The 144,179-nt window shown below is 38.0% G+C and overlaps 1 protein-coding gene and 1 long non-coding RNA gene across 5 annotated transcripts; both read left to right on the forward strand.

Moving 5' to 3' along the window:
- Positions 1 to 20,781: 20,781 nt before the first annotated feature.
- On the forward strand, positions 20,782 to 41,093 carry SLC35B3 (solute carrier family 35 member B3). 4 transcript variants are annotated; one of them, XM_088169613.1, is made up of 11 exons: positions 20,809 to 20,914; positions 23,293 to 23,329; positions 25,057 to 25,332; positions 26,621 to 26,742; positions 28,589 to 28,743; positions 30,235 to 30,342; positions 32,402 to 32,499; positions 35,169 to 35,261; positions 35,665 to 35,776; positions 38,688 to 38,757; positions 39,817 to 41,093. In XM_088169613.1, exons 2-11 carry the CDS (start codon positions 23,321 to 23,323, stop codon positions 39,965 to 39,967), a joined length of 1,194 nt encoding a protein of 397 aa, XP_088025739.1. In that variant the 5' UTR covers positions 20,809 to 20,914; positions 23,293 to 23,320; the 3' UTR covers positions 39,968 to 41,093. The 4 variants fall into 4 exon arrangements, with proteins under 4 accessions (XP_014741347.1, XP_088025739.1, XP_014741346.1 ...); XM_014885861.2 differs by lacking the exon at positions 23,293 to 23,329 and having other exon boundaries at positions 20,782 to 20,914; XM_014885860.2 differs by lacking the exons at positions 20,809 to 20,914; positions 23,293 to 23,329 and adding an exon at positions 20,989 to 21,037.
- Positions 41,094 to 59,938: 18,845 nt separating this feature from the next.
- On the forward strand, positions 59,939 to 69,997 carry LOC148225294 (uncharacterized). Its single transcript, XR_015801298.1, has 3 exons — positions 59,939 to 60,189; positions 63,445 to 63,534; positions 68,636 to 69,997. It is a non-coding gene; the product is annotated as an uncharacterized LOC148225294 (long non-coding RNA).
- Positions 69,998 to 144,179: the final 74,182 nt, after the last annotated feature.

The following is a 144,179-nucleotide window of genomic DNA, read 5'->3' on the forward strand; positions in this document are numbered from 1 at the left end:
CACGAAGCCCAGCTGAACAAAGGAATTAAAGAAACTTTTGCCAGCTTCCGTGATGACAAGCATTAAATAAAGCATTTATTTGACAAAAGAAATAAAGTCAAGAAAATGACAAATAACAAGACTAAGTATGGGCAAACTAAATCCCAAATTTCTAAATCTCTAAATCTATAAGGAACATTATATAAAGTATCAGGTGTTTTTTACCCTTCTGTACCTTATTTCTAGGATTTTCTCAGTGGACGAAAAATAGACAAGAAGAATGTATTAAATTTGATACTGTCATTTGCCCAAATAAACATGGAGTTTTATGAATATAACTGAAATAAGAACAACAAATCCAAAAGATAAAGGTTCATACATGTGTAATCTGAAATTTTTACATCCCACCCTCAAGCAGTATTTCTATTTTTTTATTTGTTTTTCAACAAAGTAACTGCCAGTTTTCAGTATGTGACAATTTTAGCATGGTTTGAAGCAGCTCTCAGCAGTAGAAAGCTCAAAATGCATGCTACCTATGTCAGTTTCTCATCATATTTTAGAAAAAAATATATATTAAAAAGACAAATAAGTAATCAAACAAACAAAAAACCCCAAAACCCGAACTCCTAAAAATCCTCCAGATAATATTATTAGTTTTTGCTCTGGCTTTTAAATGACACCACTTCTTTCTGTCAAGTTTATGGAAGTTGGATTTTGGTACAATTTAATTTTTAGTTCTTGACGGTATGAACATTGACTGTAACTTGATTCCATTATTTTAATTTCTTTCAAATCAGATTTAAATTAAATATTACAAATATTATCTTATCACCTTTCAGTTTGGCTTTATAAACTTAATGCTATATAAAGTACTCTTAATTAGCAGCAACCATGGAGAAACATAACAAAAAAAGAAGCTCAGAGTTGGGTAAGATAAAGAGATCAACTACCACACAGCTTAGGGTTTTTTTTCAAAAGAGATCTAATATAACTGTACTTAACAGAAATTTACAAGGTTTTTGTCTCAAATAAAACACAGAAAAAACAGCTCAGAGGCATACATCAAAGCTTTAAAAATTTTTAAAGAGGCAAACCTAAAGAAGATGAAGATCTGTGGAGAAATTTAAGAGTTGAACTCAGTGATCCTTGTGAGTCCCTTCCAAATCAGAATTTTCAATAGTTCTGGGATTCATTACAACTTGCCCAGCTTTAATTTTACTCCTTTAGAAGATGGATTAACAAAAGCCAGCAGGCAATGACAGTCACCTTGAGTGCCATTCAGTTTTGGCCCTGAAGCATCAGAGCACGGAGGAAGGTGCAGTGCCCCAGCGGTGACAGCGCTGTGTCACGTTCCCTCGCACACCAGACTCCACAGTGAGTGACAGATCTGTCTCTACTGACAGCTCCTCAGACAGGCCTGCTTTTACAAGGGATGATGCCAAGCACTTTTATTTTGTGTTTCTGAGGGTCTTTATGCTGAGAGGTGACTGTTGACATTTTGGCAGTTTGATGTGAAGAACATGGATATATTTTCCTGCAGTCTTGAACATGACATATGGGAGCCAGAACTCACCTGTCACAAGTTGCCAAGCATAATACGTTGTTTGTAAGAAAAAATAACCTCTGGGAATATCCAAATGATATTAATACAGTATGGCTAAGGAGACAGAGGCCATAGGCAGGCCTGGCATATAAGGGCACTACTGCCATTGACTTTGGATGGTGTAACACTTCCTTACACCATTGCTGTACGTGGCTCCAAGTGACTTTCAATTTAAAGAAATATCATTCTTAATTAAAGAAATATCACAATCTGTGTTAATCACAGACATAACAGTAAAGACAGACATATATATAAACTTCATTTCTTTCAGGTTTATTATGAAATCATTAGAAGCAGAGTGAAGCAGAAATCACCTTTAAGCCATTGAATGGCTTTTTCCTGAGTATTCTCACTTTAAAACATATATGCTGTTTCAGTGCCTAAATGATGGGTTCACTCACCCACAACAATTCTTCCTACACTGTAATTTCTCTAAAAGTAAATAAAAATAAAAATGTCCCATACAGAGACACATCTGGAAATAGAAAAACTAAATTTTCTGCAAAAAATAGTTGGTTAGAAAATGGTGCTTCACACCCAAGTGGAATAATACATAGCAACAGCTGAAAATAATAGAAGATGTATAAACTTCTGAACTTATAAAGGATAATATTTCTGATCTGACAACAACAATGAAAAGGATTCTGCATAAAACTAGAGAAGTATTTCCAGAAATACATGAAATTGAAATAATTGGTCTCCTCCTACACACCATTATAAAACAGTAGTGTATCAATCAATACCTCCAATGGAAGACAATGAATTGCCCCACAATTTTCACATCTACCCCTACCACCAATCCTCTTTCCAACGCCTCTCTTCAAGTCAAATCCTAGCACATTCCTAACAGCCAACTCACATAACTCCCTCAAGCAATACTTTGCTATAGTTTGCTTTCATTCATTTTGTTCATCATTTGCACTGAAACAGCAGTCACCGTGTTATAATTCTCACATGAACTCACCACAAAACCCAAATTTGTACACCCCTGAAAAGCTTGCAAAGCCCAGTCCCACAATATTTAACATAATTACATATATGTGATACCAGATTTGATCTTGCATTCCAAAAAGGGTTTCAATGAACCAAAATTCCCACCACTCTGAGCAGAAGCAGCAACATATTTCATGACACCCAAAGTCTTTCATATCCAATCAGTACAGTCAATCTCAATACAACTTAATTTGTGGCTGAAGAAGCACATTTACTGAGTGATGCACATCTTGCAATGCTGTGTGCTGCAATAATTTTTATATCAAGTCCGTGTAATCACCAGTCCACCCTGGGGAATACTATTGACTAAAGAAACAATTTATAACTTAATATTCAAAATGCACAATCCCCCCAGATATCCTAAGACCATTGCTGGTATTTTTGCTATCACTAGAAGTTGCTCCTGAGAACAGGGATCAAATAGGGGGGAAAAAGCATCAAAAACAAAACCAAATTTGCATATTTATATGTATATTTATAACATTATTATTGTTAATCCAATTTTGAGTTAACAGCCAAATCGTGGTGCAAAGCAGCTTAATCCTGTGACCTTCCTACATAGCTGACTTCAGATCACTTAAACCAACATGGTATTTAAAAATCCCATACTATGTAGCTTATTTTTAACCTCTCATTTTTGCTATTAAGATACTTAATGTAATGAATCATGAAAGAGAATACACGTTCTTGAAAATTGATCTAAAATTCACAACAGGTGAAGAAAAAAAAGAAAAAAAAGGGCAATCAACAGGTTTAGACTTCCATAGAACGTTGTACTATAGATAGAAATATAAAAACTACTTGGTTTTCTTTAATTTCAAAAGGTTGGCTTTCTGTAGGTTTTGAGTCTTTTTTGATTCATGTAGAAATAAAACTAACAGAAAATTTGTCATCCTCTGTTTTTGTCTATTTGTGTGTGTGTGATGATCTATGGTACTGCCTAGATGATTATACTTCACTATCTGGTTAACCTTATCAGCAAGACACTAGAAAACAAATCCTGTGCAGTACAATCTTATCTATACTTCAGTTATTCTGATCAGAAGCAGTTATCCAAAACTATGAAAAATTGTTATGGAGACTTGAAATGTGCTGCATAAACCACTTGTGATTGAATTGAACTAAGGGCTGCTGAACTATTCAAGAAAAAATATTATCTCCCAAAACTCCACTCATGATCATGGTTTTCATGAGTGAGAATATGCTATGTTCAATACTAGAAAATAGATAATACTGTTTGGTACCAAAGTACTGAGAAAGCAGAGCACCCAGAAGCAGGTTAAAGTTCTTCATATGCAAAAAAACCTACAAACATTCCTGTCTCACTAACTTATTTGGAATTTAGAATAGATAAGCAGCAATTAAATTTTGCATTTGATTCTTCAGGGCAAAATGAACATGTTTATCCTACAGATCAACAGCTACATTGAAAGTCTCACACAGTGGTTATCCATATACACATGAAAGAGAAAACTTGAATTTATAGCGTAAGAGCTAAGCAGAACTAAATATCTCATATACCACACAACAGTCATACTGATGATCATAAGTAATCTCTTAATAAGAAAGCTACTTTCTAGAGGGATGTATTTCTGTGTTAATTCTTGAAAATTGATCTTTCTCAGTGTTTGAGACAGTAGAGTCTCCTAAACAGGCCACTGAAACTTTAGAACAAATTTAATCCGTGCTAGAAAGTGAAGTGCAAGTCATCAGACATATTGACTGGTTCTCCTAATTCCTTAGGGAAAAAGATTTGCCAGAACAAAACTTTTTTACTTGTAGGCATTCTCAAAGAAAGCACAGTGATCTGCTTTTTCTAAATAGCAGCAAATAAAATGTTATCTAATCATTTCTCCCTTGTTAGCAAAGGAAGAAGCCTTTATGAAGTAAAGGCAAACATTCTAATTGAAGTTGATAAAAGAATACATCTCCAAGAGATCCAAAAACTTTGCTCAGCTTTCCTCTTGCAGCTTTCTCTGGCAAAAATACCAGCGTCTCACTGTCTACTGTAAGGCGGCTTCCAGCTATCATAGTCATAAAGAAACGAGGAAAAGACAAAGCATAAAGAGGTACATTGTTACTACCTCACAAGAGTCATTCAATATTCCTCAGGTGATATTCTAAGTAGATTGTCTAGCCTTAACTCTTTGATGCGGTAGGTATTTTTGAAAACAGAATTAAAATTTATCATAGTTTGCATCCTATTTAGTGCTATGTACTATACAAGGTCATAAAGAAAGAGATTTGCTCTGCAAATGAATGCAAACTGTTCAACTGACATTACATTTCAGTAGTTAAGCGAGCTGCTTGGATTAGCCAGTAGTCATGTGATAAACAAGAAAAATTAGTAAATCAGGAGGTAGGGAGAAATTACCACAGGAAGGCAGCACAGAGTAAACAAAACTGCTTTATAATCCATGCCAGACCCTAGTACAGAGCAGGATTAGGTGTGTGAAAACCTTGGATCCCAGTGCTACAGCAGATACATAGTATATTGCATCCCACTGCTAAAGAAAGGCTGCAATGAATTACAGTACTCCACATAAATTCTCTAATTTATGCCAGAAGCTGTCATAATCCCTCCCTTGACAGAACCTTCTTTATTTCAGCTCTCGGGAGAGTTGCATCAAATAATCTGCCACACTGAGTCATGCATATTACAGGCACACACATCCTTTACAGCAGGACTTCAATATAGTGGGCAGCCCAGACTGTAATTTTTAGAAAGAACAAAGCTATAATCTTCTGATAACCACCTCACTTGAAAGGAATTGAAAAATTTTTGTTTGCAAAACAGAACAAACACTCTTGTGTTTATTGGCCAAATGAAAGGCCAGTAATACACGTTAAGTTTTCCCTAACATAAAATTTCAAAAATGACCTTAGAGGACCACCACATCCTGCTAACACAGAATTTAGTGTTCTACATTCCAGAGGAATTCCATCCTAACCCATGTCACAATCTCTTTCTTCCTTCTATCTACAGAATGCCAAGAGCTTTGAAATGCATTAGTATGCAAATATCTTGGGTGGCTTTACTACACATTTATATTGCAGAGTAATCAATAAATTATTATTTCAATATTTATTGGAATCTCAGAATAAGAAAGAAGACAGATTACATGAATCCATCTTAGTTGATTAATGGCTACTCCAGCAAAAGGCATACACTGATGGAGTGGGTCAGTATGCAGACTATATTACTGAATATTTCAGCTCGGTTGTAAATATAGTATCTGTTTCTCTTAGGGACTGTCACACTGAGTGCAGTATAAAAGGCAATAAATTTCAACAGATTAATTAACTCTTTGGTTACTGGGGCTGTGTGTCACCTATCTTGGCACCTAATAAAAAATCCTTTAATGCCAAGACATAAAGGAGGGCCTCTTTGAAAATGAGTTATTAACAGCATTTCGTGAATAGATGGAGAAATTGTAGCCCAGCCATTTAAGTGTCATAAAGTGCAGCAAAGGCTGCTGGAGGCCTCTGAGGGACGCCAGGCAATACCATAACAATCAAATCTGAGATGGAAGAGGGATTGAGCTGTCCACTCAGAATTTTTATATTGTCAAAGAGCAGCGAGGAAATAATGTGATCAAGAAGTGAATTAACCTTGTGTGTGAAAGAAAGGGGATGATCTGATGGAAAAGGCAGTAAAGTAAAAATCACTCCATAATGCCTACATTGCAGGCTGGTCATGAGGGGCCCCTAATGTCTGCAGGCTGTCAGGGAACAGATCCAGCCCTCTAAGTACCATAAACCCATTACCTGCATTAGTCAGTAATTGGAATACATTTATTCATACTTTCAAAGTTCTTAGGGTCCTGGTGCTAGCTAACCATACGGCATTAATTTCTGAAATGTTTTTTGTTTCTACCCTTGTGATAGAACAGGGACAGTCTTCTGGGGCAATTAATACTCAAAAAGACATGAAATACTTATATACCATTATACATTTATACATATGTCTATATCACACCATACAGTTTAATCTGGTTTCCTTGATGTCAATTCCCTATGAAGCTATACTGGCATTTCCAGTAAATAAGAAGCGACAGAAATGTGCACTGTTGGAATTGAGGCACCATATGAGAGGATTCCACCAAGAAGGAAATAATCCATACGAAGTCTAACAAGGTTGCTTTGACCTAAATATCTTTAGCAACATCCTAGTCAAGCAAGGGTCTGTGAAAGTCGTATGGTACACTTCTGCTCTGTAGGAGCATGGAAAGTTTTTTCTTCTTCTTACACAAGACAAAAATTCTCCTTGAACCACTCATTATGGAAGTGATGGACAGAGTCTGGAAGGAAATTATGTCTACTCAGCCCAAACCTCTTGCATATACAAAACTCATAATGAGATGTGACACCAATGAAGTCTAGTATAAGAAAAATATTGGATGGACACATATCTATAGTGATCCATAACTCTGGATAAAGGACATGAAGAGTGGGCTCACACCTGATGTTTTTCATGTTTAAAAATATCCTTCTATTCTTAAGGCTGCCTTCCTCATAAAAGATTTTTTCACCATTACCTCAAAGCAGAACACTGAGACCTAAGACCATCTAGTTGCAGCATCACTATATAAAGTGAGCACTAGAAAAGCATCCTCTGGGGAAGGTCTCCCAAATTTTTATTCTGACTAGTAGAGGCAGGCAGAATTACAAAATCAATATGCAAGTTTAACAAATATTTTTAAATGTACTATGGTTTTCCAAGAATTCTTACTTTGTGAGGAAATTTTAGTTATCATCCATTCCCATATACTGTAGTTCATCTAGCAACGAAAATCAGGTTGAGAAATGCAAGAATGCAAAGTTTCCTTGTTGCTGCCAACAGAATTTGCCAAAAAGAGTATGTTTTCTAGTTAGCCATTGCCATGAGAGGAAAGGCACAGGACCGTGGGGTAAGCCATCTTCCTTAATAGCTCATGTTCAGTCACCATCCCGAGATGGCACTGCTGGTGTTTGTTCTCCACTGGCAAATCTCCCCAGTCCAGCTCCTAGCCCTTCTCACACTCAGCATCTGAACACAGTTTTAGTTTAACCAAGATAATTTATTAATAACTACTGTTATACTTAAATTTCAGAGGGCCTAGAGTAAATACTAGTGCAGGCTATCCTTTCCTTTATCAAACTGACATGAAGAAAACAAATACAGCAACCGACATTTCTGCAAATATTACTTCTTAGAACAGCTTTTGTGAAACAGTGTGTTTGTATTTATGCAGAGGATTTATTAGCATTAGAAAGAGATATAAAATAAAAATAATAATAATAAACAAAAGTATTTTCCACTCATTGTGAATGCATTCTCTTCCTCAAATTCTATTCAGCAGGTCAACAATAACAGGACATGAATGAGTTTGGAAAGCTTTAGACCTGCTTATATAACAGATTACATTATGAATATAACCATTGAGTTGTTATTCTCTGTTCCATCAAGATTGTCCATACGCTTATATGTTCATGACAAACCTACAGCAAAACACCTTGTCTGTCAGCATCATATCCACTTATTACCAGAAACTATACAAAAGCTGCCTCTAGGCACATGTCTCCAGGGCATGGAAAAGTACATCCCTAATCTCCATTTCGCTTCTGTTCAAAGCAGCTGAATATCCAAAGCAACTAAGAGAGCAAAAAATGCTGCCAAATACATTCATAGCTGAAATTAGGTTAGTCACTTCCAACTCTGAAGAACAACAAATAATGCACCCAAATCCATTACTCAAGAAAATATGGAACCAAGCTGTGCCTCGCTGAGCAGATTAAAAAGCACTTCCACTTTTTAAAAAAACAAAACCAAACAATCATTTTTGCAACAAAACAGGTGAATGAAAAAGTCTTTCTCCATGTCTGCAGAGCAGCAGGAAGCACCAAGCAAGGCTCAAGCATAGCAAAATTAAATCTAGCAGAAGTCCAGGCATAGAGAGACTTCTGTGTCCTTCCGCCAATACTTGCCAAGTACTGAGTGCAGCAGGGAAAGCTATGTGTCCTTCTACCAGACTTTCAGTTCAGTAGTAGGTGAAAACATCTCATCATTTTTAGCAACCTCACACTGATAATCCAATTGCTTGAAATGAAAAATAGTTTTGCCAAAGAATATTAAATTCAGGCAACATTTGCTGAGCTTAATAGTGTTGGAGCACATGGCCACAAATGTAGCAAGACCCAAGATCAATGTTTCAGACTCTTCCAGATTGGTGGGAAACAGACACTTAACTCCTCAACAAACATTACAGAAATTAAAATCTCCATGAAAAATTGTTTAGTACTTCAGTTGTATTTTAATTCCTTAAAATTCATTACTTAACCTGCAGGCTTCATTTTCCAGTAATGAAATGAGCACAAACCATCAGGAGGAAAATTTACTTATACAATAATACTATTCACATTCATGATCAGAGAAGCCTTACTGATCCTGACTAACTCTTGAATGTCATCCAGCTAAAATCATGTTGAATTAACCCTTTTCCACGACTATGCTACATGCACAAATATTTCTTAAAAAAAAAAATCACAGAATAGAAACATACATATATGAGTAAATGAAAAAAAAAAGTGACAAATACACTGAGCCAGCAAAATTTTGAGAACAAAGACAAAAAAGACAAATATGGCTGTCTTCAACCACAAAATAAAAAATAACATTATAAGAATCAGCCCATATTTTAAATGGCAAAGTAAAGGCAAACTGTCCTTAAAGCTGAAGCATTCTGGGACAATGATCACTGGGCTGTGAAAGGAATTAATGAGCTCTAACAGTACAAGTACTACTGCCCACTGTGTTATAAATGCTTCACTCACTTCTTCAGTTTTCTCACCTATAAACAGGAGCTGGAAGAAAAACAGCATGGTGTTGAAAGACTAATTGTGAGACTTTACATCAGCTTCAGAAATTATTGGACACTCTACTAGATTAAAGTATTACAGATAAATGGTTAAACTAAAAGGCCGCGTTTCTATGCAGATGACTTTTCACTTTAGGAAATGAGCAAACAAAATATTTTTATTGTTTCGTAATAGAAATTGTTTAAAATGTGAGTGTGTGAGTCATGAAATATCAGTGTTCACTACTTAAGACACTCCAGCATGTGAAACATTGAACATAAAGAGACTAAAGAATCCCATTGAAAATTACACAAAAGAACTTTGCTTCAGTCTAAAAACATACAGATATTTTTGTTTTTGGAAGAGCCACTGAAAGCTGTCCAAAAAATCTCAGCCAAAAACAATGATCCTGGTTAGAGCATCCTGGAAAACTGTTCTGGTGAGTGAACTACTAAAGAGTTCCTAATAGGGAGGTTCCAAACTATAAGGTTGCAAACTAGCACAGTTCTAGATACTTCTCCACAAGAAATGGCCTTTAAGATAGCTGAAGTGTAATATATTATAAGCAAAGAACCACGAAATGAATTTTTCTATACAACCAGGTGATCTTCTAATACAACTGTAATATAACATGTCTTCAGAATAGCCAGTTGAGATTATTGCTCACACAAATAGAATAATTCTAACCAATTTTACCAGTCAAAGTATTTGCCTCAGCCATTACTATTAAAAGAACCCTGCTTTATGTTAATGAACCTACAAAATGTATTTTTCACTTTCTTTAAAAGACTTGATCAATCTTCAAAATTAAATGCAGTGAGTAACATGAACTAAAGGCCACAAGTTTCTGCCTAAACAAAAATCATTTAACGCTACCTTTACTCCTTTGCAGTGAACCCTGCTGATTCTTGCTTGTAGAAGGATTTTCTGCCACCAGCTTTTGTGCCCCAAGAAATTTTCATCTTTCTCACACACCATTAATAATGCTACTGCTCCAGGTATCACTAAACAATATAATTAATGGAGCCCAAGAACACTGCAACCTAGCCATGTTGCAATGTGATTTGGGTCTATAAAGTACATGCTGAAGGCTTTGGCTGAAGTAGCCAGATAACCCGAAATAATAATGCTGTGTAGGTACAGGAAAAGAAAAAAAATGCAGAAATACACTACCTTCAACATATCCAAGCAATCAGAATACAGTTGTATTAAACTGAGAATAATATGCATGTCATAATGCTGCTTCACTTATTTATAAATATCCGTTTAAACTGCTCAGCAAAGGAAAGCTTGCAAGATGGACCATGGGGAAAAAAATACTTTAGATTATTGGCCTAAGTTCAGCCGCAGAGTTAGCAATTTATGGACTTGATTATACCTTCAAAATGAACAATAACCCAGTAACTACTGCAGTAGAAAGGTACTAAATTTTTATGATATGGAGTAATCAGGTTGGCTACCAAAGACATAGCAGACATGCTGCAAAGAAGAAACAATTCACATTAAAATAGTCAAGTAACAAATTCCCTTCTTGAAAAGGATATTTTTCTTTAGATGATGTCTTTAGCAGTCTGTAGGCTGTTTCTTTAAATGAATGCTTATGACACACTTAATTTTCAGGCACACTTGGTTACAGAAACAGGCACCACAGTGCACATCATGTTTAGAAATAAATAGAGCTGTCATACTTGGATTCATATTGACATTTACACCAGACTCCTAATCCGTGTAGATTTGACAGATGGGGAAAAAGTCAGTCACCCCACATATAAATGACACTTACATATTCATAATCAACATATTTTTGGTTGTTTACTCAGTAAAGCAAAACTAGTTTATTTTTATATCTCCACTATGGCAGTAAATAATCTGACATTTCAGCATATTTGGAGATGGTATGCCATTTTATTGCAATTAATATTTCCAGAAAAAAAGAGGCCAAGAAAATAGTGGTGCTTTTCTATTTAAAAAAAAAAAAAAAAAAAAAGGCATTCTTTTTTGTAGAAGATTAAACAAAAAATCATATTCTTTGCTTCATGGTAAAATGGGTACTCATAGACTGTGGAATTAGCAATTTCATGCAAAATCAGTAAACTTTTCCCTTCTATTTAGTGCATGAATTGTTAATAAAAATGAAATAAAAATTAAGTAGCTATGATAACTTAATAAATATTCAAAGAAATGTAGTGCTTTATAATTACTTAATGCCTGCAGGAGTAACTCAGTTGCTATTAAAATTATACAAATAAAATTATAAAATAGAACTCAAAATTCAGTAAAATTTAAAATTTCATTAAAAATTATATCCAAAATATTTTGGCCTCTACTATGTTTTTTTTCCAATTTCCTGCTATTATCTAGAACTTAAAACACTTTTTACACTGTCCTCTCCTGAATGTTTGTGTAATGAGATGAGCACAGATTTGGGCACGATTCCTGTGTAGTTAGATGCTGGATACATCCATGACGACTTTTTATGAAGGCCATGAAGTCATATAAGACACATAGAACAAATTTTAAGGCATTGCTTAGGACATTGCATTAACTTTCTAGATACCAATTTATATTTTTCAGCTGCATTTATTATGCCACCAAATATTATTCTGTTCAAACATTTTAGATGACTTTGAATACATCATATATCTCACCTGTTTTGAAAAGCCAATGCTTTAAAAAGCAAAAAGAAAATTTACCAGTATACTTAATCCTAATAAAGAGAAACCAATATAACACCAAAAATGTAGATAAACCTCAAGCTTCAAAAAGACAATGGAATTCCAGTTATCCTTTCATTCTCTCCATGCACAGAAGGAGATGCCCAAAGAGAAGTGACCATGCAGAGTGTGCACTACACCAAATGGAATGTGCATCATATGAATTAGTATATATTTCTATCTTTTTCCTACGCTATTCCATATAATAAACTCTCCTAGTTAGAGAGACTTATTTGCTGTAAATTTAGGCAAATTTGACCAGAGCTCAAGCTCTGTCTTGCTGAAAGAATCGAGATGTTATTGTAGTAATAAAATAGATTCAAGCATAATTAGGAGACAATACTACTAATGGGCAAACAATATACTTATTATGCAACAATTGTTTTTAAAATGGCTCTAAAAGTAAATATGCTGCAAATAAAATATTTAGAGGTCTTCTAGGACATCTGTAACAGAAAATATTTTCTATGACACTAAACGATACAAACTAACTCAAAATAGAACTTTTTAGCAAAGAATATGCCAAAGGCTGAAGCTGGCACTTATTTAAGTGGTTTTGACAGCTTTGATCACTTGAATTTTGCAGAATTTGAATGACATTTCTCACCAAAAAGGCCAGAGGAAGCTGGCACATATCAGTTCAAAAGTGAATATAACCAATCACAAGAAGACAACACCTTTGTCATCAGCTCTGTGACTCTTCTGGTAATTTCTCTGTAGTCTTTTCACACATGGAAGATATAATTTTATGTTGATTTGGGGCAGGGAGAAACAGGATCAATTGCAAACAGTTTCACTGATCATTCTTTACTGTAGTGTGTCATATGGATCCATTATCAGATAATGGCAGGGTAGAGATACCTTAACAGAATTTACCATTAAAATGATTCAGCAAGGACAAGTTCCCAACCCTTGCAAAACACCAGGAAGAGTTAACACAAGAGGGAGATCTGCATTCCCTTCTTACCTTAGACACTGGAGTCCATTTAAATGTAAGCATACCATTGTATCTTGTAGCATACCAGTTCTGATGCCAATAAAGCAGTGACAAAACTACTTCAGAGGAATGCTGTTTTAGCTTTGAAAGATACTACTAAGGCACTATAAAATATCATTAAAACACCCATGAGTACAAAACAAGTGATGTGAAAATTCATTTCAATACCTTCCCAAGCATAACATGTTAGTTACTTCAGATTACATTATGCTACAGAGGTTTTTCACAATCTTGCCTTCAGAAAATTTGAGAATATGTATAAAATCCATTATTTATTACACCACGTCTTTAGTAATAAATACAGTATATTGCTTTTAACTTCAATTGTGACTAATTCCCAGCTGATTTTATTTTCTAGCGCATCAGCATAAGTACACAGACTTCTTTGACATCAATTATTAACTTATAAACTAATTCAGAAAAAGAAACCAATGTAGTATAAAAATTACTTCAGTCCTCTTTTAAGAGGAATTAAGATGTAATGAAGAATGAACTTCAGAAACTCAGGAGTTTTGTTTCAAATTAATTTCAATTCAATATTAATTTTTTTTTGCTTATCTAAAAGTATAATTCTCTAGCCAAACCTGTCCAAACTTACACTCTTCCTAAAGTTACCAATCAGAAGTATAAAATAGACCTCCATATTCTTCTTTTCTTCTTCTGAGAAATATCAATCTTTCCTTCCAAGTATTCATTTGAAACAAAAAAAACCTGTTTGCTTTGTTTTCCAGGAACATACCTGGCTTGCCAAACACCAACTTCCAAGTTTATGTACCTGGAAATACTGTATAATGCATATGTATAATGATGGAAGAAGTAGTTAAGCCCCTGTGCATCTCATTTAAGGAGTTAAGGTAGTAAGATGATGTTCCCACTTACTGGAAAAGGGGGAATATAACCCCCTTTTTCAAAAAGGGGGGGAAAAGGAAGACCTGGAGATGTACAGGGCAGTCAGTCTCACCTCTGTGCCCAAAATCATGGAGCAGATCCTCTTGGAAACCATGCTAAACCACGTGGAGAATAAGGAGGGGATTCGCGACAGCCAACATGGCTTCAATACAGGCAAATCATGAGTGCCAAATCTGGTGGCCTTCTGCAATGGGATTACAGTGGTGGTGAATGAGGGAAAAGCATTTGAAGCCACCTGCCTGGGCTTGTGCAAAGCATTTGATGTTGTCCCACACTAGGCCATTGTCTCTAAAACTGAGAGAGATTGATTTGATGCTTAGACTGCTTAATGGATAAGGAACTGGAGGGAAGGTTGCACTCCAACAGTTGCAATCAATGGCTCAACATCCAAGTGGAGATCAGTGACGAGGGGCGTTCCTCAAGGGTCGCTGTTGAGATTGTCATTGTTAAACATTTTTGTCCACAGCATGGACAGTGGGATTGAGCACACCTTCAGCAAGCTGGCCAGAAAGCCAGTCATAACCTGGGCTACATCAAAAGAAGTGTGACTAGCAAGCCAAGGGAGGTGATCCTGCACCTCTACTCCAGTCTTGTATAACCCCACCTCAAGTGCTGTGGCCAGGCTCTGGGATCCACAACATAAGCAGGACATGGATCTCTTGCAGCAAGTCCAGAGGAGAGTTATGAACTATCAGAGGGCTGGAACTCCTCTCCTATGAAGACAGAGAGACTTGGAGTTGCTCAACCTAGAGAAGAGAAGACTCTGGAGAGGCCTAAGGGCAGCCTTCCAGTACCTAAAGGGGGCCTGCAGGAGAACTGGAAAGGGACTTTTTACAAGGGCCTATAGCGACAGGACAAGGGGGAATGGCTTTAAACTGAAGGAGGGTCAGTTTACATCATATATTATGAAGAAATTCTTTAGTGTGGTTATGACTGGGCACTAGAACACATTGCCCAGAGAAGTTGTGGATGCCCCATCCTTTCAGCAAGCTGGTCAAGTGTCCCTGATATGGCAGGGTGATTGGAACTAGATGATCTAAAGTCTCTTCCAACCCAAGCCATTCTGTGGTAACTTCACTTACGAGTTCCCTGACCTTCACTGAACTGCTCAGTCCTAGATTCATCTAGACTGATAATCCATTAAAGTTCCCTAACTGAACATTACAGAGGCCAAAATGGTAAATTAATTCAAAGCAATAGACAAAGTGTAGGAGGAAATGTCTACTAGAGGCCATTAAACAATCTACACACAACCTCCACAGAAGTTACTAGTACAAGCGAGGGGCTGATGCTAAGAGGGACTATTCTCAGCTCCCTAGACTCCACCACAGAGAATGACTGAACAGACCTTTGATCTGACCTAATATTTGTTCTTAGGTTATTTCTCATGCCCAGATATCCCCAACACTTATCAAAACACATATCTCCAGGACATATAAACAGCTTCATCCTTACTCAGCAAACCTTCCAAATCTTACACTTCAAGAAAAAACATCCATCACACTTTCACTTCTCAGAAGCAGGTCCTGAACTCAAGCTTTGCAGAGCCACAATATACCCTATTATTTACAGTCCAGAAGGCCCTAAATTTTTTTCTAAAATAACGCAATAGGAACGTGAGAAATCTTTTTATAGAAAACATTCTATCAATCAACCTGCCTCACTAGTACTTATTCTGCATTGTCCCCAGCGTAACACAAGACCTGCAGGCACAAGTGAGACCACTTTTACTCCCATGCTCTGCAGTGTCATCAGTGTAATGCTGTCAATACCAAGTCATAAGCCCGTTCACAACTGTGTATGAGTAAAAAGAAGTTATTCCAAAAGAAGGCTGCTTGTGACCTAAACTGACTGGTTAAAGTTGCTTTAACCACCTCCAATCACAAAGTACAAAATTATTTGAATGCCTCCTGGCTTAAGCACAATTTTTCTGATATCAACCAGTTATGACTGTAAAATTCCCTATATTGTTATTTCAAATAAGTTGTAGAACATGCATCTGGACATCCACTCTCTCTGAGCAAATTACTTACTGTTTGCATTTCTAAATACTAGCATTTATATGTACCAGTGACGAGACAGAAATAATGAAATTGAATCTAGACTGTTATCAACACTTGATAGATTATCTGTCTAGCCCTACGTTCCATGTTTTAAGTGCAATTTAAAAATTTAAAAATCAGTATTACAGTACTTTGTAATGTCAGAAGGCAGAACCTTAATTTAACGTTATAATTCTAGATACAATAGCTTTCCCTTGAATATGAAGTGATGTATCACACATTTCAAACTCCGTATTCTATAATCATAGAGCTTTTTGTTACTGTTAAAGCTGCAATTTAGGTTCTGAGGCAGTAAAATGTAGTAGTACAAGGAATACATTAGAAACAGGTTTTAAAATTAGGCTAAGAAAAATCATTGCAGCTGGAATTTAAGTAGAGAAAATTATAGGAAAGTATTCAGAAAACATTTATTACAGAAGTCTAAACAACATGCATCTTTGAATAACATATATATTAACACATATGGATTTTAATTCCATTGATATTGTGCTACTTAGCTAGTCATTCTCAGTTTTGATGGGCACTTATTTCTAATTTTAAAAATATTCCTAGCAAAAAGCCCATCAAATCTTTCTTCTGTATGTGTCTTATTTATTTTGTTTGCCTTCTACTGCATCTCAGAATAACAGCAATCAAAACCTGTACAAAGCTGGCAGAAAAATTTGTATAAAACCATCAGAAAGAGCATTATATCTGTCAACAGGAGAACTATTGTTTTCCCCCCTTCCTCCATGCTAGAGGTAAGCAGCTGCTCTTTTTTCTGTCAAGCTTCTAGGTTTACCTAACTCCCACTAACTCAGCAGATGACCAGTTACAACTGTCAAAACACATTTTCATCTAACTAAAATACTTACTTCTGAGTAATACTTGATTGTCTCAAATGTAAATCCTAAAACAAAACTTACAGAAAAAAAAATTGTCATTTTGCATATAATTCTTCACCATTTTTGATAAATTTGATAAACCAGCAAATTACATCAGCTTTAGCTGTATCAAGACTCACAAACTGCATCCTGATTAGCTCTGATTTAGACAACATAGAAGATTCTAACAGTATTTATCCAAATAACACACATCTCTGAGAGGTGGGTTCAAGCATTTGAAAGTGGTATTAATTTGCCTTTCATGCTGAAATATAGCAACCTCCCCTATTTTTCTGTTCGATTAGCTTCATTTTATTTATAACCCCAGTGAAAATGTTCATGGATACTTGTGTCACTCATGGTATACCTATGCACGTTTCATAGGGAAACATATACATATTGGGTAATTTTGCCACACACAGGAAATAATTTTTACTCCGTTAAATTCTTGATAGCAACACACAGTATGCCACGAAGATATTACAGTCCAAAGCCCACTGACAAAATGCAAGATGTGCCCCTATTATAAAGACGTGTACCCATATGAGTTCCCTTCACAAATAAGTGCCTAACGCCTTTGTTCTGATTAATTCCCAACCTGGTGTATAGGAAGTGGGTACAGGGGTACTACACCGCAAAAAAACTAGAACTGCTCATATTGAACAGGCATGAAAACAATCTAGGCTAGACAACAAAGGCAACAAAGCCTGTTACGGAGCTGGCATTTCTAAATTAGACTGTAGTGAACAAAAGCTCTTGTTAATAAAACTACAGCCAACAGCATTATTGTGTACCTTCCAGAAGAAAAAAAATTAGGATTAAGTTTGTGCACAGACTAAGCTTTCCTATTGGTACCTTGAGTAGGTCAAGAAGGAGAAGTACAGACAGGGAGTGTGAGAACTTTGAGATCTTTAATACTTTCACTGCCTCTGCTTGTGATGTACAACATCTATTTCCTGGATAAACAGAGAAGTTAGGTCCCCAGAGCCTGAATCCAGTACCTTTCATAAGCCCTAACTTCATTTTTACAAACGATAAAAGAAAATGTAATTTGCTTTCCAGCTTTACCAGTAATCCATACGTGTTCATATTGCAGACTGCAAAAGCATCTGTGAGATCAATAATAAACATTCTACTCGTCGTTTACTCTTCTGCTTTATTTAAAGAGAACATTCTCCAGCATACATGCCACACTCCAGTTGAGTGATGGAATATGGATAATAGAAATAGAAAAACACATTGCAAACAGAAAAATATATGCTCTTTAACAACAGGCAGGAGACCTCCCAAAATCAAGCAGCCTAATTTCTGCATTTCTGAATTTAAAAAAAGAATACAATAGGATATCAACAAGTCTCAGATATTAGGGAATATCAGATCACATCTGATGAAACACATGCCAGTGTGTTTCTCCTCAACTCTTACTAATCAAGAGCCTCACATACCCAGGTTCCTTCCACCCAGTTACAGGTTATTTAGACAATCCAATTTAGTGGTGCAGTTTGATTTTTCCTGCTATCTGCCTGCTTCCACTGAATCAGTAAGGCACACTCACAGAAGCACGGAACAGATAAGGTTAGAAGGGATCATTGGAGGTCATGCAGTCCAACCACTCTGTTCAAGCAGGGTCCCCTCGAGCACATTACTCAGGATTGTGTTCAGATGGCTTTTGAATATCTCCAGTGCAGGAGAATCCTGAATATCTCCAGTGAGAGGGAATCCACAGCCTCTCTGGGAAATCTGTTCCAGTGCTCAGCCATGCACACAGAAAAGAACTGCTTCCTCATGTTCAGGTGGAACTTCTTGTGTAATCACTCCACTTACATCTGCAACAGTAAAGTTTATTACAGCCTGACTGATCTAAAGACTTTATTTACAGGGAACTAGAAAACACCAGCTGATCACGTGCAAGCTTGAATATATTCACTTGAGTTACTGGGGTAGATATTTCTGTCATTGAGAAGGTAAAAATCACCATCCATATTGTTGCAAAAAAAGCACAATTGTTTGCTAAATGTGAAATCCCTCAATCAGGTAAAGGAAACTTGAACCAACAAGCACTGAAACTTCCCAAGGTGACTGCAAGTATTTTTCTCAATAATCATTAATCCTGTATTTCAGAAATAGCTATCTGCTAAAAGGTTTTAGGGGGTTCCAATTTTTGTTTATTTATTTGTTTTTAAGTAACCATGTAGTGCACACTTTCTTTTTGGTGTTTGCCTTAAAAAATGTGATGTTAAATGTTGGAGCACTTGTTTATCTATAATGTTGGAGCACTTGGTATCTATAATGCAGACTGATTTACTACACTAACATTGGATAAGGTAAAAAAAAACTTTTAAAACACTGTAAACGTAAAAGCTTGAATTTCCTAAATTTCCTATATATGTATTGTCTTGTAGTGATTATGTATAATGTTAAATACCTCTGCACATAATTACAGAAAACACAGCACTGCCATTTTATAGACTGATATGAATAATAACTGGATTTTATGTATTTTCAAGCTACATCTAATTTGCACATTTTGCCCAAAATGCCTTTAGCTACCTTCCTTCTAAATTCTTTACCTGATTCCTTTGGCCATTATGCTCTATGCATTCTGCTGTTATTGCTCTCATTTACCTTTTTCGCTTGTCATTATTACATACTTTTATTATTTCCTTCCTGCAGCCCCACGTGGAATGATCACAAGAATACCTCTCTCCAGACGCATTTTCGTCCTTTTTTTTTATTTTTATTTTTTAATGAGAGCTGCAGCTTTGGCTGGGTGATTCATTCCTCACATCAGAACAGCAGAGCATCAACCAAACCTCGGAAAAAAACTTCTTCAGGACTCCAGTCTTCCTGTCACCGTGGTGTGAAATACGATCGCCTGCTCCGAGAGGCTTTTCCAGAGTACTAGGGCAGCCCCATGGCTGCGGACCGGCGGCAGCGCCTGACCGAAGCACACCGGGGGGGCGAGGTGACACCCCCACACTGTCCCTGTCACCCTCCTGGCAGCTGCAGGGAGCCCAGGCTGCTCCTCAGGCCCTGGCCCTGCTCCTGTCACCCTGGGCTCCTTCCCCAGGTCCCTGCAGCAGGGGGATGGAGGCGATTGATCCTCCCCCTCTGCTCAGCCCTGGTGAGGTCACATCTGGAGTGCTGTGTCCAGTTCTGGGCTACTCACCACAGGAAAGACACCAAGCTCCTGGAGAGGAATCAATGGAGGGACGCAATGATGATTTGGTGTCTCCTATGAGGAGAGACTGAGGGAGCTGGGGACGTTTAGTCTGGAGAAGACTGAGAGGGGACGAGGAGCAACGGCCATAAAGTGAAGCACAAGAAGTTCCACCTCAACATGAGGAAGAAATTCTTTACGCTGAGGGTGGCAGAGCACTGGAACAGGTTCCCCAGGGAGGGTGTGTCGTCTCTCTCTCTGGAGACATTCCAAACCCTCCTGGATGTGTTCCTGCGTCACCTGCTCTAGGTCACCCTGTCTTGTCAAAGGGGTTGGACTGGATCTCCAGAGGTCCTTCCCAACCCTAACGATTTAGTGATTCTGTGATCTCCCCCAGAGACACGTGGGGAAGCCGCTTCGCAGCCCTCGGGCAGCCAGGATCCGGGAGCGCGACGCGGGATCCGGGAGCGATGAGCGAGCCCCCGGCCCCGCCCCTCCCCGCCCCGCCCCTCAGGCGTTCCCGGCACCGAGGCCCCGCCCACAACGGGCGTGAGCTGGAGGGCGCCGGCCCCGCCCGCCTCAGGCCGGGTAGCGGAACGCCGAGCGAGCGAGCGAGCGGCGCTGTGCCGGTGCCGGTGTCGATGCGCTCGCTGCTCGCGCCGACCCCTGGCGCCTCCCGGCCGGCACTTCCGCCGGCGCGGGCCCGCAGCAGGCAGCGATCCCGGCGGGCGGGCGGGACGCGCTGGCGGGGAGCCGCAGGCCGGAGCCGCCGTGCCTCTCCTCGCCCGCCGGACAGGTACGGGGCGGGGCCGCTCCCCACTCCTCTCCTCCTTCCCCCAGGGACGGTGGGCGAGCGGGAAGGAGGCGGGGTCGCTTCCTGCGAAGCGTCGCCCGGCATCGGGGGGCCATGGGCGCGACGGTGAGGGGCGGCGGGGCCGGGATGTGGAGCGGGAGGAGGCTGACACTGAGTGCCGGGGGAGTTTCGGCCGGCCCGAGGAGGCGGCGTCCCGCGGGGCCCGTGGGCAGCGAGGCGTTCCCTTTCCCGGGGGAAGGGCGGGGAATGGCGGCCTGTGGCGGCTGGAGAGCCTGTGCCAGCCCTGCCCAGGACAGCTGCCCGGCGCTCGGGAACCGACACACCCGCCGCAGGCGAGCGGGCAGGAAGGAAGCTTCAGGGATCTTGCTGGACCCCATCCCCTTCCCTCCTTTGCCTCTGGAGCAGGACGCAGGTAGCGTCAGGCAGAGTACCTGCTCGGGTTTCCCGCAGCCGGGCTTTGGCGTCCCTGTCACCTGGCGCATCCCTGTTGTGGTGCCAGCTGCTGTCCTGCCACCAAGCGTTCCTGGCATAGTCTCCGGGGGATCGTGGCCAAGGCCAACGTGGAGCTTGCCTTGTGTGTCTCAGGCGAGCAGTTTTTCTGAGCATACTAAGACGCTGGTTTCTGTCAAAATTACGGGTTTAACAGATGTTCTTCAGTGTTAAAAACCTTGGCCAACCAAGGCTCGAGCTCCTTCATGATGTTTTTTCTATGCTTAGTACCAGTTAACGTTTTGGAGGCCAAAGAAATTTTGCTCTTCTACTCACTTGTTCATTTGTTTCTCCTTCATGAAATAACCACTATTTTGTGTGCTAGGTTAAAGTACTGATCTGCAAGGGACTTTTTTTTTAAAGGGGAAGAAACAGGAAGTCTTTGATGTAAAGAATCTGTTGTTTACGCTTTTACACACAGGAGGAGAAAGAAAAGAGGGAAATTGGTATTTTACACAAATCAGGACAGCTCTTAACTGTTAATAAAACAGATTTTTGCTGTATGTTTGTTCAAGACGTGAATTAGTTGCTTGAGGGATTTTGATGGGAGGAGTAGGAATAACAGTTTTCATACTTAGAAAAACAGCAGTTCGAGAAGTCACAGTGAATTTCAGAAGAATTCTCTCACTGTTGCTAATGAAATTACTTGGTGGAGACTGAAATGCATGCATACATTTACAGTTTCTTCAGCTGTTATAATTTTCTTTGCAGGATGTAGAGAAAAGCAATTACCACGTATCATAGTTTTATATCGATGGTCGTGGGTGTGTCTGGAGCAATCAGTGTTTCTTACGAGTTTCATGAGAGACTTGGTGATCTGCAAAAAATTAGGTGGAGAGACTGTAAAATCTGATGGTGTTCCTGAGGAAATATTTTTAATAGAAATAGTTGAAAATCGAAGATTATGTTAATTGTGTGGTTTAATGACAGCCACTTGCTCACTTTCCTCTCTTCCCTCCCCCAGAAGGGTGGGGTGAGAGGAAAGGAAGAGTAAAAAAAATAAATATGGATTGAGATAAATATTTTTTAAGTGGAGAAAAAAATGGAAAGAGAGAAGCAAACCAAAACAGGTGATGTAAAGATGATCACTTCTCACACAGGTAGATGAATGTCCAGCCAGTTCCTGAGCAAAAGCTGGCTGACCTCCCTGAACCCCCTCCTCTCACTTTTTGTTGCTGTCCATGACACTTTATGAAATATCTCTGGTTAGTTCAGGTCATGTGCCAGGTTGTGCTCCCTCCCAGCCCACACCCCAGGCTGTTCACTGCAGGAGTGGGCAGAGAGAGAAAGAGAAAAGGCCTTGAAGCTGTGCAAGCTCTCTCAACAATGGCTAAACTTCTTTAAGTTTTTGGGCTCTTGGGGCATCAATGACAGTCCATGTCCTCTTCTGAGCATATGTGATACTCTGTTTCCACTTAGGTGAAAAATGAGTCTCAGGTTGCTTCTGCAGCACTTGTTCCACTGAGAAACTGTGGCATTAACAAATGCTGGGCGCTTATCAAGTGGAAGTGGACAGGAAAGGTCTGAGCAGGCATCAACAAAAAATCCAAGTTCAGCTGAGTTGCCAGGAAGGGATGTGTTCTGAAGTACACTGATTTTCCCTCATGGGGATGTGATCTTTGGGCTTGAACTTGGAAGTCCTGACTTTGAATGCAGTTCTTTTGGGGAGATTAGTAGTTCTTATGCTGGATCAGGTGGGATCACCAAGCATCTTCTGCAGGCAGCTCTGGGGTGGGATGCTATAAACATGGGATTATAAAGGACTGCTCTTTTTCATGCCCTATCTCAACAGCTGTGCACAATGGCTTTTATAAACTTCATCTTAAAAAAAAAAAAGCATACAGTTAAGTTGTCCCTTCTTTCATTTTTAGGCTGTTCTAGAATACAGATAGTCTAGAGATGGAAAGGGTAAGTTTGTTCGTGATCACTTCATACCCACTGCTCTCATTCTTCTGTCCTTAAAATTAAAACTATTTTTTCTCCTTAGTGGTATTCCATTGTATTGAAGGCAGGTCTATTTTCTTTTCATTGGGGTTTTGTTAGACTAGACAAGTTATGCTTTCATCTTATTTTAGTTCCTAAGATATAGTTCCTGAATATGGGCAACTTGTTAATCCTGATAACCCTTTTTTGCCATTGTTCTTTCAGTCTTTCTCTGAGGGTGATCAGAACTCTATTATATTGTATGGGAAGGCTCACTCATGCCTCATTGTCTGACATTAGAGCTTTTCTGGCTTTGCTAAAAATAGTCTCAAACTCTTTTTCTTTTGTTTTTTGGTCATTTCATGTTGGGATTAGCTAAAGTCCACAGGGGCAAACTTTCTACCTCTCACTTTTGATCTTCAGCTGAAGAGCTATGAATTTAAGCACAAACAGTTATGATGGTCCCTAAATTTCTGTTATACTCCCCAAGATGTTCTTTCAGAACTGTAGGAGGAGTCTAGTTCCAATCTGATAGCAGATCATATGAAAAAAGGAAACATAAGCACATTGCAAACTTTGTACTAATAGTTCATTTTTCAGCTAACCTTAAAATTTCTAGTATTGCATAATATATTGTATTTACCAGTGTTCTTGCAGACTACATTTATTGCATGATCTAGTGTTAATATACTAGGACATTTTCAATTTTAAAACATTGGGGAAAGGATTTTTTATAAATGTGTGATGAGGGGAGTAATTCTTCAGCTGAGAAAAACAAATCACTAAACAGTTGGGACAAACACAGTTTAATTACTGACTGCTCACTGAAATTGATACTGACCTACACTTTAAAATCTTGGGACAATTGGCTGACCAGTGTGTTTTATCTTTAAAATACCCATCAAATATAATATTTACTGTCTGCTGAGCTGGAGAAGAACATTATTTGCATCTCAGTCTACTAAGCTGCTGCATTCCTTCTCTAGGCTTCAGTCATCCAGTTTTGTTTTCTGTTACATGTGGAAATAACTGCCTGTGATAAATATTAAAGGGATTGCCGTATCATAGACCTCATCAGTTAAACAATCTGATTTTTGAGACTGGCATCTCAGTCTGCTTGTTTCAATCTCCACGTTCTTTTCTGAAAAACTGTGCAAGAAATAGTGAATAAACATGAGGATGAGGGGATAACTTATTCCACTTCCATGCTTTAACTGTAGTTTTTAGTAAGGCTTCCCATGTTGTGGACTAGTCTGATGTTTTGCTCAGAAGATGAAGGAAAGTCGGCAGAGACAGTGCTTCAATACCAGTTATGTCACTGTGAGTTGGTCATGGACATCACTTCTTTCCCAAGCAGTCACTCCTATGAGCACATGACAGGACCAGTTAGAGCTGCTGAGAAGCTCAGGACACTCAAGGTTTTCTGTTGCTGATGTTTTGGGATTGATTGATTGGCTTGTTTGCTATGTCAAGTATAGGAATAAAGCAAAACTGCTTTCATAAAATGTTGATGGCCTCTGGTGTTAACTTCGGTGTTAACAAAGTTAACTGATGTTAACTTTGGACATCAGAAAAGAGAAGTAAAATTTGTGAATAAGAGTAATTCAACAAAATTCCGAAACTTTTATATTTTCCCTGTAAATGTCACATTCATTTACTGTTGTTGGAGTTGAGTATGTTATGTCCCATGTGACTTTAGCATTTCTTTTCAGCTTTCAGACAGAAGACACACAGGAGAAAAGCGAGTGGAAGGCAACAATAACCCCGAATGCAGCGAACCAGGAACCATGGATCTGAAATTCCCTTCATCGAGAAAATACATTTCCATCAGTGTACCTTCCAAATCTCAAGCTATGTCTCCCCATATCAAATCAGTAGATGATGTTGTAGTTCTTGGCATAAATCTCAGCAAATTTAGCAAACCTACTCAATTTTTCATCTGTGTTTCTGGAGTTTTTATGTTTTATCTAATCTATGGATATTTACAGGTAAGTATTATGAATTTGTGTCTTAGGCCATTCCTTCTACCCCTTTTATTTTTCAATAGCATAAAAATATACTGTGTATTTTTTTTTTTAATATGTGTAGATGTTTAAACCAGATATTTATTGCAAAGTCAGCCTTTCAGTATTCAAGAAGAGCAAGTAATATATAATCTAAGTTTCCATTGTGGTTCATGTGCCTGTAAAGTTTCGATCACTTGGACTTTCATAACTTGATCTTTTACTTCTGTGTGCAAGATACACCAAAGTCTTCATTGATGCTGAAACCTTTAGATCTCCCTAAGTTCCATGAGTACTGTACAGTTACTGTCATCTTATTTTTCTCCCTGCTCTCAGGACAGAGCTGAAACATGTACTGTGGTAGTTTGTTAAACAGAAGCATAATGTTTATGCAATTTTAGTTAAACATTTACCAATCTGCTGATCTTTTCTCTCTTATCTTGGGAAGCTACATTTCTGTTCCCTTTTTAAAATTATTTTTAAATTCATTGAGTATTCTCAACAAAGCAGTGATTGAAAAACTTGATAATTAAAAATCATGTTTCTAATGCAGTTTTCAAAAGCAGCTGAGAAGTTTGTTAACAAAAAGTTACTTCAAAAGAGTTAAGAAAACATGATCAGTTTAAAAATTAAAAGCAGAATCTCAAAAAGGCAAATATTAGGTAGCCTTTTGTTTCTAGAATTGATACACCTACGTAAGTCTTTATGCAGTGAATGTATTTTTCCATTAAGAATTGCTCTGGTTTAAAATATTCCTACAGCATGCAAATTTATGAACTCACAAGTGCTATTTATGCACTCAAAATATTAGGTGTACATTCCTAAGAGCTGGAAATTATCAGTAAGGATATTTGTTAGAGAACATGTGTATTAAATTTATCCTGAGATATTTATAAAATCTAAATAAAAACGGTCTGCTGAAGTAAATGAACTGAAAAGCAGCAAAAAAGCAGGCAGGAAGCCATCTGTAATATGTGATAATTACTAATGGATCAAATGTATTCCCCTAATGAATTGATCCATTAGTTTTAGTATATTTACAACAACAATAAAATTTCTTCTTGCATTTTGGAGAACCAAAATTGTCTTTTCTTTTTCTATACTTTGCATGTTACATTTGGCAGATAAATCTAGTTGATAACCAGTATCTGCAAAGCCTAGATTTGCATGTACATGAAGGAAAAAGGTCTGTTGATTTTTATTTTTTTTTTTTTTTTGTCCATTTAATATTTTGGTGTATGTTCATGACTTTGGTGGATTTTTGTTTTTGTAGGAATTGATATTTTCAGTGGAAGGTTTTAAACCTTTTGGTTGGTACCTCACTTTAGTGCAATTTGGATTTTATTCCATTTTTGGACTAATAGAATTGCAGTTGATTCAGGACAAAAGAAGAAGGTACGTGTTTTTCCAAGCATTTTACCCACTGTCCATGAAATTAGAAGCATTTGATACTTTTGGTAAATTTAACTTCTGTTTTTTGAATGTGAGTACTGTGGGGCATTGCTAGCAGTTCTGTAGATAAAATAAAGTGAATTTGCTGGATGATGTTAGAGAATATATTAGAAGCACCCACTTGGATTTCAGACTATAAGTCGTTTTATTGACTCTGCTGTCACTGTCCCACTTAGAGAATGTATGGTATCCTTAAGGTGGCTGAGAGAGACTGACTCGTGTATGTGTTGCTTGGGATTATCACATCTAGAATAGAGCCAGTGCACTTCCCAGCACTTGAAGCCATTGTCAGTGAATATGTTTTCCTCAAATATTGGCACCTCCTCACCAAGAGGTTCCTCTAACATGCTGTGCATCTTGGAGAGTGTCAGAGGTCTGCTCTCTGCTTGCCCTGTGGCTGAGTGGGTTTGCTTCAAAGGATGTGCTGAAGTGTTGTAGTTTTCATTTAAGACAGCATTCATAATACTCTGCCACAGAACTGTTCTGTGTTTTCACTGCAGGAACAAGGAGATTTTTGATGTCTTGAATCCCATGGAAATGGTTATTTTTTTGCCTCTATGTAGCCATTCTGCAGCCTCCTACCCATCTATAGCCTCTGCAAAGTGTTTATTGAGGCACTCTGGAAACTTGAATATAGGCTGTCACGGTGTACATTAATTTTAAAGCTGTCTTATATTCTAGTTGAACATAACTAGTTTTCCTTACCTGCAGTCAGCCTTGTATGATTTTGCATGTACTGGTTTTAGATTATAAAATTCTTTTTTTAGCCAAACAACACAACTTTGATAAATTATTCTTTTTATTTTAAACACTGGCAGCTTATTTTTCAAGTTATCTGACTTTTTGAGATGCATCAGATAATATTGCACAGTTGCCTTTTGGGTTACTAGTATTTATGGGGTATTATTACCAGTTGGTAATGCTTACAGAGCATGACCCTTCAAGTAGGTTGTGTTGGAAATGTAGATCTGAAATACGTTTTATATTTTATTTTCTATAACCTAAGTATCTTCTTATAGACAAGCAGAAATTTCCATTTCTTAAATTTGAATTTTTCTTGCATGCCTCACAGTATGTGTACATCACATAATGAGTTAGAGATAAGACAGGATTGCAGCAAGACGGCTCCTTGTGTTTTAGCATGGTTCTGAGTATGCATGAAAAATAGCTGAACATATGCACAGCAATAACTGTAAAAAAATCACAAAGTGAGCACAAAAGTAACTGTTGGATCATCTGTTGTCAGGTGATAAGTTCATGAAATTGTGAATAAAACATCTGAAAATGTTCAAGGAGCCCCTCTGTTCATGGTAACTGAATCACTGCTCTCTTAGTTTCATTGAGTTTAATACAACAATGGTACTTTTTTCAACTTTCTTTATTTTAAAAATGTCAAGGTTCACCAAAGAATCTGTCACAGTGACCTGTGGCAGAACTAAGATCCAGTTTGTCTTGGTATACCAACTTTCCATGTTTCCTTTGACACATAACCTGAAACCTTTGTCTTGATTCTTGTGTAAATAACACACCTTTTCAGAAGGAGGTTAAAGAATTACTGCTGGAATACTTCATGAGCCATAAAGATTTTATTGTCTTGTATTTGTGCTTTTATTTTTCCTCAGCAATTGAAAGAAATTAAATATGAAATTTATGTGCATTTTTAAATTTCTATGAAGTGAAATTCAGTGAGAAAGATGTTGAGGCTGTATTACAATAGTATTTCTTTACCAAGCTAAATCTCCTCTAGATGAGTTTGTAATGCTAAGATTTATATGTTTATGTTTTGTAGAATTCCTGGCAAAACCTACATGATAATAGCGTTTTTGACAGTGGGAACTATGGGTTTGTCAAATACCTCTTTAGGATATCTGAATTACCCAACTCAAGTCATCTTCAAGTGCTGTAAGCTGATTCCAGTTATGATAGGTGGGGTTTTTATACAAGGTAAGTGTTAGTCTTGCTATGATATATTTTTTTGTAACTGCTTCTTTGGGAGGCAGTCATAGATGGAATCCTGTACTTTTTTTAATTCCACTGGTAGAATTTTTCCTATAGGAGGAGAAATGAGAATTTCTGAAGCATTTTCCGAGAGAATGTACAAATATAATTAGATCAACAGAAAATAGAGGGAAAAACATTCTGCAGGTCACTTGCAAAACTTCATTTTTACACAAGCTTTCTTAATTTTTAAGAAGTGTTTGTTTTCTAAACTAAATAAATGAAAACATAAACGTAAATGAAACAATTTCATTATTGAAATGGAAAACTTGAAATGGAAAAAAAAGCCAACCATGAGTTGTGAAGAAAATCCTTACTCTTGTTTGAAAAGATTAATTCCTAAATTTTGATTGAATATTTAATCAGAAATGCACCTGATTTTTGCATGTCTTTGGCTAGTCCTAAAGTCATAGTGCATATTCCAAGAAAAGAAAATGCAATATGGAGAAAACCAGATAAAGGTTATAGTTATATGAATAAATATACTTGAGTGTTTGTGGATTTAGAAGACTTAAGTATATTATAAAAATTTGTGTTCAATACACAAAAATTTAGTCAGTAAAGCACCACATGGACAAGTATTATGGAACAAAATCTAGGATTCTGTATTTCTGTATTTCTATAGGTAATTCTGGCCTTCTGGTTGAAAAGCAGCTGAATTTTCAGAGGAGATTTCAACCTCACATATGTACATGTCTGCACAGTATTTACCTTTTATTAGGAGTAATTTTTTATCATTCTAATGCAAAGTGACTGGCATTTCCCTAAAGCTTTGTGAAACTTTTTATTGTGTTGTAGTAGTGTAGTCTCAGGAGCTTTTTTTTTTATATTATTGTTAAAAAATTCAGTTCAACAAAGTTCCCTTGGAAGCTTATGTTTAAAGCTTGGAATCTTATGTTGTTTCTGAGCAAACAATACGTTATTTCAAACAAGATATACTAACTCCTGCTTTTTCATGTCCTTACTTTCTTTTTCTATTCCCCTCTACAACCTCTCCCTCCCAAACTATAAGACAGTGTCGTGTTCTCAGAATGCCAAAGTTGTCTGTTAGTGTTTGGAGTTGACTTCTTTCAGATCAGTAAAGGCAGCCGAAATGTCTTGTATGAGGGAAAGGTATCAAGAGACATCTAAGCTCTCCTGAAGTTGCTAAGAGAATGCTTTGTCAGGGAGGATGTGCTTGTGTCAGTGCAGTAACTGTGGACTCAAACCAAAGCTGATCACAAGAATCAGATATTTCCCATTAGGGTCCTCCCCTGTGGTAGGAATTTCTGTTGTAGAAGAAACTGAGTCCGGTTGTGAAAGACCAGAGCATTGAGTCTTCTGTTTAAGTAAAAGAATGACTTAACAATGTTTCTTTTGTCTTCTAGTCTGTTAAACAGGATAAATATGAAATTCTGAGGGTGCTAACAGTCCATTCCTGCTGTTTGCATTTTGTAGGAAAGCGTTATAATATTGTAGACGTGTCTGCTGCCCTATGTATGAGCCTTGGGTTAATATGGTTTACTTTAGCTGACAGCACAGTTGCACCAAACTTCAACTTGACAGGTAAAGACCCATTACACTTTAGAGTTTAAGAAAATGCTTGGTTTTTCCTACAGTAAGCATTCCATAGAAGTTCTGGGCTCTTGTTGGAGTGCCTTCAGGTATTCTACTGAAAACACGAGTTTTATTGTAGCTTTGTACTAGCAGAACGCTCTCTGTGGCAGAAGAGACCTTTTTTCAAAGAGTAAGTTCTTAGGTTCCTAAAATTTCTGGAAACTGCACCCTTTTGGTTGAAATGTCTCATGTATTCTCAAGAAAGACTTAACCCATTATATATATATTAAAATAATTATGATAAAATTCAGTTGGAACATTTTAAAACTTAAAAAGATGTCTTTTCTAGTCAAAATTTTAAGTATTTTTCCATTTCTGAACTATATACTTTATATTAACTGATCATCTCAGGCAGAATTGCTGTAGTTTTTAGGTGCTCTCACATCTTAAACTTTTAGTACTATCTAAAATCAGAAGCAAAGCAAGGATTTTAATCTGCTTGGATTTAAAATCTTAGTTGAATTTCATTCTCAAATGACAAAGGATAATTGAGTTCCTGAGTTCATTCCAATGATTTGTGTAGAACTGCTTCCATGCAAATTTCTTTCAGAACTAATTTGGGACAGTTTTTTCAATTGTTCTTACTCATGCTTTACATACAATGCAACATTGCTGGTCTCATCCATGGCTTTGCTGCTGCTCCTGCTCAGCACTGCCACAATGAGTGGAACAATTCTCCTCACACTCCAAACTGTGTAATGAGTGTAAGATTAACATTTTTCTTGTCTCCACCTTTCTCCTCTCCATATGCACTGGTGCTTCAGGTTCCAGGTAACCTTTTCATCTCAGTCCAGTGCTGAACCATGCATTTGTCCAGTGGTGTGCTTGGGCCATTAAGCACAGCTGGAACATGAATTATGATGGAGAATGCCCATAGAGACATTCATCCATCACTTTACAAAGTGAAATTGCTGAGCTGGAGCTGTTATTATTTGGACTAGAGCTGAATCCGTGCAGATGAGACATCTATATTTTTGCGTTACCAATATTTTTCATGTTATCACGTCTTTTCCATTGAGTTATACCTTTTCCAGTGCCTGATAATTTTGAATGATGAAGAGACCTGGAAGGTCTAGCCATGGAAAGGAAATGGTTCCCAAACTGAAAACACTGGTTTAGAAGTTCTTGCCTAGAAAACACCACCTTAAACTTCATGGGCCTTAAAAGTGTTAAATCTTAAAAGTGTTAAATCTTCTACCTCCGATTGTAAGAACATAGGATTAAGAAAATGAAACACTGCTTGTTTCTAGTCTTCTAGTTTTCTTCTGTGATCTTTTAAGGAACCAAGACTAGAGCAGGTTTTGATTTGCATTTTGATGATTAGTGTCTTCTGTAATGTTGTATACTTAGGAAAAATATTTCAATGTGTGATCATGACAACAGTCATGAAAATTTGTAGGTTGAGAAATGAGCTGTGACTGACATGACTAGTCATCACTGTTTTGTTATCAGAGAGATGATTACAGTAGTGACTAGTGGCTTCATTGTGAGCTTAAATGGTAACCTAAAACCATGGGGTTTGTACCTGAACAGTAGGGTTTTTTTTAATTAATGTTTCAGTAATGAGAGATTTTTACTGTCAATACACTTGCATTTGTTTTACATCTTGTTTTTGCAAAATATTTAAAAATGTTTTGCATTTCTATTTGCCTTTATAAGGAAAAAATAATGTGGGATTAACTACTCAAAAAGATTATTTACTCTGGTTATTTAACTTCATTAACTAACTGCAACTGATACTCTGTCACTCTTGTTACTACAAAAACTACAGCTAGCTTCTTCATAGCAATGTTCAGATGTTCCCAACAAGCTTAGAGACACACAGGGGCTAACTGGTGGAGAGAGTGGAAGTAGGCACTGCTTTGTACTGGTGTCATGAAATATTTTTGCTGACATTTAGAATATGTTATAGGGGAGGGGTGGTTATTATTTTTCTATTCCTTGGACTTTTTGCCACCATTTTGCTGGTGAATATTCTGAAGAGGTTTTTGTTTGTTTGTTTTAATAGGTGTGATCCTAATATCCCTTGCCCTCTGCGCAGATGCAGTTATAGGAAATGTACAGGAAAAAGCTATGAAGTTGCACAATGGTTCTAATTCAGAAATGGTAAATACCACATTTGCAATTCTAAAAGAACATGTCTAATCATAGGCAAGGTATACATTGACAAAGCATGGGACTTAATGTACTTTTCACTTGCTTACGGAAGGAAGAGCTCTTGGTGTACTGTTCTTAGGGTTTTCTGTTTGTCTGAGAACTTCTGCTGATTTTTCTGTTGCATTTTTTAACCTTTCAAGGGTGCTGCCTTCTGTGTGCAACTTCAAATGTATATTGCAGCTACAGAAGCACTCATTTCTATCAACAATTCCTTTGTCTACCCTGCAGGCCTGAGATCAATGTAGTGTTTTTTGTATGATCATGCACTTAATCTCTGAAAAATGCACACTGTTCTTCTGATATAGTTGAGCATGTGTTACATGGAACATGTTGCTTTCCTTACTTGCTATACTTCATATTCCAGAGTGTACTAGCACTTGGGAGGCAGCTTTTTTTAAGTCTTTTGAAATCTGTAAAACTCAGGGTGAATATTTTTGTTCCTGATTCAGTGAAATACAATTTTGAAAATGTCTTGCTCAGTGTTTTTAATATACTTACTTGGAATGCATATTATCTGTTCATATGGTCTGAGGTTATTTTTCTTTTTAGAAAACTTGTTTGAATTTGATGTATTTTTCTCTGAAGTTGAGTAAATATAAGTAAACCTTTTTACTATAAAAGGCATGATGCGAGTATGCCACGGGTAAAAAGGTACTGAAATTTATTTTCTATATTTGGCATGTATTTGTTATTTAACTAGAAAAATCAAATTTCTCATGAGAATAGCATCATAAATGGAGAAAAAGTTAGAAAGAATCTTCATTTAAAGCTGGAAGTGATTTAGGATGGCTTGAGGAGTTCGAGCTACAAGCTTCCGGAAAGTGGAAGAATATATACCAAAAAGTGTCACTGTTTTCTTGTTTTTATTCTTGCACTTTTTCTTAGTGTTCACTGTTGACTGCTGCTGGGGGCAGAGATTTAGCCATGTGACCTGGTGCAGCCTTCTTTAGCTGTCATTTCCAAAATCTGAAACCAAAGTGCAATCTGTCGCTGTTTTTTTTTTTTTCCACTTTGCATTTGACTGTCGTTGCTGCCTTACCTACGAAATTCCTGCTGTCTCCAGGACTTTGCTTTTTATTCTGCATTAGTCTTGACAAATGTTGATCCTCATACTGTATACTCATGCTACTTGTAGAGGATGAGTGTAATGGTTTGGGATATAAAGGTTTTGTTTGTAGTTTAGACTTTCCACTTCAGGATTTTGTTCAGAGAATTCAGTGCAGAAGTACAAGCAGAATTTTGGAAATAATTTTCTATACTTGAGACTGTGGGTAAAAATTTAATCTGAATTGGAGATCATGTTTAATGGACAGTGATCTGGAAAAAAGTTGATCAAAAAAGGAACCTGTCATCCATGGGGTCTCTCTTACTCTGTCAAATTTGGAAAGTGCCCTGGATATAAGCAATTGTGAAAAGAGAAAAGGAAATGGTAATTGCTGTTCTGGAAGATTATACCTGATTTTTGCCTTATGTGTTGTTCTGTGGAAGTGATGTATCTTACACTGCCTAACAAGGAAATAGGAATCTGGTGCTTATTCCTGGCTGTGAGAACTGACGCCTTTGAGTACTTAGGGAGACAAGTTGGATGCAGAGGCAAGTGAAGCACTAGGGACTGACTTCTGTGTGTATAAATAAAGTAAAAGCTCTGAGAGTCTGGTCATTGGTTTTGAGTGTTTGAAAGCAGGTCTGCTCTTTAAACACATATGCATCCTTCTTTATTATGGAGCAATGATAAGTGGTCTGTTGTCTCATGGAATTGCTAACAATTTTTAATAGATTTTCCAAAATAACTGAGATATATAACAAGACACTGCATTTTGAAATCATAGTAGATCAGCATGTTCTAGCCAGTATCGTGAAGAATAGTTCTGTTGGCAAGAAAAGGCTACTAAATGTTGCCCAAACAGCTGAATGCCTTCTGCTGCATGGGAGGATGGAAGGATGGATGGACGGACAGTTCCAGCTTCTACTTCTGTTGGCTCATGTTGGAAAGGATGGATGAAGATGGTTTTGTTGTTCAGTGCAGCTATGAATTCAGTAAGGGTGCAGACAAAATAAAAAGCTTCCCTGTTTCCTGAGTGTTCTGACCACTGAGCTGGTTATATTTGAAAATCCTGTATGCCATAACCATTGTGCATGTGTGCCGTGCATGTGAACTGATGAAACTTACGTGACATTTCTGGTGATTCTGTGCTACCCTTTGCATATTTAATGTAAAGCAAATCTTTGCTGCTCTGGATAAGTAGCAGAAAATGAAATATGTGTAATGTGTTCTTCAGACTATTAAATTGCATAGTTGTGGGAAATTTTGTTTAGGCTGTGAAATCCTGAACTTGAAGGATTTACCGCAGTTGACGCTGACCTCAAGATATTATTAACTGACTAGCTTTCCAAACTTCTTCTGTGTTGTTGTGGGCAGGAAAATGTGTCTAACATTTAATGTTGGCTTTTCACTGTACATCAACTATTATATAAATCCTAGTAAAAATGTCATCAAACCCTGCAAATTCAGCTCCAAGAAGCTGACTATATTAATACGGCCAAGCATCTGAAAGCATTTAATTTTGTCTTTTTTGTATAGTATCACCTAGTAATTATTTTCTCTTACACTATTCTAGGTTTTATATTCCTATTCAATTGGTTTTGTGTATATTTTATTTGGATTAACATGCACTAGTGGATTAAGCCCTGCAGTAACATTTTGCTCAAAGGTAAGTGTAAAAATTTCCCTTTTTCTATGAAGAACCTCATTGGAAAACCTTGCTCTGTATGATTTAGAAAATCTTATCAATTCTCTCTCTAAAATTCTGTTTTCATCATGTAAACAAGTTAACTTGTATAATTCATACACTAAGCAAGTTTCCAGTCTTTGATGTATAAGACAGGGTAATGTTTTAAAAAGCAGCAAAATCACAGGACCAGACTTAGGAGCTTATAATTTCATTATTATTTTTCCATTATTTAACTAAAATTAAATAAGGATTTTTGCATGAATGCATTGTTGAACAGCTTATTATTGTTCAAGCAGTTGATTAAAGTCTGTAGTTTTATGTCATTTTGCAATACCTCAGGGTTTGTTTTACATTTTCCTAACCGGCTTTTTTATTGTTGCAGCATCCAGTTCAGACTTATGGTTATGCATTCCTTTTCTCCCTGACTGGGTATTTTGGCATATCCTTTGTTCTAGCTTTGATTAAAATCTTCGGTGCCCTTCTCGCTGTAACAGGTATGAACAAATGGTATTTTTACTGCCTTTGTATAAAAACAAAGTAATCCTATTCTGTTGTTTAGGACAGAGCTTTTGAGAGTTGTTCTTACCCTGGCTTTTTTTCTGTTCTTTGTGCTGACTGATTTGTGTAGCATGGATCTTCACATGGTAGAATGTGTTTAAGAGCTTCCTTTTTTTTTTTTTTTTTTTTTGCCACAGTTTCAACCGTGAAGAGCCTGTTAAGTAAACTTGTGCATAGTCCGTGTTATGTTCTAGTGCAGAAACATACACTGTTCTAAATTGAGGAGTTGAAATTGAATCACAGAACCATTTGGGTTGGAAGGAAATTCAAAGACCATCTCCAACGTTCCAACTCCCCTGCTATGGGCAGGGACACTTTCTGCTAGACTAGTTTGCTCAAAAGCCCCATCCAACCTGGCCTTGAACACTTCCAGGGATAAGGCAGACACAGCTTCTCTGGACAATGTGTCTCACCACTCTCACAGTAAAGAGTTTCTTCCTAATATCTAATCTAAAATAACCTTCTTTCAGTTTAAAGCCATTCCGTCTTGTCACTACGTGCAAAGAGTCCCTCTCCAGCTCTCATGCAGGCCCACTTTAGGTACTGTGAGGTGCTATAGGATCTCCCCAGAGCCTTCTCCTCTTCTTCAGGTTGAACAATCCCAAGTCTCTCAGCCTGCCTTCATAGGAAAATGCAGAAGGGAAAAGATGTTGTATCATTTAAAACATAAAAGGAAAAGTAAGGATATTCTAGTAGGCAGTGACATTGTTCCTAAGCACATGAAACTACATTAGTCACAAGGGCCTGGTGTGGGAGAAGGTGTAGCAAGATGTCATGTAGCTACTTGCCTTTCTTCTTCCCCGAAAAGACACCCTGGTTTCTATCAGGTGATGCTCTACTTCACTCACAGTAGTGGAAGGGAAAATACATAATTGTTCTCTGACCTGAGGGTTGCATGCTCTGATTTCCTATCAGTTATTTCCTCTGCAGCGTATCTCTTTCGTATTTGCTTTTAACCAAGTTGAGTAGCTCTCCTGACTGGAAATTGACCCAGAGGAGAGGGTTGCTTCATGTATTAAAATACCTCTTTATAAAAAAAGTCTTACTGTACTAAAAAAGTTTTAAAATGCTGTAGAATAGTAAACCTTTCCCAGGTTTTCTTATGGCTGACCTTGACAATTCTAATACTTGAGCCCTTTCTGCCTTGCCTGTAGCAATATGAAAATGTTTACTGTGCCTTGGAAGAACACCGCATTCATTACTGTCCCTCCCAGCTCCCCCATCCACCCTCCCCCTTCTTGAGGGGAGTGGGGTGAAAGAGTTTAATGAAAATTGTATTTCTATTAGCAGAATGAGAAATTATCAGACTTAATTGGGAAAAAGAAGAAAAGGCACTTAATTTAGAAGGAAATGGTTACATAAATATTTTAATTAATAACTGATTTGAAAGAACAGAAATAATTGTAATTAGAAAAACTGAAGTAATTTAACCATTTTTTAAATTATTCATTTGTAAACTGTTTTCTAATTAAAACTCAATTTTCTTTTTCATTCTCCTTTAATTTTTCATGTAATAGAAAATAATTTTATTTGATGTGCGCAAGTTTTTTAAAATGTAAAAAGAAAATTACTACTAAAAAGTTGAAGTTGGGGCAGATGAAGCAGTAGTGAAAACTGTTTTTTCTACTATAAAACAGTCTTAAGTGAATATTTGTTTGTGGGGTAGAGTTGGGAAGAATGAAACTTGCTTCTCTAGCCAAGGCACTGTGAATGTACATCAGTAGTCATTGGTTCCTTTTGCCAGTGTGTTGCAGTAAGACTAATTTGGATGTAGTCACACAAATATGATCTTCCAGCATGGTATAGTAAAAGGAACTTCATGGTAAGCAAAATATTTTCTGATAATAAAAAAAATACATTTTTTATGTGCAGACCTACTGCACTCTGTACTGAGTCTTTTTCAAGTGAGAGCCCTATGCCATCATATAGAATAACCTCTTCTCAGGCCCTTAGCCTCTATAGCTAAACTTGTGTGCCTGACTGCATTCTTACTTTGTTTTTAAACATTTTCTACAACTTTCACTCATTTATTGATTTTGTTTCAGTGATAAGCTACATAGGTTTCCTGGCATACAATTTGCTAGTAATGCTTTATCCTTGTTCATTGCAGATAGCATTGAAACTGTTCAAATAATTGTTGGAGCTATAGTTAATTTCACAACAACCAAAGAATGCTTATCTCTGTCTTGGAAACAGGATTGTGTTTTCCACTCTTCATACTGCCTTGATTATTTTTAGTGAACAGATCACATGCAGAAAAATGTCCCTCAGTGGTTTTGAGGAGAACCTCCTAATGCAGTCATTGAAATCTGACATCCTCGGTTTCTTAGGCGTCTAAGCAAAATTGTAATTCCCTGCACTGTTAGGGAAATTTTTAGTAACTTCAAAAGAATGATGAGAGGATAATCCCTTTCCACTCAAAAATAGAGCCCAAAACACCATGGAGTTGTAATAACATGAGGTGGAAATGGCAAGATATTTGACCTTTGGTCCTTGGTGTACATCCAAGCTTTAACAGCTGAGTTTACGTCATCAGTTATTTGCATGTTTCTCTCAGGGACTGTGGATCGATTAGCACAAAGTTATTAAATAGCAAGTCTTGTTCTGGTAATTTCCTTGCTGCAGGTAGTGTGACTGCAGACAGTACTAGTGACACAGTGTACTTGTTTTCAAAAATCACATGGTTCCAGTGCTGCACTGGTCCACCTGCAGTCTGTGTTTGGACCAATCATTTGTGATCATCATTTTTGTGAGACCTTATTTTATGAGGTTACCTGCTAAGCCTTTGTTATGTTGTTTTCTTGTAACTGAATTCTTAAAGAGGTTAATCCTTTTTTTCCTCTGCAGTAACAACAGGAAGAAAAGCAATGACCATTGTGCTTTCTTTTTTGTTCTTTGCAAAGCCATTCACGTTACAGTAAGTATTTATAGTTTTTAGTGGTTACAGAGTATTTGATAAAAAATTATGTTCATCATGGAAATACGACACTAATTAATCATATTCAGAGTTTAATGCTTGTCTTTTCATATCTTCTACAAATGTTGGCAATCTACTGTAAATATTGACTGGCTTGTTGATGCTAATCATGCTAGAGAAAATTTTACATTTTTCTAAAGATTTGGAAGACAACAAAGAAAACTTAAGAAAAACCTTACATAATATCTAGTGCTTATGATATATAATAAATTGTTTGGCTACTTTCTCCGTGGTGGAAAATTTGGCTAAAGGAAGGGATTTTTTCCATTATGGTATTGTTCCTGCTTTTATAAGCTCAGATTTGAATTCTTAGTTATTCCTTTTAAATAATTGTATTTAAATTGCCAAATGTTTGAGCTTGAGTTTATTCCCTTTTTTAAAATTTTAAGAAAGAGCTTACATTGAAAAATATAGCTAAGTTGCTACTTTGATTTTAATTGCTTCAGGTTTGAAACAACATAAAATTCTATTTCATTTTTATATACAAATTGATTTAAGAAAAAAGCTTGCACACAAATCCCAAACGGAATTTTCCCTAGCTAAAAATATTGAGGCTTAAAAGAATGGAGAGCTGAAACAAAAATGTGCCTGCATTGGGAAGTATGGATATAAGACACTGAGTGAGAAAACATTTTGGAACAGTAACAGACTGTATATAGTTCTCATAGGAAGTTCTCATATAGAAAGGAAAAACATACTAAAACCCCTAAGGATAATTTTATTAATGTGAGAAAGAACAGCTACTCTTTAGTTATTATTTAATTTATAAATGCACTTAAATAAACTCTCCAGCCAGGACAGGAAAAAAGAAAGTTGGAAGAATAGTAATAATAAAGATTTGGGGAAATTCTGCCTCAAGGCCCGCTGATTTTTTGGGCATTTTTCTTCAACTATTTTCTTCCTAATATAAGGATTGTTTAATCCACAAATATTGGTATGTAATTGCTAAAGATAAAGTGCTAATGGTAACTTTTTTCCCTTCCTCTGCCTCCCTTCTAGGTACGTGTGGTCAGGCTTACTGGTTGTCCTTGGTATATTTCTTAATGTTTACAGTAAGAATATGGACAAAATCAAACTGCCTTCACTGCTTGGTCTTTGGAAAAAACGTGTGGAAGAAAGAAAATCAAGGACGTTGTCACAAACTGTATAGACAGTGGTTCATGCCTTGTCTAGACTTTGACTTACTATTTTATTGGAACAGTCTTCAACTGATTCACTTTCCAAAGGGAATGTTATTAAAACCAAAGGAGCTGAAGGCATATTGTCTGCTTGCAGATTGCTATAAATGCACATTTTTGTGAGCCCTTTCTTCAGAGCACTTGAATTCATCACAAATGGTTGTTGTAGGCCATTGTCACATGGTTTTATCGGCAATGAAGGACAGCAGCTCCTGGCAAACTGCTGAGAAGCTGCACTCAAGTGGGACACAGTAGAAGACTAGTTTGGGCATTTTAATAATATTAGCCATGTGGCTGATCTGAGATTAGTGGTTCTTTGTTAATTGTCTAGGTGGGGTAATTTAAATGTAATACTGTATTAATCACCAACTGGTTGACCAAATTGTGAATTTAAAGGTGAAAGGTTTGGAATACAGTATGTCGTCTCTCTTTTACATTTTAAATAAAAATGTTGGGGTTTTTTTAAGTTATTGTTTAGATCATCACAGAACTTGATATTTATTGTAATAGTTGAAATTTTTATGGAAATCCTAGTGTTACTCTTTTTGAGTATTGCTTGCAAGCAACAAAACAGATTTCGTTTTTTTTAGTCAACACTCTTGCTAACAGGAAGTGGGCTTTTAGGCCTGAATGGGGTGAGATTGAAACTGTGGTGTAAGAAACTGTTATTTGCTTCATCTGTGGTGAAATACAGAATTTTTAGTGGCCTGTGGCCCTCTCTATCATAGCAGTATAAAGGGACATGGAAGTTCTCCTTAAATTCATATCATCAAATCAAAATTCTTCAGTTTCAATATTGGAGTAAATGATAACAGCATCAGCTAATGTGATTGAAATATGTACTGTGTCAGTCTGTGTGGTCTTCTGATGAAGTTAAGAGGATTAGGCTGCAGATTACAGTTTTCTTTCTTCAGTGACAGGAGGAGACAATGTGCTACCAATCTGTCTTTTTCATCATGAATTTAGGAAGACTAAGTCCATTTATCTCTCTTTCTTTCATAATCAACGTGCTTTGGAATCACTTTTCATCTCTTTCATTTTATATATTTAACAACAGCACTTTAAAAATACTAATCACCTTACTAATCATTGTTCTTACGTGGTCATGGTTTTTTGTTGTTGTGTCCCTTAGATAAATGTTGGTGTGTGTTCTTTCAACTTAGACAAAAATTAATTGGATAATAGAAATATTTTGTCAGAAAGAACATATAAAGAACTTAAATATCTCACAGGATGGCCTTCTGTCAAAAATAGTATTTGAAAGTATTCAAGATGTACAAAATATTTTTCAGATACTTAGGAAGAATTGCTGTTTTAAGGAGCGTGTAATCAAAGCACAGACACAAAATGTGCCTTAAATTTGTCTTATTAATTTGGTAGCTCGCGTCTGTCATATTGAGTATGTTATGGAATAGAGCACGGGATACCAGCCCTCTGAGCATGATGGGATGAACAAGAAGAGAGCTGTGCTGACATAACTGCACTGTTCCTAGCACTTCTCTGGGGTGTCAGCAAAGCCTCTCAACACATGCAAACCCACTGTTGCCAAGTGGGGAGAATTTATTGCATGGGACACCTTTGGCTTTTAAATTCCCAGCTGCTGCATGATCGATTGTGTCCTGGATGAGATAGGTGAGAATTTAATGAACAGATACACTTTGAAAGAGACAGATGGCCTGCCATGGCTGTGCATTTTCATGTTGCAGCCAAACTTTTATGGTAAGGTATGATAAAGCATTCCAATTTCAAATTTGGTGTAAGAGTGCATTTGACCAAGTCAAGGGGATTGATACACTTCTTTCCCTGTAATATTTATCAACTCTTACATTCCCTGGCATTCTTTTCACTAAACAAAGTTGGTTTTCCAGCGAGCTTGATAATTTTACAGTCCTAGTTCTGCCATCTGTAAATTCTGCCTGTTGCTAAACTTTATTAACCTTCAGGAAAACAAGTTATGTGAAAGCTACAATATATGCAGAAAGTCATAGTAAATATAATTCATTTGGCATCTATTTTATTTAAATAGATGAGAAGTCATTCACCAAGTTTCTGACTAGAATTCAAATGTAGTATGTACATTTCTGAACTGTTTATATAATCCATTTTTTTCTCTATTGTCTGTCTTTGGAGAGAATAGTCATCACAATAATTCACCTTTTAATTTATTGTCTATTTTATACAGGACTGAGTTAATGAGCTATCGATAGGGGAAGTTTTGATTTATTTTTTTAATAATTTTCTTAACTGTAGAAGTGTAGGTTTTGTTTTAACGGTGTACTTTAAAATTATTTTTATATACAAATTGATATTGTAGGTTTACTGTTAATATCATAGATTTAAGAGTCAGCTCTTTATTTTCATAGGTGTGAGTCTAGTACTTGCCAATCAACAATATGTAAATGTGTTAAAGAAAATGCACACACAAGTGAGAGTAGTTCATAATTTGCCACACATCATGGTCTGTGCAGTTTCACGCCTTCGTTAAGAAAACCTTCATTTCAGTGAATTGGTGTTTATGGGGTTGTGGGGTTTTTTTAATAAGCTTCATAGTGCATGCAAGTTAGAAAACCTTACAAACCTGCAAGTGTTCTTACTTACAAAATTTTGGGTTTGAGTTTTCTGTACTGTATATGTATGTTAGTTTTGTGTTGTCTATGAAATATGAATAAGGGCTTGTCCACAAAGTAACTGTAAATTATTTATTTTTTGTGTAAGAGCACTTATATTGGGATGTGAAGGCTGGTCTTACTAACTATTGCATTTTATACTTTTTGTCTCCTGGGCTCTACAGTAGGCATAGTGAAACTATAGGAAAAAAAACACTCAATTCTCTCACCAGAAAATTTGTTATCTAAACATAATGTGAATTAGTTGCTTCTTATTCTTGTGCTACACAACTTTTTCCTCTCTATAAAAAAAATCTGTGATGTAGAAATCAGTTATAACAGCATTGAAATTCTCAGTAAAATTTAAGTCTGACCAAGATCTCCATTGATGTCAGCAATCTACCTCTGTGACACCTGCTTTTGCCTCCTTTGGAAAGCCAGGGAGCTCTGTTTTCCCAAATCAGCATGTATTTGCAGTTACTTTCATATTACATTTTTGCATTTGTCTGGCACACTTCAATAATGAAGTAATTGACTGTGCAGTGGATTTCTTCAGTATTTCAGTATATCAGTATCATCAGAACTGCTGATTACACAGGTACCTGTGTGTGAATACAAGTGTGGAGGAACTAATGCCCTGCCCTCCAAACCTACAGTGTTTCCTGATCCTGCATTAAACTGTTTTTCTTTACCTTGTTTTACCACTCCTGTGCTTTGAATTTAACAAGCATTTTAAGCTAAAGCTTGGGCTTTAGGTCATTCCTACTTGTTTTCCTTACTTCCTTACTTGTCTTTCTGGCTTTTAGATGTGAAATCCTTTTTCAACATGCTCTTGTTTATGCACTGTGATTTATTTCAGGTTTGTATTCCTGCATTTAAGGGCTTATATCACACTGTTGCAGGTTGGTCACATTCCAGATTTTCTGTTTCATATAATTTATAACCATCTGGATGATTATTTTAAATCCTTTTTTCTCCATGAAAAAATCTTTCATACTTCTCATTATTTTTGGAAAGGTCTTGCTGAGTGCACATATGAGTTAACTCTTTGACCTCATTCCATCTTCCAAGAAAATCTCTCTTCTCCCTTGCCTGCCTGTGAGAACTAGAGGAAGAGGAAATAAATTATTTCAAGTGCTCTTTTTTTTTCCTTTAATAAGTGCCTTCCTCACTAACCTGGTGTGTCTTAATTGTTTCTTTTCTTTCTGCCTCCCATGCTCCTAGGCACAAACAAGCCCCTCTGTCATGTTTGACTGCTGCTTGTTCAATCATGGAAACTTTTTGAGTTGTTTACTGTTCTGAAAAGAGGTATAAAATTGCATGTATACTCTGGAGGGCAGGAAATAATAAGTAAACTTCACAAGTTAAGGAAGTAATTAAATGGATTAATACTTTTTTCTGGAGGGATTTTATATATGGTTTAGTTAATAGCTCAGAATTTGTTAGTGGAAGGGGTTTTCTTTTACATTTTACCTGTTTAAAAGTCTTTATATTAATTTTAATATTTAATATAAAACTTCTGACTTCAGACCGTTTATAGAGATTAATTTCAGTCTTGCCTATGAGGCAGAAAAGCCCTATCTCCATTTCAGAGATGTAGCATAAATGGTATCTTGTGTAAAGTTGCCTTGGTAAGTCTGTGGTGAGCAAGCAGGAGATGTTAATACCCTCAGTTATTCTGTGCCCCCAGTGCAGCAGAGCCCATCTGTACTTTAAATTAAATGGAACCAATGTAAGCCCAGTTTTCTTTTATCTCCAGCATAAGAGGTGTTAAATTGTTTCTTTTCCTTGTTCTGTACAAGTATAATTTAAAGGGAAAATAAGACAGCTATAAAATAGCTTTTCTGTATTTTATTTGAAGCTTTTTTGCATTGTTATTTTCTTGTTGATCTGTTCTGTTTTCTGTGAGCACTGCTGTAGAAGCAAGCCAGACACAGTAGCAGTTTTAGGAGAAGCGTAATATCCTTCACTTAAAGGTGACTGGTTCACCTTGCTACTAGCCAAAAGCTGCTGCCATGGGAAAACTGAGGAATTGTCATCACATGAGGAATTAAGCATAATGATGCTTTGTCCGGTCTGTATCACTTTGCCATTCGCTTGTAGAGAAGCAAAGATTATTGCAATAAAGAACATTCATGCACAAATAGCTTAGAATACAATGCTGACTTAACACTTCTCTACACCTGGATTGTGTTGTTGTGCTGGTTTTTTGAGGTGTGTTAATAATGCATTGCTTGTCTCTACTTTTGGTTATTTCAATGTTTTCTGTAGAAAAAGATTCTTTCTTTAGATTTCTCAGTTTTATGTTTCCTCTTTTTTTCCCTTTTTTTTCCTTTCTTTTTTTTACTTATGTTCTAAGTGTAAAATTTTACACACTTGTAGTGCTGTGTCCAGTTCTGGGCTCTCCAGCACAAGAGGGAAACGGGACTAGAGGAGAGAGCCCAGCAAAGTGACACGAAGATGATGGACTCGACCATCTCGTCTATGAGGAAAGGCTGAAAGAGCTGGGATTTTTCATCCTGGAGAAGAGAAGGCTTGGGGGAATTCCATCACTGTGTACAAACACTGAAGGGAGGGCACAAAGATGGGGGAGCCAGGCTTTATTCAGCTACGCCCAGTGACAGCACTGAAACATGGGAGGCTCCCTCTGAAGAGAGAAAATACTTTCTTACTGTGAGGGTGATTGAGCACTGGCATGGATTCCCCAAGGAGGTTGATAAATCTTCATCTCTGAATATATTCAAAAACTGTCTGGTATGGTCCTGGGCAGCTGCCTGTGGGTGGCTTTGATTTGAGAGGGGAGGTTAGACCGTAGGACCTCCAAAGGTACCTTCCAACCTCAGTCACTCTGTGATCTTCAACCTTGCTGTCTTTGTCTATCTTCCACTTTTTCTCCTGTTTACAAATTATTAATAAATATGCTTGAAAGGAGTGTCTCTGAGTTGGCTACAGTAACTGCTGAAGCTGGCAAAGCCATGCTGGGAACACCTGATAGTGTGGTTCTGGCTGAACAGGGAGTACCTTCAGAGCACAATCCCCTGGGAGAGAGACACCTTCATTTGCTAACTGCTGCTCAGTGCAAAACAAGAGTATGTGACTCTGAGAGTAAATGCAAGACACGTGTAGATGAGATTGATACTATTGATACAGAATGAGTTCAAAGTCGGTTTTTATTTTCTACATTTACATCTTGCAAAGCTGTTTGCAGCTCTAGTGCAGCACCCGATCTGCAGATACACTGGAGGTGCTGCTGCAGCACTTGCTGCCTTCTTGTCAGCATTTGTCATGAACATGAACGTGTGGTAGATGCCCTGTCACTCATTCAGAACCTGAGTATAAACTCCACTTAAATATAGTTCTGTAGTAACAGGTATTAGTGCAAGCAGATCCATGCAAAAATCCAGTACCATAACAGAGTCTGCAAGAAACATGGACAAATTCTTTATCGGGGGCAGTTGTGATGGGGTAATGGTTTCAGACTAAAAGAGGATGATTTAGATTGGGTGTAAGGAAGAAACTGCTTACAATGAGAGTGGCAAGCCAGTGGAACAGTTGCCCAGAGAGGTGGTAGATGCCCCATACCTGGAAACATTCAGGGTTGGACAGGACTCTGAGCCACCTGATCTAATTGAAGATGTTCCTGCTCATTGTGGAGGGTTAGACCAAGTGACCTTTAAAGGTCTCTTCTAAACCAAACTATTCTGTGTTCTCAAAGAGGATTTGAGGTCCCTAGAGGGCTTTATTGCATAAAGAACAGTTCATATAGGCTTCAGGCAGCAACAAGCAGAATTTAAGCTCTTTAGGTTTTAACATGCCTTTAATCTTTTGTTGATATAGCCTAAAGTTAGGATTATTTATTTTATGTACTATCCAAATTTTGGTACTGGAAAATCATTTTAGTGAGAAATACGTTAAAAATTACCCTTAATAAGCAGTTCAAGCTGACAGCTGGTAGTGCTGTATATCTGGTTTACACTATCCTGTGCAGTGCAGCCAATAGACAAAAACTGAGTGAGAGCTTGGCCTCTTCAAGTGAAGACTGTATTCTTGCTGTTACGAAATATATAAAAGAAAACAAATTCTGTGTAACTTTGTAGATAAGAAGTGGTTTAAAGGTAGCTAATCTTTACTGTGAGTCACACCTGATTTCCCTGGACTCCTTAATGAATGACTCATGCCTGGCTATACGAGCTTGGCTTGCAGACTTCATCTTTCCTGGGATTAAAGCAGCCTGGGATTGAGCTATCATGCTTGCATGCTTGCCAGGTATGAGACCACTTATAGCCTGAAGCTTTTGGATCCCCAGATACATAGATAAAGGCTGCTTGAATCGACCATCTTAGACTTGGTAAATTTTGCATCAAAATACAGCTTCAATAGAATCTATTCTTTGATAGATAACAGCGTGGGGTTTTTTCCAAGAAGTTGAAGCATAGGCTGTGTACAAATTATACATAGTCAGTAAAAATATCACTAGTGAAGAGAGCTAGCTTTCTTCCTACTGAGAGCTACATTTGTATAGAGAACAGGTGTAGCTATGTGTCAGAAAGGTGCAATGTGATATCTTTTACCAGATTATATTTCTGCACTCTGCACTGTGGTAGGATGAGGAAAGGAGTGAAAATCAAGATGTATTGGAGAGAAATAGCATTAAGTCTTGGCTGTCCTACCTTTACATTGCATAATATTGTATGCAACAAATACAAAGCAGGTTTCAGTAATCAAGCTAAGGCTCAGGACGGGGATGTTTTTAAAGGAATTGAAGACAACTTAAATACTGTTGAGCCTTTACTACTTTACTGTTCTGAAAATGCCAAATTGAATTACCACATAAGAGCATCAGACTGCCCCTCTGTGCAAAGCTTCTCTTCCTGTCTGTGGAGATCCACTGTGAAGACAGTTTAATCTTAAATGTGTATCTTCCTTGATGTAGGTATGCTGAGACTTTGTGGTTGAAAAAAGGATTGCTTCTGTCAGTCATCTTCACTGCAGGTCCTTAAAAACTGAGAATATCTATGTAAAACTGACAATGACTGAACCATGTTTGGTAGGGAGCTGTATATGATTTAGTGTGCAATTTCTTCAGTATGCTAGTTTTTTTCTGGAGCTGTGGTTGTTTGATCATATTAACTGTTCTTTCTGCTAATGACTTAGAGTGTTAAAATGTAGGTTTTTGAAAATGCAGATACTTGTGTTCTCCACAGTTTCAGGAGTTCAGATTGATTCTTTTTAATTTATTTTTCCTAATTAGAATTTTATGGTGCAGGGGATTTTTTATACGTCGTTTTCAATATTAGGCTTTTATCCTCTGTTGAGTTTATTTATTGAAACTCACAGCAAAAACTGTCTGCATCTCTTCTTGTCCGTGTTCATTTCTATTATTGCAATCTCTCTTCAAGAGAATTGGTAACCTGCATTATTTTCTCAGCATCATGTAATAAATAATGGTACATGTCTGAAACTCATCACAACAGCAAATAAGATGGTGCATAGTGCATCATCCTTTCCAAACTGCCATGGCAGGGAGGCCTGGCAGTACATCCATTACCTCTGTTATTTCTCACAAAAAGCTTAAATTTTTCTGCCCTTTGATGTTTTAAGGCAGCAACAGAAAAAGAGCTTTGGTAGCTACATGGGGACGTGAGCCTTTGGGATAATGTTTTTTTATTTTAGTCAGAGGTGCAACTCACACTGGATTGCTTGTGGCTTTTTCTCCATATGTGCTCCTCTGCCCTTACCCTTTTCATTTTCTCATAGCTGGAGAATACATTTAAAAACTTGGCATCCTAGTTACTAATTTTGTACTGTGAAAGACTTTTTTTATTGTTTTGTATTCCTTTCACCATGAAAACTATGACCTTATTGAATGTTCATTTTGTTCTCCTTTTGAGCAAAACATATATGGACTATTTCTTTATGCAAAGAATTCTTGTATTATTAAAAATAAGGTCCAGATCCCCAAAAGTATGTGAATGTTGTGCCCCTTTAAATGGATGATAGACAGCAAAGAGTTTGTCCACAAATTCCTGTGATGTGAGACTCAGAAAAATTCCACACAGTAGGAAGCTGCCCATGTGTGCATACTTCTCACTGGAAAAACCCATAAATTATCTCATATATACTGAGCACATAGGATGTTACTGTGGAGTAGCTGACAGTATAAGATCACATTCTTCTACACCTTGCAGCAGCTTTTGTGTGTCTGTGACCTGTACTTAGGTACATTTTGCAAAAAGCTGGAGAAAATCTGGGAGTGAGCAGAGGGATGCAGCCAATACTTCCTTGAATACATGTCTAGCCTCATAACCTCAGCTGCCTCTTTAGCAGAAAAAATGGTGAAAATCAGAGCAAAGCTCCACTGGTTGCAGTCTATTAATGTCCAACTATCAAAACAGCAGCACCAGTAACCTGTGAGCTTCCCACTGCTGCAGGGATGAACAATATCCCTCTCTGCTAAACCAGTTAATATTGTCTGAGTTTATTCCTGCTATATTATCCTACTGATAAATAAAACCAACACATTTTTCTATCGGGTGCAATTTCATTTCTTTTAAAGAGTGAGCTGCATCCTGACTCTCTTAACTACTGTAAAGTCAATTGCAGATTTGTTTTGACATTGAAATAACTGACACTTATGAGTCTAACTTAATTTCATCTCTTTGCCTCTGGAATTCTGTTATCCAAAAGCGAACCAAGTGATTTACTTGCATTTATTGCTCAGAAGTCTGTGTCTGGCAGTACTGCATATTATTTTTAAAACAATATATTAATAAAGTTCTGTTCAGACACAACTCCCTGATTCTCCACAGCTATCTGTGAAAATCTGTATTGTTAGTTTGCAAGAAGTGCTTTAACTACAAGCTTGTCCAAATTCTATTGAATGTAGTGCACTGCACAGTGTACCATAAAGCCTGTTGCTAATTATGAGCTGCATGGACTGCAGATCTATTGTTATATCACTGCAAGGAGACTGTAACTGCTACTTACATTTCAGAAGAGAGCAGAATCTCATATCTTTGGGATCTCCTGTTGAAACAGAGGAGTCGGTTCTTCTGTTCTGCCAAAAAAAAAGAACATAAGAACATCCTTCCTGAAGAAAAAGAAAGTATTTGAGACCTGGCCTTGTAAATGGAGGACGACACACTTGTATGAGCTCATATGCTTAATGTGCATGAAATTAGTGGGGTTTTGTAGAATAATGAACAATAATTAATGATTTTTAAAGAAACCATGAACACAAATTGAGACTTGAAGAAATTCTTGAGGAAAAGTAAAAACGTACAGATTGCCACAAAATGAGATCAACCAGCGCCTCCCTGGGGCTGAGTTTCAGCAATTTAAACTCCTTCAAAATTAACAGCCAAACTGGAGTAATCATGTGTATGATTTGGCTTGGGCTGAGGACAAATTTTATCCTTAGGGAAAGTGTGGGGAATATTTTGGTGGTAGAATAGGTAGGAAAAACAAAATTCAAGGAAGAACAGTTCAGACTTACTAGAAATAATGTTTGATCTAAGACAAGTTGTTGCATTTTTAGTTAAGTGCTGAAATAGATCTTTATCCAGTGAATGAGTTACCAAACCAGTCATCTTGGCTCCTGGAGTCTCTTTCAATCCCTTTTTCTTGAGAAGGCTGTAATGATACCATTAAGTTCATAGAGGAGGTTTAAATAAGAGGATGGAGCAACGGGCACTTTCCCACCACATGGTGGAAAATAATTTACTTGTGCAATTTTGTAGCTAGGAGAGAACTGAAATAAAAGAAGTAGGTCTTCCATGTAGGTTTTATATTAAAGGTGCATTGTATCTTACAAGGATAAAGGGTGATATATACAGAATGATTTACAAGACAAAATAGATTCAGCACAAATTATTCTTTCCAATTTTATTCTTTATATTTCACTAGCATTGTAGTTGGAGCATCAACACCTGGTAATCTGATCTTCACATTTCTGTTACTGCTCCAAAATAAGGCGGGGATGGCAGTTTAGCAGGGGGTCCAGACTGCTTTTTCAATGTGTAGAAATACTGGGGTTTTGTTTTACTTCTCATTTCAAGATCTTGCCACTCTGAAAGTCTTCTGAAAGAGCAAGTAAATGAGATAAAAATTGTCAGAATTTTTCCTTGATTTTGTTCTAGCCTTTTTTTTTTTTTTAATAGAAGTCTGTATTGAGTGTACAGGATTTTTTATTTTTTAATGGTGCCTTCATTAGGAATGAGTTCTAGTACTAGTACTTAGTAGAATTTCTTAATTGGCATTAATGTAACAGGTTTTTAATAGTTTATCCTAAGGAGTCTTGAGCTGAATTAAATTTTAGTTCACATTTTGATAATGTAAATGCACGGATACATTGTGGGGAGGTTATAACTATTCCCAACCAAAACAGCCCAGTTTGTCACTTTACCCACCTATCCCAAACACCCCACACCTTTTCCCTGCTTTGCATCCAGGCATACTAAGGATAAAACACTGAAGAGACAATGTATAGTGTTGTTTTAAAAATCCTTAATTTGAAGATCTAAAATGCCTGTCTGTCACTGAATAGTTACAGCTTTGTGTCTCTGCAGGCTGAGGTGAGGCTGGGGGCTTTAGTTTCGTTCTCTGCTTTGTTCTCTAGAGTTTTATAAGTGTAACTTTAATTGAATTTTCTGGATTTACAGTACTTGTTTTAGGGAGATTACTTGAACCACGTAGCTTTGGCTGTTTGTGTTGGGGTAACTTACCCAGCTCTGCCTTGCAAACAGCTCTGGTGGTGCAAAGTCACCTTGGTGATGGGAAGCAAACCAAACCAACCACATGTGAAAAATGACAAGATATTTCTCCCCATTTCAGAGGAAAAGAAGAGAGACTGACTCTAATGTGGACCTGCTGGATCCCAGCCCAGTGCCTTTGTACCATAACCTCTGCATGGCTCTTCCTTTGTTTTATAGGTTGCACTTACAGTCAGTGGCCTTACACTGCTGCTTTAGGAAACTCTACAGCCTGGCTTTATTCCCATCAGCTGACAGAGATGTGAGAATTTCATTAGCTTGATAACTGCTCTCATTCTGACTGATATAACATGAAAAAATGTAGTTTGAAAATACCTTCCAGGGCTGTTGTGGTGGCCCAGATAGGGCTGTGTCAGAGACCCCAATTCATTTCACAGCCTTTCAGTCCTCTGGATGCCACATTCACTAGCTAGACTCCCACAGGTTTCTCCACAGCAAGCAGAAGGGCAGATGAGCAAGCAGGGAAGTCAGTAATTCAGCAAGTGTTTGGATACTTGATGGAGTTTCATCAGGAAATGCTTCTGATGCAGTAACTTCCTAAGGCTCCCTTAATTAGCACACAGGCTTGCAACGTTCACTATGCCAGGATGCTCTCTGAGCAGCAGGATGGAAATAGGTCTCCCTCTCACCTTACTATAAAGGGAACTGTGAGTCTCTTGGGCAATGCGACCTCAGAGCAAAGAACTCCCATTGTTATCTGTGAGTTTTGGATTAAAAGGTTCACGTACTCAACTTTATTTAGGGGAAATAATATTTGAATCTTGAAAGCATGAGTGTTCAGCAAGTAAAATTCAAAATAACTTGACTAGCTACCATCAAGCGCTCAACTCTTCCTGGATAAATACCAGGCTACAAATACGTCACAAAAAAATGGAAAATAATGTTGGATTATAAATATATTTGAGAAGATTGTACTGCACTGGCTGACAATTCATTTTAAAAGAGGAGCAGAAATTGATCAAATGAATTGTTTGTTACTAATTATTTGCCTAGTGCTAGCTGTGATGTGAGACCTTGAGGGTGGGAATAAATTATCTTAATGAGGGATTAGGTTAAGGCATGTTATAAATTCTCATTTCAAGAGCTAACCCCACTATTAATATATTTGCCTATAACTGTGAATCTTCTTTAATAGCTGCCTGTCTTTTTTTTTGCACTGCATAAAATGTTCCTCTGTTTTTAAATCTATGTTTTGAAGAGGAAGTGTTGGTCTCCCTGATTTTATCTTCATTAGAAACAACTCAGAAATATCAACAAGGAAAGAACAGTAATATAGACTGTAAGTTATATTTCATTATGGAGAAAAAAATGCTCACATCCCAAGGATGAAGTACCAGATATCTTTTACTGTGAGCTGAACACATCCCTGCTTTGGGAAGTCCTGTTGTGTACAGCATGAAACCTTAGAGTTTTTCAAGTGAAATGAGGATGGAGAAAGGGGGTTGTTTATACAACCTTGAATGGAACACAGGAACAGGGAGGCATGTATTGTTTCCTGGTGACAAAGTCAATAGTTGCCTCTTATGATCCAAACGCTGTACAGGCTCATCATGGTTTGCCTCAGACAATCTAAGTAGCAAGGAATTTAAATCCTGTCTCCTCTATTAAGCCTCTGTAGTCACATTATTATCATATTTAATTATTATAACTGCTATTAATAATTCATAGCAAATTCTGAGGTAAATCATAGGCAGATTGAAATGGGGACCATTTCTCTTTATGTATTTGGGCAATGTTTTGTGAATCTAGATGTTAACACAATCTAACAACCAGGTAATAATAAAACATTATGTTTTTCTCTCTCCCTGTGCTTTTCCCATTTTCCTTAAATGCTTTTGAAGGAAAGGGCATGTTAATATCTGTATTCCTACAGGCAGGTCAGCACCCACAGTCACTCGGCAGGTGAATGTGGCAATCAACACTCACACACCTCCATGTACCTCGTGGACAACAGTCCTGTGCATGCACTTTTCCTTAGGTACTGCTTTGTCACAAGGCCATCAGAGCTGGCTGTTTGCTAAGGTGGCAGTGGAGAAGCAGGAGGATGTGTTAGAAAGGGTGTGTGCCTTTCCTTGAACTTGGTATGTCTCAAAGTTCATTTCATTGGATTTCCTCTGTATTTTTAAGGTGTGAAAAAATGCCTCAGTTTGCCAAGGGCTTTAGAGGACTTTTTAAAAAGATACTTTGCTTCCCTTTTTTTCCACTTTTTAAATATACACTGATGGTTTTGACTCGTTACCTGTCTCCCCCTTTCTGCAGCACTTGGTGTATAATTACTTCAGCTCTGGGAACACAAGGGAGATGATGCACTATCCATACGTATTGCCAGAGCTTTTGGGGGATGCTGTTCATGTCAATGGAAACAGAGTTGGGCCCTCTCTACTTTCAGAAAGACTTTTTTCCAAGCTCCTTGCTATTGAAATTCAGAGCAGCAGCAAACGTCCCAGTATTCATTATTCTGTTTAGTCTCAATTCAGAAGCAGCACTTGTGTGTTTGGTTTGTGCATGAAAGATTCATCACATTCTTGGGTCAGTTACCTTGTCAGCCCCACAAACACAAACACACGCACACGGACACACAGAGAGGGAAGAAAAAATGAGTTTCATATGCTTCATTCATGTCAGAACTCAACAACTTTAAGAGTGCAAATATTCTGCAGTCACTCATGAAAAGAAATTTTTAATAATAAATATCTAACAATTAATGGGCTGGTAGCTGCAGTTGTCTTCAGGGCATAATATCTAATTTCCTTGCAATGTTTCATATCCTTACTTTTCATGCTGCAACAGTCTATCATTAAAACCAAACGCAGGTTTCTATCACTTTTATTTATTTTTCAAATCAACTTATAAATCAGTGCCAGACCTTGTTACAGATGAGTTCCAATAAATTATCAACTGTGGACAAATTCTGAATGTTAAACATTCTCTGTTTTTTCCTTTTTTTTTTTTCCACCCCCACATGCTGTGCTCCTCTGTCACCCTTTGAGACTGGAGCTCATGCAGGAGCTTTTGGAGGGGTTTTGCCCTCCTAAACAAGAGGGAACCTGGCTACATAATTATATGCTTTTTAAATAATGTAAAAATGTAAAAATGTTTGTTTCTCAAGTTAAAAAATACCTAGGGAAACAGTTTCACACAACCTGCAACAAAATTTACATCTCTGGACATTAAAGTAAAATAGACATCATTTCTTCTACTTCTAGCTGACAGGTAATCCCCAGAGCAACTTGTAACCCTAATCTAACTCACATTAATTCTTTTACCAAAATGCTCTGTCGTTGCCCTTTGGAAGAAGGTCATAAATGCTATCATGTTCTGATGCTAACTTTTCCTTAGCTGATTTGTCACTTCTAAATTGGATTGATGCAATTAGCAGTATATTGCTGGTTTTGATATGACTCTTATCAGTTAAGTAATTGCTAGTTATTGCTAGTTTTACCACTAGGCTGAGATACATCAAATGGCCTAAAGTAGCGTAGCCTTGCCTGGCTGATGGGAAGCTCAGTAATATAGTAATTAGTAAAATAACCTTTAAAAATGTTCTAGGCTCAATTAGCCTGAACGAACTCTGAAAGACATGAATATTTATGGAAGTAAAGATGCACCCCAAAAAATTCATTTGCAGAAAGCCCTCTCCAAAAATGTTGTGTTCTCTCACAGTTTTCCTATTTTGGGTCTTCTCTCTTCTGCTTGTTTTCACTTTTTTTCTTTTTTTAATCATTATGGTCCTTTTTTCTTTCACATCTCTTGGGTTTTCAAAACTTTCCCTTTATTGTTGGACATCATGGATTTCAATTCCCACAGATAGAGTATGATTTAGTTGATTTTGCCTCCTTGAATTCAAGTAAACTTCAACCCATTCCAGCCTTAAAGGGAATCAAGTAGAAATTACCCAGTGTTCCCTTTTTTCTTTTTAGGGTTGTTTTTTGTTTTTTTTTTTTCTTTTGATAAAAACCCCTATTATTAGACTCTATCAAGTGGTATTTCTGGTCATTGTCTAACACTTACCTTGTTGGGTAAATTAGGTCATTTGATATATTGTTGAGTGACAGACAACACTAATCCTTAGCATAAAATAGGAAATCCTTGAAGAAAAACAGGAAGAATCTCTACACAATGTGGCTAGACCACGGCATGGATGAGAGCCAGAAGTGCAGATTATGCAGAAGTTTAGACACTTTACACCTGAATTTTTAAAAAATAAAAAATCTTGTAATTATACTGTGCCAAATTTTGGCTTCATGTGATTACAGCAAGAAAATCCTTGGTGTGTTTGAGGTCTCTTCTGATTCTTGCCTAATGAATAATTTTTAGTCTTTTTTATGCATCTCTTCCCAGGTACCTGCCATCATTTCAGTAAAGAAATTACTTTTTTCCCCCTAGTTCTTCACTTAAATACATCCTTGTAATCAGCCAGATTAAAAAAAAAAAAATGACTTGTTGTTTCTCTTTGTTCCTCAGATTAAATGTTCTTCAGGGCCAAGATGCTGCTGGTTTCATGATCTGCTCTGCATCCACGGTCAGCACAACAGAAAGGTTCAGAGCTGAGCCACATAATCTCCCTCTGATGGAAGATGTAACTTTTGCTGCTACACAGAAGCACCTAATTTGTTCTGTTTGTCAGTCCCCGTGAATGACCGACAAGGAAAATCAAGGATATCTTGAGCTGCAAAACATGTAAATCTGGGGACAGAGCAAAACTTGAGCTTTGCTGGCCTGCCTTACTAAATTTCAGTCAGCCCATTTACACTGTTTGTGTGATACAAAAAACTGCCTAGAGCAAGTACTGAGCTGGGAATGTACAATTCACAGCTTTCCTGAGGAGGCGTATTTTTAAATCTGGACTCAGTGAGGAAGAACAATTTATTTGATCCTTCCCCTTAATTCTATCTACATGACAAAGAAATTGGGATAAGAAGCAGAGACAACCTTTTCCATTCTCTGCAGTGAATCTTTTGAGTTTATTTCAAAAGTATTTAATATTGCTGGTAGGAGTGCACTTATCTATCCATTTAAATCCTACAGGGGATCATCTACAGGAGAGATGTAACCACACAAAATGGGGATGAATTTGTGCTTATAGAAGGATTTGGGTTCCTAGGTTGGTATGAGGAAAAGTCCCCAGTGCTTCCACAGACTTTTGTCATTCGTGCACTCAGGTGATGCCACTGAAGCTGCACAGGATTTGGAGCTCTCATCAGTGCTTCTGCCTGTCAGCCAAATGTCTTTGCAGCATAACCTGGTCCTATTAGATGGTTCTGTTATTCAAACACAGACATACTGCACCTTGACCACAACACAAACGGACAGATAAGTTGTACATCAAGAAAATAACCAGTTTCCATTACCTGTGATGCTGAATTACCACCAGTTTGAATCCCAGATGCTTTCAACAAGGAGTTTAAATACATACTGAGATGCTTAGACTTAAACTGAGATCTAACTGTGTATGCTCAGTCATTGAAAAGCAGGGCACTTTTATTTATGTGTTTATACAAAAGCTGATTTCAGGAACCAGACTGAATATTAATAACTGATATTTTATTTCTGAGAAATTTCTTCCTCCATCTTCTAAAGTACCCGTGATCTTTGCACTGTATAGAAAAAGTTGCCTTATAGTCTGAAATCAGGGAAGCATGAATTGGGACTACAGCTTCTATCCCCAGCTCTCCCATTCACTTCCCTTGGAGTTTAGGGTAATCTCACTCTTTTCCCACCTACACTCTTTCAGATCCCACAACAGATTATTGGGAATGCAATATACCAGAATTACTGTCAGGCCTGATTTATTTTCAGGGTGCTTAGAGTTGTTTGAATGAAAGGTGCTATAGAAGGGGAATGGTACTGACTATATTATTATTGTTGTTGTTATTTCACAGGATCTCTGTTCCTTGTTCTCAGGAGCAGCCTGTGCCTGGTGGAAGACTGCCTTCCAATCTTTCTAGACACGAGCTCTATTAACATACAAACGAACAGGTCACACTATTCTTGGAGCAGAACTCTTTAGCATGTTAATGACAGATTCACACTGGTGGCCCCTTAGTGCTCTGGAGAAATACAGGTTTTGCTTAGTGCTTAATAAAAAAAGGCCATCATAAAATATGTCACTTGAGGCCAATGAATATTGTCGCAAGAGATAAAAAAGAAGAAGAAAATGACACAGATTTATTCTTTCCTGGGTGCCAAGTGTGGCTTCCACTTGTACTGGAACCTCCCTGTTACTGTAGCATTTATTCATGGCTACTTGGCAGAGGCATATATGAGGCTAAATATTCAAGTGAAGGCTCAAAAAAAAAAGATCTTGACTTCTTTTTCTGGACATCTGAAATGGCAACCTTTATCTGTGGCTTAAAAAAGAGGCCATAGTCAATATGGATTAATGTGGTGATGGCCACTAGAAGCCATGGGATGGATCCACAGGCATCATATCCTGCCTGCCCTCAGGCCACTAGAGGACTGATGTCATCCAAGGACTGGTCTCACAGCTCTGGCTACGTAATTTGGTCCTCCTGTGCAAGATGAGCATTTCTGAATATCTGGTCCTGCATACAAACAGATGAGATATTTTTACGTTTATTCCCACAGTGATATGCAGTACTTCACAGCTTCAGGCATATTTTAGATGTGAAAAGGCATAGGAAAAATACCTGCTCCTTATTTCTTACAAAGCACAATATACAGAATACTTTTTTGGATCAGAGATTCTACACGTCAGTTACGTGACTTGTGGATGAGATAAAAAAAGATTTGCTTGAAGGGCTTTATCCATAGCCTAAAGAAGTAAGCAGAAACCACTCCCCTTGATTCTCTCGGGCTTTGTACCAAGCCCTCAGTTAGGAAAGACATTTTATTGTTGAAAAAAATTGTTTGGTGGCAAGATACGTGTGCATGCCTTCAAAAACAGTCTTCCATTAAAACATACTGGATTAATTTTCCTCTGTAATTTTTAGCTTAGAAGCAAACAGCTTCAACGGGGTGCAGGAGTGCACAGCAGCATTACCCATATCCAGTGCTTTTTGCTTGCTACATTGTCCATTATACCAAAGGTGAGTTGTTCCATAAGGGGAAGAAAACACTTTAGGGCTTCCAGCAGCCAAGCACAGAGATCAAGCAGAGCTCTGCACCAGCCAGAGGCTGTCCACATGCTGCTCCAGCCAGAAATGCTCTGTACACACACTGAAAATCATGGCAGGGATTTCAAGATGTCATGCTGACACTGATGTTGCCATTTTAAATGCAATCAATTAATATTCTAAAGAGGCAAAAACATTGCGGTAGTAGGTATACCGCTGCTGCCCTCATGGAGCTAAACATTATAACAAGTGCTGGTACTAAGTGGTTTTCTGAGTCCCATAAAGGTTAGATCATATCTTTGAGGATTTCATGCATTTCTTCTTTTTTTTTCTGATTAGTTCATTTTTATTAATATTAGCTATAGTAAGGGAGTTTACCCAGAAGTGAATGAGAAAATGAAACTGAAAAGCAGTTAATTGGTACTTTAATTGCACAGATACAGGCTTTGAAATTCCAGCAGCAAACCGAAGTTACAGTATTTACAGGGAAAAGAGCAACAGACATATTTCTTCACAGGCTTTTAATTGGAATCCTAATGAAATCACCTTGTGAAGGTGTGGGATGCCTGAAGCATGTACGTGATGGTGAAGGAGGTGACTCCTGCATTAGCATTCACAAAGAGAACAGCCTGTGACATGGTTTAGGCACGGTCTCTCAAAGCTTCCCAGCTGTGGGAAAAGCAAAGTTGGCCATTCCAAGAGCAGGAAGCAGAGCTTTCCAGTATATCTTTCTAGGCTTTCTCAGCAGTGGATGGGAAAAGAGAGATTCCTCCAAGAGGCAGCAATGGCTTACCTGTGTAAGGACCCCTGTGAGAGATGGGATCGGACTTTTTGTCTTTCATTCATATGTTTACCCTTAGGAAAACCGGAGCACCAAGTAGGTGTACACAGCTAATTTTCACATGGAATGGAAAGCTGACATGGAACATGGCCTGTGCCCAGCTCAGTACACAGGAGAGTTTTTCTGGACTCTACACCAATAACCTAGACCCGGATCAGGCTTCTCCTTCAAATCACTTTCCTGTCACTCTCCATCAGTCAAAGAGGAATAAGGGCCCAAACTGAATTAGTGTGGCTTGGGTACTCCTGCAAGTGTACATTTCCTAAGGATAGATAAGCCTAGGCTATGTCCATATTCTTAGTCCACTGCAACTTTGGAAATGGCAGAAAAAGATTAGACTTTTTATTTTTCCAATGGTGGTTTTATGCAGGAGGATCTACCTTGACTCCTATGAAATCGCTATTTCCATAACTGTATTTCCATAATGTACCAATAAGAGTACAACAAGAGTACAAGTGTACTTACAAGAGTAAACCAGCATGAGACTAATTTGTTAACATTCAAAAAATTGGCCTGGAATAAGGAATATTTGTGTCACACGGGAGCCTGCCTCTCAGGGACCAGTGGTATTTTGGTCAGCATTCTCAGGTTTTTTGCACCTACAATAAACATCTGGTTTTCAAAGATGTTGCATGCCTAGCAGACTTCATAGGACTTAGCAGAACTGGCTTTCATGAACATTTTGAGACATTAAATGAGGGACATTAAATAAGGCTCCACCTGAAAACTCCCTTTTTAACTGGTTTTAATTCTTTTCTAGTGCATCGCTTGACCACAGAAATTTTCTATTTCTATTACAGAGCTAGAAAAGGAGGAAGAAACTAACTTATCAGCCCAGTTGAAGATGGACATGACCTCAGTCATTCATCAGACACAATCAAAGTTGAGACAATGGTGTCGGTAAATCCCATTCAAAAGAACTTTTATATGTAGAGAGCTCCTTTATTAATTTACCACTTTGAAATATAATTCACTACACACCAAAGGATCAATAAGCCACAGGGGCAGCAATAATTTTTAAGACAACTTCATGTTTTACCAAAACCACTAAAACAGTCCAAGGCTGCTATGAACAATGGCAGAAACTTGAAATGAAAGAAAGATCATTTTATTGTCTTGTGAAAGGCCTCTATTAAACACTGTATAAATACATCAGCAGGGGAATCGAAGATGTGACACTACCCAGATATCTACTGCACTTCTACATTAATAACGTGAAATCTTAAGAAGGGCAAGCCTTTTTTTTCATATGAAGGGTTAAATTTCCTTTCAGGGGAAAGCAACAGGTTTTAAATTAACATCTCAAGTCCTGTTTCTTATCCCTCATATCAATTTTCCTTTGCAAATATCTGTTTTAAAATGCAGCTTTCAACCAAAGATGCATGTGGGTTTTAGCTTGCATCACAGACAAGCCAGGACACATTTAAGTTGAATTAATGCCATCAATTGCATTGTGCCCATTCCTACTCTCCCTGATCTCAGTAGGAAGCTGGAGAGAGCAGACTACTGAGTTGCTTGGCATCAGCAAGGGTTGTAAAGGCTTTTGAAATTTATGGGAGTGCAAGAGGTGGTGCCTATATAAGATCTTATCTCAGTGAGAAGAGTAGGAGAATGGGAACAGAGTAGGAATATTTTTTACAAGCTAGCAAGTGACATTTTGTGGCAAATTTTACTCAAGTGATCATTATCTTCCATTCTGGTCTTAACACATAGACTAGACTAAACTAGACTAGACTATAATAGAATGGAAATTTCATTTGGAAGGCATCCAGAACGATCATCAGGTCCAACTGCCTGCTATACTAACACTCCATTCTTCTCTCTTTTCCTCCATATATATATGTGGGTCATTTATAGGGTGTCTGCATTCTCCAAATAAACAAAAAAATGCAAAATTTGAGACTATAGAATTTAATTATAAATTTAATGATGCTGACTTCCAGACAGAGATGGATTATCCATTTCATTAGCTTTAGATGCACCTTTGATCTATTCATTTGCAAATATTCTTCCACATTAAACTTACAGCCTCTCTTTTGTTTGGATAAATTGTGCAACTTCAGGGCATTTATTCATTAGTATTTCAGAAAATCTTTCTGAGAGTCAGTAAAGAAAACAAAAAACAAAACCTTGTCTCTGAGAATAAAGTAGTATGTGTCTGGTTAGAGTATTCTGGATGTTCCACAATCAACATGATACTGTGATTAGGGGGTGAAAAGACTAATTTTTGCTTGTTGGGACAGATGCAAAACACACCAATGTAAGAGGTCTGTTAACTTCACTGAGCTCTGGATGAAGCTTCCAGTCTAGGATGAAGGATGCTGCTGTGCACTCCAACAGCAGCAGTAGCCCTGGCAGTTATCTTCGCCCCTAAACATATCCAAAAAGCAATTTAACGCACCAGCAGCAGTTGCCTATTAATCGGACTAGAAAAAAAGGTAGCCTGGGAGGGTGGGTTTAAAAAGAGGAATGTGGCACTATTATGTATTGCTTGCAAAGTAAACAAGCAACATCAGTATAGTCATTTCCTAATTACGAGCTGTTTCATAAACTGTAAATGCTAACATGGGAGAGGTAAATCATAGCAATTTAATTAATAAAACACTTTAGACAATTAAATCCATATGTGCATGTCCTGGGGCACAACATCAATAATAGAAGCTTGCAGGCATATTTTGGAAATTTTATGCAATCATTTGCAGATCTTGTAGTCAATAATTGGTACAAACTGTTTTAACTCTTCCTTGCCGGGTCTGGAAAATGAAAAGGAATTGCTAATTACTATTATTATTATTGATTACATTACTGTTATTTCATTGCCCATTTTTCCCTTCTACGTGTATATTTTTAAATTATTTCTGTGCAGGCTACAAAATTAATCCGATTTCTTTCTTACATGCGTGTTAGCTTTCTACACAGTATAATGAATTAATTTCATCCTGGGAAAGTAATAGACTTGTTTTTCTGGTCCAAAGAACTAGAGTAAAATTTGCACATACACTACAGCTTTGGGCTCTGAAGTCTGAGTACAATTTCTGAACAATGGGACTTGAGCTCTGGAGTTCTATCTGTGAGCAAAGATATCTTTACAGCTTTTGGAGACTAAGCACAGAGCTGAAAGGTGACTTTTACAACTAAAAGATGTTCAGAGAGGCTACCTCATGTGTGCAATAAGGCAGACTCGTGCACAGGCTGTTATCCTGATACTTCAAAAACCAGGCTGACAGCAATCCAGAAAAGAAACGGAATTCCTGTGTACCAAGAAAGTGCTGGGGTCTTCCAAGGCTCATTAAGCCTGGAGAAGTAAATAGCATGGATCCCATCCTCACACTGGCTCTCAGCTAATTTCCAGTGTCCATGTAAAGCTTTGTTCTTACAATTTCAGGCAATAATGAATCCAGCCCTGGCAACATCAAAGAGCGTGGTATGATCTTTGAATCACTATAACTGCATGTCCTCTGGGACAATGCAAATCACAAAGACTTTTAAAGCAATTAATGGATTCAGCCCCATTTACATCAAAGTTCCAGTTCTGATTTATGCACTGCCATGATAGCAGTGCTTCCTGGGGACAAGGCAGTTCACAAAGTCCCAGAAGCAGCATATAAATGCTGGGGACATCTTCAGTTAAGGGGATCTCACAGTGTGTAGTCTTCCAGTAGAGATCAAACAGATGTTAAATCTCCAGGGAAAACAGCCAAGCCTTCTGAGAAACTCCACTTTGAGCCATACACATAGTTTAAGCCCCTGAAGCTTAACTGTCTACTCATTGTAAACCTTAAATGTCCACCCACTTCCCAAAAAGAGACAAAGAAGAGATTTAATCCCAAAAAGGGAAGATTTGCCAAAGACTTAATGAAATCCACCAGGGGTTTCACCATGTCTATTGCTGTCATATAAAAAACAATAGATGATGATTTTAAATTGTTGAACATATAAGTAGAGAGATGAATTACTTGGTAAAGTGTCTTTGCTCTTACTTATGAAGATAGTATGGGGAAAAAATCCATTCTCTGAGAGCACACTACCAATTACCATGAATTCCATCTTCCCTTGAGTTTTTGTTCTCTCAAGTTGTGTTAAGTATTGCTATAACCTTTCTCTCAGCAGAAAATCAAGATATTAAACATATGTCCATCTTCCTGATCTTTGCAGATGATGTTTCCACAGACTGTTGTTATATGCAGGATCAGAATTCCATACACTTCAATCTGCAGAGCATTTGAGGCTTTCTGAGACAGTAAAGTAAGTATGAATCACTGATGCTGTTACTGATAATGATGCAAAAATGTTTGTCTGTTTGTAGGGAGAGAAAAAATCAGGAACCTTCTGGAAGCACGGATTAAGGAGCCTGAGAGGTTTAAAAATTTCAGTGTTCAATTGCAAATCATTTGTAAATTGAAGCTTAGTTTTTTCAAATTCCTTTTTAATTATTATTAATCATTTATTTGGTAATTCAACAGAGCATACCACAGCAGTTATATTTTAAACTGTGAGGGCACTTGTGGCATGAAATTCTGACATAAGGGATGTTGCTTGTAACTATGTGGGCCATTATCAAGTGAATTGCCAATATATAATAATGACTATTTGTTTTTTGGTTTTATTTATAATTGTTTTTTCTAGCCTGTAGAACATAGTAAAACTCTTTTAGTTCATGCATGTTTTCACAGCGTGTAACAATATCAAAGTGAATAATGTTGAGGTGGTTACTGGCAAAGCATTATGGAGAGTATGTTTGTTTGACATCATTTATATGTAAATCCAGTTCATCGAGATGTTAGGCAATTTCAGAGCCATGCTGTACTGCCTTGCTACCCTGTTGCAGGGATTTCTTTTGTTACACTGCTTTGATTCCTGATACAGGCTGGCCTATAGAAGTGAAAGTAAAGAAGTGAAAAAATGCCCCCACCACACTTCAATTCCCATCACTCAGCTAGGCTGGCACATGCTGCCTCTGATAACACTGCTGCTGACTCCTGCTGCCCCAGCTCTAAGACTGTCTTGGCATCCGAGAATAATATTCCCATCATTTTTTTGGTGACTTGGTAGTCCTTTACTGCAGAAAATCCTGACTGAAAGGGGAGAACAGGTATGCAGTGTTGTGAACTGGCTGTGTCCTTTCTCCAGTTTGGAGCTGTGAGAGAGCTGAGACATCACCCCGTGTAGCACAGTCCCTAGTGGGGCTCTGCAGGGCTCCAGCCTCGGCCCTGTGCTCTTCAAACTATCCCATGTGATTTAAATTCATGACAGGCAGACTGTGCAAAACACAGGCCTTACTGTGAAATGGGACCTACAGAATGCTGCCACCACCAGGGTGGCACCTTTTGATATACTCCTAAAAAAAAGAGTGAAACTCCCAAACACGGATGATGCTGGTCTTTTTGTACTGCATGAGCCTGCATTCATCTTGTCTAGAAAAGAAATTCATAAAACAGTAGCTGCTACCAGCAGCCTGATATGCTCACCTGTAAAGAGTAAAAGCAAAAGGGTGAATCTGGGAGGAAGCACTGTGTGTGCTGGAGCCTTCCCTCAGGCCCTGGGCAGCTGAAGGGAGGCCATTGCAAGGGGGGTGGTCAGAGGTTATCTCAGGGATGGAATATTGTCCTTTCAGAATGGATTCCCTCCTGTCAGATACCAAGTATTTCTGTGGACTCTGCCAGGGAATGGAGACACCTATTGGTGGGATAACATCATCATCATCATCATAATCATCATCAAATATCACTGCTATTATAGCAATAACTATACTATATACTATAATAACTACAGCAATAGTTATTATAAAAATTACAATAGCAACCCAAAAAAAAAAAGGAAAAAAAGCTCTCACTGATGCTTTAAAACAGAGTTTTCTGGCCAATCACTGAGATTTAGAGAATATTGGAAGTGTTTAGCATGTGTGCTCAATTTTGAGGGACACATTTGTTTATTAAAAGGAAGGAATCATACTGTCATTACTAGAGAAGGAAAGTGGTGTGAATCCAAACAGCTCCCTGATATATCCAAAAATGACTGCAATCAAAAACTAAACATGGTCTATTTCTCACTGTAATAACAGGGGAGCTATTAAAAAGTACGATTTCAATCCATGAGAGCCTTCTCACTGTCAAAATTTAATGCTTTTTCTCTCTTCATTTCAATATATTTTCAGGACATTGTATGACATCATGGGTTTTTTTTTTGTAATAATAGCTACATGGGTTTAGATATCTCCCCAGTAAATTATAATTTAATTTTCAGCTATTTAAAGGTCACTCTGAATAATGTATATACTGCTTAATAATCAGTTAAAATAAAGGCACCTTTCAGGAGTGTAGGCTAATAGCAGCATTGCCTTTGCACAGGCCTTTGCTGTTTTCATTTGTTGTAGGATCAGTGAAGCAAGAGAGAAGCTCCCCTCATATGCCCGAGCCAGATCTTCTGTCTTTCTTTCTTTCTCTTTTTAATGGGAGGAACAAAAACCTTTTCGCAATCAGCAGTAATCTCTCCAAAGGTCTTTTAATTTAAAAAGTCATAAGTGTTAATTAGCTATTATTAAGTGCCCCCTGTATAAATTAACGTGATTGATGAAAAAATTAAGGGTAATGAAAAATGTAGCAATGCATGTATTTTTAAGAGACTATATTAAAGATGAAAGTCCCCAAAGACAGAAACTAAGGCCTGCTGCACCCGTGCCCTGCCTTTATTAGTATTAGTAATAAAAAAATATATAGATGTATATCTCAGGAATGCACATAGATATGTTGGATATACCAGTTTTAATGTACTTCTCACTTCACTGAGTTTTGAATACCTCTTTGTCACAAAGGCTTGTTCCAATGTGATATAATGTCCAAATTCTATTTGGTTTGTGGACCAAAATGAGCTCCTTTGAAGTTGGAAACTGAGATCCAGAGTTAGATGGAAAAGAGAACTGAACTAACTGAATGATTGGTTTTCCTTAATCTTTTATATACCTCAGTAGGGCACTACTGTATTTTACAAAACAAGTTATTGTTTTATCTGTTATCAGAATAAAAAAGAAAAAATTTAAAAAACAAACAAAAAATTAAAGTAAGTTGTTTTTTTCTCCACTCAGCTGATTTTAATTTTTTTTTTTATTCACAAGAAACGGGCTAGATTAGGCCACAGTGACTGCATATCAAGAGATATTCTCCAGTGAAAAACGTTTGAATAACTGACATCAGATCTGGATATTTTATTTGCCTTCTTCTCAACTACCCAGAAAATAATACTTGCATCATTTATTCACTAGTGTACTTGCATTTCTGGCCTCACAAGAAATCATAACCATAATGGGATCTACACCATATTAATACCCATTAAGAAAGAGTTCCCAACAAAAACTAGGCTGGCATTGCAAAGAGAAGAACGAGGAGAAATGTATTACTAGCCTTCATGCATGCTATAAACTCAGAATCCCTCTCAAAGAGACGAGGACTTAACCCTAGACTACAGGACTCCACTGAGGTGTGTGAGCAGCAAGAAGAGTCTCAATCTGCAGCTGTGACAAGGCTTGGTTTCCTATGACACCGTGCCATGTCGTGTGGCTGTCCTACCTGCATCACTCCTCTGTTGCTCCACCTCTTGCTGCCTGCTCAGCAGGCTGGCAGACTGTGAACCTGTGGGTTTTGGGCTGGCTGGCCAGACCAGGGATTCTGCACGACAAAACTGCTGGCTCTGGGTAGCCTGCAAAGTGCCCAATCTCTCACGAGCATGTAGTCCCCAAAATTGGCTTCAGAGAGTTCATGAAGTCTCCTCCTTTTCCCTCAACCCACCCCCCAGGAAATTATTATGTGGAACTAACATGGGAGTATCTCTCTGTAATCCTACCTGATGAATCTGAAGCTGAACATGATGCAAGGTATTGGATGGTCATGAACAGCACAAGCTTAAAAGCCTGTTCTTATTTTATTTTGTTTTCAGTCTGTAGCTTCTTCACCCCAGTTCTGCATCTCGTTAACTAAACTAAATGGGATTAAAACTGCACTGTTCTACAAACTGTAGAGCCCTGGAAGTCTAGACTAACTTGTATGGTTTAGAAACCAGCAAAACTCAAAGTATCAGTATATGTGACATATGATATTAAACCTGTCCAACACCTTCCAGTATGAGACAATATTTTTCATTTGCTCATCACCCTTTTTCATTTAATTAATTAAGTAATTGTAGTAAAATCATTTTTCAGGGCAAGTATCTGTGTCTCACTAATAGTTTTAAACCAAAAAGGGCTAAATATTTTTAGAGAAAATGTGGTTTTCTTATTCTAATAAAAGAATCTTGCTGTTATTCGTTGATTATATGCCCCACATTTTATGCTCTAGTGCAAAAGTTGGAAAGTGGGAAGAACCTACTAGATATATGCCTTTAGCACAAATTTGATCAAATCTCAAATCTCTATAAACCCTCTGTGAAGTCTGCTGTCAAGAATTGGAAAGATTTTGACAGCTGAAGTCTCTGAAGAGCCTGACTGCATTAAGCAGCCCCATGCAATGAGCAAGGTGCACGTGTACTGCTCCCAGAGGGCTGGGCATTCTTTAGCCAAGAGCTCCAGGGGAGAAGAAAAAAAATTATCTCAACATAACAGAAAAGGAGAAGAGACCAAAAGAACAGCTATATTAAGTCAGATCAAAAGATCATCTAATCCAATACCTTTTGTCTGATGGCAATAAATAGTAGATGCATAAGGAAAAGTATAAGAATAAAGTATGAAATAATAGCAGCCTAGAATATACTTCAGTTTTCTGAAAATTTGCAACTCTGAGACTTCTGGAGTCAGAGGTAGTTTCTGTTTATGAAATCGTCACCAGATTTCTCCTCAATATGCCTGTCCAGTCCTGGATTCCATGTGAACCTCAAGCTTCCACAGTACAAAAATAATTGCTATGCTTTGTTTTGAATTTGTTCCTATCCATTTAATATCCTGTTAGCTGTTGTATTAGAAGATGAACAAACGTGTCTATGGTTTTAACTTTCACTCTGCACTAACAGAACTTGAGTCTAGTGAAAACCCAGAGAGGAACATAAGGTGTTCTTTTAATGCATGACGATAATACATGAAAGTGGTATTTCAGTTGCAACAAATCTCTGCTTGTGAGATTAAAAAAGACTTACACAGAACCATAGAATAATTTAGAACTAGAAAGGACCTATGTGGTGGAATGTGGTTTAATCTCAGCACAAAGCAGGTGCAACTAGGTGCTCAGAGACTTGGCCTGGCAAGTTTGGAATATCACCAAAGATGAAGAGTGTGCAGCCTCTCTGGCAATGTGTTCTAATACTTGTCTGTTCTTATTGTAAAAATGTGTTTCCTAACATCTAAACAGAATTTTTCTTATTGCAGCTTGGTCCCACTGCCCATCAACCTTTAAGTATGAACCATCCTTAGATAGAAGATAGAAGACAGAAATAAAGTCTCACTTAAAACTGCCTCTTTCCGAGTTGTGCTGGCTTCACCTGGGGAAGGACAGAGGTTTTTCTCTATGAGAACTTCCTCTGTGAGTTGATGGGACCAATTGAGGGCTGGTTTGGTTATTGACAGCCTGGAAAACCAATTGGAGAGGGCTGGTTCGCTCCGTGAACACACATTTTAAAGGAGGTAACCCGGGAAAAAGTTGTCTTTTATTTCTGGTGGCTGGTCAGGTAGCACCGATCTCCCGGGCTCCCTCCCATGCTGGGGGGAGGCTCGGGAGGGCCCCGTTTGCAAACCAGGGGACCGGGGGGAGGAGAGGCTCCTTGATAAAACCTCAGCCCGGCTTCCTTCCCTGCGGGCCCGCGGCTCTGGGGCCCGGCTCCTGAACAGCCCGGGGGGGAGGCAGCCGGGCCTGTCTGGGAGCAGGGTGGCCATGGGCAGTGCGGGGCTGCAGTTAAATCCCCAAAAAGCTGATGGACATCTCAGCCCTCCCCACCCAGCATAGCCTGGGCCTGGCCCAACTCTTGCAGCTTCTGTGTGAAACTTTAACTCTTTAGTGCTCAGATAAGACCTACAGACCTCTGATTTTCCTTTGAATAAAAGGGAAAAAACAGAAAAGATACAAAGTCAGTAAAGCAACAGCTAAGTTTCTTTAGATGGAAGGAGAATGAGAAGATGCTATGAAGGTTGGCTGAAAATCCTTTTGTGAAGTTATAGGGATGAACTGATATTCTACTCAATATTCCTATAAACCATGGAGAAACACATGCCGGGGTTGAAGTGTTCCATTTGATAGATTGTTAAGCAAAAGCACCTGTGTTAAAGATCCTGAGCCCCGAGGAGAAAAGGGGATCTCTGTTTCTGGAGATGTCACATGAACAGAGAGAAAGAGAGATTAAGAGAATTTTTGGTTTGGAACAGTTCATTCTTAAAAGTAAATACCCCATGAGTTTAACACGGCCCATAAGCACAGCTTTGGGAAAGCTGTGAAGATGGGAGGAGCCTCACCATTTCTAAGTTCTTTTCCCGGGCAGATGCAAATCGTGGAAAGTGAAGCCACGAGATAACTGGGTTTTTTTCCTCTCCTTGTGAAAAAGTCTCTATGGCCTGACAAGAGGAAACCTCTCTCCGAAGTGAACTGAAAAAGACTATTTAAGTTGGGAACTGACTGAAGTAGGTTTTGTCTGTTTGTTTTGTTGTTATGAAGGTTGAGAGAGGGGACGGAGTGGTTTGAAGATCTTATTCTCTTTCTCTTTCTTTGTATAGTTAATAAAGTTTTTTATACCCTTTAAAGTTAAGTTTTGGACCTGTCTTGCTCTTTTGCTCCTGGTTCTGTCTCACAACAGAAAAAAAATAAGTGTATTTAAATTAGAAAGTCAAAACTATAACATTATTTAGTGCATTAGCCAAAAAATTCAAATTAAATCAAGACATTTTTTGAGAAAATTTAAATTAAACCAAGACACAAGTGAAATCACCTAGCACCCCTCATATATCCTGTGTTTCCACCTCCAACTATCTCATTGGCCCAGTACTGAACTCATGTCAGTATGACAATGTCCTTTTTATAGTGGAAGACCACAACGGAACACAGTGCTCAAGATGCAATCTCATGGGTGATTATAGGGACATGTTCATTATTTTTACTTCCAAGTAGTGTCCCAGGCCCCCCAGGCCCCTAGACAAAGCATTTATATTTGTTGTTAGTGAACAGGCATGGAATAAGAATACTGGGGAGTAGTTTTTGGCTATTGGAAGAGGTAATTGGAGGCCAGTTTCCAAGAACACAGCAGCCCCTGAGCCTCATCTAGTATTAACCATCACAGCTGCATTCAAGGCTATGGAAGCATGCAAATTTATATTAGCTGAGAAGGTGATGTCCTGCCCAAGCCATGAGAGCACTCTAAAGCCAGTCACAGAAACTCTATTTCTTTTTCTCAGTGACCCCATAACAGACTGAATCCTTATTAATTTGCATTTAAATGCAGAAGAAAATAGATCTCTGAAGATCTAGTAGATCTGCTGACTTAGGAAAAAGTCCACCACACCAGCAGAAAGATTCCCAGTGATTTCAGTGGACTATATTTGACTTTTTCATGAAATGTACACTCAGTTATCAGGTACTGTTATTACTCATAATCTACAGCACAAGAAGTCACTCTGACACAGATCTTATGCCACCCATCTGCATGGAATCTCAATTATTCAAGAGCAAAGTCCTTTTGAACTTTGTTTAATATGGAAAATCAATCAAACCACCAACCCAACATTTATAAACTAGAAAGGTTTTTTTTTTACTAGAAACCAGTAGAAATATCTATCCACTTCAGTAAAATCAAAGAATGCTTTTAATTGCACAAGGCCTTGCTTTGTGAAAAAGAATACCCTTGGATTGTGTTTGAACATGTACAAAAAATCTGCAAATTTTGTGCCTCTTTATACTATAAATCACTCCTCCATAATAATGCCTTCCTGTCCAAGCACACTAATCAAATCTCTTCCCTGTCAGTGGAATTATTACATTTTAACAAGCACAGGATTTAATCATCGGTGCAGACTTTTCATGCATTTGCTTCATTCAGGTCTTGACAGCAAACCTTTACTCATGAGTTGCCCTTACAGAGGTGGTTTGATTACCATTTTGACTACTCATGTGAGTAATACTTTCCTGTGTCAGGCCTTTAATTAGCTGAATGCTTTCAGAGATATTTCTATAAACTGCATTTTCTCTGTGAACCATGGTATCCTTTCTCCCTCCCTCATGTTAATGACTTGGGCAGGTATGTATTTGCAAGATGTATCAATCACTTTCTCCTCACTTTCTACACATATCAAGTCTTTCTCATCACTTCTCATGAATTTTAAGAAGCTCCTTTGATAGAAAAGACCTTGGCATCTGTATTGCATGTCATGTAGGATTTAATCTTTTGTGACTTAAATACAGGGCACTGCCCAGCTAAAACATTAGCCCACGTAGTTTTCAAACTTGTCAGCTGCTTTGCTTCTTTGTCTTTCTGACGCCCTCTCATGGCTTCTGCAGCTTGAAGGTCATCAGTGCATGTTCACAGGTCTCCATCAGCATCCAGGAGTGACTACAGATGTTGCTAAGGTGATTTCTTTAATTAGATAAGTAGCTGTTCATTGGCAGAATATGCTGCACCTGGGACTAAAAATGACTTTCTGTAATATATTAATCTATTGCTGTTAGAGACTTGAGGTGTGAAAGAAGGAACTTATAAAACTTGATGAACTGTCTAAATCGACTTGTTACTCAAAATGCTCCATTTTCTATCTAAAGTTAAAACTTATCTGCAATACCAGGGATGTCCTGCAGCCAAATGTTTGTTTACAGTCCTTTTGTTCTGTGTCATATGTTTAAGGAATACCAATCTTACAAGATTTTTAAAATTGTCTAAGGATTAAAAATCCCACATCAGAGCCTGAAGTGTGCTCACCCTACAGCTGCTTTTCCAGTAACTTAGATGTATAACTCAGTTCAGTGGACTTTGCAGGAAAGCAGCTGAATGAGACATATGCAAATTAAATCCTGCTAACCCATTGTGGTAACAGTAATATCTACAGAAGGCTGAAATGGAAACGAGAGGTAACTTGTAAGGCTCTGCTAGATTAGTCAGGCTTACTTGTCATCATGCTTGAGTTAGAGGCTGGAATGCCAACTAAAAGTAAGAAAGTTTGACAAGGAAATTCCCATTGTGCTCTGCTCCATTTCTCATTGACCCCCTGTAATACATCATGTTGCAACAAATTCTGACAAGCGATGAAGAATCTGAGTTCTCAAGCTCATCCAGGGATTATTCTCCCTTCTCCACCTTCAGGGAAAATTAATTTGTTTGCTTATAAAATATTTATTTTTTATTCAAGTTTCAAATCTAAAACATTCAAACCCTATTATGTTTGGAGGAAGGCAAAAGTGGATCCAGTTTTCACATCCAGATAATGATGCTGTGGGTTTTATCCCTATTGGATCAAGTTTCCAAAAAGGTTGGTTTTCCACACTCCCAGAATTATTTTTTTTTCAATGAGATTATGAGCAAAAAGGCAGAAGCTTAAACAAACAAAACACTTCGGGTCACATAATTCAGATCTGCTCATTTCTATAATGCCTGCCATGATTCATCTCCTCGATTGAGAAAAGGCTACACAATTTCTGTAAGATCCCACAAATAGTGAGGGGAATGCAGACTTCTTTTCTGGCATGAAAAAGTCCTAAGCAAACAAGGGAAGAGGGGATTGCAAATGAATATTTTCAGAATTGTACCCAAACTCTAGACAATGTAAGTTATCTAAATAATGAAATTAATTTTCCAATGCAGCTATTTCTATTTTACCACTACTACTGTTCCTAGTGAGGATTTGAGGTCATCTCAAGCAGACTGGTCAGTCTATACCCTCAGATCAGAAACAACTTCATCAGATTCCAAATCCACCCTTGGGTATTGCAGATCATATGGGAAACAAGATAATTGAATGTTCTGAGAACCCTAGAAGCTGATTCAAACAACTGTCCTAGATAAGCCTGATAGGTGAAACGAGGAGAGAATTTTAGCCTTAACTCTGAATATCCCTGCATTCGCCATTCATACAGGCAATACTTCACTAGGCAACTGCAGCCTTGGGAATGCAGGGGGCAGTCTTCACGAATGTTATGAGTCCTGTGATATTAAGAAATCTCCACTGGCTCAATGAATCAAGTTCTGTCATTCATGAGCCACTTCAGTAGCACTAGGGGGTTGTTCTAACTCAGTAATACCAGCAACTACAAGACAGCAAAAAATTCAATATTTTTCTCTTGTTGTTACTCCTGTTTCACATATGCATATCCTTCTACTACTAACTGCAATTGTACCACCGTATGGCACAGATTTACATACCTACACTACAAAAGATACAAGTTGGATGTCTGCACCCAACAATGAAGGGGCCTTAGAGCTGTGACTTCCACTCTTGTCAAGTTCAATTTCAAACAGCTTCCAGAAGTCCTTGAGACACAGATATGTTTCCCCATTCTAGGTCTTCTTAAAAGGCATTGGAAAGCTCAGCTGTATGAGGAGAAAACATCACAACTGTCTTGCTAAAGGATAAAAACAGAGCAAACCACACTGCCACTGAAAGCCCCTCCCTGTCAATAAAGCAGTTTTACAGCAAAAACATTTAATTTTATTTTGTTTTTCATTCATTGCCATCAAATCGTAGCTGTCTTCAGGAAAAGAATGAATTTGACAGTTTCATGTTGACTCTTACATTTCCCATTACTGACTCTTTTCATCTCTGTCCTAGAGCAAAAATACATTTCCCTTTTTAAGCTTTTGATGATAAAAATCTCATCTGTAACCTCATAAATGATCCTTTATTATCTATATTAATAATGAATAAATGTCTGTTGAATACCCCTGATCCTTTGCATTAATAGTGCCAGATGTATTATAGATAACCTTTTGATTTAACAGCACAAACTGTGAAACAATATTAAACCAGCAAAGGACTGATCTTACTGGAGTCACTAAGGTCAAAATTATAAACATTTCTTTCATTTCTATTTGCAAATTGTCCCATTAGGCAGCACTAGTCTCCATCATTTATTTTTGAGAGAAGTACCACACTAGCTGCACTCCTAGAAATAGAGCTCATAAATAATACCTTGAATAATTTTTTTAAACATTTCCGTCTCTTCTACTTTTCCTTCCTCATGCCTCCTGATGGTCTTAATTAATAGAGCATTACTATACGAGCAGATCCACTTCCGTTTACTGTACTGTCATTTAAAAATATGTTGCTCACCTCTTTTCCCATTAGCCCTGTCAGAATCAGGCACAAACTTCACTCAATCATTTTTCGAGATGACACTGAGAGAACTGTAGTTATTCCTGAACAAAGGGATGAAGCTCCCATTAGTTTAGTATAACTGCATCCTGTAAGTTTGACTGCTTTCCTCTTACATACCTATTGTGATCATTCCTTTATGATCATATTCAAGTGAGTTGCTGCTATACACTGATGGCCATAACATCTGAAAAGCCATTTGCCTGTAACTCTGGAAAACACTCTTCCTAAATATTCCCTTCCACCCGCTGTCCTGTGACTCCTGTTCCAACTTTCAGTGCCTCTAACAGAAGTGAAGTGCCTTTTTCGATATTAGGTAACAAAATACAGCATCTTTTTTTTTCCAGGGGAATAAAAAAATATTCCCACTGAAGTCAAGTGGGAAATACCCTAGTTTTGTGCTTATTCTTAAGAGTAGCTTCTGAAATATATTCCTTTATGCTGCTGAGGCTAAAGCACAGCAATTCTGCACACCCACTTACCTGTAGCAGTAAGTGTAGCTACACTGATACCAGGCCAATTCAAAAAAGCCTGAAAAATTGCTATTCCCTATGTAGCACTTTATTTCTAGGATGGGTGCCCTAAAAGCATCACCTGAAAAATGCTACTTTAGATAGATGGTGGCAGATGGAGCTATTTAGCCTTAGTGCTGCTCAGTTTTTATTCCCAGCTCTGTGCTACCAAGTTTGCCTAAGAACCATCTTTAGGAATACACTTGTACCTCGATAACTGGGACACAGTTTATCCCCAAATACTTATGGCTTTTTTAGAATCATTAAAATAACATTCTGCAGTGAAAAAAATGCTACTAATACAATTCAATAACTACTAGTTTAATGTCTAAGCGTAATTAGTAGTGCAGTGACCCCTTAAGTTCTATTCAGGACCCTGCAGTGACTGCAGTTACTGCCAATTTCGCTCTCAAAAAAGTATTTCAAGACTTGGGCATGCAAAATGTAAAGTTATGTTTTGAATGTAAAGTTATTTAACAGTTCTCTTGGAATTTAAGAAAGAAAACTCAATAGGTTTTGATACAGCAAAAGCGTACCAGGTATCAGTTAAGAAGTATGGTGATAAACACCAGAGCAAAAAAATATACTTCATGATTTTTTTTTTCACAATTGTACCATTGGTCAAGTTTTGATGACCCACCACGAAAACGGCTTTTAAGGCTTTGATATTCAATTGCATATATTGTAATAAACACTTTCTGCAAGGACTATTCTCCGATTCTATCACTGCTGGAATTACCCAAGGACAATACAGGGTCTCAAAATGTTTTTATAGACATGTATGTAAGAAAGTAGCACGCTTCAGGCAGTTTAGCAGTCTGTAGGCTGAAAAAATCCTATTTCTGTCATCTTATAGCTGAATTTGGATTTGCATGTCAGTTCAAACCACACTGGAAGCTGTGAGTGAAAACCTGATAGCATTGAAGTCAACAGTAGTTTTGCTGTGGCCTCACACAACCCAGCTGACAGCTTACCAGATTCGGCTATTCCAAAGAAAGTCAAAGGCAGCTTTTGACAAATAATGAAAAAAAAAAAAAAAAAGAAATCATTTAAATAAAATTAAATTGCTGGGATAATAATAGCTAAAGTTGACATTAAAATTTATGGTGTTTGTTATCGCTTCAAAGGCAAAAATAAGTACCTCTCTTCTGCCAGTGTTGTAACATTATCATACATCAACTAATTCCATTTGATTCATGAGTTACATCCATAACAGTTACGGCCGTTAGGCAAGATCCTCTTTAAAGGCCTAATCCAACAAACACCTGCATACTTAATCACTTCAGTCACAAGCACAAGTGTTCCCTGTCTTGCAGACTCCTTTTCAATACCACATGCATGCATCTCTCAGGAAAGGCATGTAAGACACATTTGGACAAGTTCCTGGCTAATCTGCTCTGGAGAGTTGCATGGCAATATCCTGATTCTGCATATCATCCCCTGACATCACTGGGCGGGCTCTCTGTTGGTTGTTTCAGGGAACATCCCAGAGCAACAGAATTCGATGGACACATTGACAAATGCCAAAATGAATCTACCTGTGACATCTTGGCTCAGTGGGTCCAAGAGCAGTTTTGTTGCTGGCTTGGAGTGGATTTGGAGGGCTTCACTCTCTGACTTCAGCTATTGGTATTAGTTATACATGATGTATGCATCTCAGTAGTACCTACCTCTCTGTCATCTCAAATCAGAGAAACAGATTTTCCAGACTACACAGGTAATTAAAGAAGAGTTCAAAATATATGTAATTTACTTAGGCTAAGCCTTGACAGGGAGATTTGTAACAAAATGCATATTTTGGCTACATTCTTTCTTAACTGCATAACAAAACACTGCAGACTTCATGGTTTGCTTTCTTGTTGAATGATAAATAGTGCTTCAAATTAAAAATGATTGTTCTCTGTGGAACTAAACTACAGCTTCCTAAAGGCTGCAATGGCATTTCCTTTTTGTGTTTTTGTCTCCATTTCCTCTTGATGAAAGCCACTGTCTGCATTGCCAGGCTTTAGTATTTCAGCTGGACTGATAGCATCAAAGATACTTCATTCCTTGAACCTTTCCTTTGTCTCAACCGTTCTACATAAGAAATACACCCACATCTGATTCTTCTACTTTCTCTGTGATTCTTTGTATCTCTAATTTTATTCTATTTCTCTAAATTAGCATGTATTTCTATTTAATGGTCCAGACATGTAGGTAGTTAGCATACCCTCAAATCTTCTACTCCTTTATTTTCTATTTGCTATGTTTACACTGTTACAAATATTAGCAAATGCTCTTAGTCTCTCACTTCCTTTATGACTCTCCTCATATTCATTAGCACCAGCTCTTCAAGGACTGTTGCTCAAATAATTTGGTTATATTCTCCAGATATTTCATGGTGTGAGCCACAGCAAAATTGCTACTGACAATTAACACACACCCTCATCACATCCTGTGACTCTAGAAAAGAGAAGAAAAGCCGTAGTCTGAAACCTTATATCTTTTTTTCTTGTTCATGTACATCTCTGGATTCTGGTTTCTGTTAGAAGAAATATGCTGTGAAAAATGTGTTTCTGCTTCCAGAATCTGGACTACCTGTGGTATGTTGAAGAGACAATATTTCCTGCAGAAATACAGCCATAGTGTGAGATACTGTAGTAAAATAATAAAAATGGAATAGCAGCTGTTGAGAGAGTTAGAGTTCTAGCTCAGCTGCTCTGAATGTTGGACAAACTTTAATTCTCAGTGTGGAACCCAACAAAATAGTTTTGCAGGGAAGATACACAAGAGATTTTCAGTACAAAACACTGAATATAACCCCTACTAAAATTCACAGGCTTGAGCTGATGTTTGATAACAACAATAACTTTCGTCAATCAAAGATCTAAGCAGTTAGGTGCAGAATTCTCTGACTTATTTTCTATCCCTGAACTTCTTCCTCATGTTGAAACTCTGCAAATAAAGCTGCAGCAAACTGGCCTTAATCTGTCCCACCTGTAAGAACAGGACTCTCTTGGTATTTAGCATCTTTTGCATCTTTGAATAGGTGAAGATTTCTGAACACAGAAAAATCAACCTGTAAAATCTATATATGTTAGCCATCAGAATTAGATCTTTTTTTATTATTGTAAAACTTTTTTGAGGTTATATCTAAACGAAATTGCCCCAGCCTGTCATCAGTTGCACTGTAGATTAGAATAAAAGTCCATAATTGGCAATAAATAAATCAGAAAAGCAGGATGTTACTGTTCCTGATGTTTAATGCTGTCACACAAAGAGTAACAGTCAATGGTTTTACCAGAGTAAGTAGAAGCAAGATGACATTCTCTTTCAGTTCTGGGACAATTTAAGACAACATGCCATTAGTGGTGACCAATAACAAAGTTCTTATAACAAAGGACTGTTCTAAGTCCTTTTTCTTCTGGTTTTGAGGGAACCTAATTATTTTTTTTTCTTCATTGAACAAGCACATTTTCTGTCTACCCTCCAATAAACACAAGGGGTATTTTTTTAGCCTCATTCATAGTCATCCTTTCTGGTTGTGCTGTCAGTCTGGAATATTATTTTAACCATCTTCAAAGAGGTCATCAGGGGAGTAGTCAGGGGGGAAAATGTGGGGGAGGGGGGAGAAGCAGTGAAATAAGTAAGTGCAATAATTGTTCTTGAATGAATAAAATGGTATAAAAAATATCCAGCTTCATCAGTAATGCAGGCCCTGCCATCCCCAGATGTTACAGAAGCATTAGAATTGCTCCCTGCAAGAAAAATTGGATTAGTCACAATCTTGTCGACTAATGGGCACACTCTGTGATCTTTAGAGCTTCATTTACTGGGTTAATAGTGCTTTGCCTGAGTTCCTTTGCAATAGGGAAAAAAAAAAACCTGTAAGAAGAAATATTCTGGGTGCAGTCCACAGCCACTGACACGAGTAATATCATATTCATCACAGACAGACCTCGTATCTCATTACTACTGAAGAGTTTGCCCCCAAGGCATTTGAGCTCAGTCAGGCCAGGCCCCTCATGTGGAACCGTTCAGGTATATTGTGAAATGATTTAATGCGATAATAATGTCCACTTTGTGAGATAGATTATGTTTTTTATAGTGGCTGATGGTTAATGAATGATACATTAGCAAACATCACTAAAACATTATTGAGAAAATGCAGATATGAGATAGTAACTCCCTGATTCCCTACCCCCACTCTCTCCCAGATGCATAAAAATGGAAAGCAGGACTTACAGAAAACAGAAAACTTTACATTATTGTGATGCTACCAGCTTGCATAGTCTCTTTTTTGTTTGCTTGTTCTCTAGAGAAGGGGCAAAAGAGATATTTTAAAATGTTGTAAACACAAACTGAAATATCTCTTCTTAAATCAAATGAGAATCAATGAAAGTGCAAACCTGAAAAATACATTATATGTTGACCCAGTTTATTAGATGAAACCGTTTACCCTGATTTGATTTATCTGGCAATACACTGCTCAGCTGTGAAATGAGATAAGAAGAGCCTATTCACCTTATTTACAATATTATAGTGACTCCCTAGCACCACTATGGTTAAGGATCTGTCAGCAATTCCATTGCAAACACTATTTTTTTAGGGTTTGTAACATGGCTGTAGACTCATGCTTAGTTTGAACATGACAATCCAAAAACAATAGATTGAATTAAAATCTACTATTGAGTTCCATGGATTTTGGATTTATGAAGCACAATATTAAAAATGTGAGTAACTAGGTAATTTTCCACATTTTTAGTTTTTATTGTTGTGCCTTGAAAACTACCAAGAGGGTTATACCCCTGAGACAGTAACTTTACTGAGTTCAACAGAGTGACAATGATTTATACTACTTGAAAAGCTGCCCCTTCTGTCAGGGTATGCTTGGCAAAGGTGAATTACACAGGCAGTCCTTTTTCTCTTTTTGTATTACTTTGATTTTCTGTGTTCTTTGACTTACATACATTTCTTAAACCTCTTTGTCTCCTCAACAAGGGAGGAATTTGTCCCACAGCCTTTCAATGGGAGTTAAAACTACTTCTGAACCCACAGTCTAGAATTGCTGTATTTTTCCATAAACCTTCTGGAATGGCTGCTGACCTGGAGTTTTCTCTTCAAAAATAAAGATCTTTTCTCTTCCAGGCCTTTTTTCTCTTTTGTTCTGTTTTAAAACTGAAGCCCCCAAAGAAATGCTCTTCTGGTTTTCTTTATTTTAATTTGTGAATGTCTTAAAAGAATTGAGAAGAAAAAGAATTAGAGAAGGCTATGGAGGGACTGTCTCCTGAGGTCAAACAGTACCTGATGAATGCAATTACAGAGACACAAAACGGATTTTATCCCTTTCACAGACAGTGTAGATGAACACTTACCAGCAGCATCTCCCAGCAATAACCAATAAGACAAAGCAAAGGCCTTTGCTGCTTTGGATTTCATTTGATCTTCACATATGTGACTGAAGAGGCTGGATCACACCAGTTAGGACACTGCCTCCTTATTTTGTAAAACAAAGCAAAGCACATATTAAAAGATCAGTACAGCTTTTTAACAATGATCCTTCTACCTCATGGGCTTTGGAGAGAAATTTGAGAGGAAGGAAAACAAACAGAAATTTGAATAAACTAAGACTGTAAAGGGACAGTTAGTCCATTCATTTCCTCACGGCCACACTCACATATTTTTCCCAGGTTCACAAGGAAATGCATGACAACAGGCCTGTGTGGCTGTGATGGTGGGAGCTGTGAGGAGGTGATGGAAAGCAGCTCCCTTCATCAGAGAGCTGCAGCCTGCCCAGGTCCCCACACCTGTCTGTGAGGGACAGAGGGGTGGTGGCTGTGAGGAAGAGCCCTGTCCCACCGCCTAAGCCAGCCCAAATCCTGGCTGCTGCCATGAATCCTGTCAGTACCAGCCGTGGAGGCCTCCAGGGGAGCCAGCAGCAGCGAGTAAAGACAGGGGGAGAGGTGAAAGGATCTGGGGGCTTGAGGCTTAAACCCGCCTTGATAAACTGTTTCTTAATGGGAAAAGGCAAAAAAAACTATGGCAGGAGGGTTGTGCAGTCCTGTGGTTCTCTGCTTTTGGCAGCAGTGCAGGCAGGACTCGATCTCCATCACCCTTAGAACTGTGGTGGAATGGCCTGGTCGGCCCAGGCATGCTGTGCAGGGCAATGCCACAGGTGCTGGGGCTGCCCTGGGGAAATAAACCTGCAAGAGGAACCATCCCAGGGGCAGCCACATCTCCCTGAGCCACACTCCTGCTCCTGCAGGTGCCTGAGGGAGAGGTGTCCCTGAGGAATTGAGGCCCCCTCAGGTGAGTGTCCACCTTGGGAGTGTCTGTTGGAGCCACAGTGAGGGCACAGCCCCAGGCCTGGCGTCAGTGGGACACACAAGTGCTGAGCCTTTCCTCCTCTCCAAGGGGTATCTGGATTTAGACTCCCAAAATGAGATAGTTTAAGGGCATAGGGAGCACTTCTTTTCTAAAGTAGGTTCTGGCAGGCAAAAGCTCGGGATCGGCCTGTGCTGAGATGCACCTTAATGTTCTCAGTGGGACCTGCCTTGGTGGCAGGAATCAGCCCCAGCTCTGGTCATGATCTCCAATCAAGCTCCGGTTTTCTCCTGTTGGTCAGGCTTTTACTTTGCTTGCTTGCCTAATCGACAGTTGAGTAGGATTTCTTTTTAGGTTACCTGCATTTGTAATGCTCTGAAATTTAATATTATGGATTATCTGTGCTACTTAAATGCATCTCTTCTGCTATGTAGGCTCCAGCACATGCGCAGTACTGATAAAAATTTGCTGAATGTTCTGCTTAGGCAGAAAATACTTTTTTCTACTTGCACTTAGCGTCTCATTAATCATTGCTGCAGTCACAATGTCTTATTTGTGATGAGTTGGTTGTCTCAGTCTCTTATAAAATAACATGCAGAGTGCTTTTATGTATTCTGTTCTTTTTTCACACTGCCTGCTATGGTCAGAATCAAAGGAAAATATAATAGAAATATAGAAAACCCTCCTTCGGTTTTATCAGTAAAACTAAAGTCATACTCAGTCTTTGTGAGTTGCAAATTAAACCTCCACAGCATATAGAAATTTGAGGCAAATGTAACCCTTCTATGTTACCTTATTTTGATGGATATAGACTGATTAACAAGTTATGAAAAGCAAAATGACTTGCCCTTCTTGCATTTTATCAGAGGTATGGAATTCACGTAAAACAGCGGTTTTAGGATTATATGTTTGTACATTTGGAAAAGATGCCATATTAAAACTCATAAATGTGTGGGCCTTTCCACCATGGCAGGCAGCTCAAACTCTTCAAAGGAAGGCAATGATGACTTGTAAAATAATCAGAATATCTAGAAATTAGAATATATCTGAAATTAATATTTTGAAATTATAGATAGCCAGAAAATATGGGAAATTCATTATTTGTTCTCCCACTGTATGGCATTGCTAGAAGTAAGGATTTTTTTTTTCATTCTTGGGGACATTATGGGGTGAGCTTTGAAATGAGAAAAGGATCTTTGTTAGTGACAGGATATAGCAAGCAGATAGTAGAGGCCAGAAACTCATGAAGGGAAGTATCTTTAACTGTCCATTTCATAAATATGGCATTGTTCCTTGTCAAATACTGGCACTGATTTTTGTCAACCTGCGCATTGACACTACATATCAGTAATCATTTGAATCGAGTATTTCCTTATTTTTAGGTAGAGTTGCAGATTTTTAATAGTCAATTATGTAGGAAATTATTTTTTTAAGTCTTATAATAATATTTGCTTTATTCTTCGAGTGAAGCTATATGATAAATGAATTGTATACCTACATGTTGAATCTAAACACTTTCATAAATATCCCAGACTATTTCTGACATTTGCTTTTCTGTGACTGTTATTCTGGCAAATAATTTTTGTGAACCATGACTGTTCTTTTCCTTTATTTTCCCAAAGATATTGATATGTATGTGCAAAGAAGTGGGGACCAACTGGGGCCACCAATAGAAATAGCAACATGTTTGAAACCAGTTAACCAGCACTTAAAGAACTTCTCTCAGCTCAAGAAGTTGGAGTTACTGTGGAAATCTCAGTGCTATGCCTGTTTGCTGTAACACCTAGAAGTCCTACACATGGATAAATACCTCACTGTATTAGAGACTAAACACACATGGAACAGAAAAACTTCTGTGTAAAAAAATTAATATAAAGCAAGATATAATACTGGGAAACGGGCAGAAAAGGAGATACAAGAAAATGCTGGATAGCATAATTGGTTTCATCTAAGGACTATTTATTTTTATTAATAGTATGGGCATGAGAATGGCATTCTGATATCTAGAAATTCAGGATCAGTCAACAGGAAGCAGCAAAGTAAGTCTGCACATTTCACAACCAAGAGAAAGATTTAGGATAAATTTGCAACTAGACACACATGATGTTTGCATTATACAGAGGCTGTGAGAAAACTGTTTGCCCGGTTTTCAAATTTTATTGTTACACAATTAATCCTTAGAAATCGTCTGCCTATTTAGAATAAACAAGGAGAAATGAAGAATGTTTTATTCACCGGTTTCTAAGTAATGATCAGAGTAGGTCAGTGAAACATTATCCCTTTGACAGTTATAAAAGTTCCGGTTCTTTTCCTGTCTTTTGTTTGTTTGTTTGCCCATTTCAGTTGTCTCCAGGTGTTTGGTGTTATCCTGTGCTTTTCAAGATGACAGGAAGGGGTGGATGCTTCTAAATAATATGTTGCCCTGACTTCATAAGGCTTGTTTTGTCTGGCAAATGAATTATGTAAACCTTCTCCACCCGAAACTGTTTCAAGTCAATTAATTGTTGTAATTACTTAAGATTTCTTTTTAATGAATATGACTCTCAGGGGATTTGATGATATCCTGTCATCTGTAGGCCTGATAAATGAAATGTGATTTGTGGCTTGCTGCAAACTGAACCCTTGTACTTGAACAATGCCTCTCTTTCCTATGTGCTCATTAAACGGAAGAAATGCCCTTGATGGAATTAGGAACATTTGCTCTAGTTGGTCCCTAGTAAGAATGGATATTATAGGCAGATAATTTTGGCAATTTACCCCTTTTGTTCTCTCTTCCTTTAAATGCAGGTCTTGTTAACAAGTAGACAATTACTCCTACCGAACACATGACCCCAGTGAGGTCACCCATTGTAACTGATAGTGGTTTAGTTGTTCCATCTCTCATCTCCATCAGGTGCACTGAAATGGGAAAGATTAGCAGTCTCTCAGTGCTGAAGAAGACCAGTGCAGTATGATGGGTTTTTATCCCATCTTTTGTACAGCCTTCTTCACTCCCACCAACACTTCGCAATCAGAACAGCCAAATTTGACTAGCAAAGCACCTTTCCTTTGCTTTTGTGTAGCACTAGTTCCCAGTGTGCACTGATTAGTTTCCAGTGCCTCTCAAGAAAATCAGAGCTGCCCAGTAATGCAGATAAAGATGAGCAATCCGAAGCAGCATGACAAGGAACCATGAAGTCTGCACTGGGCTCCTACATAAGTAGTGAGACTGCTTATATATCAGTTTCAGCTAACCTATTCTCCCCTACGCTGCCGTTAACATAATCTAATCACCAATGCTAGGGAAGTGCAAAGCAGGTGAGTTTTCCTGATTTAATTTCCATTGGTGAAACGACTCCTTTTATTGGAAGACCTTTCCTCAGTATCATGTGAGTACATTACACATCATAAAAGTCAAACCAAAACAAAGTGTCTTGGTCATAGTTTGGAATGTAAAGACAATGAATTATTGTGTATTAAGAAGCAAAGATCTCTTGGATATTTTTGAAGTCAGGATAGAGTGCCTCAGATGTGTGTGGCTGTCTAAATGTGGCAGTCATAGGTAGTGTTAGTGCACAAAAGAGACAGCATCCCTGATAATAGAAGAAACTTAATGAAGAGAAGAAACTGTCTGGAATAAACTCCATATATTAGTTATTTAGGAAAAACAAGTGGACATGAAGGACAGGAAGGTGAAAAAATATGAGGAAAGAGTGACAAGGAAGCACCAGACCAGTGTCTGGGACAAAGATGCCATGGAAGAGAAGAAAATATGGAATTTTCACAGAAAGGGATTATGCACTTTGTGGTTTGAAATCCAGGAATGATTGTAGCGATTTAAACAAAACGACATCAGATTCTGAATCTTTATTAAACTCTTAACCCCACTTCTTTGTGCTGGCATAACAGAGACTGTTCCACTCTTCCCCTTCCCCCCCTCCCCATCCTTCCTTTTTTCTCTCTGGGTTGTCAGGAGCTATAGGCAAGGATATAAGTTTACAGTAAAGTGCGAGGAATGGTTTTCCTGGCTTGATGGGCCCAGCTGAAAGAGCAGTATCTGGAAGTATTATGAAACTGATTGTCTTTGGCGCAGTAATTGGATGGAAGACATTCAGATCACCTTTGATTAGATGAACTTTTGAAACTACTGAGATTTATCAGCTCACAGATCTTATTCTCAGAGGACTCAAGAGAAAGTGTCCCATTAACTTAATGAATCAGGCCGCCAGAGAACAACTGCTCTTGAAGTCAGAATGAGAGATTTCCCATCAGTGGCACAAATTCTGCCAATAAAGGCAACAGGATTTCTCAAGTGAAATGAGATTAGAATATGTCTCCCCTGATTTTCAGTAGTTAAATGACTGACTATCCTGTAATAGGCTAATTATTAGATTTCCCTTCAATTTTTGTATTGCAGGAAGAAATGAAAGCCTTCTTTCCCTATCTAGATTGTGTGGCAGCTGTGGCAGTGTTTCATCAATGCCATTGCAAAGTCTTGACCTTTGAAAGGTGGCATGGTGCGTTCATCTTTCCCAACCTCATCTGCCTTCAGCAAGGTGTCACCAGCTCTGGAACTTCTGGCAATTTGACAAAGGCATCTTCCCACATGTCAGTTCTTGTTATCCACTCTGTCTTCTTCACATATGACACATATGTCAGCTCTCATTTTTCCACTACTTGCTTTGTTTGTCCCTTCACAGGTGGGAGATTCCACATTTTCTTTATTGAAACATTTTCAGAACAGTCCTTATTTCCCTGCAATACCTTTCTGGCTTTACTTAACTTAAAAGATCCTTTTTGTCACTGATGGTTTGTGGTTCTTCACAAAGTAAAACAGCTTTTTAGAGTCTCTCTTAGTTAGCTGTAGTATTGCCATGCCTTTTTTATGAATTCTATTCTTCCAGCTCCCATATATAAGTTGTTGCTAAATGTTTTTTACATAATGCATATGGAAGTTGCTCACCTCAGAGTACTTGTTTAGTAACAGCAAAGAATACTTTTAGACCCTCTTTATTCCCTTTAAAAACATTTCAAGAACTGCTTTTTTCATCATTATAAAATGGGGTTATTGTGACATATTAATATCCTAATTTTACAGATGACAAAACTAAAACTAGCCTCCCACACACTCTTGCTTAGACTGCAGGACTAGTAGTGTTATTTGTGATGGGGCATTGACAAAAAGACTATTCAAATCACTGATCACTACCTCTCCTCTCACCTGGAAGTGAAACAGCAGGAAACAGAGATTATGAAAGCATATTATTGCTGGTCTGTCGTTCATAAATGCAAGGAGCATCTGGCTGTGCCCCTCGTAACTGCACAGTGGTCTTCAAAGACCACTAGTAGTGGTAGTTCTAGGGAAGAGAACCAAAACTTACATGGAATACCTGTTGCCTTCCAAGTGGTCATGAAGTTTGAAATAACCCATATTCCTGGCCCTGTTACTCCATATGTAATGCTTGGACATGCTTGGACATCTGCAGTAAAGAATTCAGTAAGAGCTGAGGCAATGTGCGGGTACTGCTCAAATGGTATATGATGGCTGCACATATTTAATTACGTGAGTGATGAAATTAAGAGAAATATGGTAATTTAAGTAACTCCTAAGCCCTGTTTCTCCTTCTGTGTGTGACTTTTTGCAGTTCTTTATTTTTTGAAATACAGCTTGTATTAGTTTTATGTCAAAATGGCATCACAAATTAGAAGTAGATAATAAAGGCATCCCATTGCTGAGGTGTTCTTCTGTATAAGACTAGACCACCTTGGACAACATACTAACAAAATTGTCTTTTCTAGACAGTTTGGGATTTTTATTACACTATTTCATTTTTTAGTAATTTTTGTTTGTTTGTTTGTTCCTGGCCCACTCAGGATGCCACTAGCACATAGTATGAATAGTCATACTTGTCTCGTCTTTCAGAGTTCTTCTTTTAATGTAGTGCACTGAGATTGCTCAGTCAATGACCTCTGTCAAATCAAACACCTTGTTTTACCTTGTTTTTATGTAAATTTTATAGGGAGAGTATGTGTTCCTAAAGTTAGAAATGTTTTTTCAGGAACTGGCTAAATTACAAAAATAATGATAGATGAAATTGTAGTGTTAATTTATATCACAACATTATTGAAATTTTTACACGAAATGGAGTTGCCAAACACACAAATCTGGCTTGCCCAATTCAAACATGATTCAAATGAAAGATTCAAAAAATGCACAATCTAAACTTAGAAGAAAGTTAACTGACAATATCAAATGAGAGGTATTAGAAGTCTTTAAAATGCTCTTCTTCATAACAGGCAGTTTTCAGCAACAAAATAAAAGATGTAATATTTTATTGTGGTAGATAGAACACATGCTTTCAGAAATTGCCTATAGGCACACACTTTTATGCTACACAGTAAACACTTTAAACTGTGTGTCTCAATAATAAAGGCATTAAGAGCCACCCATTTACATTTGATATACTCTTCTCTGTTATTTATGTGACTGAAATAACAATGTCTACTTCAGAGATATGATGTGGGCATTTATTAATTGATGTTTTCTCAAGTTTTCATTGTTCTAAAATGCAAAGCTTTTATGTTGTATGCGTCTGCATGTATATATTACATATATATGCAAATCATTCTGTGAATGTATTATTCTTGCTGTTCTAAATTTTTCTTCAGTTGTTGCTCCCTGCATCAAAATCTTATTTTAAAAGTCATTGGTACTGTAAGTGTGAAATACAGTCAGCTATTTGAATGTCTATAAGTCAGCCATCTGTGATACACACTGTAACAACAAAAAAAGGAGTCAATTTTGCCAGTAAATGCTACTCTGATAAATCTATTTTTAAGTATTCTAAGTATATGATATCACTAAGGATGTATTATAATATGTTTTTGTGACTCTAAATGGGAAAATAAGTTATTTCTCTCTTTACTAATTGCACTGTATCTGGTGATTTAGAGTAGTTTGAATTTAGTTTTTTACTTTAATGGTAATTACATTAATCTCACAGAACTTCGCTCTGTGCTTTCAGAGATGTCAATTGCATTGTACACCACTGTAATCAAGAAACCAAAAAAGCCATGCAAATTGATATATTTTAGACAACCAGAGCACTTTAGGAGACAAAGGGCAATGTGTTCTCTTAGCTAGTGTTGTAACCTTCACACCAGTTTATCTGTAAGTACATTTTAAGGGAAAGCATGGCAGAGGCCTTTAAGAAGCAGTAAGGAGCAGCATGTGTGCTTCTAAACAGGTTTTTGCTTGCTATTTTGATCTTTGTTCTCTTTCTTTTTTGTTTTGAGGGAGGGTTGGGGGTTTTCGTGATTTTTAGTTTTTGGGTTTTTTAAGAATATCTTTGTCCTTTGAAAAATCTCAAGATTTTTTTAAGGACAGCCAAGTAGTACGAGTTCCATGATTATTGAATATCCCATCCTAATTACCTCCAGACTCTTTAGATTAGATCAATAAAGACACACTTCCATAATGACCCACCCAACTCACTGCACTGAGGGCAGCTGTTCAAATGATGTAACAGTAAGTCAGAAGAGAGTCAATGGCAATGGAGAAATAATATCAGGCATGGCCATAAAAGTATATGCAAAGCAAATGTTAGAGCCAGGATGGCCTCTAAGACACCCATAATCCCCCCATGCACACATACACCACATGCCCCAGTTTAGACACCATGAAGAGGAGGGAAGTAGGACACTGCAATGCAGCATTCTACACGCCTTCATGTCCAAAGGTTCTCCCAAAATACAAGAATGGCACTGTCATGCTGCTTGTCCTGGTGCAGTGGATGTGTGCAGCAGACACACAACAGAGCACCTACATGTGCTTAATCTAGTGAAATACAGTCCCCAGGTGATCAGAAAATACATGATGAGAGACACCCCCATGAACCAAAATGTAAAAGGACGTTGAATACTATAATGGCTATGAATAAATCTCTGCATATCTACATATAGCAGTTATCAGTTCATCTCTGGATGTTCCTAGACTCCAAGTCATGAATTTATTTTGAGTATGGGCACAGCTACTGCACAACATCAGGCAGTTGAGCATGTAGATATGCCTTTAGTTAGCTCAAATTTGAGCACACATTCCTATTAGGTTTTGGGGTTTGTATGGGGTTTTTTCACTAAATGCAATTTCTTCAGGAATTTCATTTTATTGACTTCATTTTGTAATAAAGCTTACTTTTATATGTACCCAGATGAAAAGTAAGAAGCACAGAGTCCATTTGAGGAAAAGTAAATAAAATTATGTCACATAGTTTCAAATACAATGAAGAAAAAAAGTGTTTCCTTTGGTTTTGTTTTCACTCAGTCTGAGTACATTGTCTCTGTACAGTACTTTCTTGCCTACACTTCAACTATTTCCAAAGTTAGAAGGAAGAAGAAGTAAGATACACAAAAGAAAAGCGTTTTATGCCACTGAACTTCTTCTTAAATTTGATAAAGGTTTTAAAGGGCAATATTACTAAAGTACTCTGGAAACTTCCTTGGAGTAATTAAATGGGTTAAAGAACTGATTTATATTTATTTAAATGTCCTTTATTGTTCTATGATCTGCAACAGTGCGTCATCGATCATAAGCAGATGTACAAAAAATAAAAATTATCAATGAGGTTACATAAAGAGATGTGTTTTCCCTGATTTAAAGCCCATGTAGTGTTTCCCCAGGAAAACCTAGCAAAGGTGAATGTTTGGGAAGGGTAGCTAGAATGTATTTGGGCCTGGCAAAATAACTTTTCCTGAAGACTGTCAATATTGGTGAAATAATTGTATGGGGAAATCATGATTGAAACTGCACAGACAAGGAAAATAATTTTAGTCAGTCTAATTTTGTAAAGGGCTGATTCCAGAAGGTTGGCAAGGAACAAGGATATATGATAATAACACTGCCAGCAGTGTTGACAGAGGGCTCCAAAAATAATTAAAATGTCCTAAGAATAATGCAACTTAAATTAATAATAATTAATTTTTAAGTACTTTTTATTAACTTTTAAAGTTACAAGCCTGTAGTAATTTAATTCATGTTTTCATGTGGTTCTTTGAATCTGCAAACTAACTTCTAAGAAAAACTAGTGAATGGCAGCTCAGATTTTTATTAAGCCTATATGACTGTAGGAGTTTGCTCAGGAAAGCTACTAAACACCATGGTAAAATAAGAACTTGGCAAGAGTGTGTATTTATACACATTTATAAAACACATGTGATGCACAAACATGCTAACCTCTGTCTTTGTATGGAAAAAAGAAAAACAAGGGAATTTTCAGAAATCTATAGTTTTTCTTCATGTAGTAAATTTTCTAGCAGGCTCTGGCAGGTAGTAAATCTCCAAAAGAGAAGTAAATATTTCCTGTGCTATGGTCTTTGTATAGATATATAAGAAAAAAGGCAACCTCTTAACTCTACAGTATTAAACCCCTTAATAGAAAAATAAGAAAAGATTTTTTTATAGGAAAGAGAAAGCTAGACAGATGCAATACTTAAACATACTCCTTTAAGTATTCCTGTGTGCTCCTGAGTTTTTTTTCATCACCATAAGCTCTCTGCTAGGTGTGGAACCATAAACATACGAAAGCCTGTCATGCAGGTGTATTTCGTATACCTGCCACACTGTGAACTCACCATGTCTCTGGCCCTGAGGAGAAGTTCTCTTTCCTTGCAGCAAGATTATGTTTTTAAAATCTGACTTTTAAACCTCTTACTGAATTTTTTAATGGATTAAATTCATCATGTCACCAGCTGCTGTGCAGCTAATAGAGCCATAAAACACTGTATTAAAGGATTACCCATGCAAAATTTCCTTTTGTGCTAATGTGAATTTTAATACTTTTAACATTTAGTTGAGATGGGAATGTCCAAGAACAGCTTGTTCAATAGGTTGTTCTATAAAATTAAGTTCCTCAGCTCATCACAAATGCCAGGACTCCATTAAGTTGAAATTTTACAGAGAAGCTAACATGATTCACTGTATATAGCATTCACAGGGTAAAAGGCAACATCTGCTTCTTCATTAATGCTGTAAAACAAGGAAGTAAAACACACATGAGGACCGTAACTGCAGGGAAACTGGGCTGAACAGCTGAGAATCCTAGCTCCAAATTAGTTAGAGGTCAGTTTATGCTATACTGTACATGGAGTATTAAGAACTGAAGGAATATGAAATCCCATTCTCTGAAGCAGGGTGACAACCGTAGGCCTCGTCTTTAGTCTCACATTAATGTAAAGTCAGGAAGAATTTCATGAAACAAGGTTATTTAATTTGGATAGGAGGTGTGGGAAAGAGAAGGGATACTCATACTTTCAGAACAAGTAGTGAGACCTTTCATTTTATTCTTATCTATAAACAGTAATTAAACAGGTAACATTTATGTACCTGAAATCATGAAATGACTGCAAATAAGATGTAAAAGGTTACAGTTTGAATTTCTTTCATCTGACAGCAACAAAATGGTCTTCAGGAGGATTCCTCTCTGCAGTAGCTATAGGATTAAGAACAGGATGCCTTTCTGGCTCTCACCTCCTATTTTGTGCAGAATAGGATAGGTTCATGGGATGCTAGTTGGCATTAGAAAGATCCTCACCAAGCTTCTTCCATGCTATTTTACCCGTAAAAAGGATCACTCATGGAAACCAGCATCACTAACTAGACGCAATCCTTGATCACCGCTGGAATGAATACAGAATTAAGTACTCAGACCTTGCTCAGACTGGTTTTTTTCATGCCCTACACAAGAGAAGCTTGAAGGAAGGGCAAAAAGCAGGCAAAAAATGGCACTCCCAGGCCATCAACAACTGCACTGAACATCACTCTTGATAGTGCAACATTTAAGCAGAGAAGACTGTAAAAAAAGGTGGAAAATTAATTTTTCTTGTGACCTTAATAATATTTGGACAAAAATAATGATCAGTAATGCAGACAAATAATTTTTTGTGTTTTCAAATCATCATGTGAAAATCATTTTCTCTTTATGGCGGTATGAGTACTGCTCATCCCACTACCAGCTAATGCATGATGCCACACACTTTATCCTACTGGCTGTGCCTGAGTGTGCAGAGAGTGCTTACAAATGCCTGGGGCACCCAGAGTGCTTCCATCCCACCCTGTGCATGTGGGAGAGGAGAAGGAACCTGCTCACACTAACCCAGACATCACACACTCTGGCAGAGAGGAAGGTGGCTGCCTTTGTCACCCACTGATCCCAAAGTGACTACAACAACTGCCAGCAACTTCCTCCATAGAAGCCTGTGTAGGTGTTTGCTTTGAAAGTTTCCTGAAGGGCAGGGATGTTCTCAGCCAGGAGCGTGATCTATGGGCAGAGGAGGACAACAGGAACACCCAGTGAATTTTAGGTATCTCAAAATGCTTTAAATTTGATTGCCTTTTAAATGTTTCCCAATGAGGGAGACTTTCCATATAGCAAGTATATCTTACTGCTAAATTATGTGAGGTAGTAATAGTAGTAGTAGTAGCAGCAATAGTAGTAATAGTAATAGTACTAGTACTAGGAGTAAAGGTTCCTGATGCTCACTTTGGAATAAAAATAGGGACGGTTATTTAAAAATCCAACACAAGATTGGTGAGGAAGTTTTAACAAGAATATACTTGAGGTGCTGTTCCTTGCCCCAACTGAATTTTCTCCACAGCTCCATATTTTGTTCTCCATGTGTATTAGTGTTCTGAGAGCCTGTCATTTCTTATCAGAATGAGAAAGGCTAAAGAGATAATATTTCAATAACATACTGGCCTGATCATAAAATAACTCAATGGAAATGTGTAACTGCCTCAGGCAGCACAGCAGGATAGTCAGCAGTCAGATGATTTCTATTCTGGGTTTCTTTTTTTTATGGTTACATTTTCTGTTATATCAGACATACCCTCAAGTCTTAGTTATGCTTTTATTCAAAAGGAGATCTGCAGTATAAAGACCTACAAAACTTATTATGATATATTACTGTAAAAAAATAAAAGTTGGTGCCACAGTAGCATATTGATAAGGACAGGCCTGCCACATTAATTGACCTTTTTCATCTCAACCACCAGGGCTGAGGCCTAAGCATCTCAGTTGCTTAGCAACAGGGTCACTGCTTTCAGGCCTTAAATGCACCAAAAAAAATAGTTAAGAAAAAATCAGAAGATGTGATCTTATGAAGGCAGAAGATATTTGGCAGAAGAATTTTTTTTTCAATTGCTATTTTACCCTGTTCGGTTGATCATAATGCTTAGAGGGCAAAGGGAAACCAGGATTTGAAATTTTTCTGATATAAATAAACAGCAAGATAGTACTGAAACCACAGGCACATGTTCCTGCTCAGTACCAGTCCTGAAGAAATGCTTTTGATTTTTAGAACATCCATAGATGTTTACAGATAGCTCATATTACTCTTTTATGTGCATAAAATATATCCGTACATATCAAGTGACTCTGGACAATATGCATATAATTTTTGGACAACAGGATGCAGCAGAAAAGTAAAGAGGGGTTCCTATTGTCTAGATTCTATTTCAGCATTCTATCATAAACATTAGTGCTCACTGCTATGTGTAATGACAGGGCTTTAGGCAACACAACATCTCCTAAAGGTCAGCTCAGAGAGCAGTTTGTTTCTTCCCTCCACAGCATGAAATACAGGGAAAAGTCAACACTTCTTTTAAACTTTAATAAAGGCCATGGAACAAGAGAGCTTCTCTGCCAGAAAGCAAAATCTTTGTACACAAGAGTAGCCAAATGTTCATTGCAGGTTTCTCCTGAAAAGGATTCTTATTGCCAGAGTTTTAAAATCTGTATTTTATTCCCAGATAATCATCACCAGAAATTCTAAATGGCACCATGAATTTCACTCTGTCTTCACACTAATCCTTTCCAAGTTCATGTACGTTCAATTATTTATATAGTCCCTTACCCAGACCTCTTCTACTGAGGATAGGTCTTTCTTTCTCTGGAATTTCACACTGGTCTGAGGCAGCTGGGATTCCTTAAGCTCAGTCATGCCTTTAAGACCAAGGTGAAGAAGGCATTGTGTACCTTGACCTATTTGCTGTTCTGTGACACCAGATCAACTGTTCCATTCATCAGAATGTTTGCATATTCTTTGTTGTCTTCCTTTTGCTAGTGATGTCCTAGTGGATCTTATTGCCCTTCACATCCTTCATCAGATTCAAATCAATAGGCTTTGTTTCTTCTCACCTGGTCTTTGCATATCCAGACAGTGTCCTTATATTCCTCCTAGGTCACCTGCCTCTGCTTCCACCTCCTATACACTTCCTTTTTACATTTGAATTTTGACAGGAGCTCCTTGCTCATCTGTGCAGACCTCCTGCCACCTTTGCTTCATTTCCTGTGTATAGAGATAAATCATTCTTGAGTTTGGAGAATGTGATCCCTCAAAATCAATCAGCTTTCTTACACTTATCTTCTCTCCAGAGCCATTTCATATGGGATTTTTTTCAACTGATCCCTGACGAGCCCAAAGTCTGCTCTCATGAAAGCCAGGGTTGTAGTCCTGCTTTTAAAATTTTTGTGATGCTTACCTTTTTCCCTTGGTATTTGCATTTTCCAAGTTAATGGTGTTTAAATGTGAGGAGAAAGGGGCAATGATGCACAGCTATAAAATAGCAGGAAAATCTGCTGTGGTTGCAAATTGTCCAGAATATAGTAGGATTTTAAGAACACATTCTAGGCAGGGATGCCTCAGCGAGCTCTCCCTGTATTAAGACAATGCCCTCTCTTTCACTTCAGTTATGTTTCTAATAAAATGACCGAAATACCTACACTCAGTTGTTGTCTGGAGCAGCAGATAAAATGGGCAGCTCAGTACTGCTTTCTGATCTTGGTACCCAAAAGGGGAATTTGAATGCCCTGGTTCAGTCCTCACGCTTGCATACTAACTTCCAAAATAGAGTTATCACTAGGATTACAGATATTGGAGAAGGCTGTGTGTCACATGAGGACATAGTGATCAAGCATTTGTGTATCTCTTGAAGCTGGCACATTTTGTCTACACAGTACATTTAAGGAGGTAAATGCATTAACCAGGAAAATCCATTTAGAAACTGTGATAATGGATATCATAGACATTACCAGTAGTGTCCTGAAACAAACCCCACTTGCATAAAAATTTAAATGTCTGCACACACGGTGTCTAGCAATGCCTTTAGTTTGACAATATTTAATAGTTGTGTGCAGGGAACCCGGCAACTTGCACAGTTGTTGTTTGATCTTACTTGTTGGTTTTAAATAACATCAGCAGGATGTTTGCCATGAACAAAAGATCAGCTTTAGTACAACATATTTTGGCTAATTGAGTTTAGCCTTCTGATATGTTCCTGAACATCAAAATGTTAATCAGTTGTAACAGCTAAATCAGCATGGCAGGCTCTGTCTCTACACCAAGATAGAGTATTAAATATCTATTAACCTTCAAAGTTACCTGATTTTGGTATTCATTAACACCAAAGATCGCCAAAGACTTTTGATTAATTCAAACCTGGCCAACACATAAAAGTTCTGTGAAAGTGTGAGTTTCAATGGTAACACTCTGGAAGTGACACAGTAGGGGGGTAGGAGTATTGATGTAAATGTAGTCACATAGCAAGCACAGCCTTCCTGCTGCTTCTTTCCTCTAGTTTTTCTGTGTAAAAATTCTCAGCAAAACCACACCTACTAGAGTACGTAGATCTTAGGTAGATCTAGTACAACCACTCAGCAAAATGTGACTTCTAATATAAAGCCCAAGTACATTTCTGGCTTGGAGAGAGAAAGATGAGTGTAAACCTATGGCATAAATGAGTCAAAGCATAGGTGAGTATGCCTTTAAATGGTGATAAATGAGACCATGAGCTGTAGCTATGCTAAGCCTAGATTTCAGCTCCAACAGCTTCCAGAGTGGTATACTCCCATTTTTGCCTCAATGGCAAACCCCTACAATGTTCTGCAGGTTATTTGGCTCTGCAGGTGTTAGTTTACCATGATGGTGAAAGCCTGAAAGCAGGAGTATCACAAGCGACTGCCTTCCAATTTTCCGAGTCAAACCAGTTGAAACGGGCTATGCTGTTATTGGCACAAGCCAGTAAAAAGTATTTTTAACACACAGAGGGACTTAGTTTCATTGGAAACAGTGACTTAGAAAAATCAACCGGTGCCCAAAATTTCCAAGAAGATATCTGAAACAAAAGTAAATTTCCTGATGTAAACTACAGTGAGTCCATATTGGACTCTGAGTCTAGACAAAAGGATAGTAAGTACCTGCACAGGTATGTCAAGTTCGTTTTGTATAGTAGTGGGTAACAGTTTCTCTGCATTAATTTGAGGTCAAAACTGCTCAAGAGAAATATTTCCTTCTATCCATTCCCTTTGAGACACTTTTTCTCTAGTATTTTTGCAAAAGGACTCAGTGCAAAGTTACTATGGTCATTCGTATTGCACACAGAAAAAAGCTGGTTGAACTTTTTACCTTTTGGTTATGCTTGTGATCTGTAGCCCACATGAGCTCATTAAGATCATATTATTTAGCTTAAACTTCATATACTTGACCATTTCTCACAGTAGCCCCAGGCTGGGTGCAGAGTAATATTGTTCATGCCGGCTTCCTGGCATGGCAACATGTCATAAAGTATCTGCTGGGATATGACAGAAGAGGTGGGCTGGGGGTTGGAAGATGGAATAAAGAGGCTCAGACACTTAAGAGAGATTGCAAGGAGAGGTCAGTGCCCATCAGATGGTAGGATACAGAATCCCAATTACTCAGGAATGCTCAGTGTGGGCTGCCTGATGCAGACTGCAATAAATCTTATGGCAGGCATTAGGAACACCTGGTTTCAGATGAGAAGGTTTTTCTTAGGTCCATCTAAATCAATCCTCTTTCTTCCCCTTGCCTGCACTGATCTCTATCTAGTGGGGGGAGGAGGGGCAAAAGCAACAGGCAGGTGATCTTATTATGGGTCCTGTCAGCCTCACTAATGCAAAACAGGTAACAGATAGAAGAGACAAAAAGAAGGTTTAAACTGTGCAATAGCTCCTGTCACCTGCCTTAAGATTTGAGAGGAGCTTGGCATGTGTCATAACACTGGATTCTTTCCAGCCCACACTCAGATGTCAGATGAGCTTGATGGTCATGAGTCCATCCATTAAAAGCTTTTAACATTGCTGACCTTCTGCATAGCTTGGGTCCATTGTTCTACTGGGAGAAGAAGCAGGGAGGCAAACAGAGTTCAGCCACTGTCAGCTCTACGAATTTAAATCAAAATAATGATTTCAGGGAACTTAGTCTGACCACATTCACTATAGTCCTATCCTGCTTTTAAAAGACAAAAGAATTGCCCTTAATTTTATTTTATTTTTTAAATAAGGCAAATTAACTGTTTAGATTTATACATTTTAGCTTTGCTGCCTGAGAAGGTGTAAGCTCTTATTTAAGCATTTTGCCTGGGCTGAAACATCAGCAGAATCTTTCTCCTCCAGCCTGCTCTCATAAAAGTTGCTTAATCTCTCAGAGATCTCTTCTGTTCCATTAAATTCTGCTGATATCAGTAAAAGATTCAAAATTTACCAAGGAGGTAGAGATATATACACTTGTACAGGAAGAGGGAAACTAATTATGCCATGAGCTTGTTCCTTGTCAAGTAGCCTGAAAATCAGTCATTGGCAAGCTGGGGTTGTGGTTCAGTGTGTTGCCCATTTTTCCCATTTTTTTCTTTCTAAGTTTTCTTTATCTCTCTACCTTCTTTTTTTTTTTTTTTTTTTTTTTTTTTTAGCTTCCCATATTATTTATTTTTCCTCAAGATGGGGCTTCTCATTTTGAAGAGCTCTCATGAGGTACCCTGAGACTTAACAGGTAATCTGGTGAGCCAGTTACAAATAGAGAATGTATGCACAGCCACATGGTGGTCTGTAGGTATGTGACTGTCCCAGCACTGCTGTCTGTCAGCATCCACTGCAAAAAGACATCTAGTTCTGACCCTGGCTAACACATCCATAATTTTCCATGATGAGAAAGGCCAGTTTAAGATCTTAAACAAGGAAGGAAGTAGAATAAAGCCTTCATACGTGTACCCAGTGGCAGATTGGAGCTTGCTGGCTTCCCCATTACACCTTGTGAGTAGCCACTGTATTCCAAAGAGCTCCAGGGAGACTGTCACCCACAGCATTGGCTGTGTGTAATGAAAGCACTGGAGAATCTGCCACCTGGGATCATTTCAGAAATGGTTCTCAGTGGGCTACCCCACTGATAATCTTCTTTCCCTGGTATATACAGCAGCACCACAACTCCATGCACTCAAAGCTACAGGAGCCACTGAAAAACTTCACAGTAAATTAAGTACAATTAGCAGAGCAAACATCACTACTGTTAGCCTCATAGTCTTGTAATTATTCTGACAGCACTTATTATTTGGGCCATTTCTCAAATCAGTGGTCTTTGTAAATGAATATCATCATAATTAAGTCCTTTTTCAGATAGAGTATCCCTGGGCACAGTAAAGACTTGGGGAAGTGTTGGGGAAGATGAAACAGGAAAACCTTATAAATATGATTGTCTGGCCAAAGATTTTGAGAATATAGAAACTATAAGTGAGATTGAAATGAAAGCCATCTTTGAGATACCAAACCTTAATTACTGAAAAACTAGAAAACAATAGTATGGCCAGCTGAAAGTAATCCCCTCTTGATTGAACAATTCCCTCTGCTTGCAGACAGGTCCAAGGGTGAGAAAAGACCCTTCTAGCTTGGCAGAGGGAGTCCAAAGAGTAGTTTTTAGAGTTTAAAGTGTAACATAATATGGTAATGTAATAATTCTTATAGGATGTATGTAAATGCTATAGGATTTGTATCTTGTATTTAATTGGTTAGTGAAAATTGAAATATTCAGCACAGAAAAAGATTTATTGTATTGTAACGGGAGCCTCGCTCTCTTACCCCTTGCTCTCTTACTCTCTTTACTCTCACTCTCTAAGCCTTCTTCTTGCTCTTGCTCTCCTGCTCTTACAGACCTGCTCTGAGCTGCGACTGGCAGCTCCAAGCAGGGCCTTTTTACCCACGCCCTTTGCAATAAACCACAGGTTCCAAGACCTGGCTTTAGAGATCTCTCCATCAGTCCCGACCATCCTGCCCACCATCACTCCTACAGGGAAGAAGGGTTAGATTTTCAAACAGAGTATCCCTGGGCACAGTAAAGACTTGGGGAAGAAGGGGTTAGATCTTCTAATTGAAATAAACGTTGCAGTGCCACTTGTCAGACTGTCCTGAATGCCAGAAGGAGAGCAACAAAAAGAGCCCACGACGTGGTTATTCATGACTACATCAGTGTTTAAATGCTGAATTTTTGAGTTTTATCCAGATGGCCCTGTGACACAGACTGCAGGAGAAAATCTGGCTAGTAGTATAAAAAGCCATGTGTCAGACTGCCCGTGTCCAGCAGTAGATCCCTCACATATGCTGGTCCTCTGTGGGTCTGTGAAACTCTGTGTCATTATGGGATGATGTAACTGAAGTGCACAACCTTTCAAACACAGCTCAAGGCAGATTTTCTCAGTGCTTGGCAGTCCCTGTTCATTGCCCATTTCTGCCTGTGAAAGCACTCTGCACTTAGCCTTAGGCTTATATTTAACATCCCTCGCCTAAAGATTTTGCAGACTAGGAGCCAGCCTGGCTAGGCTGAACACTGGGGTTTAGTGTCTGAAGTGTATCACTGGAACCACAGAAACAAGATGCATCCTTAGGACCCTCACAACAGTTATCTTGAGATCAGATGTGGGATGGGCTGGCATTGCCAACATATCAAATTCCATGTGAAGCCAATGGGATCTATCCATCTTTGCAGCCTCTGGGAGCGTGTTAGCTCTACTGCTGTTTTACTGCCAAATATAGATGGAGGTGACCGACTTCAAGCAGCAAGGCTCAAGAAGCTGTGACTAGTACAGCTAAAAGGATAGTTATTTGAAAAGGTTCAACACCTTTCCTGCTGTATACTGACTTAGCTCTACTGAGTGGCAAAGAGGTGGCAATTTGTTCCATTTTCAAAGACCCCAAGAGTAAGGGTGAATTGAGGATTCATCTGTTCAGAGTGCCAAAATAAGGAAGTGTAAAGTGACTAGAAATTAAAAGACCTCATCTCAGAAATAAACTCCAGTAGTAAAGATTCACATTTGTGATAATTCTCTTTGCATAGCAGAGGCCAGGCATGTATAAGTTCCTGCAGAGATAAGGGGGTGAACAGCCAAAAAAAACCTGCAAGAAAAGAGATCAAAGATAATCTTCTTAGTTAAAGTATGTGATTTTGACTCTTTAGCTCACAATTTGCTACTAATGAAGGTTTTCTACATACTTAAAGACCAGAGGCACGCAGAATTTTAGGCAAGGGAATGCCAGATGCATTTATCGGAGAGGAGGGGCCACTAGATGGCACAAAAGTTGCCTAATTTAAGCAAATTCTCTAGTTTGAGACCGGAAAGTGTCACTTCGAGGGATGAACTGCAGCTTTATAAACACAACCTTATAATGCAACCAGCAAGGGAAATACACTGATGTTCAGAATCTCGAGGTACTTTAGGTCCTTCCTGTACATTGTAGGGTTAGTGCAGTTCAACTATTATTGTCTCCTCCCTCCAACAAAAAAAAAGCAAAACAAACAAAAACGAACAAAAAAACCCCAAACAACAACAAAAAACAAAGCTGCTTTGTTCTTCAAAATAATAATTGAGTCAATCTCAGGAAAAGCAATTCTGCAAAATAAGAAGAGAAGAAAAAATATACCAATGCATTGCTTCTTGTATTATAAACCAAAGATACATAACCAGAGAGAGTTGACAGATTAATTGTACTAAAATATGGAAGTAAACATGATGTATTAAAAAAAATGTATTTTGCATTGCTCTGTAGTACAATCCAGAGAAAGCTTCAGTGGCAAGACACCCTGGCATCAAGGATGTAGGATATTTTTGAAAGAGGTGAGAATGATATCAGGAATAAAGATAAGAAGAAAAATATGTGTAGTGGGAGAGGCTGTAGCAGTGAAAATTTGTAACCTGAGAAGCAGTCAGATATTGTAGAAGTCATCCTTACCCATGAAATCTCAGAGGCACTTAAATATCACCCTCATTAATAAAACAGAAACAATCGAAGACCAAACACTTTGGCCTCAGTGGACGTGCAAGGAAGATCCCAGAATTCATCTGACCCCCTGGCCATAAAGAATGTTGCACAATTTGCTGCTGGGGCTACCAACTGTCTGAGCAATGCCTTACACACTACATGAATATACACAGAGTCATTCTGGTCAAGGAGAGTCAACCTACAATCTGAAATCAGTTTTAATGAGAAGACTTTGATGGGCATTATGTCAGCTTCTTTCAACCTTGGGCTTTTGATTGACTGCTGAGGACTGTCCTTTAGATGATAACAAGGATGCTGTCAGTCCTCACAGATAGCCTGCACCAGGCTTGAATGTAAAAGCAAGTAGTGAGTATATCACATATGCTCCTTCTGCTGCAGAATGAATTTCTGCTTCAATTAATTTCACTGTAGGTAATATTTAAAAAACAACTATGGATGATACCATTAAAATTAGTTGCTCATCCCAAGGTAAATTATGGGCCTGATCACAAAAGTGTGGGAGAGGAGAGGAGAGGAGAGGAGAGGAGAGGAGAGGAGAGGAGAGGAGAGGAGAGGAGAGGAGAGGAGAGGAGAGGAGAGGAGAGGAGAGGAGAGGAGAGGAGAGGAGAGGAGAGGAGAGGAGAGGAGAGGAGAGGAGAGGAGAGGAGAGGAGAGGAGAGGAGAGGAGAGGAGAGGAGAGGAGAGGAGAGGAGAGGAGAGGAGATGGAAATAGAAGTTGTTGGAAAAACTCTTTTTGACTTTCAGCCCTGCTACTGCAAATGTGTAAAAGCAAGATATATCTTTAAGAAGAAATTAATAAAATTCAGTTTTCTACTGGACTTCCTACTTTCTCAAAAATAGTGATATCTGCTAACACCTCTGTACTTCAGATGTCAGAGCAAAGCAGTTCAAAAATCCCCAGACAGAGAAATAAAAAAAGAGGAACACCTTCGTCAATGAAAGATTTTTTCAGAGAAAATGGAGCTTTGTATTGAATATTCAGAGTCCTAGAAACATGATAACATGTTGGAAAAGAAGTATTGTTTTTATAAAAGGACTCATATGAATAAGATTTTGATTTCTACTGCAGCTCATCTAAGTACAAAATGGCCACTCTCCCCAAGCTATATCCTTAAATGAAGCTATGACTAAGGCATGCAATAAGCTGGGAATTTTTACCCTGGAATGTTCAAAACTCCATGGATTCTCTCTATGCTTTTGTTCTTGACATATAATATTATCACATGATCAAGCTGAAAATACCATTTATCTGCTGGGAAAAATTATCCTTGGTTCCCACAAGATTGCACTCGATATTAGCATTCCACTGTTAAGCGGTTTATAAAGGTTAATAAATAATTAATGGATGTTATAAGCACTTTTCAGATATGATCAGTATATGCAATAGATGCATATCAGTATGTGCAATTGTAATTGGTTATGTGGTATTGAGCTGCTGTAGTCCATTTATTAAAACAGCTGCAAATAATTTAGTAACTCTGTCTTTACTTCTTATATCTGGAAGAATAACATGAAGTGTGACCAAAAAAGGAAGAAAATTCTTCCACTTTCTCAGCAGTACAAGTCAGATTAATTTTACTTTGAGTTGGTCCTAACAAATGATTCAGTTTTATCATTGTTATTTCAACTCTAGAATCTATTAAATGAAATACTAATCCACGAGATTTAAAATCTTTATTGTGGGAGAGCATCAAGCCCCTGAAACAGCAGGAAAGATTAGCATTTGATAAAAATTCTTAAGGAATTAAACTTGCATATTGTAAATGCAGAGGTATGTAAGAAAGATTTGTGGTACAATGCATCTTCATTTTCATACTGTGCAAGAGGGTGCCTACCTAGGGCATTACATGGAAGGAGAAAGCATTAACATTTTTGGACAGCAAGATTTGCAAACTCTTTTTGTTCATCTTCCTCAGGACAACAGAAAGTTTCTGATATCACATCCCTCATATTTTCTCTTTTAACCTGATACTTAACTTTGTCTTATTCTTTAGGCCGACATGGTATTTTAGATCTTAGACTCATGAAGAGCTGTAAACTGAGAGCAATATCTAATTCCTTCTCAATTAAATCTTTCCCAGAAGATCAGGAGCCCTGTCCAGCGTATTTCTGTGAAACAAGGGCCAAAACATTCCAAATACTTTTGCCAAAACTGTAGTCAAAGTGGATTTATTGCTTTTAGAAATTTATACTCATTTAATGTTTGACGGGAACAACTGCAGTATCAGTAGCAGCAGCAGCAACAGCAACATAGTAAAATAAATACACCTTGTCTATGCCTCAGGATTAAAATTTCTGGGTTTTGAGAAACTGTTAGAAACTAGTTAGTTGAATAGTAGCCAGGAAGATGGCAACAATGAAGGGGGAAAATTAAATAACAGTGACTTATTTTTGCTTAGAGAAGGATCCAAATTAAAGTCTGAACTGACTGAGTTGTCTGCATACTTCATTTTGCCTAATTATTACCCATCAGTACTTGGAAATTTCTCCCACTGCAAATCAGAGGATCATTAAGATTTTATTTTGATCAATATAGCCCATTTTGCTTGCATTTGCAAATTCACCAGTCTGTGTTTTTGGAAACCTCAAGTCCCAGTACTTCCCCGGGGTTTTCTGAGTTCCCATAACATTCCCTATCTCTGCAGTGAAGACTAAGGGGAAAACTCTGGCCCCTGAAGCCAATGACAAAACTGATATTAGCACAGTGAATCCAGAATTCGAGTAGCACACTCTATCTTGCAGACTCTTATCTCTTTCTTATTCCCCAGATTTATTGCACTTCCAAAAGATGCTGTGTTAATTAACTCATCAGTGCACAGCTTTTTCTTTTTAACATAAAAAGCTATTTTTTCTACTTAATCATTCACTGTGTCAAGGAATTTAAAAAAATATGTTGAGGGGTTTGCCCTTGATTAAAACATAAAATCTGACAATAAATATTTTTTATTGGTTATAATACCTTTACTTTATTAGGAAGATAACAGACTGCTGGTTAACCAATCATGAAATATTAATTTAAAATAAAAATACATGATAGGGAGTTATTTCTGTTGTGTCTGCCTGGTTTTTATGTCTTCTTGTCTTCCTTTAAAAATTGGAGCTTTTCTAGTTTGTTTTTCTCTAACTACTTGTTATGATACTACCCAAGTCAGTGCAGTGAAGCAGCAGATTTTGAACTGATGTTAGCACTTGCTTTACTTGCTTGTCAGTGCTATTCTGGTATATGGATTTTTTTAAGCAGAATGAAAAATAAAAAATAACCTTCAGCACTGATTGCAGAAAAATCTTTATAGTATCTTATAAATATTTGTATATATATACTATATCTACTTTACATCTGATATAAAGTATCTGAAACATGCACATATACTTGAGATTAGCACTTATAAGGATTAATTTAAACCTTTGCTAAAATACTCTACTGAATTGGAAGGATGACACACACTTCATTTCAAAAATTACTTACCAATATATTATAGTAATCATGATGAAAATCCACCTAAAACTGCATAGCAGGTTTGACATTTTTAGAAAGCCTTTATGTTCTAAGGTGTTTGTTGTACATTAACAGCACATTACAGTAATTATAAAATGAAATTTAAAAAAGCTTTTTTTTCGGGTGTGTTTTACAGGGTCTTTATTTCTAACTCTACTAATACTACATAGTTGGGAATCTTATATGCCTACTTCTCATTTAATAAAAAAAAAAATCTTATTACTGTAAAATTCCATTACTCTCATGCCTCCCTATGTAGTACAATGTTAAGTACACTACAATACTGAGTCCCAGATGGAATACAATGCTGTAATTCAATTGAGGGATCCTGCTAATGTCCCACACTGAAGAATATTGCTTAAGGGTTTGGGTATGGTAGCAAACCTCTCAGCCTGAAGACTGAATTACAACCTGACTATTCAATCTGGGCCTTTGTGCTGGTGTTTGTAGTGTACAAACTGATTATTTGTAATATATCTGTGAAACAATTATTACAATAAAAAAGAGAAAGAAAAAGCACTGTAAATTAAAGTTTGTCCATAAGAATTATGCTATTATAGGATAGCTGGGGTTACAATGAGCATAGGACAGAAAGAGAAGGTTTTCCAAACGTGTTAAAGGTTGCATGGAAGGTCTGCTGAAGGAGGGTTCAATCCAGCCATTCCCAGTTCTATTAGAAAGGATCGCTGGTTTACTTCTCAAAGAAAAATTAAATCCAGTGGGTAGGTTTGAGCCTTGATTTAGTTGAAGAGATAGTCATGAAGATTATAATCTCCTCCCTTCAGATGTCTAATATCATGTTTGACCCTGAAGCTACCTGCCAATCCAGCTGACTCTTTGTGGCACCCAAAATCTCCAGTGCCATAATTTTCAGCAGTAAATCTTATCCACCACCAACAGGTGACCAGAAGTGCTTCTATCATAGCAGAGATGCACAGATCATATTAAAGCCTTTTCTGCAGCTCCAGTTGTTTTTGTTGCTGCTGCTCTGTTTGTAGTGGAATATTGAAAGACCAGTGAAGCCAGGCACAGGAAGAGTAACCATGGCTCCCTTGCTCAGCAATTACATCACTCTGGCCAAGGTTTACTTTAAACTGGAGAAATTTAAATTGGAAAAACAGAAAAGCGAGTGGTACTGTTGCACAGCATTTTAACAGCTCTGAGGCAGAGTAAACCAGAGCCTTCTCCATGTCTCAAATGGTATTTGGCTGAATACAGGAGCTAGTTTTAAAACCATGTCAATCTATAAAGCTTTCAGTGCAGAATACACCCTTACTAGATCAATACACTGGAGTTACGCAGACACCAAGGAAAAAATTGTAATTGGTTAAATGAATGCCCTTCACTGTCATAACAGAGGGAAATGAGAGCTGAAAGGAGGCTTGTTATGATGCACCCCCTTGAGCCAAGGTGTGCTGAATGTGCTGGACTGCTGGGTCACTGGGGTGTCACAAAGTTGTGGATTACCAAGTACCTCTCTTATGTCTCCCTTGTTGTCAAGAAAGCTGTACCTTCATAGAATTACCAATAAAACAGTCGTAGCAGCAGATTAGGTTTAAAAATCTACCTAATGTAGCGTGAAATTTAGAGTGTATGCTCCAGCGATCAGAGCTGCAGTGTTGACCCATTATGCTCTGCAGTCACATTCTTCCATTTTCACCCTTTGAAGCCACAAAGGGAGGGGGAACAAATAACACACACACTTCCAACCATTTTCTCTTGCGTTTTTTTGGTTGTTTTTTCTTTGAGGGTTGTAGCTCACAGTGCCTGTGAGAGTTTGCTTAAAGCTTTGCTTAACTTTGCTTAATAGAATATATCATGGCTGTTTGCTGTGCTTTGTGGCAAAGAGGCCTTGGGTTTTCAGATTCATGGAAAGGAAGCATCTTAATTTTTCAGGCTCAGGATTTAGCAAAATTGAGCTGTCATCCTATGTAAGTTAAGAACAATCAAAGCTTTATCCTTTAGCATACAGTGAAATATACTTCACTGAGAATCAGAGAGGCAGAAGATAGTGTGGTAGCTACAGCTTGTGTTACAAGTCAGAAAGCTGCAGCCATGATTGAAAAGGTATATATGAGATATTCTGCCCTGCCTTAGCAACCGTGCTGTAGTATTAAATGTGAATTTAATGTTTTTTCACACTTTCTTTTCCTTCTCTGCATTGATAAGAAATAAATAACACATTTTGACCCAGCAGTCAAAAAAATTCAAGAGAGAGTGTTTACATATGTGAACTTCATTTTTAATCTTGGGTCAGATATACCTAATGGTTTTAGCAGCTAGTTTAACTTTGCATTTCTGGGCCTAGACTGAGTTATCATTCCAAGGATACCTGCAGCAGGTCTTAGCTGCAGTAATATTAGGTGAACAGAAGAAGAGATTAATATATGTCCAGATTACAAAATTGTAAAATACACCATCTCATCTGCAAAATCTGAAGTTACATCCTATTCTGACTCACTGAGACTCGGATGCTGTAATGCAACAAAGCCTGAACTGTGGCAAAATAAGATTCCTGACTTCCATTCTTGTCAAAGAGTTTGGTAAGCATTCTGTTCTTCTGTGTCAAGTTGTGCTGGAATGCCCTGGAAGTATCCCTGGTGTGCAAATTGAGTGCTGATTTCCCCATAGCACTTGTAGAAATTGAATTTCCATTCCAATTTTTATAAGAAAAAAAAAAGGTATGCAAGTGTGACTAAAGAAATTTCACTTTTGGAGTGAAATAAAGAATTCTGAAGGAGGAAGTTGTCTTCAGTCTTTTTCTGACAGAGTATTATTTTCCTTCTTTTTTATTATATATTCTAAAGAAAATATAAACCTTCTGTACTTTTTGAAAAATGCAGACTGCAAACATACATCTCACAAAACTCTTAGTCCTACACATAGATAGCTTGAAAAATCAAGTGTATTCGTTTCATGTTCCTGTTGAGCACAGCAACTTGTGCTATTTGAGACCTGTCGTGTATTGAAGCCTTCACAAGACCAAATAGTTCTAGTTGTTTAATGGTTTTATTCCCTATCACAGAAATTCGAAAGAATGCTGCAAAACAAGAGGGTTACGAGTACTTGACTGTTTATATCACATAGTCTGACAAAAAGAAGAAATGCTTCTGTTAAACTTTCCAGGGGATTTTAGGAAACCTAGAACTATGTGTATAAACATTTCAGCTGCTGCTGAACTACTACATTTCTTATGTTTGGTAGCACTCTCTCAGCATGAAACTGTTTTCCACCATATCTTCAACTGTGAGAATACCATCAGAGGACAGGGATCTCATTCCCAGATTCCACTGTTATCTCTGAAACAACTCCAGGGCTACAGAGCTGTAATCACAACCAGAATCTGGCCTTGTCTCCTGAAGTGAGGACAGTACTCTAACATAACTGCAGGACAGGACCTGGGCACAGACTTTGTGAGAATGGGATGGGGAAGACTTAGAAGAACCATAATGTTTCCCATTGAACCCCCTGCTATGACACATGTTTTTTGGATCAAGGATGCTAAAATGACCACACAGCTGGGCAGCCCTTCTTTTCACACCATAGTGTTTGTGAGCCACTGATGGATCTGACAGCACTTGCAGGGTCTAATGTTTTTCTTTATTAGCCCTTCAAGTCATTAGGACAATCTTGGATGTCAGTGCAAAGAGATTTCCATCCCTTATCCAGTAAGAGAAGATAAAAAACAAAAGACAAAAACCAGCCAAACAAACAAACAAACAGACAACAAAGAAACCCAACATATGGGGTTTTGAATCTCATGATTTTTAAAACAATTGGATGATTCTGTGGAACTTGGTTCATGATTCTTCAGTGCTTCGGTGTGTGTTTTCTTATTAAACACTGTCAGTAAAATCACACAAAAGAAGCTGTTTGCAACCCTGTTGGGAAACCACATTTCCCCTGTGCAACAAGCTCAAGGCACTGTGGGGCCCAGTGTATAAGCCAGAAGATTTCTGCATTACAGCATCAGGTTATCATAACCTATCTCCCCCTCCTTCCTACCCCCAGAACTCATCTATATGCTAATTTAACATGACTAATGCCGCCCCACAATATAATGGCTCTAATGTTTTCAGGGAAGGAAAGAGAGTGGAAAGGAGCTGATGGTCCTGTTTGATTAGTGAAGTGTCTTCTGACAAAAATCCCAGATTTTCTGATGATGAGATCTGATTGCATCAACACCCTGGATACATCTGGTTCAGCACTTAACCAAGCTTGCAGTTAGATTTGAGTTTACAGTCCTGTGAGTCAAATGTAAGCAAATGTAAAATACTATTTTCTCACCTGTTTTTGTGGAAATGACTCATCAAGCCCAGCTGTTTGTTTAAAGGGAAAGGCACTGTCATTCTTATTTTCAGAGGCTAGAAACTGCCCTAGCTGCATCTGACAGAGCTCTCTGCTGAGTTACAAGATACCTGAGCTAGCTGGGATTTGGCTCCTGGGCCTTTCTGGCTCAGTCATACAGCCTGGGGAGCTTTCAGTTTCTCCACAAACACATGCATTGATAGTCCCTCTGCCCCTTTCCCCCTTCCTCCCTCACACTCACTGTAACACTATTAAGATATCAAATGCAGCAATTACAACAAGAAAACCCTAATTAGGCAGCGGCAGCTTCTGTAATAAAGGAATCAAGGAAATTGGAAGAAAGAGCTAAGAGGAAACACAACAGAGGCTTTCAAATCACAGGCTTCTTGTTCTTAAAGGACTACTCGATGCAGACAGTCCTCCACGAGTTTCACTTCACCAGCTTTCTCTGTACTTTTCTAGGACAAAAGGAGTAATAATACCAACATAGAGTCCTGTGGCCATAATCAAATAATAATTGGCCTCAGAGATCACTTATGACAATCAGGGAAGTAATAAGGTTTCTGAATAATTATGAATAATTAGGCACATTTATGAATAATTACACTGTTAATAACTATCTAACACATCCAGTTTTTAAACTGTAATTCAGTCATTATTGATTGGTTAGCCATCATCTTCACTGCTGTTTCCCTACTCATTAACATCCTGATTCAGCCAGGAGCCCTGCAAGGCTGCATTTATTCTTTTGGCCTGTCAGAAAAGAGGAGTTTTATCGCTGTAACTTCTGAATACTACAGTGCCAGATTTCCCTGACTGTAGAGGAGGGACATTTTTGGAAGGAAAATATCCTGTCGCTTTCTAAATGTGATGTTAAGACAGTGCAAAGATACTTTGACAATGTGGAGTAGGGAATACTGTTCTACAGTGGCATGTCTGGAGTTTCTGACTATTAAACCTTCTGTGTTTGGACTGCAACATTTTTGAGGTGTGGAGCATCTTGTATGAAATTGAGTTAGCAGAGCTAGTTCAAGATGCCCTAAGCAGCACTGGTGGAAATAAATTATGTTTCTTCAAGAGAGAAGGGTCTGGGGCATAAAATTTCTGCCATCGGAAAGAAAGGTCCAGGGAGCAAGATCCCAGCCAGGACCTCAGGCACAAAGGAAGCCTTGCTTGCTGCTCTGTGGAGAGACACAATGATGACACCAGCAATGCCACCACCTCCATCAGTACTTATCTGTACTCTGCCAGCTCTCCCATGACTCAGCTGAAGCCCAAGACGGCAGGATTGGCCAGGCTCTGGCTCTGGTTCTACCTAGTAATCACTATTGCAAGGAGAAACCTGATCCTAATGTTTTAGCAGCCTCCTCAAACGTTTATTGTTTGTGTCTAAAGCTGGCCCTGGTTTCATAAATTAGGTAGATAAATGAATACCACAGTTGCTGGCAAAGCCAATAATGAAAGGTAATGTTATGTATACCATCCAGAACACCTCTGTTTTCAGGGACATTGTATCAGCTTTGTACCAATAGGATAGAATGAAGCCACTCAGGAAAAGTGAATGGAGCATCTTAGCCTTTAAACAAGAGGCTGTTTAAACATCTTTTCCTCTACCACTTTAAACAACTTCTCCTCTACCTCTTACTTATTCAGTACATTTCACCCTGAAGAGCTAGGTCTGACATGGAGGAAATATGAGTCATGGTCTTGTATGATTTCAATATTTTGGACACATGCCACCTGTTTTTTAAAAAGCATTCAGGAGAGTAAAAGATACAGATCAGGTGCCATGAATTGTAAGTCCCAGTTTGAAAATACAGAAATGCTGCAGGATGGGGATTTTGCATTAAGTAAAAACCAAAACAGACCAACATTTGTAAATTCCTTTTATTTCCAGAACATGAGTAGCATTCTGAACGGCTTTTGAAGAAACATCTTTATTTATTTGGTGTTTACTAGTCCTGACAGGTAATACAGGATAGCAAATTTCGTGGCGAACATAAAGATAAGTGCTTAAATCACTCCAAGTATTACTTTTAAAAGTATTAACAAAAAAATAAATGCCATAGGTAAGTACTCTGCCTATATGAATTTACATGTCTCCATTCCCCTGGAAAGATTGGTGATTCATTTTCCCTTTGGAGGAATTTATTATCTGCTTTTTCTCCATAGCTTTATAATACATTTCTGTGACACAGTGCACTGTTTTTATACTTCAGACCAGAAAAAAAAAATTAAAAACTATCACTCTTTATGGTTTCGGCTCAAACTGTGTTTCAGACTCTGCAAGGATCAAAGTAGCTGTGATAAACTGTTATCTCTTTCATAATCTTCAAGCATAGTCTTTCTAATCTCCTCCTGAAGGCCCTGAAAGGAGAAGAAAATAGACCAAACCGCTTAGCAGGAAAAGTGAGTGAGTGAATGTTGAATGTTTGTTAACCTGGAAGTGATGATTTCTGAAAAGCAGAAAAGTATCAACATATAATTCTGAGAAGGAGCTGTGAAAAACGGGCTCTTCTACTTTGGTTTTGAAGTGCTAAGATATGGCATGAAAAATGGCTAAGAAAACCTGCACTCTTTTCATTTTCAGGTAGCAAAAATGACAAATCTCTATCAAAGATCCAGAAAAGTCCATTATTTACTTTTCATACACTGCCTCTTTATGCAGTAGAACTTATTACCATTGAATGTTGTGGAGACAAAAAGATTGGAGAAGCCCATGGGGACTCTGGTGACCAGATATGACCTCTGGCTCACATACGTTAAACTGGAGTAGATGATAAGTATCCCAGGTTATACACATTTTTTTTAATAATAAATAATAAAAAATTATAATTATAATAAATATTTAAATAATAAATAATAAATGTATTTTTTAACGTGAAAAAAAGTGTATTTTTTTTAAAAAGGCAAGTCAAGAACATTTAGTTTTCTGTAGAGGAATAGATTTTAGCCTTTATTTCAGTACCACTAGTTCATCTTCCACGTCTTTCCTTATAGCTGTGAAAAAAGGGATTGGTAATTCCCTGGTAGAACATTTGCCTCTACCAGCTGATGCAGTATGTGTGTTCAAGGGCAGAATTTCCTTTTGTTATCAGAGACAACCACTGCTGCTGTGTTTCCTATGAAGACCACATGCAATCTCTCTGTGGAGTGTTTCCATGATTATGTCAGATGCACCACCTAAGTGCATGGCAAAGCCCTTCATAATTAGGGAAAGGTAGAAGGGTGAACTGAAAGAAAAATAAAGCTTTTGCTATGACGAGCTATTTGTTTATTGGTGTGCTTTAAAGTGTCAGGCAGCATTCAGAATCCCTGACTTTTCCTTCTGGTAATTGTCACTCTGAATTTTGAGTGGGTTAAATATTTATGCTTGAGTATATCACCAAAGCCCAGCATGGGCTTACTGGGAAAAATAACTACTTATTTATAAATAGATCAACTTATAAATAGTTGTTCATTTCAATCTTGAATTGTTTGATTCTTTTTCAAAAGGATTGCTTTTTACCCTGTGTTGGTTTTGTGGTCTACATGAGGAGTTTCTGTTTTAATTTGTCCCAACTCTAGTACACATTGGCAACCACTATTTGGCTGAGCTCTGAAGCACCGTTAAAAACATTTGTTTTTCTGAGCATGAACATCTCTAGGATCCGTCTCCCCAGCATTAGTCCCTGCAAGGATTTGTGTATATTCCTGCCTTCACATCATGGAGAAATACCACATTGCAGCTGGTGCCTGTACCAGGGAGGCAGAGAAATGTGAGACCAATCTTCTTTCAAAGTGAAAAAGTCACCTTGCACGCAGCCACCTGGGGACCCCACACTCTCTTGCCTCTCCCCACTTGTGCACGACTCTGTGCCCCAGGCCATGCTAACTTCCCCCTGCCCCCAACCCAGCCCACCCTTTCATCTTCAATTTGTTCATCCCCACACCACGGATGTCATCGAAAGCAAGGGCCAATTAGCTGAATGTAGTCAGGGCACAGTGATTTGGATCCTGGTTTCCTGAAAAATACATCCCAAAGAGTACATTCGAAGTGGTTCCTGATTGCAACCATCAGAGGTGGTGAAATGCTGGCAACCTGGGACAATGAGAGCCAGAGCAGAAAGAGGACACTCGGGTGGGAACTAGCCCTCAGGTTAGCTATGTGGGACACAGATTTGAGACCATGATAGCTTCTAGTGGGTTCTTCTGTTTCCATTAAACATCATTAATGTTTTCAAAGAAGCATGAAATCCACACTCCTGATTCCTCTGCTCTCCCTCCCCCATCCATGTCCCTCCTGAATCACAAAGGGGACCTTCTTTTGTTATATTTGGATAATTATTCTGCTGTCTTCCCTCCTGCTACCAGCTAAACATCTGTAATTGATGAAGGGAACACATTGAGAATTTGAGATGAAAAAGTGAAGAGAGAGCAAAGCTGGGCAAATGAGTCAGTGGGTTGAAGCACTTGGGACATTAGAGGGTGTCAAGGATGGCAAATGACTTCATTGAAGTAATGATGATAAACATTTTATCCCTGTGCATATATGTGCATTATACCTAACGATCTCAAGCGTAAGTAAGTGAAGAAAGGCACTAAATAAATCATATGAACAGGCCCTAAATGGGAATCCCTAAGGAATAGGATCTGAATTGTAAATGCGTGCCTGAATTTCACACATCAAATTACAATAAGGAGATTGATATTTTAAACAGCTCTGTACTTAAAGAGTACTGTGTCTAGTCCTGAGGATTTTTCTTTTGCTTTGGGTTTGTTGGTTTTTTTTCAGTTCAACTGTGTGTTTGTGTGTATACATACACATATACACATACACATATGGGTGTGTAAATTCATTAAATGAGGTATTTTACATAGCAGTGGGTTGCTCTGGGTTTCATCAGCATCTCAGAGACTGGCTAAAAAGTGTTTTTTTCTGCCTCACTGAGATTTTTGAAGATATTAATTCTCAGGGACAAACTCTCTTCTGTTACACCAAAGAAAATAGGAAAAAACCCTCTTGCTTTAAATAAACTTACTCTAGACTTGATCTGATGGAAATGAAAATACATTCTGACACTTAAACTAACAATTATTTAAACTCTGTCCCTCCCCCCTCAAACTGTGGAGCTGAATTCTTAGCTGGTGTCAATTGGCAAAGCTTCTTGAGCTATCAGCAGAGAGTGCCTGTTGGCATGAGCTGATTTGGTCCAGTAGCTTCACAAATAGAGAATGAACTTAAGTATTCATGGGAACAGGTTTTATGCAGAACAAATTATACTAGAAATGTCATCCCATTCCCTTCCAGTCTCAAACATCCTAAAATCATCAAAGTACAACTGCAGCATTATAAACACGCATTAATGAATCTAATAAGGTATGGGAAATCTTCCAGGCTGGAAGAAATGGAAATGTCTAATAAGAGGTAGCAACACTATGTCCTCACAGATAGCTCCGGCCCCCACTGCATTCTTCAGTGGAAATGCATGAGAAGATAACCATGAAGACTAAAAACCTGTGATATATCAGCAGTTCTACAGGTTTTCTCATTAGAAGAAATGGATTTTCACCTGTCTAGTGAAAGGACTCTGCCTGCTAGATATCACAGTCACAGGATCTCCACATCCTTCTTCCCAGCAGTTGCAGAAAGGCTGGTTGAAGGAGCAGGATCTGCATAAAACCTGAAGGTCTCTTCCCATCACATTCCTTCTTGGCAGGCAGGAGTAGTCTCTATGCAGGCTTTTTAAGATGCTGCCCCTGAGTTTCCTATTCAGCATTTTCAGAGCAGAAAGAAGCAGTGAATGAACTTTTTAGGTATCAACTTTTCTGGCTTTCTCCCTAGAGGATTGCCAGAAGAAACAGAGTTTCTTCCCCAGGTCTTGATCTTAACTGGGAATTTAATTTCATGCATATTGCATTTAATTGCAATATGCATTGGTTCTTCGTGTTGCTGCTACAGATATGTACTCCCACATGCTCTCATGTATGTACATTACACCTGCATTCCTATTTATGTATCTGTGTGTTTGTGTACACAGACAAATATGCACACAGTTGTTTTGCATTGGGGAAATATTTGTACCACATACCATGCCATAAGTAAGAAATTTAACCCATCCCTTGATTAAACTTTGTCCATTATGAGGAATCTGGAAAGTGAGCACATGAAGTATGCATTTTTTTAATTTAAACAAGTCCTTTCTGCTACAGACACTTATAAAAACAAAAATCCATGTATCAATTTTAAAACTATTTCCATGTGCTTGGTGGTGTAAAAAGCACACTAAAAGGTCATGCAGTAGCTTTAAGTGTAAGGACTAGATCCAGAACCCACTAATGTCATTCTCTGAAGCCAATTCCAGTCTTTACCCAGAATAGAAAAAGCTTTGAATACTAGGGACAAACTACTTTAACTTTCTTTGTTTTTCAAACTGAATGTATTTCAAATTGTTGCTAAATTTTAAGTACGTTTTCCTATCAGCACTGCAACCACTTTTATTTTTACTGGGAGAACAGAATTCCTTTTTGAAATAAGAAAAGACATATCCACTTATTCTTTATATTAGCAAACTATATTTTCTATAAAATTGTAAAAAAAAAAGTGTATGGCATCCTGTAGTCCCTGAAGGAATGTTCAATTCTTCACTAGACTTACTTGACTATTGATTGATTTTCTGAAATATGTTGACACAGCCCTTTCTGTGAAAAAGTCACTTCCCTTTTCTTTCATTCCTAAACTAGTATGTCACATTTTTGCCTTTTTGCCACATGATTAATGTGGCTTTGAAAGATTCAAGAATCAATAAACATATGCTCAGATGGAAACATCTGCATTTGAAATCTGTCCTGTTACCTTAGTTTTCCAGCCAATCTGCAAAATATGTTTCCTGTTGGACCTAATAGGTGTTAGTGGTGCAGGTAATGATAACGCAGATTTACTGATCTGACCTTGACCTTGCCATGAAACCAGATCCCCCTTGCAGATTCAAGAATGTGGTGTATCTGGTATAATTTTTTTCTCCCTCCAGGTCTCCAGGAAGTATTTTTCTTGTTAGATTTTTTTTGTTTGTTTGTTTATTTTTTAAGTACTGCTATTTCTTCTTGCTTTGAAATATTTTGCATGACATGGAGCACAACGTAACTAATGCTACACATCTCTTCATGTCTTCAGCCAGCAGATAGCTTTACATTCTCAAATTCCTCTGGCTTCCTTAAATGCTCAGCGCATCCAGTGTATTGCAGGATCAAACCTTCAGTGGATATCCCCTGGGAAATCAAAAGAAAGATTCCTTCAAGCCAGCTAGCATCATATATATTCAATGAACACAAAGGGGATGAGACAGAGCATAATCCAGTATTTGAGGGATTTTACTGGCATGATATTGCAAAGATCATGCTAGTCCATGCTGAGAAACACTGTAGGTTTTGTGAGGGCTAAATGTGTTTTCTCTGTCATTGCAGGAATCTGCTCTTCAAGTGGTCACAGTACTCCTGTTTCCTAACTCAGAATCAGAAACTGACTGCCCAACTGCATGAGCCTGGCCTGTACTGATCCTTCTAAGTGCTGGAGCGTAGAGAAGGGGAAAGAAATATTTTACTGGTAGGATTCTTTTTACTCCTCAACAGATTTAATACCATGTGCTTGTAACTTTGCAGAAGCATGGAATACCAATCCTAGTCCCAGAGAAATGGATCAGTTGATGGGACTATGCAATAACCCATAAAACCCATTTATAAATGTTGCCAGCAACTTCTATTACACCTGTGGAGTCTCTGCAACCTTTCAGGAAAGGTTATGAAAGTTCCTACATGTCTGTACAGAACTGCGTGTGCCCTGTGGTCTAAGTCATAACTACGAAATAGTTATACCACTGTAAAGGCAGAATTTGAATGTAGGAGCAGCATTCCACTCCAGGAGAATGATGGACAGAGGGGTAGGAGGAGGAAAACCTACTGAAAAGCACAGTTAAGCCCTTTGTACTGTGGAAATGAATCTGGTTTTGGTGCTGGGGGCTGAGTTTGTGTCGATGCACAGAAGTAAAACAAGAGTATTCAGACAAGTGGAACATGATCTGATAAGCCTGGAAATAACTCTGTCAGGCTGTCCAGCCCAAATGACATCCCTGTCTGTGTCCTTTCAACACATTTGATTTGAGTACAAGCTTCCCAGAGGAAGGCTTTCCTGTGCTTTCCGTCCTGCTTCACTACTTCACAAACTCCCTGATGGCAGAAGCAGTGCAGGCTAATGTGAGAGGAGAGCTATACACTTTTCCAGAAGGGACAATATTTCTTCTGTGGGTTTTTTCTTTTTCAGCATGCAACCTGACTGTCCTTTCAATATGTACTAACCAATCCTTTTACTTACTCTGTCAGTTTAACACAGAAATGAAGTTGTACCTTTCATTTATAAGATGCTTGAACTCTGTGTGTGAACAAGAATATATAAAACTAGAAATAGGTCTGCTCAGGTTTTTTCAATGTGTGGGAGATTTTTATAGACTTCCCAGAGCACAATTTCATTAAGGTTGATATCCACTGAATGAAACTTTTGCAAAATGTATATCCTTATAACACAAATAAAATGCAACAAGATTTGTGTCTGAAGATTCATAGACATGAATAATGTTCACACAATACGAAATTTCACTAAACTTAATATAAAGATTTATATTTCAACTATAGTCTTCAATTTGCACGATTTATGCCCTAGCAGTTACATGACTGCATTTATCAGAAAGGGGCTGTTCTTATGGGAGGTAATTCTACTAAAGCTTGTGATCATTTGGCTCTTGATCAGTGAAATGAACTGAATCTCATTTTCTATGTCTGTCTCTTTGTATGTTTTCCACTCTCATATGCTTTAGCTCTGGCAAGAAGAATACGTATTTCAAATCAGGATATGAATCACCTGCCCATGAATCAGCCAAATGCAGGCTCTGGACCTAGCACCATCTTTAATATTTCTCCTAGGCATGATAGCTGTCCTATCCACAACATGCATGAATTTTATAAATCAGAAATATTTTTTATATGGAGAAGTAAATATATGCCACTCTTGTTAAGCTTCACAGTACATCCTATTTTCCAAGGGTTTACTTGTGAGCAATTCAGGCACATCATAGGTGGGTGGGAGATCAGCACTCCTTGGGCAGTCTTCAGAGTCACACTGCCTCCAAAGCACTCATCGTGCCCATTACCACTGATTGAATGGTGCTGCCTTTGGGAGAGGAATATTGACTCGTGTCAGAAACCTGGGGAACTCACATTTATATCTGGATCAGGATGTAAAGGTGAACGAGTAGACTCTCTTGGGCTATGGCTAACAATGAAGATCATCATACACTTTCATTGATGTTGTCACTTATCCCTGAAAGAAACCTTATTGGCTGCTGTGATACCATGTGCACTAATCAAGTAATAAATAATGCTTTCATTTTAATAAGAAAGAACAGAATAATCTTGACTAGATAAGGAATGTTAGAATAGGAATAGCCAGATAACCACCTCTTAAAATAAAACAGGGTAAAAACTCTTCATACTTTTTCCAAAAAACGACTTTGGTTTAAAAAAAAAAAAAAAGAAAATTAAAGAGAAAGAATCACCAAAAGCACACTTTTTTCATGACTTATGCCTCTTCTGCAGCTGTGAGCACATTAATTTCTTCATAATCCCTAGCACTGCAGAAGAAAGAGGGCCTTCAGGTGAAAGGTTACCTACATTTATAATGTTAGGCACTGAGGCTGGTGAGGTAAAAGGTAAATGGTAATTTTATCATTAGCGTGCCTGACCCCTTGCCCCGGCCATATCTCATAGGAGACGTTAGGAACGGCTCACCTGTCAAGATGCAAACACTTAAAGGTCAGTGCGCACAGAAATCTTCAAGAGCTTACAACTGAATTGCTGACACCTTTTATTATCACCGCTTAAATAAATGATTCAGGTGGCAAGACAATGCTAAGACTGGTTTAATGTCAAGATCTACAGGAGGAGTTCTTGGAGCATTATTTTCTAAAGCCTGACTAAATGGATATGATTTTTTAATTTTAGAGCTTCATGAACAATGAGGTGGATTTCACGTCAATTAAAGGAGCTTAAACATGTATCCCTCTTTTGCAAGACTTTCCAGCTCTGCACAAGGACAAAGTTTTATTTCCATTGGAGCAGTGAATGCAGATTCCTGGATCCACTATCAACTTAGTATAGAATGTCAGAAAACTCATTGACCTCAGTGCATGAGAAGTTATGACTTCTGGGAGGATATCTTGTAACCGAATGACAAATTTTTGGGACACCAGCTCCATTATTATTTAATGAAGTAACTAGGTAAAGATCCTTTCCAGTTTTTCCAAGTTGTTTTCACATTAAAAAGCTCTGAAATGTGGACACATTAGCATCAGGTTCTGAAAGAGCACCAAAGTTTACCCATGCATACAATATTTATAGGATCAACAGCTGTGATTCGAAGGAGTAAGTGTAATTTATTCCTGACCCTGTATCCCACACCTCCCATTGTTAGAAGGGCCAGTCAGGTATACAGGACCCTAAATGGTTTGATATTTGTGTACATGTTAAAGCTGCCTTACAAAAAGTTTCACCAGTAGAGGATACCCTGAACATCCACCCCTATAAAGTAGCAATATTTTCTGTTTGACACTAGAAACACAGTGACTGATTATTAGCATGTGATACAAGTCCTCTGCGTCTATATCTCTTATGTCCTTCTGGCACAATGGTCACTGTTCTCATTAATCTCCTATCCTTTGCTTGTCTCCACCTACTCCATCTCTCCTCAGAAATAATATAGTCACTTCCTTTGACTTAGTGACATTCAAATCTTCCTCTCCAGGTAATGTTCCACTTACTTTTCCCATGTATTTCATGAACCTTCTTCCTAAATAGCTGCATACCCCTGAAACTGTCAGATGAAAAGCTTCATTTCTCCCTCCCACCTATCACCTATATCACTAGCACACTGTGGTGCTTGCACTTTTTTCCTGTATTATTTCATTCCTGCCATCTTCTTCCTGTGCTGCATAAAGAGGTAATGCAGTAATAAAAGCAGTTTAAATGAGAGGAGAAAAAAAAAAAAAGAAGTGTGTACCCAAAGAATGCATACTTAAAGAAACTGATCAAAACCAAGGACTGCAGTGAAAGTATAGACAGTGTTTATAAAAAAAGATGTCATAGAAGCATGCAAGATGCATACAAGTCATGCAAGTGCTTTGCTAGGAACAATAGCAGATGAGCCACACATCTCTGGCTGTTTGCACCACAGCAGTATTTGGAGCAAAATAAGGCATTGCTACAAGAGCATGCATCTACTGAGTGTAAAACTCAGGACAGGCTTTTGTTTTCACAATCTCTTACTTTTTTTTTCCTATTATATCCTACGGAAGTGATCCGGTCATAAGTGATGTTTCTTGGTTTCATTGTGTAATGTAACTCTATCTAGAAACAGATCAGTAAATGTTACTGCAAAGCTGTTATCTCACTTTGGCTTTTACATTTATAAAATGAGAAAGAATGTTGCACCTCCAGAGGGCTGCTAGGTATAGAGCTTAAATGCAGTTTAAGAAAGCATTTTTATATTATTTATTGATAATCCCTCTTTATTAATAATCATCATTTATTATTATCATTCTTAGTAATCGTGAAGGTCAAAGACACCAGAGATTACTACTTATTTAACTTCTAATAAAATGCAGTATTTCATCTTTCTTTGCCATCCACTGCTGAAATGGCTTATTGTCTGAAGGCAGATATTTTGGGACAGAAGGAAAATAACCGCCTATCAAAGATTTTGAATTCACAAAGTCCTCAACAGAAATGGGAACAGACTCCAAATCACTCGACATGTTAGGAAGGTTCATCTAAGGCTCGAATGATCTTGAACCTTGACTGGCAACACTGGACATCAGGTGCTTCAGATAACTGAAATGCTTCTGCTTTCTCAATAATTCAGCATGCTTAGTTAGCATCTGATCTAAGATATTTTCCCTTACTGCTACCTGCACAGCAGATCTATCAGTGGAAGAAAAAAACGAAAGAGAGCCCTGGTATATTTAGCACCAGGTAACAGGTAATATTATTAAAGCTCTGCCTGGCCAACTCTCTAAAACTTCACTGACTTGTGGCACCCTCTCCACAGGAGCTCCTGGTTGCATAGGCAGAGCTTTGGCAGACACACACATGCCAGGAGTATTAGGGAATTCACGGAAACCACAGATTTAAGTATGACTAACTTCATGCAGCAAGTTATCTCAGTGGGATTTAAGCTTAGCCTGACGCTTAAGCACTTAGATGAGTCAAGGATGTAATAATGAAGTGCTGGAATTACAGTTGCCATTTCATAAAATGAATCATTTAAAATACATATTCGTGGACTCAGCTACAGCTTTCTACCTGCAGAGTTGCTTGCATGGAATTTAATAACAGAACAAAACTGCACAAGCTGCAATCTTTCTTGCCTTGCACAGGTCTTGCATATCAAACCTTCTGTACAATCTCAATTTTGTTAATGCATGATTAAGATATCGTAAAAGAGTTTATAGCCATTATAAAAATATATTTACTTTTTTACCCGACCACCGGAAGAACACACCAGGCAGTAATAAAATTAATTTTATTACATGCCTTTCAGGACACAAAAGAAATAAAACACTTTCTTTTTTATGCCAATATTATATAACCATGCTTAAGCAAAGCATTTGCTATGCCTCACCTTTTTATGTTTCTTGGTTGTTTTCTTCTTTGCTTTGAAATATTTATTTTCCACACCACAAGCACTCAAAGAATAATCAATTATCAATTAAGAGTAATTATCCTAGCAAACACTCAGGAAAACTCAAAGAGATAGAGGCTTCCTCCTTTGCTTGCCATGCAAAGTTATTTCTTTTTGGATCACAGTCATTCTGACTGAACGTGTGTAGAACATGCCACTGCCTCTGACACCAGCTGGTTATTTGCACATGTGGAAATAGACTCCCCTCAATATGGAAAGTAAAAGCATTGCATTGCAGCTCCTGTCTAGATGTTGACATGTTAAATAATAAAGAGAGGTTCTTGATTTTTAATGCAGTACTGCTGATGGAAACCAGCTACTAACAGGTGGAATGTGACAAAACATATCCAACTCAGCACCTTTTCCCTGCAGAGAATGATAACTGATGTACTTACACCACAGATATGGAAGATGCTGCTCTGACCATTTCCAAGACATGGAAGATAGCAGAGATGCCTAAAGGCATGCCTACTTTTATATCTGTTGATATATGCAGCCATAAACTCCAACATGGTGTAAAACATCTCATTCTGTATCCACAAGAAAGTGAAATTGAGAGAATAACTGGGCTGGATATTCTTGGCTTGAGAAGTTGATATTCTATTACAGGATAAGACCCTCCTTCCTTTCTGTGTATCCACACAGACTAATACAAAGTGTTTACAGGTCGCAGGTAGTTTGATGTGGAAGTATCTGATGTTTACTTTTCCTAATGGAAGTGCCAAAACCACAATGCATGAGAATATATCATTTGATCATAGCGCTTCAGGATAATGGTTCCTCTTAAATATGGTTGCAAGGTTCTCAGGTAGCAATGCAGCTGCCCCCCTAGAACACACATTCTTGTGCACATTTCTGGAATCAGACCTCACCACAGCAGAGGAACAGACAGTCAAACCAATGTATTCTAATACCTCCTAATGCACACCAATTTTTCTTTGTTGTTTTGTTTCTTAATAACCTCCAATTGCAAAATATGTAGGAAGCCACGCATAAATTCTGGTTATAGTGTCATCTCCCAAGAGACAAACACAGGCAGCAGCATTTTCATGTGAGGGGAGAAAAAAAGAATATCCAATTTTCCACTACAAAACAGGTGCACTCAGATTTTCAAAGTACATCGCACTTGTCTCTCTTGTTTATTTAATCCTAATTTATCGGATCAAGACAAAGAATAGTACAGTTTGGTTTTCTGGCATGTTCATGTCCACAGCAAAAAGAAGGTCATTGCATTTGGGTACTAATCTACCAGTGCAGTAAGCCGTGATTAAAATGTCTTGGTAATGTTCTCAGAAAAGCATTACAACTGCTTGAATCCATATCCATCCATGGCCAGAGAAGAGGGGATGCTAGTCTGGTTTGGTTAAATACATATAAACTTATTCCCCAGTCAGTCAGCTAGAGCAGCAGCCCTGCATTTCAGCAAGCGAAATAAAAAGATTGCCTGGGGTCAGGATAAAAGCAAAGGTACGCAGGGCCATGAAGCAGTTTTCACTGTTATCATTGCACTTCAGAGGACCCAATAGAGCTCTCACTGGGGATCACAAGTGACCTCAGCTCTCCTTATAAGTTTCTCATGCCTCTAAATTTATTTTAATGTCCACTGAGAAGGTGAGGGGTTAAATAAGGAGGACAACTGAGGGAGTGGGGGGATGTGTGTTTTGGCTTCCTGCTATGTTCCAATTCTGTCAAGGATTCCGAGCTTTGGATAGATAAGCAGGGAGAGATGTAGTCCTTAGATTAAAGTGAAATGAAGGTGCAATGCAAAAAAAAGATCTCTCTGTTCAACTTCTGAGTGAAGTTCTGTGTGCCTGAGCCGTGCTTCCCCTGCTGCCACTGCTGTGGCTTCTCCTCTTCTTTTTTCATAATTGTCCCCGTTATGAGTCTTTGTTCACAAAGGTGGAAAACACGGAGGGCTCTAATGATGCATTATCACAGGTCAGGGAATGAAGCACATAAATCTCCCTGGCATTTGCCTCCACACAATACCTCTAAAAGGACAGCAGCCTTCCTTAAAGATGTAGCTTTTCCTCAATCAGATGACTCAACAAGGCACTGTACCTGTGGGCTTTTGCCAGGATAATCACCTTTTCCTCTCACTGCTCCTTGGACAGCTCCGACCTTGTCTGCTTTTCTTTAGTCAGCCATGTTTCCTGTAATGAAGACTAGAATTCAATTGTACATCTGGGACTAATAGCTCTTAAACCTAAATTATTTCTCTCACAGTTACAGTCAGATTGTCATAAACATACAAGCAGTGAAGTACAGCGAGATGATTTCACTCTAAAAGCCATTTTGAAAGCAAAACTTCAGTCTAATTTAAAGACGTTATTGTTGTTATAGTTGGAGACTGATTGAGCTGTCTTTGAAAACCATGTCAGTACTGCAATTGGCTTAGTTTAAATCAACAGAAACCTGGATTGTACAGAGGAGTGCGAGGAAGACTATGTACAAAATGTCAGTAATCAATGGCAGTTGTGTTATTGTCATGACAGCATGATGGCAGTTCAGTGAAGCAATTATTAATTTTTCATAATACCACTGAAAGCAGAGACTTCCAAAGAAATAACAAGGTTTACTATATATTACACAAACAATTACCAAGGATAGATAAAATAGAATAATAGGATAGGGTAAAATAGAATAGAAAATTTTGTCATATACTCAGAGAAGAATCTACCTTTTAAACCAAAGATCATTGTACAGGTTCTCTGCTACTGTAAGTGGAATACCATCACCACTGTAGTTATTGCATTATTTTAGACCAGCTGGGTATTAGAAATTTCCAGCTCACTTTTTGATGATTTCCTTCACATGCAGACATTATACTAGTGTTGATTCTAAAGCTAGCAACATTGTCATTTTGTAGGAATCTAAATCCCAGTTCCTTGCACTCTGCACTAGAATGACCAGTTGTACATGGAAAGACAGCAGTGAACTGAGCACTTGATTAATATTTGTGATGTTGCCAAAATAATGGCAGTTGTTCTCAGGGCATCACTGGCTGTATGGAATCAAGTGCAATACTGGCAGTTCCTACTCACTTTGATCATCCATTGATAAACACTTATATTTTAATACACAATCAAATGTTAATTTTACTGGAAGTCCACTCTCTTGTAAGAAAAAATTCAATGCAAGCAGTGATGGCCTGCAATATGCTACCAGTCCTGCTATTATAACTGGACTCACAATAGACTCAGATTGTATGTTTAGGGAATATAGATGGTACAAGGTCTTCATCCTGACAACAGTCCTACAGTCCTTGTGGGAATTCTAGCAGACCTTAACAAAATAATTTTCCTATTCTCCATTTCTTTGTTATGGCTTAACCACTAGTGGACATGGGCATCATTATTTCTACTGTTTTCAGGACTATTTTTTTCAGAATGAAATCCCATTTATTCTGCACAATGCTCATTTATTTCTTTCTCTCTTTCTTAATTTGTGCTTCATCCTGCTTCCTACAAAACAGCTTTGCAGCTGTTAACATAAGCAGAATCTTTCCTTCTATTTCCAGAATAAAGATTACATATATTTCTTTTCCTGGTGCTCTCAGAACAGCATGCTTTCTTATCATGATGCCTTTAAACAAACTAGTAATCATTTTCCATCAATTTCAACTTTGACTTGTGATTTTAAAACAAATGTATCTCAATCACAAAAGCACTTATGACTGTGTTCTTCAATCTACTTATTTTACATTCTCTTTCGTGAACACTCAAAATGATCAAAGGTATTTAATCAGTCCCTTGTTAAAACTCTTTGGTTGCTGGGTTTTGATTTCCTTTGCACTCCCCTTACAGGATTGTCCTCCTTTTATTCATGCAATATTATAAAACTGTAGCATTTAGTTACTTCCAAAGCAGAATTGAAAGCTCTTTTTCAGTGCATTGTTCCTTCTGCCTTTGACAATGGGAATGAAGTTGCCCAGTAGACTCAACATGCTAATTGTACTGGCTTTTTCATAAACAGCCATGAGACACTTGGTGTGAAAAGTAATAATGTTTATACTGAATTTGCACAGCACAGTGCACGTCTCTCCCTGCAGAGTAGCAGGTTTTGCTAACCAGTGTTTCATGAGAGCTGTATCTTACTTCTTATGAACACAGCAAGGGGTCAGCTGAGAGGAGGAGCCTTAGCACGATGAATTTAAAGTATATTAACAATGAAGTTAAGTACATACAATCATCAGCAAGTGTTGGTGAATCTGAAAACAGACGCAAATCTGACACAGGGAATTTTGTATTCACCCATAAAAGTGGTAGCACAACTGACTCCACAGAGAAGAGAAACAGACGTGGAGGAAACCCCAGTGATGGAGACCAAATTATTATATATCTGCTGAGAACTTGGAGTGAGAAGAAGATTAGAGAAGAGGGTTATAGAAAGCACCAAAAAATGTTGGTTTGTGCACAAAATTAGATTACCTGCTGCTTCTGGAGCATTTAGATTAATATTTGTCCTAATGAAGACCTGGAAGTGTTTCAGAATAAAAGACTCTACAGGATTTGATCAATTAATCAAAACAAAAAAATATTTATCCAATAATAGACAAGTTATCAGAAAAGAAATAAGGAAGGAAAATTTCCTTCATCTTTGAATTTTTTTGAAAACTGTAATTGGTGAATCTAAACTATCATATTCAGCTCTACCAACTCCTGAAGGATATTTCATTGCCTGGATTCCTTTTATCCTTGCCATCATGTTATCACCATATTTATAAAGAATATGGCACAACCAACCTTCCACTCAGAAATACAGAAGTATACAGAACATGCAAGATTTTTCTGTGATTCTAGCTACAGCCCCTTCATTTTTAAGGGCTACTTCACAAGTAGCACAACCTGAGACACATTAAAACAAACAAACAAAAAAAGTCTTTGTCTTAGGATAAACACATCTTAGCAAAACCCAAAACATCAGAATATTCTCATTCTGTATCCCAAACACAGCAGTGAACCAGCCACTGGGAAGAATTTAACTTTATCCCTGCTGAAAACAGGACATACCCTTCAGCCCCCTCACCAGACTGGCAGTACAAGAAGCTCAAAATGCCTTGATTCTGTGCAAACACTGCTGAGCAATAAGAAAACCATTCCTGTATTATCAACACCATTTCCAACATAAATCCAAAACACAGTCCCATGCTAGTCACTGAAGAAAATTAACCCCAGCCAAAGCTAGCCCAGCTAGCACACTGAGCAACAAGTTTTGAATTGCTTTCTGTGATATGAAAGGAACGAAATTCAGGCACCAAAGCCTTCTAGTTCTCATAATAGTACAGAGGGTCATTTTTTCAAATGGTTAGACTTTACCCCCAGGCTTTCAGGATTATGTGCTGTGTCATTATCAAGAAAAACCTCACTGCATTAAGAAGCAGCCATTACTTTTAAAAAGACAGAGACAATGGGGTTTTTTGTTAAAAGCAAAACAAAACCAAGAAAACTTTATCGCATAAGCAGGAATGAAGTTATATGTGAAAATAAAATATATAATGACAATTGACTCTTCCCTAGCTCTTGTAATAATAAAGTATATAGTCAAGCCAATATTTTTTACGTCATAGAAATGGTGTTTAATTCATCCGTGTTTTAAACATGTGCCTAACACCAAGTATGAAACTTATGGAGTCCCTCACCTGTTCAAGTACCTTTGTAAAGTTAGGACATGCTTACAAAAACCTATCTGTTTAACCAGAATGAAGAAAAGCTTGACAACAGTTTAGGAAGTTATCCTGCCATGCCTATTCTCATCCAAATATTTCACCCATTCAGCATCCTTTCTTTTGCATTAATTTGCTTACAGACCTGATGTTTATGCCAACCCCTCAGAATCAGTGAGTTGTAGGTAAGAGCAGATAGAATGCAAATATGCTGGACTTATATGGCAAGGGAACAAGATCTTTCCCTTCTTGTTTGCTAACATTTGTTGTCATTGTTTCATAAAGAAAAATTAAATTCATAAGCACGAACGCCCTCTTCAAATGGTGAAGTCATCCCTGGTATCCAACACAAAACTTTCAGTACAATTCAACACTCAACAGCTCCTCTCTGACCCATGTTACTTATCCCCACAAAATCTATCTGCATGTCTGTCATGTCTGTGCTATGGAAATGGAGCCACTTCAGCGTGCAGCTCTCAGAGGCAGTTTCTTTTAACTGGAATAGTACTGCTTCACAAGCAATTGTGCTTTATGTTAGATGAAGTCCTCAAAGAGAATAGCTCAGATTTTGTATAAGTACATATGATGAATGACCAGCAGAATCAGCTGAGTCAGTAATCAATGGTTGACTACAAAATACATATGTCTGGGAATCTAATAAATTGGTTCGTTTTCAGAAATCGCCTCTTACACTGAATGTGGTGTTTATCAGCATTAATCTTCAATAGTGGCTGCCAGTGGGACTGTAACTTATTCATTTGAGTGAGATCCCTGATTGATGTTGTTCATACAAACTTCTATTCTCAAAGCAATATCTACATGGAAAAAACACTTTGCCATGATTAAGGGAATTATTGATGTTTTCCCTTTTAGACAGTAACATCTCATCTAGGATTTACCAATAGTAGCAGATGCAGCAGCTTCAAGTTTTAGGTGTTTGTGGCAGCATAATGGATTCAAAGCACACAGTGAGACTCCAGACAAAACTTGCAGCACAGAGAAGCAGGAGATTTGGATAATATCAATGCAACTTCATGTCTTCAGAGTTCTGTTTAAGGTCAATCCCTTGATACTGCTGGTATGGTATCCAAGCTGAGGCATAGAGGAATATTATTGATACCCAGGGAAACAACCATGTAGAGGAAGAGTAACCTCTGCTCTGCTCACTCTGAGCTTCTCCACTGCCCCCATCCATGATCTCACCTCAAAGCTAAAAAGTGTGGAGGGAACCTCCTTGGAGCATTTTACTTCTTACCTTAGGGACATTCTCCATATGCCAGAAAAGAAGCTTTAATGTCTCACTCATCTGAAGAAAATAAAGCAAAGGAGGGCATTCTTATTTATTTCTCTATCTTTATATCTACTTTAATATCCTAACCACCCACACTACTTACATGTCTAGGCAGCTTTTGAATTTCCTTTACAATATTTTAGCTTTTCGTCTTACAAATCAGCTTTAGTCCTGTATCTATTTTCATCATCCACCTTGCAATAGACATACATTACTGAAGGAAGTCTGTTGTTAGTTTCAAGGGATATTTGTTTGAGTGATTGTTGCTTTTTTATTGGATATTAAAAGGAGGGAGATTGGAAAGATTTTTTTCATTTAAATATACTCACAATTTGGACTGAAGTCTGCAATCTGAGTGGCCTGGTCAAATATTAAGATCCATAGGAAATTTTAAATAACATCAATTCCATATTCCTCCATTTCAGTGAGACAGTACACCTCTGAGTTACATATTTTAGCTTCCCAAGGGTTAATTATTTCAGCTTGGTAGTCTAATTCTAAATATCAGCCATAGGTTTAAACCCTGGAGTGTGAATCTGAGAAATTGTCTTCTGCTAATCCAACTCCCCAGAGGCATTTTAGGTGATTACAGTCATTCTAACTGTAATTTATATAATTATAGAAAATCTGATTTTTCTTGGTTGTCTTTTTTTCCCATTTGTCTCCTGTTGCCTGGCCTGAAATTGAAGGTAGAGATTTCATTTATGCTGCTAGATATGTAAGTGTATGTATTTTCCCCAAGCTGCTGTATTGATCATGGGATGTTGTGGTGATGTTTTACCAAGTGACAGCTTTAGAAAAATACATCTGTGCAGGTGTACATGAAAGTCAAGACAGGGAAATGAAGCAGCAAGACATGCATGATCACCCCTGCGAAAGTGTGACAAATTGCAGGATACCACCATGTGGAGGCTACAGCCAGTGGTACACTCTGCCATTAACCAGTCCAGTGAATAGGACTGGAACTTGGGGATGGTTTAACAGAGGGCTACCAGGGCAGCATGCAATGTCTTTCCTCTCCAGGGGAAGCAAGCGTTGATGGGAGAGGCTAGGTAGCACAGGGAGGCAGAAGAACATTTCATTTACGAAGGAAGAAAACTTGGGTCTTGCATACTTCTGAAATTTTCCTGTTTTCATGAAGACTTTTTGTCTGTCTGTATGCAGAAGAAAATGGGTTCTCATCACAGCCCATTTTAGACCATCTTTCTCTCATAATGTGCTGGGATTACTAGGAGATGTCTAATTCCATACCCAAGCTATGCAAAGCCTTAAAGAGGTTGTATTGAAAACAAAACAAACAAACAAACCAAACAAAAACAAAACCTAAACCCAAAACAAAAAAACAAACAAAAAATAAAAGAACAAAAAAACCTGAGGTCTACAGAAAGAAATTTCAGACAAAAAATCCCTAGTAAAGCACAGAGACAACCTCTACGCACAACACAGAAGATATCTGATTAATGACAAATATTTGGCATTAATTTTTAGGAACCTTGTCAAAGAAATATTACATCACAGCCATGAACTCTGTTTTATTCTCCTTTGTTATGGTCCATGGAGTAGAGGGAAGGAGCATTATGGCAACAAAGGGACATGGAGAAGTCTATATACAATATCATATGGATTGACAGTGATTTAATCTATGTTAAAAAAGATGGAAAATATAAGCATTTTTAATATGCCTTAAAATGTTGGGAGAGGGTGGAGAAACATCTTATTTCCATTTGAAGATTTTATTCTAATAACATGTACCAATTTTCCTTGAGAAAGATGTAGATTCTCCTAACTAGGATTCCCTCCATTTTATTCTGCTTCTCCTGAGCACCACAGAGTGACTAGACTAGAAAAGATCTCATCTCCTGGGAAGGGCTCAGAATATTACTCTGGGTATTCAGAGGATGCTTTATGTCCTGATGAAATGCTTCCACTACTTGGGAAACTTTTAAATGCTCATTAGAGCACATTAAGGAGAGTGTGAGAACAACCTGATAGCTGCTCTCCAGGAAATGCAAGAAACTGAAGTAATTGTGATAGATAGATTAGATAGATAGATAGATAGATAGATAGATAGATAGATAGATAGATAGATGCAATCCATCTCTGAGGATGTGAGGATACAGGCAGGGATGATGCAGACAGGAGTTTAGTCTCCACCTCTGAAAACACAGGATCTGAGAGAAGAACAGAAGGGGAAAAAAACAACTACTTCATGGATTTTTTTTTCAAAGCATGTACCTGTCCAAAAGCCTCCTGAAAAAAGGGAGATAATATTTTTGTTGGGAGCTAGAGCATATACTCAGAAGTGAATACATGACAGAACTGGGATTTTTGCCCTGGGAAGGATTTCACTGCTGCAATTCTCCTTTGTACTCAGCTTCACAGCCTCATGGCACCAACCACAATGGCCCTTTGACAGCATAACAGATAAATAAGTCCTATAGTGGTTTAGTTACTTAAAAGAATCAGAAATCAAAAAGTAATGCTTTATTTTGATTTGCAATATTTTTATATTTATTAGAAATCAGATAATATCATGGTCCACAAAGCTTAAGCCAGTAGAGTCTTTTGGATTTCCTTCCATTCTTCCATTCCAAAAAAGAACAGGTGAATGACATATGATGTGTTTTTTAAATTGGGAAATATTTTTCCTTATCAATTTGCTTGCATTAAGGAACAGGTAATATGATATGGTCAGAACAATATTTATTTGTAGCAGTTCATGACCTCTTCATTTATACAAATACTTATGACTCATATTTCTTGCCTTCTCCATCTCTCACTCCCCAATAGCTTTATTTTTATTACAAGCTTTTATATTTGCTATTAGTCATAAAACACTTTCAAGTAGATCTTTAGGTGCTGTCACCTGGATCTGACCCTCTAAGTTCTGTCGGTCCTGTTCAAAAATAGGCAGTGAGAGACTGAAAAGCAGAAGAAAAGTAATAACTGCTAAATCATCAAGTAGGTTATTGCTTTTCTTGCTCATCCCTCCCCACCTCACCCCCACATACTAAAGAAAAAAAAAATCAAGACAGGCAAGGTTTTCAAATCACATATTCCTTCAGCAATAATAAGGTGGTTGATGCTTAAAGCCTCTCGCCAACCTTAATCCCTAAATCCCTTGCATGCCATAGCAAATTGAAATTCAGTTTGGGCTGTCCAGCCTTGTAAAGACAAACCATCCTTCATCAAAGAGGTGTCTGTGTTGATAAATTGCTCCCTTCATACACATGACACTATCTCTAAAAGTGATTTGTGTACATTAGGACAGCAGAAAAAGATGAAACGAAAAACCCTTAAGAGTAAACTAAGATGAAGAAGAAAAAAGATTACTTGGAGCAGTCAAGTAGCTTTTTACAGAATCAAATTTTGGGAAGAATCATTCATTGTAGTCTCTGTAAAACACAAATCCTGCATATAGGCCCAGCAGACATGACTTACCATGGATGTAAAAGCCACTGTGGAATTGCTCAGATGTGTTTGCAAAGCTGTTGTGGGGATGGAGTTCAGGAGGGCAAAATACTGAGCAAATGGAATGAATTCTTCTGTTTTCTGATTGAAAGCAAACATATTACATCATTAACAAGTATTTTGGTTACTGCTGTTCTAGTGCAGCTAGGATGAAATCTTAAGATGTTGTTGTGTTTTATCCAATGCACAAGATCATTTTTCTCCTAGGAACGCACAACTCTGGCTGCTGCTATTGCTGCTGTCTTCCAGTTGGAATTTGTGTGTCCTGAGTAGCTATTCTTCATTGCTTTTTGCAGTGCTCCTAATATAACATACTTTGAGAAAGCTTTGCTCCTGCCCTAGATTTCCACAGCAGCTACTGCTTAGGATGGAAAATGCTGCTCCTGGCACTTCAGGGGGTCTCTCTTTTCCTGATTAAGAAATCTAAACAAACAAAAGCAGAGGGAAATTGAGTATGCAAAAAGTAGAGGGTTAAGTAAGGATTTCACCCAAACAAAATTCAATGGAATTGAAAGGTGACAATCTGATAGTATCTGTTTTAATAGTAACATTCTGTGTTGCAGTGATTAGCAGGTGAATATCTATTTTGTACTAATTAGAAGAAGAAAAGGCTTGTTGAAGAATTTACTCTGCAGGTTCTCAGCTCCATACCATAAGGAGCAAAAGAATATTTTTAGTATTCCTGTGTAGAAAACCCTCTCTTGTCTCCTGCCACAAAAATCCCTCAGTCCTCAGGCTCTATAATGAAGACTGGAGGCAGGTTATGGTGGAACTAATTTTGCAGCTGTGTTTTGAACCTGCTTCAAGTCCCTTTCTCCCACTTCCCACCGCCTTTCCAGTGGTATTCTGGGCGCTTCACAAGACTGGCCACTAGACAGAATTTGCCTGCCTAAAATAGTTCCCTGAAGACCATCAACAGCAAAAACACCAAAGAGAAATCCAAACGAGAAAAGAGATGATTGCAAAAGTAGGCAAAAGCAGAAATATGTGGCAAGTCTATATGTATGTCCTTGAAGGTAATCAGATCAGACACAAGAATTATGCTGATCCCTACACGGATCCTTTGTCTCTCCTTAAGGCTGATAACTCACATCTCAAAGAACCTTGACAAATAGAAGTGATTGACACTCTCCTCATTCAGACCTGATGTGCCTCAACCATTTTTCCATAATTCAATTTTGTATGCATGATCTGAGTTCTTCTACAATGTGTTGTTCGGAGAATTCATATGGCTTTGCACACCTGATTAATTACTTAACTCATCCTGATTTTTTTTCCACTTTGCAAATCAGAACCTCAAGTAAATTCCTCTATGCAGGCTGCTGCATTCAGATGCTTATTTTAAATATAATATGAGTGGAGATGTGACTAAATATTGTGTCTGCTTTCTTAATTTGCTATTGATATAAAAGCAAGGAAAACAAAACAAAGGCCGAATGGGGTGATTGAGGGGTCCAAAACAGAGTAGAAATCAGAAAGGAAGAAGGGCCAGCCTAAATGTATGGATGCTTGGATGGGTGAGACTCAAAATTCCCATGTCTCCACAGCCTTATCACCTTTCTACTGTCTTCTGTATGTACATATGTGTATGTGCATGTGTATGTGCATATATTAATATCCGTAAATAATTAAATGATGCCGTTCAGATATTTAGTTTATGTCATGCCCCTGAAAATGTTTCTTCTAGTATTAGAATTTCTGCCAATGAAGAGTTTTCATACCTGCATCTTCTTTCACCTCTATTGTCTGTGGAATCCAGAAAATTAGTATATTTTCTGTTATTTCTATATACTCTTTAAATTTGTATATTTGGTTTATAATTTAATTTTGATATTCAGATTAGTTCAGTCCTCCCAAGGGATTTCCAATGGAATTTCAGAATATCTATTAGTTAAAATGTGGATAGATAGATGTTGATTTTTTTGTGTCATGCTTTAGCAGCAGTCACTTTACAGTACCTTAGAGAGGTTTGTTAGACCAGACCCTCCATGCAGACTTGATTTGACCTGTGATGGTCTGTAGCCTGAAGATCTTGTAATTTAAATAATCAGGAGAAATGGAAGGTGAGAGAGCAGCATGGGAAGTGTCCCAGCTTACAAAGACAGGGAGAGGGACAGAGTGCTGGATTCACAGCACAACCAGGCTAAGCACAGCCAAGGTGCCTCAGTGCAGACTGCTCCGTACAGGCAGCAGACAGAAAGGAAGCCCACAGCAGCCAGGTCAGCGTGCCTGAGATCTGAGTCTGCTACCAGTGTCTTCCCCTGGACTAATAGGGAGCCAAAGGCAACTGTGCTCCCAGCCACAGAGGTTTCCTTGATGGACAGGAATCCTTTAAAGCTACAAGACTGGTGAAAGATGCTGATGGCTCCAAGGGTTCAGCACAGTCCTAAGCCTCATGGGAATAAAGTTGCTAGATGGCTTTACAATTCAGGTCCCACACTACACCTTTCAACTATTTCTGATTGCCATAATGTTTATAGCAAAAACAATTTCCTGGTCTTCTTTTGCCCCTGAGCAGTCCCTCTCCCACTCCCCATTCCTCTTGACCTTGTCAGACCTGCTTGATCTCTCATAGCTCCCTATCCCTGCTCACCCAGAAGTTCATCTCCAGGCTTGCTCAGGGACTGGGCAGAGAGCCCCCCGGGCTCCCCTGGAGTGTCACCCCCTGGCAGCAGCTGCCAGGGAACGCTGGATGCTGTGCAGACTCCGTGCTTCCCAGAAGCCAAACACAGCACCCGTGCAGCACCCACAGCCTTTCCAGGCCCAGGTGCCCACAGCTCTTTGTCACCCCCAGCATTAGCCCCGCCAGCCCCGGGCTGTGCAAAAGCTTCTGTGCTCACAGGTAAAAATCCCTGCTGAGGTCTCCTATTCGCAGTCATCCCCCTGCACAAAACTGCCCCCACCTCCTCTGTATCTTGGAGTAGTAAACCATTTGTTTAATCTCTTTGCTTTTCCCCGACTGCCAGTAATGAAATGCTGCTCTTTCTGAAATAATTTCCTGACTATTTGCTGAGATTCATCTCCGACATTTCATTAAATATGATCATTTAACTGTACAAGTACAAATGTATTTTTAATTTAGCTTACTGCAGATATTATAGATGTGGGGAAATGAATTTGCATTGCTCTAGGACAAATATATCATTCACATATGAATGCCACAAAAGAACAAATTATTAAAAATTACTGAAACTTCCACAAAGATTTATACTTAACATTTCCATTTTCAATCTCAGTGCCAGGGAAATGTATAGCTTGTCACTATATCACACATGATGTTATGAAGAATGTTTGGAAGATTTCCCTGGGAATCTTTACCAACATTTCTGTCTTGGATTTCGTGTCAAGGAGCAAAATCTGCTTTCAGGGAGAAAGGTGAATTCAGCTGGGGTTTGTTTGGGAAAAACTGGCTTATCATATAGGCTTTCATTAAAGAATTCCATGACCACACATAAAAAGGAGATATTACTTTAATGAGGATAAATCCAAAAGAATAGAAATAGATTCAATATTGATTAATTTATCCAATACATCTTCCATCCATAATATATGCAAATATGTCAAATGTATGTTTGTAAACCAGCAAAGTTAGAAAAGAGAAAAAAGAAAAAATTAACCCCAAGTTGGTTACAAAGAGAGATTACTTGGACCCCAATATGTGTTTCAGATATTTTTGAATTTCAAGAGGATTTGGAAGTGAACTGTTTTAGGTTAGAGTGCTTGGATTTTTTTTTTTTTTTCACATTTCAGGACTAAAAGCCCTGTTGTTTAGGAAGAAGGCAAAAGAGTTACCAGCAATATACTGTGTGTTTTAGTACTAAAAGTTATATATATTAGAACTTTAATATTAGCAAGACTTCCAAACATCCAGTTTTGAAGAATCTTGTTAATCTCTATGTAAAGAGGAGAAAAATAAGGCAGGCTCTGCTCCTATATATCACAGTTTGCCTTTGAGAAGATATATTACTTAGAAATACGTTGATAAAAGCAGTTTATTCAAGTAGTGTGGTGAAATTTCAGCAATGTATTTCAATCTGTCCTGGTCTTGATGACAGGACTTCAAACATATTTGAATCTTGGGCTGCAATTTCTGTACAGTATGGGGAGCTCTGGATTATAACCCTTTTGTTTATATATCAGAGGAATAGTACCAGTAACACAAAAGAGCAATCATATGCTGGAATTCATATTTTATCATGTTCTGTTTCCATGAAATGTAACATTTTCTTAACTGTATTCCATGAATTTCTCTCTTTTTTCTGTATCTATTTTAGAAATTTATTAGCATTTTGAACATAATTTCTTTAGTTTCACAAAAAGCAACATTTCAACACAACACTTCTGATGTCTTTTCAAAGCATGAAACATTGACTTGCAGGGTGATGGCCTCTCTGTGACTCAGATCTTCCAGATCACTTCTTCACAAACTAAAGGCCATAATTTCATTGAAAAGCTACTCTCGTTGGCTTAAAACTGTGTGACAGGTGTCTCTGAAATTAATTTTGAAAAATTAGTTCAAGATGAGCCTCTCAAATTGCTATTGTAAGTAGACCAGAGCCATATGCCTTTTTTCCAGTTAATTTTATAGTCAGATCACAATGAAGTGAGTTTAGGATGCTACACATAATGTCTATTTAATTTTGGTATATGTCTGTGAGGAGACTGGAGGTGAAAATTCATCTGAATTCATGTCAGTCTGGTTCAGCACATTTGAAAATAATTTATTCAGTTCTTCATAGTTTCCCAGTGGACACTTAGGCATGTCCTACAGAAGGGCACTTTGTTGACTTCTGTGTGGGAGAGGACAAAACTTTTATTTGCTGAGAGATGACATTGTTTCAGTACTAAGGAAAACTGGCAGAGCTGGGAAACAGGCCTTCCCTCAGAATGCTCAGAAGCCACATGAGAAGACACAGGGGCCTTGGATTTTTGAGAGCTAGCAAATGGCAAACACTTCCCACTGACTGGTCTTGTCAGGCTCCTCATGAAACCTTCATCTCCTTCCTTCTATTCCTGTGCCCTGGTGGTGGGATGGGATGGGATGGGATGGGATGGGATGGGATGGGATGGGATGGGATGGGATGGGATGGGATGGGATGGGATGACAAGCTTGCTTGTGGATGGGGCCAGAGACCAGGAGTGCAATTCCTACCTCCACTCCTTACCTGCTGGATGAGCTAAGAAAATCCCTTCACTGAGTTTCAGCCCTTGCCACATCACCTGAATTTTTCTAGACTATACTTTACAATTTCCAGTGTGGCAAAGCAGCCTCTTGAAGCAGTCTCTCCATCTTCTCATGAAGAATGCATTGCAATAAAAGTACAAGAAAACTTCACCACGTGTCTCAGTTGCTCAGCTGTGGTCACATTGGGAAAAATATGGCTGACAACAAAACTATCACCATGCACAAAACAACAAAAAAAACATTGCCCTTAGCAGCACAATTGTTGAGTCATTTCAGCAGGTTTTCCCTCAATTTTCTAGATTATTTATACTCTGTGCATCTGTAGTCTGATTTCTGTTTTGGTTGTTCAAATACATTTAAAAATCTGGCTTTGGGTGTTTACAAAGAAAACCCCTATGAAGTTCAGTCACAACTTAACTGGAAAAACACAGACGAGAAACTTGGTAAGCAATTTAGGATTCAGCTCAACTTAATTTTAATACATTTCTTCCCTGAGAAAAAAATCAATCATAAAACTGGTATCTTGCTGTAGTGTCCTCCCAAACTTTACCTGATAGGGAAATAGATGTTCCACATCAGCTGGAACAAGGAGCACAGCTGCACAAGTGACCACACTCCTCCTGTCTGAGAGGTCAAATGCCAATAATATCGACATGAGAGGAATTAGAGGTAATGGTTAATGAAGACAGTATCCTTACTCTTCTAGAAGATATTTGCCAGGGTCACTAGGTCTGTGTGCAGCTGAAAAAATAAGCAATGCAGCCAAGTAGCAAACATGTAAGCCAACACAAGTAAATATTTCTATCACACCAGTGGATGGTTCTGGCCAGCAATAGGACCATGTTTTGCAGTTCAAAAAAATAACTGAATAAGGGGAAACCAGAATAATAATGCTGTGATAAATTAGGTTTGTGATTAGAAAGACTGTAATTCCTGGGTGGTGGAAATAGAAGATGCTTGAGGAAATGCCAAGTTAAGGGTGTTAAGTACCAAATCTCATTGAATTTCAACTGCCATGTTAGTTATCTAATTGTACTGCAATAAGAAAGCTGCTTTAAAGGCCCTACAGCATTTTTTTACACCAGTAACTTTTGACAAAGTTTACTCGGAATTTTTTTTTCCCTTTTTATCCCCAAGGATCTTCTTTTCTGAGCAGTGAAGGAGAAGCCCTCTGCCTCAGTTTTTTCCATGGTCTCTGTGAATTGTTAGTGTTACACTTTGTTTTTTTCCAACAACATGTATTCCTCAGTATACGAATCTGTTCCAGGATACATGGAATAGAAGAAAGCAGAGGCAGGTTTTAAAGTTTGGATTTTTTTTCCTTAGGATGGAGCTAGTGGAAGAATTGTCTTGATATTTGACCAAGCAAATTATGCCAGCTAGTAGGTGCTTTAATTTGTATGCCTGAGGCTTAAACAATGCCACATCCACTTAGGGACCTGAGCATTACTGCTCTGCTCCTGTTACAGTTTGTGATATCGGATCATGTTACTGTGGATATGTGTCTGTAAGTCCTACTGCCTACATGTGTGCTTATGGGTGTATTTCTAGCACGGGGATGGGAGATGAAAAATTAATCTAAAGATTATGGAGAAGCAACAATTTTTGCAATTTAAATAAAATGATCCATTGGTACATGTTATTGGACCAAATGAGCAAAGATGTCATGAGTAATCAAAAGTTTAGGGTCTAGAATTCCTACTAATCCGAAGTGATCTTGAATGCAGGATGTCAAAAGCTTTAAAATTGATAAGAGAACAGTCCTAGATCAGCATGACATAGCAAACAACCAGTTGAAGTGCTGAGCTAAATAAGCCACACTAACATGTCGGAGACCTTATTTATTTATTTTTAAGTGAATTCATAATCTATAGCTTTTCCCATCAGGATATGTCCCTTAAAATGTCCCTTACAATTTGTTTTATGAATTTGCAGCATGTGAGCATATTTTAATGAAATACAGGTCATCTAATTACATGTTTATTTCAAGTACATCATGAATGTTCCGAATGTTCTGGTTATCAACTGCAGCATCACAGGAGCATGTAAGTTACTCCCCATGCTCAGTCATCTTCTACAAAAAGTTACCACCACAAACTCTCTTACCAACTGAGGGTAGCACTAACTGTATTTTCTCATCTACAATTAATGCCCTGCCCCAGTGCTGTCACTGTTATTACTGTGTTACCATAGATTTGTAGATCTGGGAAAAGAGCACCAAATTCATCAAGGCCAAGTATTTTCATTCCCCTTTCCCTATGTAAACATGGTTGCTATCTACTTGATAACAAGTACTGAATGAAAGCTATTATGGAGCTATTGCCAACAAGTGTCATGGTATTTTATGTTATCAAAGCAGGACAATAACAATCATTAGTATTTCCATAATGCTGTCTCTACAGAAATGAGGAAATCTTCAGCCAGACAAAATACAGAACTGAATGCAGGAGATCTGAGTTCTCTTAGTACCTCTGCTGCAGATATCTTCGGTCACCATATTTGAGTCACTGTTTGAAAGCCTATTTGTCTGCCTGTAAAACAGGAATATTGCCATTTGCAGATGCAGATATTTTCGGTCACCCGTTTTGGAGGAGCTCTCTCACTGGAATGCTGTGAAACTTCATGTACTGAGATATTTTAAGCTTCTTGGCATTTAAAAATATGCAGGTGAAGCTCCTGTGGAAATTCGATTTAAATTTATGTCAAGCAAAGGTTTTTTAGATGCAGGGCTGATCTTCTACTCAGAGGCCATGGGTTTGTCTATGCTTCACACTGATCTGTAATAATGGTTGCAGTTAAAACAGCGACAGCAACATAATAACTATCCTGGTAATAGTGAAGCTTACCCTGTACTGACAGGTAAAATACTGTCGAGTTCAGATAACTAGACTCAGTTGCCTTTTTTAGTCACTGAATGAACCATCACACAGACAAGGCTTCCATAATTCTGTTATAAATGATCCATTAATCTATATAAGCAGCATTTCAAAAGCTGAAGCCTAATGATGTTGATAAGAATGGTAACAGCAACAAGACAGCTAAAAGAAGAAGGACTTTCTTGCTAGGAAGAAATATGAGTGCATTGCTCATAGTCAACACTGTATGCCCAAAAAATGCCAGTATTTTAATTAACTATGCCTTAAGTGGAAATGGAGAATTCTCTTTCCCCAACCATCCAAGCTACCATGGAGTTAAAGCCAAAAATATCTATAAAGACAGTGCACTGTCAAGTGGCTGGCATTGTTTTCATCCCCAAGGCCTTCATCTCCTGACTTTAAGATCTGCACACACACTAGATCACACCCGAGCTTTGGGAAACCTGGACAAGGAGGAGAGGGCAAACTCCATCAGACTTTGAACACTCTGCCTTGCCACAAGCCTTTGTCCTGTGTGGATGGTAAATAGTCTGCAGATGCGACCTATAAGATTATAAAATAAGAGAGTTCGAACTCTGGTAAAATTATATCAATCATTTCATGAAGATATTGGTGAGAAGAAATACCGAGCACTAAGCACAGCTCTAGGTTAAACATTAGCAAGGAATCTTCTATCTATCACCTTGGGTTCAAAAATAAATATATTAGGGAGAACTCCATTTTGTCTGGAAAAATGGCTCTTACACTTTGCCACAGAATCAACTGAGCTGAAAAGCAGGTAAACCACCAGCTAAAGTGAAAGTTTTGAACCATCGTCAAAGATCTGAATCTTCAGTGGTTTTGCATGCCCCTCTTTAATTTAGAAGGCTCTGAAATAAAATTCTGAGCAAAATCACCTTATTTTTGTGAACAGCCACTGGTAAAACAACAAAGAAAATACTTGAAAATCTATTTAACATTGTATAGCAAGTGCCCTTCAGGTCCTGCATAACAAGTCAACAGGTAAATTGCAATGACAGAATCATTTTTAAGGGGCATGTTTTCGGTGTATTCACTTTGGTACAATTTTCTTCTTGTCATTTTTTGGAAAAGCCTATTATCCACTATTTTCAGTCTTGTCTTTATTTTTAGCTTCTCAGTCTTTTATTTATACAGTGATACAAACAAATACTTTCTGCATATATCCTGTTCTTGCATAAGACATGAGCAGCTTTTTTTATGCCTTTCTTGAAATAAAAAAGCAAATTGTAAAGTATTATTTTTAAAATCACCCAGTCTCGTCCACTGCTGCAGTAAAATTTTATTGTATTCACCCAGCTCCATGCTTCCAACAGAAATCTTGTTAAAATGCAAGCTGGAACGATATATTAATTCCACTAATGGATAACTGTGTTTAACTGAAAAAACAGCCTGACCTAAATTTTCTAAACTCCTCCTGGAGTAGCAGATAAGTGAGACTCAGTAGCAGAAACAGAAGAATGGGGTTCAGAAGACGAATCTACCCCAGTGTTTTTGCACACTAACTTGGTGACTTCAGGCAAGCCACATAGGCACTTTTCCCTCTTTCTTACCATCTTCACACTGTTAATTCAAATTGATGTTTAGCTTCATCACCAAGATGATGTTAAATGTATTAGAACCCATGAGCATTGCCTCTCGAGCAAGTCTTCCCATTGTAAAACAAAATTGTGACACGATGGGAAGTCTGTCTATCTGCATCTTATGAATTCTAATTTTACTGTGAAATTACTCTATCATCAAACATATCAGTGTAAGTGGGATCTACCATACACTATCTGTGCTGTATCATACACTGATCTGCCTTCAAAAATATGGCATTTTGAATATCAGTCATCTCCCATTGAAATGCACACCCAGTGTAACAATAACTGGTTGAAGTGAGGAGCACAATCCATCCAATTTTTCTGTGCGTAAGAATTATAGACTACAAAACTTCGCTGAGGAAACACAAGTACTGGGTGTGAGACCCATGTAGCAAGACGGGAAGCCCATGCCAAGTGAGAGGATGAGAGGAATATATCTGAGTTATAGGGAAAGACTTTTAAAATCAGGTAACAGCTAGTGCAGAGTAAGTTTACTTAGAACAGAGAGATTAAGACAGAGATTAATGGTCCCAAAATGCTGTGTTGAAAAAGGGATTCAGGACTGGCCTGACTCAGAAAATCTTTTGGAGTTAATGAAAAAATTAAGGCATGAAATCTGTATAGAGTTTATTGCTGTAGCCAGATTTGAATTTTTCATTTTTATAGAGACAGAATACCTGCATTTAAGATTTTGTCCAAACTCTGTGTGTGTGTGTGTGTCATGTCCTTTCCTATTTCTTTTCTTTGAAGAGTTAAATTATAAATGCAGAGTGCCTGCTGTATACTCACTCCATGGAAAAGTGTAATTAAGCTGTTGGGCAAATAACACCTGTCTGAAAGACCTGAAATGCTCAGAGCCAAGGTCTCGATTTTTGTGGTAAGGAATAGCAGAAGTATGTGCTGGAAATATGACATGAATGCAGAAGGAAATATTTAAAACATAACAGCTCAGCCTAAAACACTAAGCCTAAATTAACAATATTCATTTGTATAGCTATAACTTTGATGGGTTTTGCACTTATGAGTACAAATAGTCAATTGAGAAAATTTAAAGAGAAAAATTACAAAGGAAGTAAATGTGTGCAATAAAAATCTTGAGTTACGTATTGCAATCCACCTTGATCTGGTTCCTTGCTGCACTTGGTTATATTGTTCATTTTTTTTTTCTATGCAAAGCACCTCAAGTAAAGCAAAGAGGGAAAATCTTTTCTGTCCAACATAAAGAAAAAAAAATTTTAAAAGAAACCAAAATTAATTCCTTGGTATAAATACCAGGCCAAAACTTTACCATTCTCCTAGTTTTATTTTGGGCTTCCTACACAGATATTGTGCACTTGATACACACATGGCTTTAAAAGCTTAATTTAACAGCAAGGACAATAAGAGGAGCAGACTTCATAGGCCTGAATTGGCTACAGCTGCACTACCACCGGTGACTTGGGGAATAAGAACCCAGCAGAGGCAAAGGAACCCTCTTCCCATAATCATGGGAACAGACTATTCCTATGCAATTAATATTATATGCAGCTTAGATGAAGGTGAGAATTCATGATCCTGGTTTCTGGCCAAGGGAAAACATTTCCTTGCATTTACTTCCCACACTAAATGTAAGGTTCTGCACTCATCACATCAGACATTCTGCCCTCCAGAGCACAGATTGCTGCAGGTCCTATCTAGATATGCACACATACAAGACTGCTTTTCTGTTGAATTAGCCTAGCTACATTATACAGAGTTTATGCCAACTTTATTTCTTGTGAATTTTGTATTAGGCTGAGAGAGATCAGCTGCTGGTTTAGAGCAAAAGTTTGAATGAAACAGGCAGACAGGATGTAATTTGGCAGAAACCCCAGCAGTACAAAATTAATACATCCAAATATTTTTACCTCATTTAAATTTCTCGAGTGAGATTATCCCAGCTCAGTGCTTTAAATCCTATAGCCAAAAAGTTTTTGATGTGGAATTAATGCCTTATTGTTTGATTTACTGTGGCCACAAATTTATTCAGCTAATATCTTTTCTTCTCTGGGCTGCTGGCTCCATGTAGAGCTGGAGGGTGACCACCAC

Source organism: Sturnus vulgaris, chromosome 1 (genome assembly GCF_052056855.1).
Source record: "Sturnus vulgaris isolate bStuVul1 chromosome 1, bStuVul1.hap1, whole genome shotgun sequence".
Taxonomy (NCBI): Eukaryota; Metazoa; Chordata; class Aves; order Passeriformes; family Sturnidae; genus Sturnus; species Sturnus vulgaris.

Coding starts and splice junctions, on each gene's coding strand:
- SLC35B3 (XM_014885860.2), top strand. Junction 30,343..32,401: donor ACCAAACTTCAACTTGACAG/GTAAAGACCCAT, acceptor TTGTTTTAATAG/GTGTGATCCTAATATCCCTT. Junction 32,500..35,168: donor ATGGTTCTAATTCAGAAATG/GTAAATACCACA, acceptor ACACTATTCTAG/GTTTTATATTCCTATTCAAT.